At 46.2% G+C, this 141,767-nt stretch overlaps 7 protein-coding genes, 1 long non-coding RNA gene and 2 pseudogenes across 17 annotated transcripts; 4 read left to right on the top strand and 6 right to left on the bottom strand.

The window, feature by feature from the left end:
* Positions 1 to 31,472: 31,472 nt before the first annotated feature.
* LOC121273761 lies at positions 31,473 to 53,381 on the bottom strand (annotated as a pseudogene).
* Positions 41,459 to 44,711, top strand: LOC121273782 (zinc finger protein 239-like). Its single transcript, XM_041180949.1, has 2 exons — positions 41,459 to 41,856; positions 42,750 to 44,711. Exon 2 carries the CDS (start codon positions 43,104 to 43,106, stop codon positions 43,689 to 43,691), a length of 588 nt encoding a protein of 195 aa, XP_041036883.1. The 5' UTR covers positions 41,459 to 41,856; positions 42,750 to 43,103; the 3' UTR covers positions 43,692 to 44,711.
* Positions 53,371 to 60,571, top strand: LOC121273769 (zinc finger protein 229-like). The gene is made up of 2 exons (XM_041180934.1): positions 53,371 to 53,657; positions 55,882 to 60,571. Exon 2 carries the CDS (start codon positions 56,248 to 56,250, stop codon positions 57,340 to 57,342), a length of 1,095 nt encoding a protein of 364 aa, XP_041036868.1. The 5' UTR covers positions 53,371 to 53,657; positions 55,882 to 56,247; the 3' UTR covers positions 57,343 to 60,571.
* A 380-nt stretch (positions 60,572 to 60,951) lies between these two features.
* LOC121273770 (zinc finger protein 229-like) lies at positions 60,952 to 72,489 on the bottom strand. Of its 3 annotated transcripts, none has more exons than XR_005942075.1 (2): positions 64,659 to 64,865; positions 60,952 to 61,653 (listed from the first exon to the last, which is right to left on the bottom strand). XR_005942075.1 is itself a non-coding variant. In XM_041180935.1 (2 exons), the coding sequence occupies exon 2, from the start codon at positions 63,557 to 63,559 to the stop codon at positions 62,465 to 62,467; it is 1,095 nt and encodes a 364-aa protein (XP_041036869.1). In that variant the 5' UTR covers positions 63,560 to 63,911; positions 72,377 to 72,489; the 3' UTR covers positions 62,337 to 62,464. The 3 variants fall into 3 exon arrangements, 2 of the variants coding, with proteins under 2 accessions (XP_041036869.1, XP_041036870.1); XM_041180935.1 differs by lacking the exons at positions 60,952 to 61,653; positions 64,659 to 64,865 and adding exons at positions 62,337 to 63,911; positions 72,377 to 72,489; XM_041180936.1 differs by lacking the exon at positions 60,952 to 61,653 and adding an exon at positions 62,337 to 63,911.
* LOC121273771 (zinc finger protein 229-like) lies at positions 68,512 to 72,157 on the bottom strand. Its single transcript, XM_041180938.1, has 2 exons — positions 71,730 to 72,157; positions 68,512 to 71,640 (listed from the first exon to the last, which is right to left on the bottom strand). Exon 2 carries the CDS (start codon positions 71,302 to 71,304, stop codon positions 70,219 to 70,221), a length of 1,086 nt encoding a protein of 361 aa, XP_041036872.1. The 5' UTR covers positions 71,305 to 71,640; positions 71,730 to 72,157; the 3' UTR covers positions 68,512 to 70,218.
* Positions 72,490 to 77,556: 5,067 nt separating the features above from the next.
* LOC121273776 (zinc finger protein 239-like) lies at positions 77,557 to 80,371 on the bottom strand. Its single transcript, XM_041180942.1, has one exon. The coding sequence runs from the start codon at positions 79,805 to 79,807 to the stop codon at positions 79,049 to 79,051; it is 759 nt and encodes a 252-aa protein (XP_041036876.1). The 5' UTR covers positions 79,808 to 80,371; the 3' UTR covers positions 77,557 to 79,048.
* Positions 80,372 to 81,932: 1,561 nt separating this feature from the next.
* On the top strand, positions 81,933 to 104,531 carry LOC121273765 (zinc finger protein 229-like). 7 transcript variants are annotated; one of them, XM_041180927.1, is made up of 3 exons: positions 98,384 to 98,687; positions 98,998 to 99,018; positions 99,511 to 104,531. In XM_041180927.1, the coding sequence occupies exon 3, from the start codon at positions 99,865 to 99,867 to the stop codon at positions 100,873 to 100,875; it is 1,011 nt and encodes a 336-aa protein (XP_041036861.1). In that variant the 5' UTR covers positions 98,384 to 98,687; positions 98,998 to 99,018; positions 99,511 to 99,864; the 3' UTR covers positions 100,876 to 104,531. The 7 variants fall into 7 exon arrangements, with proteins under 7 accessions (XP_041036857.1, XP_041036862.1, XP_041036864.1 ...); XM_041180923.1 differs by lacking the exons at positions 98,384 to 98,687; positions 98,998 to 99,018 and adding an exon at positions 81,933 to 82,971 and having other exon boundaries at positions 100,038 to 104,531; XM_041180928.1 differs by lacking the exons at positions 98,384 to 98,687; positions 98,998 to 99,018 and adding an exon at positions 98,090 to 98,219.
* LOC121273785 lies at positions 93,419 to 111,174 on the bottom strand (annotated as a pseudogene).
* Positions 111,175 to 121,323: 10,149 nt separating this feature from the next.
* Positions 121,324 to 139,958, bottom strand: LOC121273766 (zinc finger protein 239-like). Of its 2 annotated transcripts, XM_041180932.1 has the most exons (3): positions 139,620 to 139,958; positions 137,568 to 138,610; positions 121,324 to 123,366 (listed from the first exon to the last, which is right to left on the bottom strand). In XM_041180932.1, exons 2-3 carry the CDS (start codon positions 138,404 to 138,406, stop codon positions 122,169 to 122,171), a joined length of 2,037 nt encoding a protein of 678 aa, XP_041036866.1. In that variant the 5' UTR covers positions 138,407 to 138,610; positions 139,620 to 139,958; the 3' UTR covers positions 121,324 to 122,168. The 2 variants fall into 2 exon arrangements, with proteins under 2 accessions (XP_041036866.1, XP_041036865.1); XM_041180931.1 differs by lacking the exons at positions 137,568 to 138,610; positions 139,620 to 139,958 and adding an exon at positions 127,740 to 127,785 and having other exon boundaries at positions 121,324 to 123,703.
* On the top strand, positions 127,892 to 130,087 carry LOC121273786. The gene is made up of 2 exons (XR_005942076.1): positions 127,892 to 128,197; positions 129,047 to 130,087. It is a non-coding gene; the product is annotated as an uncharacterized LOC121273786 (long non-coding RNA).
* Positions 139,959 to 141,767: the final 1,809 nt, after the last annotated feature.

Genomic DNA, 141,767 nt, shown 5'->3' with positions numbered 1-141,767 from the left:
CACGCACACCTACCCCCCCCACACACGCACACCTACCCCCCCCACACACGCACACCTACCCCCCCCACACACGCACACCTACCCCCCCCACACACGCACACCTACCCCCCCCACACACGCACACCTACCCCCCCCACACACGCACACCTACCCCCCCACACACGCACACCTACCCCCCCCACACACGCACACCTACCCCCCCCACACACGCACACCTACCCCCCCCACACACGCACACCTACCCCCCCCACACACGCACACCTACCCCCCCCACACACGCACACCTACCCCCCCCACACACGCACACCTACCCCCCCCACACACGCACACCTACCCTCCCCCACACACGCACACCTACCCCCCCCCCACACACGCACACCTACCCCCCCCCACACACGCACACCTACCCCCCCCACACACGCACACCTACCCTCCCCCACACACGCACACCTACCCTCCCCCACACACGCACACCTACCCTCCCCCACACACGCACACCTACCCTCCCCCACACACGCACACCTACCCTCCCCCACACACGCACACCTACCCTCCCCCACACACGCACACCTACCCTCCCCCACACACGCACACCTACCCTCCCCCACACACGCGCACCTACCCCCCTGCGCGCGCGCGCACCTAACCCCCTCCGCGCGCGCACCTAACCCCCCCGCGCGCGCACCTACACCCGCGCGCGCACCTACCCCCCAGTGCACGCGCGCACCTACCTCCCCCACACGCACACCTACCCCCCCCACACGCACACACACACATACCTACCCCCCCCCCACACACACATACCTACCCACACCTAGCCCCACACACCCATAGACAACTGGGTTACTGCAACACAGGGACCTTTAAATAAGGAACAGAAGGAGGCCATTCAGCCCCCTTGAGTCTGTTACACAGGAACAGGAGGAGGACATTCACCCCCCCTTGAGGCCGCTACACAGGAACGGGAGGCCTTTCAACCCCATGGGTCTCTTCTGCCATTCATTAGACCAGAATTGATTTGTAGTTCAGGCCATTTTCTGACTCACTCTCTCTGTGTGTCCCCCCCCCCCTCTGTGCCCCCCCCACTCTCTGTTCTCCTCTCTCTGTCTCCCCCCCCTCCTCTCTCTGTCTCCCCCCCCTCCTCTCTCTGTCTCCCCCCCCTCCTCTCTCTGTCTCCCCCCCTCCTCTCTCTGTCTCCCCCCCCTCCTCTCTCTGTCTCCCCCCCCTCCTCTCTCTGTCTCCCCCCCCTCCTCTCTCTGTCTCCCCCCCCTCCTCTCTCTGTCTCCCCCCCCTCCTCTCTCTGTCTCCCCCCCTCCTCTCTCTGTCTCCCCCCCCCTCCTCTCTCTGTCTCCCCCCCTCCTCTCTCTGTCTCCCCCCCCCTCCTCTCTCTGTCTCCCCCCCTCCTCTCTCTGTCTCCCCCCCCTCCTCTCTCTGTCTCCCCCCCTCCTCTCTCTGTCTCCCCCCCTCCTCTCTCTGTCTCCCCCCCCTCCTCTCTGTTCCCCCCCCTCTCTGTTCCCCCCCCTCTCTGTTCCCCCCCCCTCTCTGTTCCCCCCCCTCTCTGTTCCCCTCTGTGTTCCCCCCCCCCTCTGTGTTCCCCCCCTCTGTGTTCCCCCCCTCTGTGTTCCCCCCCCCTGTGTTCCCCCCCCCGTGTTCCCCCCCCCCCGTGTTCCCCCCCCTGTGTTCCCCCCCCCTGTGTTCCCCCCCCCTGTGTTCCCCCCCCCCTCTGTGTTCCCCCCCCCCTGTGTTCCCCCCCCCCCTGTGTTCCCCCCCCCCCTCTGTGTTCCCCCCCCCTCTGTGTTCCCCCCCCCCTCTGTGTTCCCCCCCCCCTCTGTGTTCCCCCCCCCCTCTGTGTTCCCCCCCCCCTCTGTGTTCCCCCCCCCCTCTGTGTTCCCCCCCCCTCTGTGTTCCCCCCCCTCTGTGTTCCCCCCCCTCTGTGTTCCCCCCCCTCTGTGTTCCCCCCCCTCTGTGTTCCCCCCCCTCTGTGTTCCCCCCCCTCTGTGTTCCCCCCCCTCTGTGTTCCCCCCCCTCTGTGTTCCCCCCCCACTCTCTGTTCTCCCCCCTCTGTCTCCCCCCCTCCTCTCTCTGTCTCCCCCCCCTCCTCTCTCTGTCTCTCCCCCCTCCTCTCTCTGTCTCTCCCCCCCTCTCTGTCTCTCCCCCCCTCTCTGTTCCCCCCCCTCTCTGTTCCCCCCCCTCTCTGTTCCCCCCCCTCTCTGTTCCCCCCCCTCTCTGTTCCCCCCCCCTCTCTGTTCCCCTCCCCTCTCTGTTCCCCCCCCCTCTGTGTTCCCCCCCCCTCTGTGTTCCCCCCCCCTCTGTGTTCCCCCCCCACTCTCTGTTCTCCCCCCTCTGTCTCCCCCCCTCTCCCCCCTCTGTCTCCCCCCCTCCTCTCTCTGTCTCCCCCCCCTCCTCTCTCTGTCTCCCCCCCTCTCCTCTCTCTGTCTCCCCCCCTCCTCTCTCTGTCTCCCCCCCCTCCTCTCTCTGTCTCCCCCCCCTCCTCTCTCTGTCTCCCCCCCCTCCTCTCTCTGTCTCCCCCCCCTCCTCTCTCTGTCTCCCCCCCTCCTCTCTCTGTCTCCCCCCCTCCTCTCTCTGTCTCCCCCCCTCCTCTCTCTGTCTCCCCCCCTCCTCTCTCTGTCTCCCCCCCCCTCCTCTCTCTGTCTCCCCCCCCCTCCTCTCTCTGTCTCCCCCCCCTCCTCTCTCTGTCTCCCCCCCTCCTCTCTCTGTCTCCCCCCCTCCTCTCTCTGTCTCCCCCCCTCCTCTCTCTGTCTCCCCCCCTCCTCTCTCTGTCTCCCCCCCTCCTCTCTCTGTCTCCCCCCCCCTCTTTGTTCCCCCCCCTGTCTCCCCCCCCTCCTCTCTGTCTCCCCCCCCTCCTCTCTGTCTCCCCCCCCTCCTCTCTGTCTCCCCCCCCTCCTCTCTGTCTCCCCCCCCTCCTCTCTGTCTCCCCCCCCTCCTCTCTGTCTCCCCCCCCTCCTCTCTGTCTCCCCCCCCTCCTCTCTGTCTCCCCCCCCTCCTCTCTGTCTCCCCCCCCTCCTCTCTGTCTCCCCCCCCTCCTCTCTGTCTCCCCCCCCTCCTCTCTGTCTCCCCCCCCTCCTCTCTGTCTCCCCCCCCTCCTCTCTGTCTCCCCCCCCTCCTCTCTGTCTCCCCCCCCTCCTCTCTGTCTCCCCCCCCTCCTCTCTGTCTCCCCCCCCTCCTCTCTGTCTCCCCCCCCCTCCTCTCTGTCTCCCCCCCTCCTCTCTGTCTCCCCCCCCTCCTCTCTGTCTCCCCCCCCTCTCTCCGTCTTTCCCCCCCACTCTGTGTTCCCCCCCCCCTCTGTGTTCCCCCCCCCCTCTGTGTTCCCCCCCCCGTCTCCCCCTCTCTGTTTCCCCCCCCCTCTCTGTTTCCCCCCCCCCTCTCTGTTTCCCCCCCCTCTCTCTGTTTCCCCCCCCTCTCTCTGTTTCCCCCCCCTCTCTCTGTTTCCCCCCCCTCTCTCCGTCTCCCCCCCCCTCTCTCCGTCTCCCCCCCTCTCTCTGTCCCCCCCCTCTCTCTGTCTCCCCCCCCCCTCTCTGTCTCCCCCCCCCCTCTCTGTCTCCCCCCCCTCCTCTCTCTGTCTCCCCCCCCTCCTCTCTCTGTCTCCCCCCCCTCCTCTCTCTGTCTCCCCCCCCTCCTCTCTCTGTCTCCCCCCCTCCTCTCTCTGTCTCCCCCCCCTCCTCTCTCTGTCTCCCCCCCCTCCTCTCTCTGTCTCCCCCCCCTCCTCTCTCTGTCTCCCCCCCCTCCTCTCTCTGTCTCCCCCCCCTCCTCTCTCTGTCTCCCCCCCCTCCTCTCTCTGTCTCCCCCCCTCCTCTCTCTGTCTGTCCCCCCCCCCTCTCTCTGTCTCCCCCCCCTCCTCTCTCTGTCTCCCCCCCCTCCTCTCTCTGTCTCCCCCCCCTCCTCTCTCTGTCTCCCCCCCCTCCTCTCTCTGTCTCCCCCCCCCTCCTCTCTCTGTCTCCCCCCCCTCCTCTCTCTGTCTCCCCCCCCCTCCTCTCTCTGTCTCCCCCCCCTCCTCTCTCTGTCTCCCCCCCCCTCCTCTCTCTGTCTCCCCCCCCCTCCTCTCTCTGTCTCCCCCCCCCTCCTCTCTCTGTCTCCCCCCCCCTCCTCTCTCTGTCTCCCCCCCCCTCCTCTCTCTGTCTCCCCCCCCCTCCTCTCTCTGTCTCCCCCCCCCTCCTCTCTCTGTCTCCCCCCCCCCTCCTCTCTCTGTCTCCCCCCCACTCTCTCTCTGTCTCCCCCCCACTCTCTCTCGGTCTCCCCCCCACTCTCTCTCTGTCTCCCCCCCACTCTCTCTCTGTCTCCCCCCCACTCCTCTCTCTGTCTCCCCCCCCCTCCTCTCTCTGTCTCCCCCCCCCTCCTCTCTCTGTCTCCCCCCCCTCCTCTCTCTGTCTCCCCCCCTCCTCTCTCTGTCTCCCCCCCTCCTCTCTCTGTCTCCCCCCCCCTCTCTCTGTCTCCCCCCCCCTCCTCTCTCTGTCTCCCCCCCCCTCCTCTCTCTGTCTCCCCCCCCCTCCTCTCTCTGTCTCCCCCCCCTCCTCTCTCTGTCTCCCCCCCCCTCCTCTCTCTGTCTCCCCCCCCTCCTCTCTCTGTCTCCCCCCCCTCCTCTCTCTGTCTCCCCCCCCTCCTCTCTCTGTCTCCCCCCCCTCCTCTCTCTGTCTCCCCCCCCTCCTCTCTCTGTCTCCCCCCCCTCCTCTCTCTGTCTCCCCCCCCTCCTCTCTCTGTCTCCCCCCCCTCCTCTCTCTGTCTCCCCCCCCTCCTCTCTCTGTCTCCCCCCCTCCTCTCTCTGTCTCCCCCCCCTCCTCTCTCTGTCTCCCCCCCCTCCTCTATCTGTCTCCCCCCCCTCCTCTCTCTGTCTCCCCCCCCTTCCTCTCTCTGTCTCCCCCCCTCCTCTCTCTGTCTCCCCCCCCTCCTCTCTCTGTCTCCCCCCCCTCCTCTCTCTGTCTCCCCCCCCTCCTCTCTCTGTCTCCCCCCCCTCCTCTCTCTGTCTCCCCCCCCTCCTCTCTCTGTCTCCCCCCCCTCCTCTCTCTGTCTCCCCCCCCTCCTCTCTCTGTCTCCCCCCCCTCCTCTCTCTGTCTCCCCCCCCTCCTCTCTCTGTCTCCCCCCCCCTCCTCTCTCTGTCTCCCCCCCCCTCCTCTCTCTGTCTCCCCCCCCCTCCTCTCTCTGTCTCCCCCCCCCTCCTCTCTCTGTCTCCCCCCCCCTCCTCTCTCTGTCTCCCCCCCCCTCCTCTCTCTGTCTCCCCCCCCCTCCTCTCTCTGTCTCCCCCCCCCTCCTCTCTCTGTCTCCCCCCCCTCCTCTCTCTGTCTCCCCCCCCCTCCTCTCTCTGTCTCCCCCCCCTCCTCTCTCTGTCTCCCCCCCCCTCCTCTCTCTGTCTCCCCCCCCTCCTCTCTCTGTCTCCCCCCCCCTCCTCTCTCTGTCTCCCCCCCCCTCCTCTCTCTGTCTCCCCCCCCCTCCTCTCTCTGTCTCCCCCCCCCTCCTCTCTCTGTCTCCCCCCCCCTCCTCTCTCTGTCTCCCCCCCCCTCCTCTCTCTGTCTCCCCCCCCCTCCTCTCTCTGTCTCCCCCCCCCTCCTCTCTCTGTCTCCCCCCCCCTCCTCTCTCTGTCTCCCCCCCCTCCTCTCTCTGTCTCCCCCCCCCTCCTCTCTCTGTCTCCCCCCCCCTCCTCTCTCTGTCTCCCCCCCCCTCCTCTCTCTGTCTCCCCCCCCTCCTCTCTCTGTCTCCCCCCCCTCCTCTCTCTGTCTCCCCCCCCCTCCTCTCTCTGTCTCCCCCCCCCTCCTCTCTCTGTCTCCCCCCCCCTCCTCTCTCTGTCTCCCCCCCCCTCCTCTCTCTGTCTCCCCCCCCTCCTCTCTCTGTCTCCCCCCCCTCCTCTCTCTGTCTCCCCCCCCCTCCTCTCTCTGTCTCCCCCCCCCTCCTCTCTCTGTCTCCCCCCCCCTCCTCTCTCTGTCTCCCCCCCCCCTCCTCTCTCTGTCTCCCCCCCCCTCCTCTCTCTGTCTCCCCCCCCCTCCTCTCTCTGTCTCCCCCCCCCTCCTCTCTCTGTCTCCCCCCCCCTCCTCTCTCTGTCTCCCCCCCCCTCCTCTCTCTGTCTCCCCCCCCCTCCTCTCTCTGTCTCCCCCCCCTCCTCTCTCTGTCTCCCCCCCCTCCTCTCTCTGTCTCCCCCCCCTCCTCTCTCTGTCTCCCCCCCCTCCTCTCTCTGTCTCCCCCCCCTCCTCTCTCTGTCTCCCCCCCCTCCTCTCTCTGTCTCCCCCCCCTCCTCTCTCTGTCTCCCCCCCCTCCTCTCTCTGTCTCTCCCCCAACCCTGCTGAATCCTTTCATCACCTTAAACACTGAGATTAGATCACCTCCTGACCTTCCCCACTCTGAGGAATAAAAACGCAGCCTATGGAGTGAAACCCGATCAGTTAAACCCACTGGGAGCCCCGGTGAGACTCTGGCCAATCCGTGCGAGGCTCCGGAAGTAGCTCAGGGGCCGGTGAGCAGCGTTTCAGACTTGCAGCTCTGGCCTGGGTCACTGAGCGCCGCGAGCTCATGGGTGAACAGGACTTTGTTTTTTTTGCGGGGAAGCAATGGGGCCGGCAGCGTCTTGGTGGTGACGGAGTTTCCAGAGGGTGTGGGGGTGGGGGTGGGTGTGGGGCAGCTAGGAGACCAGTCAGGTGCACGTGGGAATAGTTAGGTCCAGAGGCCAGAAAGGCACGGATGAGGGTCCCAGTATCCGAGGGGCCGGGACAGGGGTGCAGACAGGCGGGGCTTCGGAGGCTGGAAGAGTGGGGAAGTGGCAACGATGAGGACCTGGGTGTCGGCATCTGGCCTCAGGGGGTCGGAGCACAGGAATAAGGAAATCTGGCTGAGATTGTTACAGGGTTTTGGTGAGACCGTGTCCGGAGCAGGGAGAGTGCGTGCTGTGCGGCTTTGGTCTCCGCGTTTGAAGGAAGGACAGACTCGCCTCGGAGGCGGAGCGGGGGGGGGGGGGAGGTTCACTCAATGGGTCCCCGGGATGAGGAGGGGAGTGGAGGAGGTGGGGAATGGAGGAGGTGGGGAGGAGGGGGTGGGTTGTCCTGCGACGAGAGGCTGAGTAAAACCGGGCTCGGATTCTCCGGGAATCGAGGAGAACGAGAGGCGACCTCATCGGGAACTACGCGGTTCTGAAGTGGGGGGTTCGACAGGGCGGACACCCAGAGATCGTTCCCCGGCTGGTCCCGGGGAATCTAAAACACCCGGGATGGAGGAGGGGGGGGGCGGTGAGGGGCAGAGGCTCGGGAGTCAGGGACCGACGTTTTGGGGACTGAGACGAGAAATTTCTTCACTTGAAGAGTTTGTGAATCTTTGGGATTCCCCACCCCAGGGAGGGGGGTAGTTGTGGATGATCCATCACTGAAGACATTTAAGGCCGGGATGGACAGATTTCCGGACTCTCGGTTGGCGGGGGTGGGGGGGATCGAGGGATATGGGGAGCAGGGAGAGCAGAGCCAAGATTGGGCGCGATCGTACTGAACGGTGGAATAGGTTTGACAGGCCGTGTGGTCTATTCCTGCTCGCATTTCTGGTATCCTTGGGTCAAATTGGACTTCGAGGTTGCACACAGGCTGGATGAAGCTCAGGGAGGGTTGGTGATGAAAGCACAGAGTTTGTGGCATTGTTCTTCCCTACCTTCGGAGGAAATCGATGCTCAAATAGGAATCGATTTCAGGATGGAGAGAGGGAACGCGGTGCAGAGATCTAAGTGGCATCAGCGAGCCCAAGAGAGCTGACCCCTGCATCTGTGAATGATGTTAACAAGAAGGATCACCATAACCTCGTGACTCCTCTTGTCTTCAGGAACCAGAGCATACAGGTTAGGAGCAGGAGAAGGCCACTCAGCCCCTCCAGCCTGCCCCACCATTCAATAAGACCATGGCTGATCCAATCGTAACCTCGACACCATATTCCCGCCCCCCCCCGATAATCTTTCACCCCCGAACTTATCAAGAATCTATCTCACTCCGCCTTAAAAATATTCAAAGACTCTGCTTCCACCGCCTTTCGAGGAAGAGAGTTCCAGAGACTTCTGAGGGAAAAAAAATTCTCTTCATCTCCAACCTAAATGAGCGACCCCCTTATTTTTAAACAGCGACCCCCACCCCGAGTTCTAGATTCTCCCACAAGAGGAAACATCCTCTCCATATCCACCCTGTCAAGACCCCCTCAGGATCTTATATGTTTCAATCAAGTCGCCTCTTAATCTTCTAAACTCCAGCGATACAAGCCCGGCCTGTCCAACCTTCCCTCATAAGACAGGCTGCCCATCCCTGGTGTTAGTCTAGTAAACTTCTGAACTGCTTCCAACTCATTCACATCCTTAAATAAAGAATGACACTACGATGGTCTTTAATTGCCAAATGTATTTGACAGACAAACAAAAGCCAAGTTGGTAGTAGCCGTAACTTGTATTTTTTTTCAATAGCTGTGAAGTGTTTTAGGAATTAATATAGTTTGCAACTAATGTACAAAACTGGAATAAAGATATTCTTCTTAAACAGGGATCTGCTTCTTCTTTGAATACAGAAGACTCTGGTTTTTATTATTTTTTTATTTCACTAGATATGGGCTTCGCTGGCCGGGCCTGGCATCTATTGCCCATCCCTAATTGCCCCCTTGAGAAGTTGGGTGAGCTGCCGCAGTCCCCGTGATGTAGGCACACCCACCGTGCTGTGAGGGAGGGAGTTCCGGGATTTTGACCCAGCAACAGTGAAGGAAAGGCGGATGTATTTCCATGTCGGGATGGTGAGTGCGGCTCGGAGGGGAACTTCCAGGTGGGAGTGTTCCCCGTGCGTCTGCTGCCCTCGTCCTTCTAGATGGTAGTGGTCGTGGGTTTGGAAAGTGCTGTCGAAGGAGCCTCGGTGAGTTGCTGCAGTGCATCTTGTAGATGGTACACACACTGCTGCCATTGTGCGTCGGTGGTGGAGGGAGTGAATGTTTGTGGATGAGGTGCCGATCGAGTGGGGCTGCTTTGTCCTGGATGATGTCCAGCTTCTCGAGTGTGGGAGCTGCACTCATCCAGGTAAGTGAGGAGTATTCCATAACACTCGCGACTTGTGCTTTGTAGATGGTGGACAGGCTTTGGGGAATCAGGAGGTGAGTAAATCGCCACAGGATTTCTAGTCTCTGACCTGCTCTTGTAGCCACAGTATTTATATGGCTGATCCAGTTCAGTTTCTGGTCAATGGTAACCCCCAGGATGTGGATAGTGGGGGATTCAGTGATGGTATTGCCATTGAATGTCAAGGGGCAATAGTTAGATTCTCTCTTGTCAGAGATTGCCTGGCACTTGTGTGGCGCGAATGTTACTTGCTACACGTCAGCCAAAACCTGGTCTTGCTGCATTTGCTGTTGATAGTGGGGGATTCAGTGATGGTAATGCCATTGAACATCAAGAGGCGATGGTTGGATTCTCTCTTGTTGGAGATGGTCATTGCCTGTCACTTGTGTGGCATGAATGTTACTTTCCACTTGTCAGCCTAAGCCTGGATATTGTCCAGGTCTTGCTGTATTTGGACATGGACTGCTGCAGTATCTGAGGAATCGCGAATGGTGCTGAACATTGTGCAATCATCAGCAAGCATCCCCTCTTCTAACCTTATGATGCAGGGAAGGTCATTGATGAAGCAGCTGAAGATGGTTGGGTCAAGGACACTACCCTGAGGAAATCCTGCAGTGATGTCCTGGAGCTGAGATGACTGACCTCCAGCAACCACAACCATCTTCAGGTCGCCACCTGAAGAGTCTCTGGTTCCTTAACCGTGAATACAAGGTGAGTCAGTCCCTGTCATTGAGAGGAGTAATTTTTAAAAAAAATTCATTCATGGGCTTGGCCAGCATTTATAGCTCACCCCTAACTGCCACCCTTGTTCAGAGGGCCATTTAAGAGTCAACCACATTGCTGTGGGTCTGGATTCACATGTAGGCCAGGTTGGGAAAGGTTGGCAGATTCCCTTCCCTAAAGGGGACACTTGTGAGGGGCTTTTAACCACGATCATGGTCATCCTTAGGCTTTTAATTCCAGTTTTTTGTTGGATTCAAATTCCACTGTCTGCCACAGTGTGATTTGAACCCAGGTTCCCTGGAACATTACCCTGGGCCTCTGGATGACTAGTCCAGTGATAATACCACCTCCCCCTGCATTGACGTGAGCAATTCCTTCTTCCTCAGTTCCTTAGTGGTTTCCCTCGAATTTGGGTTTGAAACTCAATTCCCAATTTCTGATAATAAACTGCGATGGGAGCCTTCCCGAGTTTCAGCTGTTTGACACGGTGAAGCAGTAATCAGACAGGATCAGTGAACGTCTGCTAAGTACGGACTGAATGCGTTTCTACATTTTGATCATTTTCTGCTCCGGTCTCGCTTCCTCGCCACCAGCCGGCACTGCAGGCTTATTGATGGAAAGGGAGCCGGAGCGAGGCAAACCGAACTTCTTCATCCTCCCACCCGCCTTCTGTCCGTAAGCAGAGGTGCTTTTGAATTATTTTTAAAGTACGTTATGTGAGTGTTTCCCCGAGCCTGCGTTCTGTGTGGTCTACTTTTATACGCAGCCATATAAACACTGTGGCTACAAGAGCAGGTCAGAGGCTGGGAATCCTGCGGAGCGTCACTCACCTCCTGACTCCCCCAAAGCCTGTCCACCATCTACAAGGCACAAGTCAGGAGTGTGATGGGACACTCCCCCCACTTGTCTGGATGAGTGCGGCTCCCACAACACTCGGGAAGCTCGACACCATCCAGGACAAAGCAGCCCTGCTCGATCAGCACCCCATCCACCAACATTCACTCCCTCCACCACCGACGCACAGTAGCAGCAGTGTGTGTACCATCTACAAGATGGGCCACAGCAACTCACCAAGGCTCCTTCGACAGCACCTTCCAAACCCACGACCACTGCCACCTAGAAGGACAAGGGCAGCAGATAGATGGGAACACCACCACCTGGAAGTTCCCCTCCAAGCCACCCACCATCCATAGCGGCCGTTCCTTCACTGTCGCTGGGTCAAAATCCTGGAACTCCCTCCCTAACAGCACGGTGGGTGTACCTACACCACATGGACTGCAGCGGTTCAAGAAGGCGGCTCACCCACCACCTTCTCAAGGGGGTAATTAGGGATGGGCAATAAATGCTGGGCCCAACCAGCAATGCCCACATCCCATAAACGAATAATTGAAAAAAACGCAGCAAACTCTCTTTAGAATTAACCCAGGAGGTTCGTTTATTTCACATTCAAACCCGGGGTAGGGGGTGGGGAGAGGGGTTGTGCTGGGGAAGGATGTTTGCGCACACACACACACACACATAAACAACAGCAAAAGAACCACAGATATGAGTATTAGTATTCATATCAGTTTGGTGCAATACCATGGGAATGAGGGTAGCCATATCATCCCTCACTTGCAATTTTAACCATCACTAGGCCCATCATAGTCTTGGGTTCAAAAGACTGTGCGTGAGCTCCTATTAAACTTTGAAACATTAAAGACCCTGAGGGATCTTGGCAGGTGTTATCCACAGCAGTTGGCAAAGGCTGAGTTGTTTAAATCCCAGAGGGAAACTTGAGCAACTGTCAAAACCAATATTTTCGATTGGTATGTTTGAGATGCAGCTCTGAATTCAGGAATAAGACCACCAAGCTTCAAGAGATTTTTTAATATAAAACTAAATTAAACAGTTATTAATTTGACAACAAATTTAAACACATACACATGTCTACAAATTACTACCATAATAACTTTTAATCAAATCCCCAAATTAATCACCCCCAGGTAAATCTTCACCAAGGCAACAGTAACCCATAGACTTTAAACAGACACCAGGCAAAGCACATAAGACCTTACAAATTCTAAACGAGGTTCCTTTCAATTTGCAGATGCAGTTGTTGGCTTACAGGCTGGTTAGATCTTACGTGCCTCTCCCACACACAAACTCCAGTCTGTTTATACCTAGCTTCCCCTTTTCCATTGTATTACTAGGTTTTTAAAATTTCACCTCTCCGAACAATAACACTCTCATTCCACCAATTTTATTAGTAATATAAACACGTTGCTTGGCGTCTCCCAGTTAGGTGCAAGATTTTACCCATTCTTTTGAATGGTTTATTCAACAAATGCAAATTTACGCTTTACCTTCTCCTCCTTATGTTTATCTAATTAACATCTCAAACAACTATTCATGAAAGCACCCAGACTAGCCGGCTGCAGTCCAATTAAGATGCACAGGCACACACATAGACACAGGCCATACTACAATTCTGGGTTTCGGCCGGCTTCTTGCCTCCTCTTTTGACTTATTCAGCTTCCTGTCTATGGCATTATGGAGGATATCGGACAGGTCAGACGGATGGTCAAGCATCTAGCGCAATGTGCTGGGTGACAGCACAGCCAAATGTTCACTGTCGACCAAAGTAACTGCTTATCAACCTCCAATATCTGGTTCTCCCACCTCCCCCTCCCCCCAACCCTTGCCACCCCTCCAATCATAGATTCTGTCTCCGGGGGAGCAGCAAGGTCGGGAGAGAGGGAGCCTGTGATTGGAGGAGGTGGAGCAGCCAGCCCGGGAGCTGCAGAATCTGCGATTGGAGGAGCAGCTCTGTCCTTCCCCCGCACACTGCTCCTCCAGTCACTATTCTATAGTCAGTTCCCACTCTCAGCAGCCGTCAGTTTAACTGTTTAACCTGACAGTTGCTGAGACTGGAGAAGACCTGGGCGCTGCCGATTTTTTTTTTAAGCCTGCCAGAAAGCCATGAAGGTCAGAAGCAGCAATTCCTACCCGCAGTGACACTCCCGGTCCTTTTTATTTCATAGAAAGCCAGCCTTCAGGTGGAAAGGAAGATGCCAATCTTCTGAAACCCCAATGTCCGAAATTCACTATTCTCTCTCTCTCTCTCTCTGTGTAATTTGTGTTTCTCCCTCTCTCCCTGTGTGTGTGATGTGTGTGTCTCCCTCTCTCCCTGTGTGTGTGTGATGTGTGTGTCTCCCTCCCTCCCTGTGTGTGTGTGATGTGTGTGTCTCCCTCTCTCCCTGTGTGTGTGATGTGTCTCCCTCTCTCCCTGTGTGTGTGATGTGTGTGTCTCCCTCTCTCCATGCATGTGTGATGTGTGTGTCTCTCTCTCTCCCTGTATGTGAGATGTTTGTGTTTCTCTCTCCCTGTGTGTGTGTGATGTGTGTGTGTCTCTCTCTTTCTCTCCATGTGTGTGTGGTGTGTGTGTTTCTCTGTCTCTCCCTTTGTGTGATGTGTGTGTCTGTGTGTGTGTGTGATGTATGTGTCTCTCCCTCCCTGTGTGTGATGTATGTGTCTCTCACTCCGTGTGTGTGATATGTGTGCCTCTCTCTCCCTGTATGTGAGATGTTTGTGTTTCTCTCTCCCTGTGTGTGTGTGATGTGTGTGTGTGTGTGTGTCTCTCTCTCTCCATTTGTGTGTGGTGTGTGTGTTTCTCTGTCTCTCCCTCTGTATGATGTGTGTGTGTCTCTCTCTGTGTGGGTGATGTGTGTGTGTCTCTCTGTCTCTCTCCGTGTTTGTGATGTGTGTGTCTCTCTCTCCCTGTGTGTGTGATGTGTGTGTCTCCCTCTCTGTGTGTGTGTGATGTGCGTCTCTCACTCCCTCTCTGTGTGTGATGTATCTGTCCCTCTCTCCCTGTGTGTATTGTGGGATAGTGATATTTGTTTTTCAGAGGGAGTATTGCAGGAGCAGGTGATAATAAGTGGAGTTCATGGAGAAGCTAAATCTATTTCATTGTGGAAGGTAAATTTAAAGGGCAAATGGAAAGCTGACCAAGTTATTGTTGGAGTAGTGGAATAATTACCCAATACAGGTGTTCAATTTATTCTGGGTAATGATATAGCTGGATTACAAATGTGGGTGATGCCTATGGTAGTTGAGCAGCCTGTAGAAGTGCTTTCAACAGAGGTGACACAGAAAGGAGCATCGTGGATTGTTTCCTGGTTGTGTTATAATGAGTTCAAAGGCTCAGAGGGAAGAACAAGATAAACAAGATAAGCAGGCAGTTCAACGGCAAGGTGATGAAATCCAATTAGCTGGCACTGTGTTTGATAACATTGTTCAGGAGGAAAGAATGCAGGACAATTCATCTGAAGTGTTTAACTCAAGGAGGTTAGTGGAGTTACAGAAAAATGATTTGCAATTAAAGCAGTTATAACAGAAAGTTTATTCAGAAACAGAGGCAAAATGTATTCCAATATGTTATTACCTCAAGGGAGACATTTTAATGAGAAATTGGAGGCAAGATCATGTCTCAGCAAATGAAAGCTGGAGGGAGGTGCATCAGTTTGTTATCCAATTAGGGTATAGAAATGAAATTCTGAGGATTTCTCATGAAATTCCAGTGGGGGGACATTTAGAAATTAGGAAAATACAAGAAAAGATACAGAGGTATTATTTTGGCCAGTTTTGCATAGGGATGTAGTTAAATTCTGTGGAACCTGTCATACATGTCAAGTAACAGGAAAACCACAAGCAGTGATTAAGCTGGCACATTTAATCCCAATACCAGCATTTGAAGAACCTTTCACCAGGGCCATGATTGACTGTGTAGGACCCCTACCTAAGACTAAAAGTGGAAATCAGTATTTATTGACAGTAATGGGTGTGTCTACCAGATCTCCTTTAATAAATATTACAACTAAGAAGGTTGTGGAGGAGTTAATTAAATTTTTTTACAAGATGTGGTTTACCTAAGGAAATACAATCAGATCAGGGGTCAAATTTTATGTCACAGCTGTTTAAGGAAGTGATGAACAGTTTGGGGATAAAGCAGATTAAGTCAACAGTTTATTATCCGGAGTCACAAGGAGCTTTGGAAAGATGGCATCAAACTTAAAAAACTATGATCAGAGCGTACTGTCAGGGTCATGCACTGGATAGGATACAGGAATTCCATTTTTGTTACTTGCTATTAGAGATGCTCCTAATGCATTGAGTGGTTTTAGCCCTTTTGAACTAGTTTATGGTTATGAGGTAAGGGGACCACTGAAATTGATTCATGGGAAATTGGTGGGTCAAAATTCTGAAGCCATTCTCTTGATGTATCAAATTTCAGTGAAAGATTGAATAGAGCATGTGAGTTGGCTAGGGAACATTTAAAGATATCACAGCAAGTGATGAAAGTGAAACCAGATAAGGAAGCTAAAATTTGCAGTTTTGTTTCTGGAGAGAAAGTGATTCATTAAAGGTAAGATTTAGTGGGCCTTACAGGATTGAAAAGAAATTGAGTGAAGTAAATTATTTAATAAATACTCCAGATATAAGAAAGAAGCAGAGGGTGTGTCTTGTAAATATGCTTTAAAAGTACTTTGACAGGGAAGAGGAACAAAAAGAGGTGTTAGTGATGGTGGATGATGAGAAAGGTAGAAGTGCAGGAACCTAAAATTGCTTTTCTCTAATCAAATTGGATAATGAGGGGGTGCTTGAAAAATTAAATGAGATATTGGGTTACCTTCCAAGCAAGTGTCAAAGTGATTTGGAAAAGCTATTGCAGTCACACAAACCTATTTGTGAAATAAGTTGGGCAAGACACATCTAGCTTTACATGATGTATGTATTGAAATATCATCTTCAATAAGGCAACAACAACCTTATTGATGAATTTTGGCAAAGTTATCACAAGTACGAAAAGAAATTGATTTAATGCTTCAAAATGATATCATTCAGTCTAGTTGCAGTAACTGGAGTTCACCTATTGCACTGGTACCCAAACCGGATGCAGCACAATCGAAAAGTGAATGCAGTGACAAAAGCGGATTCATGTCCTATACCACAGTTGGAAGGTTGCATTGAGAAAGTGGGACAATCGAAATTTATCACAAAGATTGACTTGCTAAAAGGATATTGGCAGTTACCGTTGTCGAAGAAAGCAAAGGAGATATCAACTTTTGTAACACCAAGTGGACCATATCAGTTTAAAGTCATGCCATTTGGTATGAAGAATGCACCAGCGACATTTCAAAGACTGACAAACAAGGACAAACAAGGTAATTGTGGGCCTAAGCAATTGTGCAGCTTATATTGATGATCTAATTGTTTCCAGTCAGACCTGGGAGGAGCCTTACAGCATCTGGGAGAATTATTTACGAGGCTACAAGAAGCTAATTTGGTGATGAACTTGGCTAAAAGTGAATTTGCAAAAGTGCAAGTTACATATCCAGATCATACCATTGGACCTGGTAAGGTGGCTCCAAGAGATGTGAAATTCAAGGCTATCGTGGATTTCCCAGTGCCTCAACAAAATGATACATTTTGAGATTTCTGGGCATGAGTGGGTTTTACTGGAAATTTGTACCAAATTGTAGCCAAGTGGTTGCTCCACTGACCAAAATTTAACAAAAACGAGAAGTTTCAGTGGACATTGGAGTGTCAGAAGCCATTCGATAGTTTGAAAACTGCATTAATTACCACCCCAGTGTTGGCAGTACCCAATTATGCCAAGCAATTCAAGTTAGCCATTGACGCAAGCGATATAGGCACTGGGGCTGCACTGTTACAAGAAGATGACACTGGAATTGAAAAACCGATAGGGTATTTTTCACAGAAGCTGAATGTACAACAGAGAAGATATTCAATGATCAAAAAAGAGACTTTGGGTTTGGTGTGCGCATTGCAGCATCTTGAAATTTATGTTGCAAACAATTCATCAGAAACAATCATTTATACAAACCATATTCTTTGAAGTTTTTGGACAAATTTGGAGACAAATTGCAAGACTTTTTAGATGGAGTGTATTATTACAACCATTTAATCGATGGGTTATACATATTGCTGGAAGAGAAAATGTGTTCGCAGATGCGTTATCAAGAGGTTGAAGCTTAAAGGTAAGTGGGACATTTTAAAAGAAAAAACCTGGACACTGAACTGGAATGATTTCTGTTGATACCAATGACTTATATATTTATTGTTATGTGACAGTGTAATAATGTAATAACAATAATGTAATAATCTTAATAATGTAATAGCACACATCACACATAGGGAGTGAGAGAGAGAGACACACATCAGAGAAAGACACACACACTCACTTACACATCACATACAGGAAGAGAGAGAGACACACACATCACACACACAGGAGGAAGAGAGACACACACACACATCACACATACAGGGAGAGAAAGACACACACAACACAAGGAGAGAGACACACACACCATCACACACACAGGGAGAGAGACACACACACATCACACATACAGGGAGAGAAAGGCACACACAACACAAGGAGAGAGACATACACACCATCACATACATACCAAGAGAGAGACACACACATCACACTCAGGGAGTGAGATAGACATACACAGGGAGAGAGAGAGACACACACACATCACACACAGAGGGAAAGAGACATGCACACGACACAGGGAGAGGAAAAGACACACATATATCACTCAGGAAAAGAGACACACATACACATCACACACCGAGAGAGAGAGACTGTTATGACTGATATAGTTGGTGAAGCTGAGTTATTTAAAAATCCCAGAGGGAAACTTTAAACAACTGTCGTAACCTAGAATTTTAAGTGTTATGTTTGAGATGCAGCTTTAAATTCAGGAATCAGACCACCAGTTCTTGAGGTTTTATATTAAACTAAATGAAACATTTTATTAATTTACACAGGTTAAATATATATACACATGGCTACAAATTACTACGATCATAACTTTCAACCAATTCCCAAACTAATCTCCATTAAGGCAACAGCAACCCATAGACTTATCCAAACACCAGGCAAAGCGTTTTCACCTTATGATTTCAAAATGAGGTTCTTTTCACTTTGGTTCCTGGGGAGACAGTTGGAGGTTTACAGCTGCTTTTGATCTTACATTGCCTCTGCTCTACACACACAAAACTGTTGAAGTTATACCTGGCACAGCCCATTGAATTCTCATTGTACCACCAGCCTCTTCTAACAATAAAACCCCTTTCGTAGTGCGAATTTTATGAGTAATATAAACATATTGCTTGGTCTCTGCTGGCTAGGTGCCAGATTTCACCCCACTCCTTGAATACTCTATTCAAAAAATGCAAATACACACTCTCTCTCTTACATCTCAAATCCAGCACACATCAAAGAACCCAGACTAGCTGGCTTTAATCCAATTAAAACACACCCACAAACTAAACCTCTATTTTAAAAGAAAAATATTTTCCAATAATATTATATACATTAATAGCTTCATGACAGTTATGTGCATCCCTCTCTCTCTGTGTGATGTGTGTGTGTCTCTCTCTCTGTGTGTGATATGTGTATCTCTCTCTCTCTCCCTTCCTCTCCCTGTGTGTGATGTGTGTCTCTCTCACTGTGTGATGCATGTCTCAGTCTCTGTGTGATGTGTGTCTCTCTCTCCTTGTGTGTGAGATGTGTGTGTCTCTCTCTCCCTCTGTGATGTGTGTATCTCTCTCTGTGTGATATGTGTTTTTCTCTCTCTCCCTCTGTATGATGTATATCTCTCTCTGTGTGATGTGTGTGTGTGTCTCTCTCTCTCTGTGATGTATGTCTCTCCCTGTGTGTGATGTGTGTCTCTCTCTCTCCTTTTGTGTGATGTGTGTCTTCCTCCCTCTGTGATATGTATGTCTCCCTCTCTCTGATGTGTGTCCATGTCTCTCACCATGTGTGTGATGTTTCTCTCTCTCTCTCTCCATGTGTAATTTATGTGCATCTCTTTCTCCCTGTGTGTGATTTGTGTGTCTCCCCCTGCGTGTGATGTGTATCTCTCTCACCCTGTGTGTGTGAGGTGTGTTTCTCTGTCTCACTCTGTATGATGTGTGTCTCTCTCTCCCTGTGAGGTGTGTGTTGCTCTGTCTCTCACTCTGTGTGATGTCTATGTCTCTCCATCCCTGTGTGATGTGCCTGCCTCTCTGTGTGATGTGTGTGTCCCTGTGTGTGTGTGTGTCTCTCTCTCCATTTCTGTGATGTGTGTCTCCCTCCCTCTGTGTGTGTATGTCTCCCTCCCTCTGTGTGATGTGTTTGTCTCTGTCTCTCTCTGATGTGTGTGTCTCTCTCTTCCTGTGTGTGATGTGTGTGCCTCTCGCCATGTGTGTGATGTGTGTGTCTCTCTCTCCTTGAGTCTGATGTGTGTGTCTCTCCGTATGTGTGTGATGTGTGTCTGTGTGTGTGTGTGTGTGTGTGTGCATGATTTGTGTCTCCCTCTCTCCCTGTGACTGTGATATGTGTGTGTGTCTCTCTGTGGTATTTTTTCTCTCTCTCTGATGTGTGTATTCTCTTCCTCTGTGTCTGTTTGCTCTCTCTCTCCCTGTGTGTGATGTGTCTCTCACCCTGTGTGCAATGTGTCTCTCTCTCTCGCCCTGCGTGTGTGATGTGTGTCTCTCTCTCCATGTATGATGTGTTGTGTCTCTCTCTCCTTGTGTGTGTGAGATGTGTATGTGTGTGTCTCTCTCTCTCTCCCTGTGGATGGTGTGTCTCTCTCTCCCTGTGTGTGTGAAGTGTGTTTGTATCTCTCTGTGTGTGAAATGTGTGTCTCTCTCCGTGTGTGATATGTGTGTGTGTCTCTCTCTCTCCATGTGCGATGTCTGTGTGTCTGTCTCTCTGAGTGTGATGTGTGTGCCTTTCTCGGTGTGTGTGTCTCGCTCTCCATGTGTGTGTGATGTGCATGTCTCTCTGTCCCTGTGTGTGTGATGCGTGTCTCTGTGTGTGTGTATGTGATATGTGTGTCTCTCTCTCTCTCTGTGATGTATATCTGTCTCTGATCCTGTGTGTGATGTGTGTGTCTCTCTCTTCCTGTGCGTGATGTGTGTGCCTCTCACCATGTGTGTGATGTGTGTGTCTCTCTCTCCCGTGTGTGTGTGGGATGTGTGTCTCTGTGTGTGTGTGTGTGTGTGTGTGTGTGTGTGCATAATGTGTGATCCTCTCTCTCTCCCTGTGACTGTGATATGTGTGTGTGTCTCTCTCTGTGGTATGTTTTGTCTCTCTCTGATGTGTGTGTATTCTCTTTCTCTGTGTCTGTTTGCTCTCTCTCTCCCTGTGTGTGATTTGTGTCTCTCGCACTGTGTGCAATGTGTGTCTCTCCCTCGCCCTGCGTGTATGTGTTTCTCTCGCCCTGTGTGTGATGTGTGTCTCTCTCTCTGTGTATGACGTGTTGTGTCTCTCTCCTTGTGTGTGTGTGAGATGTGTGTGTGTGTCTCTCTCTCTCTCTCCCTGTGGATGGTGTGTCTCTCCGTGTGTGTGTGAAGTGTGTGTGTATATATCTCTCTGTGTGAAATGTGTGTCTCTCTCCGTGTGTGATATGTGTGTGTGTTTCACTCTCTCCGTGTGCGATGTCTGTGTCTGTCTCTCTGAGTGTGATGTGTGTGCCTTTCTCTCTGTGTGTGTCTCTCTCTCTCCATGTGTGTGTGATGTGTGTGTCTCTCTCTGTTTCTGATGTGTGTCTCTCTCTGTCCCTGTGTGTGTGATGCATGTCTCTGTGTGTGTATGTGATGTGTGTGTCTCCCTCTCTCTGTGTAATGTGTCTGTCTCTCATCCTGTGTTTGTAATATATGTGTCTCTCTCTTCGTGTGTGTATGTGATGTGTGTGTCTCTTGCTCCCTGTGTGTTTGTGATGTGTGTGTCTCTCTCCCTGTGTGCGTGATGTGTGTCTTTCTCTCCCTATATGTGTGTCCCTCTCTCCCTGTGTGATTTGTGTACCTTTCCCTGTGTGATGTGTGTCCCTCTCTCTCTCCCTGTGTGTGCTGTGCTTCTCTCTCTCTCTGTGTGGTGTGTCTCTCTCTCAACCTGCATGTTCGAAGTGTGTGTGTCTCTCTCTCTCCATGTGTGTGAGAGATGTGTGTGTCTCTCTCTCTCCATGTGTGTGAGAGATGTGTGTGTCTCTCTCTGTTTCTGATGTGTGTGTCTCTCTCTGTTTCTGATGTGTGTGTCTCTCTCTGTTTCTGATGTGTGTGTCTCTCTCTGTTTCTGATGTGTGTGTCTCTCTCTGTTTCTGATGTGTGTGTCTCTCTCTGTTTCTGATGTGTGTGTCTCTCTCTGTTTCTGATGTGTGTGTCTCTCTCTGTTTCTGATGTGTGTGTCTCTCTCTGTTTCTGATGTGTGTGTCTCTCTCTGTTTCTGATGTGTGTGTCTCTCTCTGTTTCTGATGTGTGTGTCTCTCTCTGTTTCTGATGTGTGTGTCTCTCTCTGTTTCTGATGTGTGTGTCTCTCTCTGTTTCTGATGTGTGTGTCTCTCTCTGTTTCTGATGTGTGTGTCTCTCTCTGTTTCTGATGTGTGTGTCTCTCTCTGTTTCTGATGTGTGTGTCTCTCTCTGTTTCTGATGTGTGTGTCTCTCTCTGTTTCTGATGTGTGTGTCTCTCTCTGTTTCTGATGTGTGTGTCTCTCTCTGTTTCTGATGTGTGTGTCTCTCTCTGTTTCTGATGTGTGTGTCTCTCTCTGTTTCTGATGTGTGTGTCTCTCTCTGTTTCTGATGTGTGTGTCTCTCTCTGTTTCTGATGTGTGTGTCTCTCTCTGTTTCTGATGTGTGTGTCTCTCTCTGTTTCTGATGTGTGTGTCTCTCTCTGTTTCTGATGTGTGTGTCTCTCTCTGTTTCTGATGTGTGTGTCTCTCTCTGTTTCTGATGTGTGTGTCTCTCTCTGTTTCTGATGTGTGTGTCTCTCTCTGTTTCTGATGTGTGTGTCTCTCTCTGTTTCTGATGTGTGTGTCTCTCTCTGTTTCTGATGTGTGTGTCTCTCTCTGTTTCTGATGTGTGTGTCTCTCTCTGTTTCTGATGTGTGTGTCTCTCTCTGTTTCTGATGTGTGTGTCTCTCTCTGTTTCTGATGTGTGTGTCTCTCTCTGTTTCTGATGTGTGTGTCTCTCTCTGTTTCTGATGTGTGTGTGTCTCTCTCTGTTTCTGATGTGTGTGTGTCTCTCTCTGTTTCTGATGTGTGTGTGTCTCTCTCTGTTTCTGATGTGTGTGTGTTTATCTCTCTGTTTCTGATGTGTGTGTGTCTCTCTGTTTCTGATGTGTGTGTCTCTCTGTCCCTGTGTGTGATGTGTGTCTCTGTGTGTATATGTGATGTGTGTCTCCCTCTCTCTCTGTGTGATGTGTCTGTCTGTCACCCTGAGTGTGATGTGTGTGCCTTTCTCTGTGTGTGTGTCTCTCTCTCTCCAAGTGTGTGTGATGTGTGTCTCTCTCTGTTTCTGATGTGTGTGTCTCTCTCTGTTTCTGATGTATGTGTCTCTCTGTCCCTGTGTGTGTGATGTGTGTCTCTGTGTGATATGTGATGTGTGTGTCTCCCTCTCTCTCTGTGTGATGTGTCTGTCTGTCACCCTGCGTGTGATGTGTGTGTCTCTCTCCGTGTGCAACGTCTGTGTGTCTGTCTCTCTGAGTGTGATGTGTGTGCCTTTCTCTCTGTGTCTTTCTCTCTCTCCCTGTGTATGTGATGTGTATGTGTCCCTCTCTCTCTCTGTGTATGTGATGTGTGTGTGTGTCTCTCTCTCTCTCTGTGATATGTGTCTGTCTCTCATCCTGTGTGTGATGTGTGTGTCTCTCTCTCCCTGTGTGTGTATGTGATGTGTATGTTTCCCTCTCTCTCTGTGTATGTGAGATGTGTGTGTGTCTCTCTCTGTGATATGTGTCTGTCTCTCATCCTGTGTGTGTGATGTGTGTCTCCCTCTCTCTCTCCCTGTGACTGTGATATGTGTGTGTCTCTCTCTGTGATATGTTTTGTCTCTCTCTGATGTGTGTGTATTCTCTTTGTCTGTGTCTGTTTGCTCTCTCTCTCCCTGTGTGTGATGTGTGTCTCTCACCCTGTGTGCAATGTGTGTCTCTCTCTCGCCCTGCGTGTATGATGTGTGTTTCTCTCTCTGTGTATGATGTGTTGTGTCTCTTTCTCCTTGTGCGTGTGAGACGTGTGTGTGTCTCTCTCTCTGTGATATGTGTCTGTCTCGCATCCTGTGTGTGTGATGTGTGTCTCTCTCTCTGTGTGCATGATGTGTGTCTCCCTCTCTCTCTCCCTGTGACTGATATGTGTGTGTGTCTCTCTCTCTCTGTGGTATGGTTTGTCTCTCTGATGTGTGTGTATTCTTTCTCTGTGTCTGTCTGCTCTCTCTCTCCCTGTGTGTGATGTGTGTCTCTCCACCTGTGTGCAATGTGTGTCCCTCTCTCACCCGGTGTGTGTGATGTGTGTCTCTCTCTCACCCTGCGTGTGTGATGTGTGTCTCTCTCTGTGTATGATGTGTTGTGTCTCTTTCTCCTTGTGTGTGAGATGTGTGTGTATGTCTCTCTCTCTGTGGATGGTGTGTCTCTCTCTCTCCATGTGTGATGTGTGTGTGTCTCTCTCTCTCCGTGTGCGATGTCTGTGTGTCTGTCTCTCTGAGTGTGATGTGTGTGCCTTTCTCTCTGTGTGTGTCTCTCTCTCCATGTGTGTGTGATGTGTGTGTCTCTCTGTCTCTGGGTGTGTGATTTGTGTCTCTCTCTCCCTGTGTGATTTGTGTCCCTTTCTCTCCCTGTATGATGTGTGTCCCTCTCTCTCCCTACGTCTGCTGTGTGTTTCTCTCTCTCCCTTTATGTGATGTCCTTGTCTCTCTCTCTCTCTGTGATGTGTGTCTCTCTCTCACTCTGCGTGTGTGATGTGTGTCTCTCTCTACGTGTGTGTATGTGATGTGTGTGTGTCTCTTTCTCTCTCTCTCCCTATGTGATGTGTGTCCCTCTCTCCCTGTGTGATTTGTGTCCCTTTCTCTCCCTGTGTGATGTGTGTCCCTCTCTCTCCCTGTGTGTGGTGTGTTTCTCTCTCTCTCCCTGTGTGATGTGTGTCTCTCTCATCCTGTGTGTGATGTGTGTCTTTCTCTCCATGTGTGTGTTGTGTCTCTCTCCCCTTGTGTGATGTGTACTTCTGTCTCTCTCTCTCCATGTGTGATGTCTGTGTGTCTCTCTCTGAGTGTGATGTGTGTCTCTCTCCATGTGTGTGATGTGTGTGTGTCTCTCTCCGTGTGTGTGATGTGTGTTGTCTCTCTCTCCCTGTGTGATGTGTGTCCCACTCTCTCCCAAGTGATGTGTGTCCCTCTCTCCCTGTGTGATTTGTGTCCCTTTCTCTCCATGTGATGTGTCCCTTTCTATCCGTGTGCTGTGTGTGTGTCTCTCTCCGTGTGCGATGTCTGTATGTGTCTCTCTGAGTGTGATGTGTGTGTCTCTACCTCTCCCTGTGAACGTGTGTCTCTCTCGCTGTGTGTGTCTGTCTCTCCATGTGTGATGAGTGTGTCTCTCTCTTTCCCTGTGTGTGATGTGTGTTTCTCCCTCTCTCTCCCTGTGACTGTGATGTGTATGTCCGTCTCTTTCTGTGATATGTGTGTATTCTCTTTCTGTGTCTGTTTGCTCTCTCTGTGTGTGTGTGTGTGTGTGTGTGTGTAATGTGTGTGCCTCTGTGTGTGTGTGTGTGTGTGTGTGTGTCTCTCTCTCTCTCTTTCCATGTGTGTGGTGTCTCTCTGCCCCTGTGTGTGTGATGCGTGTCTGTGTGTATATGATGTGTGTGTCTCTCTCTCACTGTGTGATGTGTGTCTGTCTCTCATCCTGTGTGTGATGTGTGTCTCCCTCATCCTGTGTGTGATGTGTGTCTTTCTCTCCATGTGTGTGTTGTGTCTCTCTCCCCTTGTGTGATGTGTACTTCTGTCTCTCTCTCTCCATGTGTGATGTCTGTGTGTCTCTCTGAGTGTGATGTGTGTCTCTCTCCATGTGTGTGATGTGTGTGTGTCTCTCTCCGTGTGTGTGATGTGTGTTGTCTCTCTCTCCCTGTGTGATGTGTGTCCCACTCTCTCCCAAGTGATGTGTGTCCCTCTCTCCCTGTGTGATTTGTGTCCCTTTCTCTCCATGTGATGTGTCCCTTTCTATCCGTGTGCTGTGTGTGTGTCTCTCTCCGTGTGCGATGTCTGTATGTGTCTCTCTGAGTGTGATGTGTGTGTCTCTACCTCTCCCTGTGAACGTGTGTCTCTCTCGCTGTGTGTGTCTGTCTCTCCATGTGTGATGAGTGTGTCTCTCTCTTTCCCTGTGTGTGATGTGTGTTTCTCCCTCTCTCTCCCTGTGACTGTGATGTGTATGTCCGTCTCTCTCTGTGATATGTGTGTATTCTCTTTCTGTGTCTGTTTGCTCTCTGTGTGTGTGTGTGTGTGTGTGTGTGTGTGTGTGTGTGTAATGTGTGTGCCTCTGTGTGTGTGTGTGTGTGTGTGTGTGTGTGTGTGTGTGTCTCTCTCTCTCTTTCCATATGTGTGTGGTGTCTCTCTGCCCCTGTGTGTGTGATGCGTGTCTGTGTGTATATGATGTGTGTGTCTCTCTCTCACTGTGTGATGTGTGTCTGTCTCTCATCTTGTGTGTGATGTGTGTCTCTCTCTCTCTCCCTGTGTGTGTGTGATATGTGTGTCTCTCTCTCCATGTGTGTGATCTGTATGTCTCTCTCTCCGTGTGTGATGTGCGTGTCTCTTTCTCCGTGTGTGACGTGTGTCTCTCTCTCCGTGTGTGATGTGTGTGTCTCTCTCCATGTGATATGTGTCCCGCTCTCTCCCTATGTGATGTGTGTCCCTCTCTCCCTGTGATTTGTGTCCCTCTCTCTCTCTGTGTGCTGTGCATTTCTCTGTTTTTCTCTCTCCCTTTGTGTGATGTCCTTGTCTCTCTCTCTCCCTGTGATGTGTGTCCCTCTCTCTCTGTGATGTGTCTCTCAGTGTGTGTCTCTTTCTCTCCGTGTGTGATGTGTTTGTCTCTCTCTCTGTGGTGTCTCTCTCTCCTTGTGTGTATGTGTGTGTCTCTCTCTGTGATCTGTGTATCCCTCTTTCTCCATATCTGTTTGCTCTATCTCTCTCTCTCTCCCTGTGTGTGATGTGTGTCCCTCTCTCTCCGTGTGGAATGTGTGTGTTTCTCTCTCCATGTGTGATATGTGTGTCTCTCTCCCAGTGTGATGTGGTGTCTCCCTCTCTCCCTGTTTTTGTGTGATGTGTGCGTTCCTCCTGTGGGATGTATATACTTCTCTCTCCATATGGCATGTGTCTCTCACTCTGTCTCTTCATGTGTGATGCGTGTCTCTCTCTCCCTGAGCGCGATGTGTGTGTGTCTCTCTCTCCCCCCGTGTGACGTGTGTCTCTCTCTCCCGGTGTGATATGTATGTCTCTCTCCGTGCAATGTGTGTGCCTCTTTCTCTCTCCCTGCATGTGATGTCTCTCTCCATGTGATGTGAGTCTCTCTCTCTCCCCGAATGTGATGTGTCTCTCTCTCCTTGTGTGCATGATATGTGTCTCTCTTCATGTGATGTGTGAGTTTCTCTCTCTCTCTCCCCAAATGTGATGTGTGTCTCTCTCTCTCCTTGTGTGCATGATGTGTCTCTCTCCATGCAGTCTGTCTCTTTCTCCCATGTGTGGTGTGTCACTCTCGCTGTATTACTTGTGTGTCTCTCTCTCGCTGTGTGATATGTGTGTCTCTCTCTCCCTCTCCCTGTGTGATGTGTGTCTCTTGCTTCCTCTCCCTGTGATGTGTGTCTCTCCCTCCCTCTCCCTGTGTGATGTGTACATTTATCTCTCTCCTTGTCTGTGTCTCCCTCTCTTTCACTGTGTGGGTATGTGTGTGTGTCTCGCTCTCTGTCTTTCACTTCTGTGCAGTGTCCCTTTTTCTTTGTGGTTCTGTCAAGGACAGTCCCTCTCACCTTGTGAGTTCAGCTCTTTTGTCCATGTTTGAACCAAGGCTGTAATGAGGTGAGGAGCTGAGTGGCCCTGGCGGAACCCGAACTGGGTGTCAGTGAGCAGGTTATTGCTAAGCAAGTGTCGTTTGATAGCACTGTTGATGACTCCTTCCATCACTTTACTGATGATGAAGAGTAGACTGATGGGGCGGTAATTGGCCGGGTTGGATTAGTCTTGCTTTTTGTGTACAGGACATACCTGAGCAATTTTCCACATAGCCGGGTAGATGTCAGTGTTGTAGCTACTGGAACAGCTTGGCTAGGGTCGCGGCAAGTTCTGGAGCACAAGTCTTCAGTACTATTGCCGGAATATTGTCAGGGCCCATAGCCTTTGCAGTATCCAGTGCCTTCAGCCATTTCTTGATATCACATGGAGTGAATCGAATTGGCTGAAGACTGGTAATTGTGATGCTGGGGATCTCTGGAGGAGGCCAAGATGGATCATCCACTCAGCACTTCTGGCTGAAGATTGTAGTAAATGCTTCAGCCGTATCTTTTGCACTGTGCTGGGCACTCCCATCATTGAGGATGGGGATATTTGTGGAGCCTCCACCTCCAGTGAATTGTTTAATTGTCCACCACCATTCACGACTGGATGTGGCAGGACTGCAGAGCTTAGATCTGATCTGTTGGTTGTGGGATCGCTTAGCTCTGTCTATCTCCTGCTGCTTATGCTGTTTGGCACGCGAGTAGTCCTGTTTTATAGCTTCACCAAGTTGACACCTCATTTTTAGGTACGTCTGGTGCTGCTCCTGGCATGCTCTCCTGCACTCTTCATTGAACCAGAGTTGATCCCCTGGCTTGATGGTAATGGTAGAGTGGGGGATATGCTGGGCCATGAGGTGACAGATTGTGCTCGAGTACAATTCTCTTTGCTAGATCTGTTTGAAATCTATCCCATTTAGCACGGTGGTAGTGCCACACAATACAATGGATATTCTCAATGTGAAGACGGGACTTCGTCTCCACAACAACTGTGCGGTGGTCACACCTACTGATACTGTCATGGACAGGTGTATCTGCGGCAGGCAGGTTGGTGAGGATGAAGTCAAGTATGTTTTCCTCTCTTGGTGGTTCCCTCACCACCTGTTGCAGGCCCAGTCTAGTAGCTATGTCCTTTAGGACTCGGCCAGCTCAGTCAGTAGTGGTGCTACCGAGCCACTCTTGGCGATGGACATCGAAGTCCCCCACCCAGAGTACATTCTGTGACCTTGCCACCCTCAGTGCTTCCTCCAAGTGATGTTCAACATGGAGGAGCACCGATTCACCAGCTGAGGGAGGGCAGTACGTGGTATTCAGCAGGTGGTTTCCTTGCCTATGTTTGATCTGATGCCAATTTTGGCTCTAGCCCCCAGATATTAGTAAGGAGGACTTTACAGGGTCGACAGGGCTGTATTTGCCGTTGTCGTTTCCGGTGCCTCGGTCAATGCTGGGTGCTCTGTCCAGTTTCGTTCTTTATTGTCCTTTCTGTAGCAGTTTGATACGACTGAGTAGCTTGCTCAGCCATTTCAGAGGGCAAACAAGAGTCGACCATGTTGCAAAAAGGATGTGTAAGATCCCACCTTTCCAGAGGGATAGAATTGAAAAGCAGGGAGGTTATGTTCAACTTGTTTCGAACCATAGTTAGACTACACTGGGAGCACTGTCAACAACTGTGATCTCCATTTAGAAAAAGGAAATAGAGGCACTGGAGAAAGGGCAACAAAAATTCACAAGAATAATACCAGAACTGAGAGCATTTAACCCTCAGGAAAGGCTGGGGCTGCTTTTCTCTAGAAAAGAGAAGACTGAAGGGTGACCTGATGGAAGTCTTTAAGATGATGAAGTGGATCAATAATCCAAACGGGATTTCATGAGAAACCTCTTTACCCAGTGAGCGGAGAGAGTGTGGAACTCACTACCACAGCAAGTGGTTAAGGTGAATAGCATGAATATGTTTAAGAGGTGTTATGATCCCCAGCCGAGGTTACCCCTGGGCAAGCCTGATCCCAGGGTGGAACCCAGCTTGATAGATCCTAACTTTTAGTTTTGCTGGTTTAGATACATGGAGAGGATCTACCGAACAGAGTCACCAGAGTCAGCTGATGAACTTTTAACAAAAGCATAAAACATTTATCAAACAAGAAAGGATGAACTATATTACAATACTCCTTCACCCACAACTATATCTTTACAGGTATATACAGGTTTGCAAATATACAGGCAACCAAAAGCTCTCTTATGCTCGAATGTCCACGGTAAGTACAGTCCTTGTAAACCAATAGGCAACCTGTGGTCAGACACCCCACACTCTGAAACCAAGTGACACACGCCACCCCAGTCAGATGATATGGATCTCTCCTCAACTCCCTGCCAGGCGCTTGTCACGCCGCAAGCTAACCAGTCTCACTGAAATAAAAGCAAAATACTGCGGACGCTGGAAATCTGAAACAAAAAAGCAAAGGTTGCCATGAAAGCTCAGCAGGTCTGACAGCAACTGTGGAGAGAAAGACAGGGCTAACGTATCGAGAAAGTGCTACTGAACAGAGTCACCACAGTCATACGGACTCAAAATGTTAACTCTGTCTTTCTCTCCACAAATGCTGTCAGGCCTGCTGAGTTTGTCCAGCAATTTTTGTTTTTGTTTCAGTCTCACTGAACTCCAGCTTTCACATGAGGGTTTCCTGTCTCTGCCTTGCGAGAACTAGCCTTGGAATCTTCTCCCAAATCAACGCCTTCTCTCAGCCGCCTTCCCATGTGCCTCTCCCCTGGGTCACCACGTGCATGATTCAAGCTGCCTCCCACGCACTCTCTCTCTCACCGACACAGCGGTCAACAGTACACCACTGCTTCACTTGCCCACAGCAAAGAGTTACAGGCCTTCAGTTGCCTCTTTGGGCCTTCTGGCTTCTCACAAGCCTTTATATCGCTTTGACTCTGCCTCCTGCAGCTTGGCGCTTTAAAGTTTGAAGCTTGGATCCTTTCTCTGCTCCTTACTCTTAACTTCACTTCACAGGGCCTTTTCCAGGTTCCTGTCCTTCCTTTGACCTGCTTGGGACTTTCTCCTGTTCCACTCCCCTGGATTCTTGGGGACTTTCTTCTTTTGCTTGGGACTTGCTATCTGTCCTTTTTGCTCCAATCTTTCTCTGGCAGCTACTTTCAACCAATTTTAGCTTGGGGCTAGCTATCTGCCCCTTTTAGGTTGCTTCTGCTTGCCAGCTGTCGTCAATCTGAGCTCAAAACTGCTGTCTCTAGTTTCTTGTGTGTGTGTGTCTGCAGGTGGGAGGGACTTGTCTCTCTGAACCCCTTTTGCTAGGCAACAGCCCAGTTTTTCTACTCTTGTTTGCTTAGCTTCTCTTACAGTTGTAAACTCTCAATAGAAATGCAGGCACCTTTTAAAGTGAAACTAAAACTCAACTTGACCTTTTCTTAACATGCAAATACAGAAATACATGTCAAACTTAAACTTTAAAGCTAAAACTCATTCCTAGCACCCACAAATACAAATATAACTTACTTAAACCATCTCTATTACCAAACAGAGGAAGCAAGACACATACATGAGGTAGAAAGGAATAGAAGGATGTGCTGATGGGGGGAGATGAAGAGGGGTGAGTGGAGGTTCATGTGGATCATAAATACTGACAGAGACCAATTGAGCTGACTGACCTGGCCCTGTGCTGTAGACTCAATGGAACTGAGACAAATGTATTTATTTTAGATCAACCTGTAGTGGTAGGAAAAACACTATTTACTGTCCAGGATAAAATAAATGTCCATCAGCTTTTGTGGATCATTTCAGTGGAAACGCACACTCCAGACTGTTACAATCCTGATTGAGACCATCAATGTTTAAAGAGAAATCTGAACACCCAGTAATTAACTGAAAGAACCAGACCACAAGATTTCAAGCCTTTAAACACAAACAAAGTTTAGTGTTAAAAAAAAATTGAAGGAAGTAAGCATGACCAACCTATGTTTTGTAATTACTTAAGTTATAAACCCCATCCTACATCTGAGTCCCACCCAGGAGTTCCTTTATGTATTACGAGATCTTGAAGGTTCATTCACTTTTTCTGGGACTAACCCAAAGGTATGCCACAGCCCTCTGGAATTCACTTTGATTCCTCCTCAGTGTTCCAGCTACTCCTTTGAGGTCCATGATATCCTGAGCACCTTTCCATTAGCTTTTGGTGAATCAACCCTCCAAATTTTCTTTCAGACTGTCGATTCCTCAGCTCAAGCGTAAAGCGTCACTGCCTACTTGACCTGACTTTGACCAGGCAGCTGGCTTTCCCCCAGCCTGCTCCCACAGCTTCTTCACAAGCTCACAGTTCAAGCTGACTGCTTTCTGCCACAAGGGCTTTCACCATGACGGTCACTGGAGATTTCTTCCTCGAGCTCCAAGCTAGGCAAATCTTCCAGCTTCATTTCCCCTCACCAATTCTAGATGAGCTACAAGCTACACAAGGTCAAATCTGTAACGGCCCTCTATGAGAAACACCAAGATAAATTAAACAAAAATAACCTTTGCAACCCCACAGCCCATCTCCATAGCAACATGGCATTCTTTGGGATGTTCCAAACAGGAAAGCAAACCAAATATCTCCTACCTTCAAAACACCCTTCAATTTATGATCTACAGGAAATTTGAAACCAGGTTTTCACAACAAGCTTTAAAGAGCATCAGCCCACTGGAAGCAAAGTCGCGAGACCGGCCAGACCAGCAGAAAGAAACCCTCTGACCCTCCCACTTCACCAAGTGTCAGAATGAACATGGTTCAGTCTTGGATGTGATTAACAGCAGCAATAACAGCATAATCCAACCCCTGGAATCACTTGTGAACTTGCTGGTGTTTCTGCAGGTGGGATAACTGAGTGAATCCTTTCCCACATTGAGCGCAGGTGAATGGCCTCTCCCCAGTGTGAACTCGCTGATGTCTCTGCAGATTGGGTAACCGAGTGAATCCCTTCCCACATGCAGAGCAGTTGAACGGCCTCTCCCCAGTGTGAACCTGCTGGTGTGTCAGCAGGGTGGATAACTGAGTGAATCCCTTCCCACACTGAGAGCAGGTGAATGGCCTCTCCCCGGAGTGAACTCGCTGGTGTCTCTGCAGGTTGGATAACCGAGTGAATCTCTTCCCACATGCAGAGCAGGTGAATGGCCTCTCCCTCGTGTGAACTCGCTGGTGTGTGAGCAAGTGGGACAACTGAGTGAATCCCTTCCCACACTCAGAGCAGGTGAACGGTCTCTCCCCGGTGTGAATTCGCTGGTGTCTTAGCAGTGTGGATGAATCAGCGAAACCCTTCCCACACTCAGAGCAGGTGAATGGCCTCTCCCCGGTGTGAACTCGCTGGTGCATCAGCAGGTTGGATGACTTAGTGAATCCCTTCCCACACTCGGAGCAGGTGAACGGCTTCTCCCCGGTGTGAATTCGCTGGTGTGACACCAGGTTGGATGAATCAGTGAATCCCTTCCCACACTGAGAGCAGGTGAATGGCCTCTCCTCAGTGTGAACTCGCTGGTGTCTCAGCAGGGTGGAAGAATCAGTGAATCCCTTCCCACACTCGGAGCAGGTGAACGGCCTCTCCCCAGTGTGAACTCGCTGGTGTGTCTGCAGCTTGGATGACTGAATGAATCCCTTCCCACACTCCGAGCAGGTGTACGGCCTCTCCCCAGTGTGAACCCGCTGGTGTTCCAGCAGGGTGGATGTCCGACTGAATGCCTTTCCACACTCGGAGCAGATGAACGGCCTCTCCCCAGTGTGAACTCGCTGGTGTATCAGCAGGTTGGATGACTTACTGAATCCCTTCCCACACTCAGAGCACGGAAACAGCCTCTCCCCGGTGTGAACTCGCTGGTGTCTCAGCAAACGGGATAACTTATTGAATTGTTTCACAAATACAGGGCTGGTGATCGGTCTCTCCCCAGTGTGAACTCGATGGTGTCTCTGCAGATTGGATAACTGGGTGAATCCCTTCCCACACATTGAGCAGGCGAACCATTTCTCCCCGGTGTGAACTCGCTGGTGTGTCTGCAGCTGGGATGAACCACTGAATCCCTTCCCACACTTAGAGCAGATGAACGGCCTCTCCCCAGTGTGAATGCGTCGATGAGTTTCCAGCGCAGATGGGAACCGAAATCCCTTCCCACAGTCCCCACATTTCCACGGTTTCTCCATCATGCAGGTGTACTTGTGTCTCTCCAGGTTTGACGATCAGTTGAAGCTGCGTCCACACACAAGACACGTGTACGGCTTCTCCCCGCTGTGAATGGTGTGATGTTTTTTCAGGCTGTGTAACTGGTTAAAGCTCTTTCCACAGCCAGTGCACTGGAGACACTCTCATTCGGGTGTGTGTGTCTCAGTGCTTTCCAGCAATCTTTTGAAGCAAACAGAACAGACAAACATTTCTCCTTCTAGATTCAAAGGCCGATGATATTCAAGTTCCAATGAATCGAGTGACTCTGTCAGGTCTTGATGTGATGTTTGGTTTGAGATTTCTGTCTACAAATACTCCCCTTCCAATATCTGTAAAAGGGAGTTTACAGAAGTCATCATTGTCAATACAGGATAGAAATTCAGAACAGGCAATTCTGTTGAACATTCTTTTCTCTCGTGCCCCAAATCTGTAAATCTCCATCCCACACACTCTCCCTCCAATCTTATTCTGCTGTACCTAATATACCCCTATCAATTCTCCTGAAGGTACTAATTCATGCTGATCAATTTATCTATGTTCACAGCTTCTGTATATATATGTTTACTGGATGAAAAATGTGTGTAATATACAGTACTGGATTACTTGATTAGAGATACATGGGGGTATGAAGAAGAACGTTACTAAGGCAGCGAGTGATGATGACCTGGAGCTTGTTGCCTACGATGGTGGAAGCGGGGACGATCAATAATTTCAAATTGAAATTGGATGGACACTTAAAAGCAATAAACTTGCAGGGAAACAGGGATATAGAGGGGGAATGGAACTGACTGGAATGCTCCACAGAAAGTCGGCATGGACTCGAGTTGCTGAATGGTCTCCTTCTGTGCCATTACGACTCTATGACTGGAAATATATAACGTAGCTACAGGGCTATATTACAAGACTAGAAATAACAAATGTACTTTATTACAGAACCATGAATAATGATATTTCTAATACGTGCCATACAACAACACCAGACACATCTCTGTCCTATATTAATTTACTGCCCCCTTAAATGTCATCCATCTCCTGGGGAAACCAGCCTTTTCATTGTGAACGTTAGGAAAGGGACCATCCTTTTAGCCAGACAAATAAATGTGTCAAACTGAGGGAGCAAAGGATGTCAATGTCTTTAAGAGAGAGAGAGAGAGACCTGGGCCAACCTTTCCAGAGTCTGCACCCTTCCTGGATTCACTTCCTTTCCCTTCAGTTCCTGTAAGTCAACAATTGCCCCCAGAATGAGAAAAGAAATGGAAAGGGGGAGAAAAGAAAGTGTTTTACTCACAGATGTTGGACACATGAGGAAGTTTTAGTCTGTGTGAAGCTCAATCTTCATTCAGAGGGAGGAGCAGCAGCTTTGCTGGGCAGTGATGAGCAGGTGAACAAGCTCATTGTCCAACTTCCACATTCAGACAATGGGGGAAGCGCTGATTGGCTGGCGGAGCAGAGTCCTTCCGGTCCTCCAACTCGTTCCATTGGTCAAAACCGGCCCCCATCCCCCGCATGAAGACAATGAGGAAGGGGACCCCACGTGGGGGGATGGGAGAAACTTTCACCTCCTGTGCCGTTGGCCAATGGGAACAGCCGGAGGACTGGACAGGCTGTGCTGCTCTGGCCAATCAAAGCGCGGGGTTTGTTCAGCGCCTTGCCTCTCGCGGCACATGCGTATTTCCCTCCTCTCCCACTGCACAGGCGCATCTCTCCGCCCCAGTGCCCATGCGCAGTCCCCAGCCACCCTCCCGCGCGGCGGATGGAGCGGTTTCCCAGCGCGGGGGAATGTGGGAGCTGCGACCGCCATTACGCATCCGGAGCCCAGCCTCCAAACTCCAGGGACTGGGATGGAAAGTGGAGGGGGGGGGGCGCAGTGACCCCACCCTGATACAAAGTAGTCACTGGCTTTGATTGTGGCGCCCCTCCCGAACAAACAGTTTGTTAAATTCAGGTGTAAAAAATTCAGACACCTGGGTGACATATTGGGGAGGGCAATAGGTGAGTGTGAAACTAAACCCGAGAGTCAGCATCTTGAAGGGAGGAGAATTGGGGAAAATGCAGGAGGAGGATAGCAGGATGAATTATAGTTACAATTGATAAAGCGAAGAGTGTGCGTTGGGGTGGGAGGTTTCAGTGCAGAGATTTATAGTTTGAGCAGGAGAAGGATGTTCCATGCCAGCTAGAATCATCAGGACCTGATGACCACCGGCCTTTGAATGTGAAAGGGGAAATGTGCATCCATTCTTCGTATGGAAGAGTTTTCAGGCATCAGTGTGACTGGAATATCACCGAGACACACACACACCCATGTGAGAGCGTTCCAGTGCACTGGCTGTGAAAGAGCTTCAACCAGCTACACAGCCTGAAAAAAACCTCACACCATTCACAGCGGGGAGAGACCATGCACCTGTTCTGTGTGTGTGTGGACGAGGCTTCAGCCTCATGACGGAAAACTGTCATGAGGCTGGAGGACAAGCCATATAAAAGCAACTGTGGGAGGAATTTTGAGAAACTGGCATGCCGGAAACTCAGTCCTATGGTCACACTGGGGAGAGGCCATTCACTGGTCCCAGCTGTGGGAAGGGAATCACTGAGTCAGCCAACTAGCTTGTGACGCCAGCGAGTCCGCACTGCCAAGAGGCTGTTCCAATGCTTTGTGTGTGTTAAGGAATTCAGCCAGTCCTCCAGCCTGCTGACACACCAGCACGTTCTCAACAATGAGTGGCTGTTTAAAAGGTTTGTGTGTAGAAAGATATTCATTTACTCATACCCTCTCCTGACACACCAGCAAGTCCATGTTTGACTGCTGGGGTCGGATTCTGTTGTTATTGCTGCTGCTAATCACACCCAGGACTGAGCTATGTTCACTCCAACAGCTGGAGTGTGTTCCTGCTGGTGTTAATACATCTATGCTATTTCCCTCAACCGCACTCTGGGTGTTTATTTCTTTAGCTTTCACCTTGCTTCTTGTGAACTGTGGCCAGTTTCTCAGCTCGACCTGTTGACCCTGGAATGTACAAATGGGAAGCTGAATGCTGTGGGTACTGAGACTTCACATCATTTCTCCGAACACCAGGGACCAGTCCCAGACTTTTGCCTCTGAGTCTGAAGGTTTTGGGTTCGAGTCCCTGCTCCACAGACTTGAACACCTTCTCCCAACACCCCACCCCCCAACACCCACCCACATTGGTGGACGTGTGGCATAGTGGTACTGTCGCTGGAATAGTAACCCAGGATAATGCTCTGGGGACCCAGGATCGAATCACCATGGCAGATGGATGAAATTCGAATCCAATAAAAATCTGGAATTGAATGTCAAATAATAAACTGATTGTTGTAAAAACCCATCTGGTTCTTGAATGCCCTTTAGGGAAGCGAAATCTGCTGTCCTTACCGGGTCTGGCCAACACGTGACTGCAGACCCACAGCAATGTGGTTGACTCTTAAAATGCTCTGAAGCAGGGCAATTAAATGCTGGTCCAGTCAGTGATGCCCATATCCCACCACAAATGAATAAAAAATAATAATCCAGGGCTGACACTCTTTCAGTCTTCAGCTGCCAGACTCCTAAGCTCTGGAATTCCCTCCACTCGTCTTTTGAGTCTCTGCTTAAAACATACCTTTATTTCTCTCCATGACATCAAGGACTCAACAAACTGTGTGTCCAAAACAAAGCTGATTTATTTGCCATTTATCCAGTCACATGTTGGCCAGCCCAGTTACGGGGATTATTAACATCAGCAGAAACAGGCCCCAACTGTCAGAATGCACATGGTTCTGTTGAAGGGTCATGAGGACTCGAAACGTCAACTCTTTCCTTCTCCGCCGATGAGGCCAGACCTGCTGAGTTTTTCTGGGTAATTCTGTTTTTGTTATGGATCAGTCCTGGATGTGATTAGCAGCAGCAATAACAGCAGAATCCAACCCCTGCAGTCAAACATGAACTTGCTAGTGCGTCAGGCTGGAACTTGCAGGTTGGAGGGGGTCAGCGAATTTCTCATTGTGCTTAGAGAGGTGAACAGCCTCTCCCCAGTGTGAACTTGCCAGTGAGTTTTCAGCACGGACGGATAAATTATTCACTTCCCGCTGTCCTCATATCTGGGAGGGCTGGTCCCCGGTGTGAATGTGCCTGTGCCTCTCCAGGTTGGACAGGTGGCTGAGTATCTGCTCACAGTCCGGGCACACGTATGCTTCCTCCCAACTGTGAACAGCCCCATGGCCTGCCACATTCAAAAGCTGAGGATATTCAGGTCCGGATGAATCAGGTCAGATCTGTCGGACCCTCCATGTAACATTTAGCCTTGAATTACCCATCTGTAAATCCTCCCCTTCTAACTACTTGTAAAAGGGGTTTACAATAATCATCGCTGTCAGTGCAGGGTAGAGATTCAGAAGGTTCACTAGGTTGATCCTGGGTATGGAGGGATTTTCTTATGAGGAGAGGTTGAGTCAGTTGGGCCTGTACTCATTGGAGTTCAGAAGAATGAGAGGTGACCTTATTGAAACAGATATGATTCTTAGGAGGCTTGACAGGGTAGGTGCTGAGAGGTTGCTTCCCCTTGTGGAAGAGTCTAGGACCAGTGGGCATAATCTCAGAGTAAGGGGTCACCCATTTAAAACAGAGATGAGGAGGAATTCCTTCTCTCAGAGGGTGGTCAATCTGTGGAATTCTTTACTGCAGCGGGCTGTAGAGGCTGGGTCATTCAGTATATTCAAGGCGGAGATGGACAGATTTTTAATCAGTAAGAGAATCAAGGGTTATGGGGGAAAAGGCAGGAAAGTGGAGTTGAGGATTATCAGATCAGCCATGATCTCATTGAATGGGGGAGCAGACTCGATGGACCGAATGGCCTACATCTGCTCCTACGTCTTATGGTCTTATCGAATGGGACAGTTCTTGGATGGATTCAATTGTTCCCCCTATCTCATCTGTTAACTCCTCCCCAACCACTCACGCTCACTCCTTTCTCCCCTCTCTGACCTCATTGTTTGCTCTATATGTTAGATGCTCCCATTCTCTGCAGGTGATTCTGATAATATGGGGATGTAAGAAATAGGAGCCAGAGGAGGCCATTCAGCCCCTCAAGCCTATTCTGCCATTCAGTAAGATCTTGGGGAATCTTCTACCTCCATCTTGCTGCACTACTCCAGTATAGTATCATTACAGCACAGAAGAAGGCCCTTCAGCCCATTATGTCCATGTTGACTCTCTGAAGAAGGCTCCCCCAACCTCTCCCCACATCCCTGCACGTTCTCCCTTTTCCCAAATTTAGGAAATGTTGGAAAATTCTCGACACAGAAGGAGGCCACTCTGCCCCATCATGGCTGTGCCAGCCAGGAAATGAGCCGCCCAGCCTAAATCCACTTTCCAGCACTTGGTCCATAGCCCTGGAGGTTATGGGACTTTGGGTGCATGTCCAGACACCTTTTAAATGAATTGAGGTTTTTCTGCCTCGACTTCCCTTTCAAGGTAGTGAGTTCCAGTCCCCTATCACTATCTGGGCGAAAAGATTTTTCCTCTTCTCCCCTCTAATCTTTCTACCAATCACTTTAAACCTATGCCCCCTAGTCACTGACCTCACAGTTCATTAACTAGGCCCCTCCCATCCCCACTATCCAGGCCGCTCAGCAATTTTGTACATCTCCATGAAATCTCCTCTCAGCCTCCTCTGTTCCAAGGAGAACAGTCCCAGCCTATCCAATCTTCCCTCCTAGCTGCAATTTTCCAGCCCTGGAAAAATTTTTGTAAATCTCCTCCGTACCCTCTCCAGTGCAATTACATCCTTCTTGTAATGAGGGGACCAGAACTGAACATATGTCATGAAGATATTAAAGCATATAATATTATTGGAAAATATTTTTCTTTTAAAATAGTGGTTTAGTCTGTGGGTGTGTCTTATTTGGATTAAAGCCAGCTAGTCTGGGTGTATGTGAACTAGCTTTGAGATGTAAGAGAGATAGAGTGCATTTGCATTTTTTTGAATCGAGCATTCAAGAAGTAGGGTGAATTCTGGCACCTAGCTAGCAGAGGCCAAGCAATATGTTTATATCACTAATAAAATTGGTACCATGAAAGGGGTTATATTGTTAGAAGAGACTGGTGATACAATGAGAATTTACATCCAATGGGCTGTGCTAGGCATAACAAGGTGATCATTTTGCGTGTGTAGAGCAGAGGCAATGTGAAATCAAAAGCAGCTGCAAGCCTCCAACTGTCTCCACAGGAACCAAAAGTGAAAAGAACTTCATTTTGAATTTGTAAGGTGAAAATGCTTTGCCTGGTGTTCGGTTAAGTCTATGGGTTGCTGTTGCCTTAATGGAGATTAGTTTGGAAATTTGTTAAAAGTTATGATCGTAGTAATTTGAAGCCATGTGTACATATGTTTTAACCTGTGTAAATTAATAAAATGTTTCATTTAGTTTAACATAAAACCTCAAGAACTGGTGGTCTGATTCCTGAATTTAGAGCTGCATCTCCAACATAACACTTAAAATTCTAGATTATGACAGTTGTTTAAAGTTTCCCTCTGGGATTTCTTAAAAATAACTCAGCTTCACCAACTGCTTGGTCATAAGAACACAGTACTCAAATTGTGGACTGTTAGGGGGAAATTAAATATATTAAAAGAAAGCACAATAAGAATTTGCTGATAACACTTAAATCTCCAGTCAGCCATTGATGCTAAGCTTCTTAACAGTTGAGGAAAACCAGAAAAACCGTCAGAGTCAGACTGGAGACAAAAGTATGACTTAGGGAAGGGGCAGATGGTTTTAGCTTAGATATGAGAAGATGAACAATGGACAAAGAGGGGGCTTTGATGAAACACAAATAGTCTTGAGCTGTGAGAATTAAGGTCCTTGCGTATATGTTTTTACTTTGATTGGATAATATAATTATGTATACATCCTTTACAATAATTGGTTAGCAAAATCACATGTTTATTTACTCAACAGGATAGAGATAGTATGGAACCGGTGTGTTGGTTACCAATTGGATGTATTAAATGTATTATGATAAGACAAGGTACAAAAGTAGTGAAATGTAATCGGTCAGGGAGCTGGGTCTTCATTCTTAGGAACAATTGCGGCTCCCTTGCATATGCTTGAATAAAAGTGGTTAAAAGGAAGCCTGACTTTTGTGTGGTCGACAGGGGATCAAACAGTGTAACATCACCACTCCAGTTGGCTAACTAGTTTTCGATACAGTTCCAGCATAATCTCCCTGCTCTTATACTCTAGGCTCGGCTATTAAAGCAAAGTATCCCATATACCTTCTTAACCACCTTATCTACCTGTCCTGCTACCTTCAAAATTCAATCTGTTTCTGTCTTGAAAATACTCAGCCACGGAGCACCCACAATCCTCTGAGTTATGGTTATTCTTTCAAGGGATGTGGGCACAGAGGCAAGTCCAAAAGTTGTTGCCTATCCCCGAATTGCCCTTGAGAAGGAGCTGGTGAGCCGCCTGCTTAAACTTCTGCAGTCCACCTGGTTAGACTTTTCCACAGCAGTGTGATACAATTGTCTTTTGCTAAGTCCTTTCAGAGGGCAGTTAAGTGTTCAACCACGCCACTGTGGGTCCAGAGTCACATGTGGGCCAGGCCAGGTAATGGCAGCATATTTCCTTCCCTAAAGGGCATTGGTGAACCAAATTGGTGGAAATCTCCAAGGATTCACAGCACCACCCCCCCCCAACCCCCCCACCCCCCACCCCCCAAAGTGAATAAATTTCTCCTCATCTCAAGTCCGAAATGATCGGGCCCCTTATCGTGAGATTATGCCCAGGTTATTCTGGATTCTCCAGGCAGTGTCGATCTCTCAGACCCTGACACTTATTGAATGTTGGCACAGCCAATTGTCAGTTGAACCCCCTCCCCCCACCACCCACGCAACCAGAGAGTGAAATGTGGAGACAAATTCTTGACGAATAAGCAATGGCTGTTCGCCTCTGTCGGGCTTCGCCACCATCCCCAGTCGATGTCCCCCGACCCCTCTCCAGTGGACCCGGACTCCCTCCCAGCCGAGGTAAATCACCATCAGGGACCGGGGATCCCGGATTTGCCCCCTCTCGTGGTACTGAGGCCCAGTCTGGTGCCCCTCCACGCCCCACAGGGCAGATACCAGGGGCCAGGCGTTGATCCCCTTGGTGAGGTCTGGAAAGAGTTTTCAGGGCAGATGCTGATGCTCCATTAAATTGATGCATCTGTCACTGAAGCTGTGCAGTTTAAAATCAAACTGCATGTCATGGAAGAAAATGAAGGGAAGACATTTTGCAAAGTTCCCCTCCCCCTTCCCGTCCCTCCCCTCAGCTGGCAGCCCAGCACGCAGGCACAGAAAGCCCTGCTGAGCCGAGCTGCCCGGAGCAGGCGCAGTGCGTCTGCCGCCCGCGGTTGCTCTCAACCTCTTTTAGGACGAGCCATAGGGGCGGAAGGGGAGGGAGTTCATCGAGCGGCTTCCCGCTCTTGCCTAAGCCGTCAGCGCGGTTGCCTGGAAACTTCGGCTCGAGGAGGGTGAGTGGGATGGGGAACAATGGGTGGAGGCGGGGCTCCCGTGTCCGCGCGCCTGGCCTGCGGAATGGAACCCGAGGACGTCACCGCGGAGCAGAGTGATTCCTATTGGCTGATTCAGGCAGGGTTCCGTTGAGGACGTCACAATGACTGAGAGGGGCGTTCCCAGAGCGCAGCGTCCCATTGGCAGCAATAGCGCTGGTTGCAGAAGGGGCATACTGCGGATTGGACAACAGCTCAGCGCGGCTGTCGTCAAAGTCCTCTCTCAGCCCCACGTGGCTCCGCTGCCACATTCCCCCATTGTCTGCATGCAGGTGGATTGACCAATGGGAAGGACGGGAGAACCGGAAGGACGCTTGTCCTCCAACCAATCAGAGCTTCCCCGTTGTTTGAATGCGGAAGTTGGGCAGTGAGCTTGTTAACGTGATCATCACTGTCCAGCAAAGCTGCTGCTCCTCTCTCTCTGAATGAAGATTGAGCTTCACACAGACTAAAACTTCCTCCTGTCTCCAACATCTGTGAGTAAAACACTTTCTTTTCTCCCCCTTTCCATTTCTTTTCTCATTCTGGGGGGAAATTGTTGACTTGCAGGAACTGAAGGGAAAGGAAGTGAATCCAGGGAGGGTGCAGACTCTGGAAAGGTTGGCCCAGGTCTCTCTCTCTCTCTCCCTTAAAGACATTGACATCCTTTGCTCCCTCAACTTGACACATTATTTGTCTGGCTAAAAGGATGGCCTCTTTCCTAATGTTCACAATTAAAGGGATGGTTTCCCCAGGAGATGGCTGACATTTAAGGGGACAGTAAATTAATATAGGGCAGAGATATGTCTGGTGTTGTTATATGATACACATTGGATATATTGTTTATGGTTCTGTAATAAAGTACATTTATTATTCTTTCTAGTAATATCTTACTGTAGCTATTTTTAGGTTTTCAGGCATAGGATAATTGCGGCACTGTTGGCTTCTATTCAGCAACTCGAGTCCAAGCTGACACTCTGTGGAGCAATCCAGTCAGTTCCATTACCCCTCTTTATCCTCACTTCCCTGCAAGTTTATTTCCTTCAAGAGAACCTCCAATTTCATTTTGAAATCAATGACCCTCTCTGCTTCCACCACCCTCATAGGCAGCGAGTTCCAGATCATCACCACTGGCTGTCGAAATAGAGTTCTCCCTCACATTATCTCTAATCCTGTAATAGAGGGCTGTGTATTGCACACGTTTTTAGTGCAGCACTGTTGGGTGTATATTAGGTACAGCAGAGGGAGAATGGAGGGAGAGTGTGTGGGATGGTGAATTACAGCTTTTGGAGAACAAGAGACGAAAGAATGTTCCATAGAAATTAGAATTGTCTGTTCTGAATTTCTATCTTGTACTGACAGTGATGACTATTGTAAACTCCTTTTACAGGATGTTAGAAGGGGAGGATTTGTAGAAAGAAATCTCAAACCAAACATCACATCAAGATTTGAGAGTCACTTGATTCACTGGGACCTGAATATCGTTAGCCTTTGAATCTAGAAGGAGAAATGTTTGTCTGTTCTGTCTGCTTCAAGAGATTTTAAATATCAATGTACCTTGAAAAGTACCGAGACACACACAGGTGAGTCTGTTCCAGTGCACTGATGATGTAAAGAGCTTTAACCAGCTTCACAGCCTGAAGAAACATCGGGCCATCCACAGTGGAGAGAGACCGTATCTGTGCTGTGGGTGCGGGACTTCAACAGATCGTCGAACCTGGAGAGGCAAAAGGACATCCAAACCATGGAGAAACCATGGAAATGTGGGGACTGTGGGAAGGGATTCAAATACCCATCTCAGCTGGAAATTCATCAACGCAGTCACAGTGGGGAGAGGCCATTCATCTGCTCTGTATGTGGGAAGGGGTTCAGCCAGTTATCCTACTTGCAATCACACCAGCGAGTTCACACCGGGGAGAGGCCATTCACCTGCTCCGAGTGTGGGAAGGGATTCACTGATTCATCCAACCTGCGGACTCACAAGCGGGTTCACACCGGGGAGAGGCCGTTCACCTGCTCTGATTGTGGGAAGGGATTCACTCAGTTATCTCACCTGCAGACACACCAGCGAGTTCACACCGGGGAGAGGCCGTTTACCTGCATTGAGTGTGGGAAGGGATTCAGTCATTCATCCCACCTGCAGACACACAAGCGGGTTCACACTGGGGAGAGGCCATTCACCTGCTCCGAGTGTGGGAAGCGATTCAGTAATTCATCCGATCTCCGAAAACACAAGCGTATTCACACTGGGGAGAGGCCGTTCACCTGCTCTGAGTGTGGGAAGGGATTCACTCAGTCGTCCCACCTGCAGCGACACCAAGTTCAGAAGTGATTGCAGGAGTTGGATTCTGCTGTTGTTGCTGCTGTTAATCACATCCAGGACTGAACCATGTTCATTCTGACACTCGGTGAAGTGGGGTGGGGGGGGGTCGGAGGGTTTCTTTCTGCTGGACAGGCCGGTCTCACGACTTTGCTTCCAGTGGCTGATGCTCTTTGAGCCTGGGAGTGCACATTTCCATTAAATAGCTTTGTTTTATCCTGGATAGTAAGTAGTGTTTTCCCTACCACTACAGGTAGATCTAAAATAAATACAGAAAGTGTTGGAAAAATTCAGCAGGTCTGGCAACATCTTTGGAGAGAGAAACAGAGTTAACATTTCGAGTCCAAAATGAGTCTTCCTCAGAACTTCAGAGAAGGAGAAATGTGATGGGTTCGATGCTGTTGAGAAAGGTGGGGAGGATCTGGTAGAATAAAAGGGAAAGTCAGGGATTGGTTAGAGGGCAGGTGAGTTTAAATAACAAAAATGTCATGGAACAAAAGACAAAGGGAGAGATAATGGTTGTAGTAAAGACACAAAACATTGGCCCAGAGTAAGTGTTAATGGCAGAATAAAGGACAGCTCTGTCTGAAAGAAAAAACATGAAAACAAGATGCAGACTGGCATTTGGGGAAAAAAATTAAAACAGAGAACAGAGTTGATGGTCCGAAGTTGTTGAACTCAATGTTGAGTCCAGGAAGCTGTAACATGTCTCATCGGAGGATGAGGTGCTGTTCATCCAGCTTGTGTTGGGTTTCTCGGGAACATTGCAGCAGGCCGAGGACAGAAATGTGAGCATGAGAGCGAGGTGGTGAATTATAATGGCAGCAACTGGAAGGTCAGGGTCATGCTTGTGGACTGAGCGGAGGTGTTCCACAAAGAGGGCAGCAAACAGGGGACAGATGAATTAAAGAGAAACCTTTTGGTCCAGAACATTGTGCACATCCTTTTACTCTGGTTGTCTTTGACCCTCAAGTAATTTTCTGTTTTTTAACCATGTTCTGTTTCATTAATAAACTTTTATCAGTAAAAATATTTGATTTTTCTGGACTTTACTTGATTAAATATATGCACTTTAGGGAGAGTGCATGTGAGGGGTTGTCAGGCTCTTTAACAGAGGAAACCAGACAGGTCAGGTGACAGAAGTATGTGTAGGCGAACATTTTTGGTCCAGTGACCACAATGTCATTAGTTTTAAGCTAGTTATGGATAAGGATAGGTCTGGTCCTCGAGTTGAGATTCTAAAGTTGAGAAAGGCCAATTTTGTGGAAATGAGAAAGGATCTAGGAAGAGTGGATTGGCATAAGTTGTTTTCTGGCAAGGATGTGTTCAGTAAGTGGAAGGCATGCAAAGGCGAAATTTTGAGAGTGCAGAGTTTGCATGTTCCTGTCAGGATTAAAGGCAAAATTAACAGGCATAGGGAACCTTGGTTTTCAAAGGATATTGGCGATCTAGTTAAGAAGAAGAGAGGTGTATAGCAGGTATAGGCAACAAGAAGCAGATGAAGTACTTGTAGAGTATAGAAAATGTAAGAAAATACTAAAAAAGGAAATCAGGAAGGCAAAAAGAAGACATGAGGTTGCTTTGGCAGATAATGTGAAGGTAAACCCGAAGGGTTTCTACAAGTATATTAAGAGTAAAAGGATAATAAGGGACACATTTGGTCCCCTTGAAGATCAGAATTGTCGTCTATGTGTGGAGCCTCACGAGATGGGGGAGATCTTAAACAGTTTTTTTGCATCAGTATTTACTCAGGAAACTGGCATGGTGTATAAGGAAGGAAGGGAAACAAGCAGTAGTTTCATGGAACATATAGAGATTAAAGAGGAGGAGGTGCTTGCTGCCTTACAGCGAATAAAGGTAGACAAATCCCCTGGGGCCTGACATGATATTCCCTCGGACCTTGAGGGAGACTAGTGTAGAAATTGCAGGGGCCCTGGCAGAAATATTTAAAATGTCCTTAGCCATGGGTGAGGTGCCGGAGGATTGGAGGGTAGCTCATGTTGTTCCGTTGTTTAAAAAAGGCTCCAAAAGTAAACCAGGTAATTACAGGCCAGTGAGCCTGATGTCAGTAGTAGGTAAATTATTGGAAGGTGTTCTGAGAGATCGGATATATAATTATTTGGACAGCCAAGGGCTGATTAAGGATAGTCAGCATGGCTTTGTGCATGTTAGGTCATGTTTAATGAACCTTGTAGAGTTTTTTGAGGAGGTTACCAAGAAAGTAGATGAAGGAAAGGCTGTGGATGTTGTCGACATGGACTTTAGTAAGGCCTTTGACAAGGTCCCACATGGGAGGTTAGTTCAGAAGGTTCAGACACTTGGTATCCACGGAGAGGTTGTAAACTGAATTCGAAATTGGCTGTGTGGGAGAAGACAGAGAGTGGTAGTGGATGATTGCTTCTCAGACTGGAGGTCTGTGACTAGTGGTGTGCCTCAGGGATCTATGCTGGGACCATTGTTGTTTGTTGTCTATGATCTGGATGATAATGTGGTAAATTGCATCAGCAAGTTTGCTGATGACACTAAGATTGGAGGTGTTGTGGACAGCGAGGAAGGCTTTCAAAGCTTGCAGAGGGATCTGGACCAACTGGAAAAATGGGCCAGAAAATGGCAGATGGAATTTAATGCAGAAAAGTATGAGGTGTTACATTTTGGAAGGTCAAACCAAGGTAAGACATACACACTAAATGGTAGGGCACTGAGGAGTGCGGAGGAACAGAGGGATCTGGAAGTTCAGATACATAGTTCCCTGAAAGTGGCGTCACAAGTAGACAAGGTTGTAAAAAAAGCTTTTGGCATACTGGCCTTCATAAATCAAAGTACTGAGTATAGGAGTTGGGATGTTATGGTGAGGTTGTATAAGACATTGGTGAGGCCAACTTTGGAGTATTGTGTACAATTCTGGTCGCCTAACTACAGGAAGGATATCAGTAAGATTGAGAGAGTGCAGAGAATATTTACTAGGTTGTTGCCTGGTCTTAAGGAGTTGAGTTACAGGGAAAGATTAAACGATTAGGACTTTATTTCTTGGAGCGTAGAAGAATTAGGGGAGATTTGATAGAAGTTTACAAAATTATGAGGGGTAGAGACAGAGTAAATGCGAGTAGGCTCTTTCCACTTAGATTAGGAGAGATAAACACAAGAGGACATGGCTTTAGGGTGAAAGGGGAAAGGTTTAGGGGGAACTTCTTCACTCAGAGTGGTGAGAGTGTGGAACGAGCTACCATCTGACATGGTAAATGCGGGCTCACTCTTAAGTTTTAAGAATAAATTAGATAGATACATGAGTGGGAGAGGTCTGGAGGGTTATGGACTAGGTGCAGGTCAATGGGACTAGCGGAATAATATTTCGGCACAGACTAGAAGGGCCGAATGGCCTGTTTTCTGTGCTGTAGTGTTCTATGGTTCTAACAGAAAGTGAGTCCCTCTAAGGTAATTGGCAAAGGAGCCAGTGGGGAAGATGAGATTTTATTTTTTTGACACAGTGACTTGTTCTGATCGGCCTAAAAGCAGATTCAATAGCATCTTCCCAAAGGGTAAATACTTCAAAGGGAAGAATTTGCAGGGCTGTGGGGAAAGAGCAGAGCAGTTGGATGAATCAACAACTCCTTTTAAAGAGATGGTAGAGGCACAATGGGCCGAATGGACTCTTTCTGCAGCCTGGGAATCTGAGCCTCCTGCTTTTGAGCAGGTTAAAAGGGACAGATTTCATTTCAGCCTCTTCCCTGTATCTGTGTTTAAAGAGACGGGTTTCTGTTCAGCTCTGTGTGACCGACATAACAATGTCTCCACTCCTCTGTATATTTAAACATCGAACAAAGCCTTGCATGGCCGATTATAGTCAACAGTCTTCCTGTAGCTCTCTCTCGAAGCAACAAGAAAGCATTTGACTGCTTAACAATAGCGGCATCCCCTGAAAATAATTCAAACACATCAAAAACGGCCTGCAGCAGACGTTCTCTATTGAAGACACAGCCCCTAGTGTTTGTACAATTGGAAACGGGGATTCTGAAGAGGCCATAATTAGTGGAGCACAGATATCTCGGAGGGTTGTAGGGATGGAGAAGATTACAGAGATGGGGAGAGTGTGTGACCATGTGGTGATTTGAAAAAAAGGAGGCCAAGGAGGGATTTGAAAAGAATCAGCCTGATTTTTAACTCACTCAAAATCCCATTCACTTTTACATTGGTAAATTGGGCCCAAGGAGGAGAATTTTAAAATCGAGGCATTGCTTGACTGGGAGCCAATGTCGGTCAGTGAGCACAGGGGGTGATAGGTGAACGGGACTGAGTGTGAGTTGGGAGACGGGCAGCAGAGTTTCTCTATTGAAGAAAACTGGTCCTGTTCTGTACATTTCCCATCACACCGCTTATGTCTAAGATCAAGCTGACATCATCGCATTCCATTGGGATTGCGCAATCTGCTGATGTCATAACATTCTATTGTGATGATGTCATAAGATGACATCAGTATGTTTGTGATTCCACAATCAGCTGGCACCAGACTATAGACTTCATTGGGAGTGTGGCATTAGCTGATGGCTGCACATTGTTTTATCATTGTACAGTGAGCAGAAACATTCGTTTGTGTGAGTTTGTAAACAGAATTTTTAATAATATGTAGAGAATTGGTCTTGGGATTTGGAAAATGATCCAGTTTGAGAGCATTTATCACTAAAATTAAAAATGCTAATTGAAGCTGAAGTCTTGCACTCATCAGGATAGACACAAAAATACCAAATTTCAAAAGGAGCAACAATATATGTTGTCTGAGAAACAGGGTGCTGATTGGTTTGCACGTGGACTCTGGTTGAGGCACTGCCATGAAAAACGCAGCAAGGAGCATTTAACCAAAGCCTTGGCTTAAACTAAAAGATGGCAAGCCAACTCTGATTGGTTAAGATGTTGTCATGGGGAATGCACCAGGGAAAGGTGTCCCCCAAGCTTTTGTGAAATTGAAAAGGTGAAATTCCTGGACAAACCCTTTTTACCTGCAGAAAACTGGGCCCTGTGTACAAATGTAAAAAATTCCAGGATCTGAATCTGGTCCACATCTTCACCAAGCCTAATTATTTCTTCCTTGGGCCATACCAAATTTGTGTACCACATTGTGTTCAAATCCAGACATTAGTTTTTGAGATATATTGTAACAGAGAGACAAACAGTGATGAAAACATGCTCTGTAGCCGCAAAGCTGAAAAGATAAATGTGTTTATTAAAAGCGTCCATCTCACTGAAGAGGCAGGCCAATCCATATCCAACAACCTGCTCTGAAAACTCTGCTCACATTTTGACAGTTGTGACTAATTTCACCCCAGCAGCAGAGACAATCCACAACCTTCGAAAACAATCACCACTCGAAATAAGACAAACCACAATAATCTAAAAGAAAAAATCAATTCTCCCGATCTCCCAATGCGAATGGATCCTTTCACATTCCAGGATTCGGATCTTTGCTAAAAACAAATCAGTTCATCCATGGCCCATATCCTGTTGGTGTATTGAGTTTCGTTAAAATCCATCCATTAGTTTGCCAGAAAAATTGTTTACAGACAAACAGAATAACAGTGGCAGAGATACTTTAATTACATTGAGCAGCCACGCTGTCTATTCTCAGCCAGCATTACACAGGGGAAAAGGGCTGGATTCTCAGACCAGCAAGTCAAGGCTCCATCTTTAAATGGCCACTTCCCACAATGGATTCAGTGGCCTCTGAAGGGAAGCGGCCTCGGTCCACACTGGGATTTCCTGCCCCCCCAGTCAGCTGGCTCGTGCTGGCTCATGCTCCTGCTGGACAATCTGCCTGTAAGGATAGGAGCATGTTGATTTAAAAAGAAACCTGCATTTCCATAGCACATTTCACCACCTCAATGTGTTTCACTGTCAATGAAATAATTTCTGAAGTGTCGTCCCTGTAGGGAACATGGCAGTCAATTTGTGCACAGCAAGATCCCACACACAGCAATGTGATGATGACCAAATCACCTGTTTTTACTGATGTTGATTTGAGTGATAAATATCAGGCCCCAGGACACTGGGGGTGAACTCCTCCCCCTCCTGCTCTCCTTCCAATTGTGGCCATTCAGTCTTGTACATCCACCTGAGAGGGCATACTCAGACGGAGAGGGCGCTCGGGTTAATGTCTCATTCAAAAGACGATCCCTCCGACAGGACAGCTCCCCTTCAGTACTGGCACCGGGAGTGTGGGCCCTGGATTATGGGGGCTCGAGTCTCCGGAGTGGGGATTCGAAACCCCCCACCTCCTGACTCAGAGGCGAGAGTGCTACCCACCTTCATGCCGTGTTGAATAGAATCAGTGAGCTGGTGTTCTAGAATCATGGAATGGTTACAACACTGAAGGAGGCCATTCAGCCCATTGTGTCTGTGCCAGCTCTCTGCAAGAGCAACTCACCCAGAGCCCTCCCCCTGCCTTTACCCCATAACTCTGCCAATTTCTCCTCTTCAGATAATGATCCAATTCTCTGCTGAAAACCATGAATGAATCTGCTTCCAAGTCCCTTCACCCCTGATGTCATTCTCGTAAATCTCCTCTGCATCCTCTCTAAGAATTTCACATCTCTCCTAAAGTGAGGGGCCCAGATATTGGGTTCCATTCTAGAGGGATAGAATTGAAAAGCAGGGAGGTTATGTTCAACTTGTTTCGAACCATGGTTAGACTTCACTGGGATACTGTCAACATATGTGATCTCCATTTAGAAAAAGGAAATGGAGGCACTGGAGAAGGAGCAACAAAGATTCACAAGAATAATACCAGAACTGAGAGCATTTAACCCTCAGGAAAGGCTGAGGCAGCTTTTCTCTGGAAAAGCGAAGACTGAAGGGTGACCTGGTGGAAGTCTTTAAGATGATGAAGGGGTTCAATAATCCAATAGGGATTTCATGAGAAACCTCTTTACCCAGCAAGTGGTGAGAATGTGGAACTCACTACCACAGCGAGTGGTTGAGGTGAACAGCATGAGTACATTTAAGGCGAAGCTAGATACATACATGAGGGAGAAAGGAATAGAAGGATATGCTGATGGGGGGAGATGAAGAGGGGTGGGTGGAGGCTCATGTGGAGCATAAATACTGACAGAGACCAATTGAGTCGACTGGTCTGGCCTTGTGCTGCAGACTCAATGGAATAGAGACAAATGTATTTATTTTAGATCTACCTGTAGTGGTAGGAAAAACACTATTTACTATCCAGGATAAAGAAAATGTCCTTCGTCAGCTTTTGTAGATCATTCCTGTGGAAATGTGCACTCCCAGGCTCAAAGAGCATCAGCCACTGGAAGCAAAGTTGTGAGACCGGCCAGTCCAGCAGAAAGAAACCCTCCGACCCTCCCACTTCACCAAGTGTCAGAATGAACATGGGTCAGTCCTGGATGTGATTAACAGCAGCAATAACAGCAGAACCCAACCCCTGGAATCACTTCTGAACTCGCTGGTGTCTCAGCAGTTCAGATAACTGAGTAATTCGCTTCCCACACAATCATCAGGTGAACGACCTCGCCCTGGTGTGAACTCGCTGGTGTCTCAGCAGATAGGATGGCCGAGTGAATCCCTTCCCACACTCAGAGCAGGTGAATGGCCTCTCCCCGGTGTGAACTCGCTGGTGCCTCAGCAGGTTGGATGAATCGGTGAATCCCTTCCCACAAACAGTGCAGGTGAATGGCCTCTCCCCATTGTGAACTCGCTGGTGCGTCAGAAGGTGGGATGACCGAGTGAATTCCTTCCCACACTCAGAGCAGGTGAATGGCCTCTCACCTGTGTGAACTCATTGGTGTGTTAGCAGGCTAGATAACTGAGTGAATCTGTTCGCACGCACAGGGCAGCTGAATGGCCTCTCTCCATTGTGAACTCGCTGGTGTGTCTGCAGGTTGGATAGTTGAGTGAATCCCTTGCCACACTCAGAGCAGGTGAATGGCCTTTCCCCGGTGTGAACTCACTGGTGAGTCAGGAGGCTATAAGAATCACCGAATCCTTTCCTACACGTGTAGCAGGTGAATGGCCTTTCTCCGGAGTGAACTCGCTGGTGTGTAAACAGGCTGGATGATTTGGTGAATCCTTTCCCACACTCAGAGCACATAAATGGCCTCTCCCCGGTGTGGATGCGTTGATGAATTTCCAGTTCAGACGGGATGTGGTATCGCTTCCCACAGTCCCCACATTTCCACGGTTTCTCCATGGTGTGAAAGTCCTTGTGTGTATTGATCAGTTGAAGCTTCATCGACGGTGTCTCCCTGCTTTGAATAGTGCACTCGGGTGTGTGTGTCTCGGATGTTTGTGTCTTGGGTGTGTCCCCTGGTGCTTTACTAGACACATTGATGTTTAAAACCTTTTGAACTGGACAGGACAGACAAAAAAATTCTCCTTCTAGATTCAAAGGCCAATGATATTCAGGTCTCCATGATTCGAGAGACTCTGTCAGATCTTGATGTAATTTTCGGTTTGAGATTTCTGTCTGCAAATTCTCCCCTTCTAATATTCTGTAAAGGAGTTCACAAAATATATCACTGTTAGTACAGGATAGAAATTTGGAACATGCAATTCTAGTTTCTATGGAACATTGTTTCCTCTCTCATTCCCCAAGAGCTCTAAATCTCCATCCCACACACTCTCCCTCCATTCTCACTCTGCTGTATCTAATATACACCCTCCCAATTCTCCTAAAGGTGCCAATTCATGCTGATCGCCAGAGCCATGTTCACCATTTATTGTCCAGGAACTAAGAGACCTGACAATCTTCATGGATCTTCATTGGGCTACCAATCTAATGTAAATATTTCCATATTATTGGACTAAAAATGTGTGTAATTTACAGTACTGTATCACTTGGTTAAGTTACAGGGGCGATGAAAGGAAGGACTTTACACAGTGAGTGACCATCACCTGGAACTCATCGCCTTTGCAGGCGATGGAAGTGGAGTCAATCAATAATTTAAAAATGAACTTTGATGGGCGTTTGAAGGAAATAAACTTGCAGGGTTATGGGGAGCAGGGTGAATGGGACAGACTAAATTGCTCAACAGATAGTCAGCATGGACTCGAGTTGCTGAATGTAATCCAACTATGCCTTGATGACTCTATGATTGCAAATATATAAAGTGGCCATAGTACTAAGTTAGGAGAGCAGAAATAATAATAAATATACTGTAATAGAGAACTGTAAATAACATATCTAATATGTACCAATTAACAACACTAGACTTATCTCTGTCCTATATTAATTTACTGTCCCCTTAAATGTCAGCCATCTCCTGGGGAAACCACCCCTTTAATTGTGAACATTAGGAAAGAGACCATCCTTTTAGCCAGACAAATAAATGTGTCAAGCTGAGGGAGCAAAGGATGTCAATGTCTTTAAGAGAGCGAGAGAGAGAGACCTGGGCCAACCTTTCCAGAGTCTGCACCTTCCCTGGATTCACTTCCTTTCCCTTCAGTTCCTGCAAGTCAACAATTTGCCCCCAGAATGAGAAAAGAAATGGAAAGGGGGAGAAAAGAAAGTGTTTTACTCACATATGTGGACACAGGAGGAAGTTTTAGACTGAAGCTCATTGTCCAACTTCCGCATTGTGACGTCCACAATGGAACCCTGCCTGAATCAGCCAATTGGAATCACTCTGCTCCGCGGTGACGTCCTCGGGTACCAGTCTGCACGCCAGGCGCGCGGACACGGGAGCCCCGCCCCCACCCATTGTTCCCCCTACCCCTCCACCTCCTCGAGCCAAGGTTTCCAGGCAACCGGCTGACGGCTCCGGCCAGAGGGAGAAGCCGCTCGGAGAACACAGGAGAGGGGAAGCTGCGCATGTGCGGGGGAGAGCCCGCCCCTTCCCGTCATGCTGAGGGTTTGACCAATGGGAAGAGTTGGAGGACCGGAAGGACTCTGGTCCTCCAGCCAATCAGAGCGCGGGCTTTGTGCGAATGAAGAGTGAGCTTCACACAGACTAAAACTTCCTGATGTGTCCAACATCTGTGAGTAAAACACTTTCTTTTCTCCCCCTTTCCATTTCTTTTCTCATTCCGGGGGAAATTGTTGACTTGCAGGAACTGAAAGGAAAGGAAGTGAATCCAGGGAGGGTGCAGACTCTGGAAAGGTTGGCCCGGGTCTCTCTCTCTCTCTTAAAGACATTGACATCCTTTGCTCCTTCAACTTGACACATTTATTTGTCGGGCTAAAAGGATGGTCCCTTTCCGAATGTTCACAATTAAAGGGGTGGTTTCCCCAGGAGATGGCTGACATTTAAGGAGACAATTTCAGGGTGGTTAACTGTCCTGTATTTTAAGGGATTGCTCCTTATTTTGCCTTTAGTCCTGTATTTCTAGGATAGCCGGTGGGAAACTAACCCCGGGGGTTTGCAGGGTGATTTTGAGTGATTCGAGTGCAATTGCAAGTGAGTGAGTCGGCCAGCAGAGAGACGATGATATTTTAACTGAGCAAGATCATTTGTAAGTTTTAGTTGATTTTAAATCCCACCCCTCCCACTATTATTGTCTCACGATCCCCTTCTCCCCAGTCTCTGTCATTTTGACACTCAAACACCACCAGCCCGTTCTCTTGGTCACCAGCATCCGACCACCACTCATGCCTCCAGCCTCACGTCTGAAGTGTCTCTTATTTTATTTCACAGGCGTCCTGCCCCCTGGATAATGTAGCAATAAAGGACAAATATATGTCTAATGTTGTGAAAGGGGTGTTATGACAATGGCAGACGATGTCTGCCAGGTGGATCAAATCCACAAGGGAAACTTGGCCACGCTATCACAACTGTTTTGCAGTTTGATTGTGAGAAGATTTGTGCACTGAATTCAGAAACAAGGAGTCCCCTAAGATCTTTAGAGATTTTAAAAATGAAATTAAAATATTTATTAACTAAAGAAAAGATTTCAAGCATATACATAAGACTACAATTACTTAATACTATAACATATCCTAAAATTCCTAATTAATCTGACTCTAAATTACACACCCTCTTTAAGGCAACAATCCAAAATAAGCCAGCAAGTTACCACAGTACCCACTTTACAGTGGAATTCCAAAAACTTGTCTTCAACTTTAGTTTCTGGACACAGTAGACTTATGCACAAATGGGTGGAGGCATCCCAAAGGCTGTTTCACACACTCCTGCTAGATTTTACATGGTCTCCCAACATAAATTTCATTCTCCTTTACAGATGTTTCTCTCTTTTTAATATGTAAATTCCATTGTTCCATAGGTCCTTGGAACTTTACCTTTCCCATACTATAGAAATCTTTCATGTTGCCAATATTGTCAGTAGCCTTTGGGAAAAATAAACACACTGCTTAGCCTTGCTTATCTGGCTAGTTGTAAAGATCCTAACATCCCTTTGAAATCCAAACAACTACTGCACTTATCTAAAAATGCAAATTCCCTTCACACCTTACATGCTAAGACCCCACTGATGTTTACTCATCAGCATTTCAAGTACATTTCTACACCTAATCTCTTTTGATAATTTCAAGCTGGCAGTCCCCCTGACTCCAAATGTAATTAAATCACACAGAGACAACTACCCACACTCAGACCCATAAACCTACTTGACAATAAACCAGAATAATATTATGAAAATTATTATACTTTCGTAAAGGGAGACACTTTAGATATATTATGTATAGTTTTGTAGTTTTGTCATAAAGTTCATTTGTTATCCTTCTAGTCTTGGAGGACAGTACTGTAGCTACTTAATATATTTCTAGTGATAGAGTCATTACGACAAAGAAGGAGTCCATTTGACAACTTGAGTCCATACCAACTCTCTGTAGAGTGATCCAGTCTATCCCATTCCCCTTCTACATCCCCGTTCCGCTGCATGTTAATTTCCTTCAAGTATCCATTCAATTTCATTTTGAAATTATTGATCGTCTGTGGAACCACCAACCTCATAGGCAGTAGGTTTCAGGTTATCACCACTGGCTGTTGAAATAAAGTTCTTCCCCACAGCACCATGTATCTCTAATCATGTAATAGAGAACTGTGCATTACACCCATTTTTAGTTCAGTGCTGTTGGGTGTGTATCAGGTAGAGCAGAGTGAGAAGGGAGTGAGAGTGTGTGGGATGGAGATTTACAGCTTTTGGGGAAGGAGAGAGGAAAGAATGTTCTGCAGAAACTAAAATTGTCTGCTTTGAATTTCTATCCTCTATTGACAGTGACAACTTTTGTAAACTCCTTTTACAGGATATTAGAAAGGGAGGATTTGCTGACAGAAACTTCAAACTAAATGTCACGTCAAGATTTGACAGTCACTCAATTCATCGGGAGCTGAATATCACTGACCCTTGAATCTAGAAGGAGAAATGCTTGTCTGTTCTGTCTACTTCAAAAGGTTTTAAACATCAGGGGGACTGGAAAAGCATCAAGACACACACACACCCAAGTGAGAGTGTTCCAGTGCACTGACTGTGGAAGGAGCTTTGACCAGTTACACAGCCTGAAAAAACATCACCATTCACAGCGGTGAGAGACCGTACACGTGTTCTCTGTGTTCAAGGACAAGGCTTCAACTGATCGTCGATCCTGGAGAGACACAAGGACACCCTCACCATGGAGAAACCGTGGAAATGTGGGGACTGTGGAAAGGGATTCAAAACCCCATCTGCGTTGGAAATTCATTGGCGCAGTCACACCGGGGAGAGGCCGTTCACCTGCTCTGAGTGTGGGAAGGGATTCACTCAGTCATCTCAACTGCAGACGCACCAGCGAATTCACACTGGGGAGAGGCCGTTCGGCTGCCCTGAGTGTGGGAAGGGATTCAGCCACTTATCCAGCCTGCAATCACACCACCGAATTCACACTGGGGAGAGACCGTTCACCTGTTCTGAATGTGGGAAGAGATTCAGTAATTCATCCCACCTGCGGAGACACCAGCGAGTTCATTCTGGGGAGAGGCCATTCACCTGCCCTGTGTGTGGGAAGGGATTTAGTGATTCATCCCCCCTGCTAATGCACAAGCGAGTTCACAGCGGGGAGAGGCCATTCACCTGCTCTGAGTGTGGGAAGGGATTCACTCGGTCATCCTACCTGCTGACACACCAGCGAGTTCACACCGGGGACTGGCTCGTCTGTTCTGAATGTGGGAAGAGATTCACTCGGTCAAGCGACCTGCTGGCACACCAGCGGCTACACACTGGGGATAGGCCGTTCACCTGTTACGTGTGTGGGAAGGGATTCCCTCGGTCATCCACCCTGCAGACACACCAGCGAGTTCACACCGGGGAGAGGCCATTCACCTGCTCTGAATGCGGGAAGGGATTCACTCGGTCATCCCACCTGCAGACACACCAGCGTGTTCACACCGGGGAGAGGCCGTTCACCTGCTCTCACTGTGGGAAGGGATTCACTCGGTCATCCCATGTGCTGGTACACCAGCGAGTTCACACCGGGGAGAAGCCATTCATCTGCTCTGAGTGTGGGAAGGGATTCAGTGATTCATCTACCCTGCTGAGACACCAGCGAGTTCACACCAGGGAGAAGCCATTCACCTGCACTGAGTGTGGGAAAGGATTCACTCACTCATCTCATCTGCAGACACATCAGCAAATTCACACCGGGGAGAGGCCGTTCACCTGCTCTGAGTGTGGGAGGGGATTCACCTGTTCATCAGAGCTGCTGAGACACCATGACAGTCATACCGATTAGAATCCTTTTAGATGCTCTGACTGTGGCTGTTAATTGTGTCAATTGAGGTTAAGTATATTTGTGTGGACATCATGGATTGGATAGTTACTTGAGCACATATAAAGAGACCCTTACTGACATAGAGTGGATTCAAGTCAGGAGATATATACCCGTAATGTTTCACTCGCTGAATAAATCTATACCAAGTAAGGACTGGCTCCAGTTTCCTCCTTCACCATCAGACTATTAGGATTATAACATGGTAACAGAGAATGCTTGTCTAATGGTGAAGGTTGGAAACTAAAGGAAAATAAAATTTCAGACAGAAACTTACAATCCAAGTAGCTTTTGTGAGAAATGGCTGAAAGCAAGTTGGAATTGTCAGGGTCTGATTACCCGCCAATGTTCTCGGAGTCTGAGCCACACAACCAGTGGAAGAATGAAGTGGATATGTGGACATGGGTTACATCCCTATCAAGGAGGAAACAAGGTCTGGGCTTGGCATTGTCACTTCCCAACAAAAATAAAATCAGAAGCAAAGTATTCAGTGAGCTGGATGCCCGTCAGTTGGATACTGATGAAGGTTTGGATCTTTTATTCGGGTTCATTGATGAGATTTACAAGAAAGATGATCTACTGGATGCCTATGAAGCATAGATGGACTTTGACAGGTTTCGAATGAGGGTGATAGCATCTTTAGCAGATCTGGATATCACAACAAAAGACAGGATTAGAACAGCACTAATAGGTGAATGAACCCCAGGAATGACCAGGGAACAATTAACAGGTGTTTCAGGTCTGACTCAAAATATCATTATGTGATGAACTGCCCAAAGTGGAAAATCAGGGTCTTCGAAGTGACACATGACACACAGAATTCTGAGGCTGAAGATGATGATGATGATCACTCTTAAGGAATTGTACTAGTCACGAGGAGCTTTGGTTCAGTGATGAGTATGTTAGTCACAGACTCATTCAACTGTGCTGTGTTAGACAGTGGCTGCACCTCGACAGTATGTGGATCAGTTGGTAAAAATGTTACCCAGATTCACCTCATACTGAGGATTGACACAAGGAGTATGAAAGTTCGCCTTGTCTTTGTTTGGTGATGTGAACACATTGACGTCACTAAAAAGAGTGGGGAGTTTTGCAAAATAGCTGGAGTCAGACACTTCATCAGGACTGGTGTAGCCTCCATTGAGATACCCTTACTGTTGAGTAAACCTTCCACAAAAAAGGCACAAATGCAACTGGACATGAAGCAAGATAAGGCAACTGTTTTTGGAAAATCAGTGGATCTGCAGTTGACTCAAGCAGGACATTATCGTCTCCCCTTAACAATACCTGATGTTTCTAATCAGAGTGCTTGAGAAGGATTAATGGCATCAATGATAAGAATCAGAGAGAACAAAAAGCAAATTGTCTTGCAGATTGTTTGTGCGTATTGTTACGATCCTGGTCCGGACCGTTAATGTTTAAAGAGAGTTTTGAACACCCACTGATAACTGAAAGAATTACACCACAAGGTTCATATTTTCAAACAAGAACAAACTTTACTGTATATATAAAGAACAAAAGAATATTAAAAACCAGCACTACGAACTTAACTCATGCTGTAAACTCAGTTCTACTTTTTAACTGGCCCCCAAGAGTTCCCTTATACTTAAGGATATCCTGAAGGTTCATTCACTTCTGTTCCTGGGACCATCCCAAAGGGATGTCAAAGCTCTCCAGAATTCAGTTTAATTCTCCTCAGTATTCCAGCTATTCTCCAAGCTCCACCATTTTATGGGGGTTCTTCCATTAATTTTAGGCTAAGAAATCCCCCCAACTTTCCTTTCAGACCTGAAAACTGTGGACTCCTCAGTTCAAGCGAGGGCTTCACTACCTTCTTGCTGAGGGATTTAAACATTAGAGACACCCCTGGTTCCTAATGGCCCTCTTGGCTTCTAGTGCCACAGTTGGTTCACAGCTCCTGCTCCCACAGTTGGCTGCTTCCAAGTGACCTGTAGACTGCCTGCCAGAATTCCAACCAAGGCTCCACCCTCAAATCACTTATCCCGATGGTAACAGATGTCCAATAGATGTGTCATTAACTTTTAGCTTCAAAGCCAAACCTTTTGGCCCTGAGGTCTGCATGAAGAATTCACATCTCTCACAAAGACAGGACAATAATTGTCAGATGCAATGTCTCCAGGTCTCCAGCTAAAAGAGCCCACCTGCCCTTTTACAGTTCTTACCCTTCGAGCTTTGACTTCTTCAGTCACCCTGGGCCACGCCTTGTGATTGGGTTTTTGTCAGATTCTCAACCCAGGATTTCCATTTATCTTAACTTTAAAAAAAAAGCCAATTCCCAAAACAAAGCTTTATGTTCCTGAAACATGATTGATGAAACAAGATATTCACAACATCTTCCCCAGGAAGAAATGGAACTGTCTCACCCTCGTAATATCCCATTCAGAATATGACAACTTACAACCTGCTGTACATCTTAACAACAGCCATGATCTTATCGAATGGTGGAACAGGATCGAGGGGCCAAATGGCCAAGTCCTATGTTTTCCTATGTTTAACTATCCTATAACCTGCAATAGACATAATAATCCCTCCATGGTCCGCTTCAGATTCACAAGTCTATCTTGATAACAGCACACTGCTGAATTCCATGTCCAGAAGTAACAGTCCACTGAAGGTGTAATATATTACATCTCAAAAGTTTTGTTCTTACAATAATTATAGGCCAAAGCTCCTTCTGCAGGGGGAGAGACTTCATTGCTGTTCATTTGTGAATTTTCAGCTTCAGTTTTTAAAACACTGTTCAGAGTTCACCTTTTGAACTTTATTTTCTTCCATGTTTGTCGTTTCTTCATTGTTTCAATCCAAAGAGAATGTCCTGGTCAATTTCACATTGAAACTGTCTTCCTCTTGCTCAGTTGGAGCTGGAGCTTCATTTTTATGTTCAAACAGCTTCTTTTTGTGTTGTTCCTTCATTGGTCAAAATCTTCTTTAGCCATTTTAAGAATGTTATTAAAATGGTTTTAATGTTCAAGCAGAAAGATTCAATATTCCTGTTTGAAGCACATGGGATCTTGGGCTTCAGAAATAGAGGGATCGGGGACAAAAGCAGGGCAGTTATGCTGAACCTTTATAAAGCTCTGGTTAGGCCACAACTAGAGCATTGAGTCCAGTTCTGGTCACCACACTTTGGGAAGGATGTGAGAGTCCCTGAGAGGGTGGAGAGGAGATTTACCAGAATGGTTCCAAGGATGATGGATTTTAACCACAAGGTTAGGTTGGAGAAGCTGGTGTTGTTCTCATTGGAGCAAAGGAGGTTGAGGGGAGATTTGATAGAGGTGTACAAGATTATGGCAGGTTTAGATAAGGTGGACAAAGAAAAGCTGTTCCCATTCGCTGATGGTACAAGGACGATGGGGGACACAGATTTAAGGTTTTGTACGGGAGATATATCTACATCACCGTTCCTTCACTGTCACTGGGTCAAATCCTGGAATTCCTCCCCAACAGCACTGTGGGTGTACCTACACCACATGGACTGCAGCGGTTTAAGAAGGCAGCTCAACACCACCCTCTCAAGGGGCAATTAGGGATGGGCAATAAATGCTGGCCCAGCCAACGACACCCACCTCCCATGAATGAATTCAAATAAAAAGATGCGGGGGGATGTGAGGAGGAACGTCTTTACACAGTGAGCGGTAATGACCTGGAACTCGCTGTCTATGAGGGGGTGGCAGCAGAGACGGTGAACGGTTTCAAAATGGAATTGGACGGGCAGTTGGGGGAAATAAATTTGCAGGGCCATGGGGAGAGAACGGGGCAATAGGTCTGACTGGTTTGCTCTACAGAGAACTAGCATGGACTCGATGGGCTGAATGGCCTCCTCTGTTCTACAGGTGGACATCCATTGACTGAATCAGGCAGCAGAAGACATTCTGCGATTCACAACTGTTTTATTGTTAAACTATAGTTCAGGACAAATACCAATTTCCACTCTTCCCTTCTCGATCCTCTCCTGCAGAAGCAGCACACCCCACCATCCCCCAGCTCTTAAGTACAGGCTTCACTGAGCATCACCTGCTCTCAACTCACCCTGAAGCTTGTCCTGTTTACTCTTAAAGGGGCCTGCATTTCGAACATTGTCATCCTCTGCCTTGGTGACTCTGTGATCGAAAAAAAACATGTTCAGCTGCTCCAGTCTCTCCAACTGACTGAAGTCGCCTCATCCCTGGTGCCATTCTCGTAAATCTCCTCTGCATCCTCTCTAAGAACTTCACATCTTTCCAAAAGTGTAGGGCCCAGATATAGGGTTCCATTCTAGAGGGATAGAATTGAAAAGCAGGGAGGTTATGTTCAACTTGTTTCGAACCATGGTTAGACTACGCTGGGAGTACTGTCAACATTTGTGATCTTTTAATAAAAGGAAATAGAGGCACTGGAGAAGGGGCAACAAAGATTCACAAGAATAATACCAGAACTGAGTGTATTTAACCCTCAGGAAAGGCTGGGGCTGCTTTTCTCTAGAAAAGAGAAGACTGAAGGGTGACCTGATGGAAGTCTTTAAGATGATGAAGGGGTTCAATAATCCAATAGGGACTTCATGAGAAACCTCTTTACCCAGAGAGTGTGAGAATGTGGAACTCACTACCACAGCGAGTGGTTGAGGTGAATAACATGAATACATTTAAGGGGAAGCTAGATACATACATGAGGGAGAAAGGAATAGAAGGATATGCTGATGGGGAGAGATGAGGGGTGGGTGGAGGCTCATGTGGAGCATAAATACTGACAGAGACCAATTGAGCTGACTGGCCTGGCCTTCTGCTGTGGACTCAATGGAACAGAGACAAATGTATTTATTTTAGATCTACCTGTAGTGGTAGGAAAAACACTATTTACTATCCAGGATAAAATAAATGTACTTCATCAGCTTTTGTGGATTATTTCAGTGGAAATGTGCACTCCCAGGCTCAAAGAGCATCAGCCACTGGAAGCAAAGTCGTGAGACCGGCCAGTCCAGCAGAAAGAAACCCTCCGACCCTCCCACTTCACCCAGTGTCAGAATGAACATGGTTCAGTCCTGGATGTGATTAACAGCAGCAATGACAGCAAAATCCAACACCTGGAATCACTTGTGAACTCGCTGGTGTCTCCGCAGGCAGGATAAATGAGTGAATTCCTTCCCACACACGGAGCAGGCGAATGGCCTCTCTCCAGTGTGAACCCGCTTGTGTGTCTGCAGGTGGGATGACTGAGTGAATCCCTTCCCACACTCGGAGCAGGTGAACGGCCTCTCCCCAGTGTGAACGCGCTGGTGTGTCAACAGGGTGGATGAATGACTGAATCCCTTCCCACACATGGAGCACATGAATGGCCACTTTCCGGTGTGAACCCGCTGGTGTGCCAGCAGGTTGGAAGAATGACTGAATCTCTTCCCACACACAGAGCAGGTGAACGGCCTCTCCCCGGTGTGAACTCGCTGGTGTCTCAGCAAGTCGGATGACGTTCTAAACCTCTTTGCGCAGTGAGAGCAGCAGAAAGGTCTCTCCTCAGTGTGAATGCGCTGGTGGGCCATCAGCACCTGAGAGCTTTTGAAGCCACTCCCACAGTCGGAGCATTTAAAAGCTCTCTCATTTGTGTGCGTGACATGGTGTCTCAGCAGGCTGGATAACTGAGTGAACCCCATCCCACACTCCGTGCAGGTGAACGGCCTCTCCCCAGTGTGAACTCGCTGGTGGATCTGCAGGCTAGATAACCGAGTGAATCCCTTCCCACACTCTGAGCAGATGTAGGGTCTCTCCCCAAAGTGAACTCGCTGGTGCCCCCGCAGTGCGGATGAATCACTGAATCCCTTCCCACACTCAGAGCAGGTGAACAGCTTCTCCCTGGTGTGAACTTGCTGATGCCTCCGCATGTGGAATAAATGAATGAATCCCTTCCCGCAATCAGGACAGGTGAACGGCCTCTCCCTCGTGTGAGCTCGCTGGTGTGTTTGCAGGTGGGATGAATCACTGAATGCCTTCCCACACTCCGAGCAGGTGAATGGTGTCTCCCTGGTGTGAACTCGCTGGTGCCTCTGCAGGTGAGAAGAACCACTGAATCCCTTCCCGCATTCTGAGCAGGTGAATGGCCTCTCCCCAGTGTGACTGCGTCGATGAGTTTCCAGCTCAGATGGAAACTGAAATCCCTTCCCACAGTCCTCACATTTCCATGGTTTATCCATGGTGTGGATGTCCTCGTGACTCTTCAGGTTTGATAATCAGCTGTAGCGTGTCCACACAGAACACTTGAACAGTTTCTCTCTGCTGTGAATGGTCTGATGTTTTTCAGGCTGTGTAATTGGTTAAAGCTCTTTCCACAGTTAGTGCACTGGAAACACTTTCACTCAAGTGAGCGTGTCTCGGTGCTTTTTCCAGTTGCACTGACGTTTAAAATCCTCTGAAGCACACAGAACAGACAAAGATCTCTCAGTCTAGATTCAAAGATTGATCATATTCAGTTCCCATGAATTGAGTGACTCTGCCAGGTCTTGATGTGATGTTTGATTTCAGATTTCTGCTTGTAAATCCTCCCCCCTGTAAAAGGAGTTTACAAAAGTCAACACTGTCAGTACAGGATAGAAATACAAAACAGACAATTCTAGTTTCGATGGAACATTCTTTCCTCTCTTCTTTGAGCTGCCCACTGAATGAAAATACGTCTAGATTGCTCTGTAGAGAGTCGGCATAGACGCAGGTTGCTGAATGGGCTCCCTCTGTCGTAATGATTCCGTGACCGGAAATAACTAATGTAGCTATAGTACTATATTACAAAACTAGAAATAATAATAAATGTGTTTTATTACAGAACCATAAACAATATATGTAATATGTACCATATAACAACACTAGGCATATCTCTGGCCTATATTAATTAAATGTCAACTATCTCCTATGGAAACCATCCTTTTAATTGTGAACATTAGGAAAGAGACCATCCCTTTAGCCAGACAAATAAATGTGTTGAAGGGTCATGAGGACTCGAAACGTCAACTCTTTTCTTCTCCGCTGATGCTGCCAGACCTACTGAGTTTTTCCAGGTAATTCTGTTTTTGTTTTGAATTTCCAGCATCCGCAGTTTTTTGTTTTTATGAATAAATGTGTCAAGCTGAAGGAGCAAAGGATGTCAATGTCTTTAAGAGAGAGAGAGACCTGGGCCAACCTTTCCAGAGTCTGCAACCTCCCTGGATTCACTTCCTTTCCCGTCAGTTCGTGCAAGTCAACAATTTGCCCCAGAATGAGAAAAGAAATGGAAAGGGGGAGAAAAGAAAGTGTTTTACTCACAGATGTTGGACACAGGAGGAAGTTTTAGTCTGTGTGAAGCTCAATCTTCATTCACACAAAGCCCACGCTCTAATTGGCTGGAGGACCAGAGGCCTTCCGGTCCTCCCACTCTTCCTATTGGTCAATCCCTCAGCATTACGGGAAGGGGCGGCTCTCTCCCGCACATGCGCAGCTTCCCCTCTCCCGTGTTCTCCGAGCGGCTTCTCGCTCGGGCCGGAGCCGTCAGCCGATTGCCTGGAAACTTGGCTCGAGGAGGGGGAGGGGGAGGGGGAACAATGGGTGGGGGCGGGGCTCCTGTGTCCGCGCGCCTGGCCTGCGGACTCGTACCCGATAACGTCACCGCAGAGCAGAGTGATTCCTATTGGCTGATTCAGACAGGGTTCCATTGTGGACGTCACAATGCGGAAGTTGGACTATGAGCTTCAGACTAAAACTTCCTCCTCTGGGCAACATCTGTAAGGAAATCAATGTTTCCCCCTTTCGATTTCTTTTCTCATTCTGGGGGGAAACTGTTGACATGCAGGAACTGAGCGGAAAGGAAGTGAATCCAGGGAGGGTGCAGATTCTGGAAAGGTTGGCTCAGGCCTCTCTCTGAAAAGAATTGTGACACCGAGTGAGTGTTTCCAGTGCACTGACTGTGGAATCAGCTTTAACCAGACTGAAAACACACTGTCATTTATAGCAGGGAGAGACTGTACACTTGTTCTGTGTGACGACGAGGCTTCATCTAATTGTGGAACCTGGAGAGACAAAAGGACACCTACACCATGGAGAAACCGTGGAAATGTGGGGACTGTGGGAAGGGATTCAAAGCCCCGTCTGAGCTGGAAACTCATCGACGCAGTCACACTGGGGAGAGGCCGTTCATCTGCTCTGTGTGTGGGAAGGGATTCACTCGGTCATCAGAGCTGTTGAGACACCAGCAAGTTCACACCGGGGAGAGACCGTTCGCCTGCTCCGTGTGTGGGAAAGGATTCACTCAGTTATCAACTATGCTGCGACATCAGTTAGTTCACACCGGAGAGAGGCCATTCCCCTGCTCTGTGTGTGGGAAGGGATTTACCCGGTCAACCCATCTGCTGACACACCAGCGAGTTCACACTGGAGAGAAGCCATTCACCTGCTCTCAGTGTGGCAATGGATTTGGGGATTTCTCCAGCCTTGCGAGACACCAACGAGTTCACACTCAAGAGAGGTCCTTCACTTGCTCTGAGTGTGGAAAGGGATTCACTCTTTCATCGAACCTGAGGAGACACCAGCGAATACACACCAGGGAGAGGCCTTTCATCTGCTCTGAGTGTGGAAAGGCATTCACTGAGTCATCAAACCTGCTGAGACACCATGGCAGTCACACCGATTAGTGATCTTTTAGATGCTCTGACTGTGGGTGTTAACTGTAACAATTGAAGTTAAGTATATACAGGTGGAGTGCATTGATTGGATGGTTACTTGAGCACATATAAAGAGACATTTACTGAGGTAGTGTGGAGTTGAGTCAGGAGGCATATACTTGTAATATTTCACTCTGTGAATAAATCACCCTTCCTTCAGTGTCGCTGTGTTAAAACCCTGGAACTCTCTTCCTAACAGCACTGTGGGTGTGTCTACACCACATGGACTGCAGCAGTTCAAGGAGGCAGCTTATCACCACCTTTTCAAGGCCAGCTAGAGATGGGCAATAAATGCTGGCCCAGCTAGTGATGCCCTCATGAAAGAATTTAGAAAAAGAGAAATTTCTGCCATTTGGCAGGATTGCAATCTTAGGATCATGGAATTCCGCCCTTTTTGTGTGTTTTTTAACCTCCGCCTCCTCAGAGGTCGATTTGAAACATATGACACTTTAAACGTGTTCTTTTCAAACTGTGCAATGTATTGACTGTGTTTCGGGTGCGGTGCTGGATCGCGAGCTGCCAGGTGATGAGGGCAGGATTGAATGTAACGTGTGAAGGCCACAAAGCGCGGGGGACAGTTCTGAGATCGCATGTGGCCGGGAAGGCGAGGCGGCCGGGCGGGTGGGACATCCCTGCAGACTGGGAGGAAATCAGGCGGCTGGCAGCCGACTTCCAGAGAGCACAGTTTGCAAGCACCGCGCAGAGGGCCAACTGTGCAGTTTTGATCTCCCCTTTCCCCCTGCCTGTGGCACCTGCTTTAAGATCACCGATACATTCAAATATTTTTAACAACATATTTAACATTGACGCACCATAACTTATCCATAAAACTGTTTGTTCTGCCCCTTCGACTGTCCTCAATAAAATGTTATTTGGAAGACTCATCCTCTTCCAGAGCCTGCGGATTTCAGTTCGGATTAACAAGTTCATTCAAAAATCTTAGAGCGATGCTCCAATAAAAACCTCAATGGTCCAGCATTTCTCTGAGCCAATTCTGCAAATCAAAAGACTCCCAGCTCCACCCTGTGGACTCAACTCAACTCTAAGATGCCAGCAGGGGTTCAGCGTCTCCGAGCTCGAGTGAGCAGAGTTCCCGGTCTGGAACATTATCCACTGTCAACTTCCAGCTCAGGCCTGTCCTGGACAATCTGCTTTTTCTCCCTCTCTCTCCCCCAATAACCCCGGACTCGCTGTGGGCAAAGACTGGCGAGATCTCCCTTTCGGACTGTTTGGCACCCTTGGCCCAAAGGTCTCTCTCTCTCTTAGACCAGTATGTGTGAGTTTAGGGGTGGGGGACAGTTTTGCTGAACTTTTGTGTTCCAAACTCGTTTTCTCGGTTATAAAGCACTGGGTCGTTGGCCCGATCATGTGCCCGAACCTCTGTATTCTCAAAAGCTGCTTCACTTTATTGACCAGCAAGGAAAGTTGAACACAACTGCATCATTGAAAATTAGCAGCAACAATTGTGTCGACAGGAGACATGGAGCATTCAGTTTGTAATTTTGTTTTAACAAACCCTGCAGAATGAGGTAATAATCTGAATTGTAGAAGCGTGGCTGAAATGAGTTTGGAGATTGTGGCTGCCCCCATATGTTTGGAGGAATCAGTTACAGTGATTCAAAGTTCTTCTGTCCATAACAGTGATTTGTATTTAGAAATGGGCTCTAGTGTCTTCAAACTTCCCAAGGTGCTTCACAGGAGCATTGGAAAACAAAGTTTGACACCGAGCCACAGAAGGAGACAGTAGGTCAGATGCCCAAAAGCTTGGTCACAGGGGAAGGCTTTAAGGAGAGGCTTAAAGGAGGAAAGGGAGGTAGAGAGGCAGAGAGGTTTAGGGAGGGAATTCCCGAGCTCAGTGCCCAGGCAGCTGAAGACACGGCCGCCAATGGCGGAGCGGTTAAAATCGGTGATGACCAAAAGTCAAGAATTTGAGGAGCACAGAGGAGGGCTGTGGAGGTGGTGGAGGTTATGGAGATAGGAAGGGGCAAGGCCGTGGAGGGATCTGAAAACAGAGAGGAGAATTTTAAAATGGGGGCATTGTTCAACCAGGAGCCAGTGTAGGTCAGCGAGCACAGGGGCGATAGGTTGTAATGTTTTACAATCCAAACTCTGTGTTTGGAGCTAACGAGATCAGATGTAGCCCTCGATTCATTTCCCTCAACTTCAGGCAGAGGGAGTTAGACTCAAGGACACATAATTGGGTCACTGAGTCCAACTGGACCTCCCCAGCCAAAGGAAGGAAATCAGTCAAGAATTTGACCCTCTTCCCCATAGTCTACATTTCAATTATATTTCAACTAGATTAGAATTGTCCCGGATATTATCAGGGTCTGGGTAGAATCCTCAGCAAATATTCCCCAACCAATAAGGAAATAGGAGTTGGGTTCACTGAGAGTTTGATACAGAAGATGGTGTGAGACGATTTCAGTTTTAAAGTTACACACAAATTTATTACACTAAGAAAGCATGTGATTTGGTCATTCTACAAAGAGTATAATTTTCAGAGCTAAATAAATCCAGAAAATAAAAGAGAACTCATTCATATTTCTACAGGAGAGTCCAAAATTCAAACTTTACTTGTAATAGATATAAGAGTTCTCAGAGAAAGTAAGAATATCCATCAAATATTAAAGTGATATTACCTTAATCCCCCAATGCGTGAGATTTGTTCGGTTCAGAACAAGTCTGAAGTCAATCGACGAGAATCTAACGAAGCTGAAGATTCAAGATTGGGTTGAGATATTTATCATGAATTTTGGGGTTTTATAATTAATGGTTACGTGGGAGATATTCATTTGATCAATCAGAGACCGCCCCTAATTAGTATCCTATAGTTGGTAAAAGGACCACCTATTACAATTTCCAGGAAATGTTATTTTGAATTTATTCCTGAAAACTGGACTTTATGTAACACTCATGTTAGTCAATGTTGCTTAGTCAAGGTGCTGTGTCCAGTAATATAATAAAACTTGAGGCCCAGAGTTTTATTTATCTGTTTTGTGACTTTATTTATCAGGGCTAATGTTGTAGCTTGTGTGCGAGTGTCATAGCAAGACCCAGAGAATTCCATGTTTGAGGTGTGCGGATTTCTTATCAGTGAATTCACATTGGTTGTGAAGGAAATTAATCTTGCTGTTTTAATAAGTGAGTTTAGACCCCTGTTCAATATGTTTCCCTGCGAGTTTACCAAAAGTGTTTTTTAAGCTAATCTTCCTGTGTTAATTCCATATTCTTTGACCTTGATTCCTTCACACCACATCCCCTGGTGCCAGTCTTGTCAATCTCCTCTGCACCCTCTCTAAGAACTTCACATCTTTCCTAAAGTGTGGGGCCCAGATATAGGGTTCCATTCTCGAGGGATAGAATTGAAAAGCAGGGAGGTTACGTTCAACTTGTTTCGAACCAAGGTTAGACTACACTGGGAGTACTGTCAACATTTGTGATCTCCATTTAGAAAAAGGAAATAGAGGCACTGGAGAAGGGGCAACAAAGATTCACAAGAATAATACCAGAACTGAGAGCATTTAACCCTCAGGAAAGGCTGAGGCTGCTTTTCTCCAGAAAAGAGAAGACTGAAGAGTGACCTGATGGAAGTCTTTAAGATGATGAAGGGATTCAATAATTCAATAGGGATTTCATGAGAAACCTCTTTACCCAGCAAGTGGTGAGAATGTGAACTCACTACCACAGAGAGTGGTTGAGGTGAATAACATGAATACATTTAAGGGGAAGCTAGATACATACATGAGGGAGAAAGGAATAGAAGGATATGCTGATCGGGGGAATTGAAGAGGGATGGGTGGAGGCTTATGTGGAGCATAAATACTGACATGGACCAATTGAGCTGCCTGGCCTGGCCCTGTGCCGTAGACTCAATGGAACAGAGACAAATGTATTTATTTTAGATCTACATGTAGTGGTAGGAAAAACACTATTTACTGTCCACGATAAAATAAATGTCCTTCATCAGCTTCTGTGGATCATTTCAGTGGAAATGTGTACTCCCAGGCTCAAACAACATCAGCCCACTGGAAGCAAAGTCGTGAGATCGGCCAATCCAACAGAAAGAAACCCTCCAACCCTCCCACTTCACGAAGTGTCAGAATGGACATGGTTCAGTCCTGGATGTGAGTAACAGCAGCAATAACGGCAGAATCCAACTCCTGTAATCACTTGTGAACTCGCTGGTGTCTCAGCAGATGGGATGACCGAGTAAATCCCTTCCCACACACAGGGCATATGAACGGTCTCTCCCCGGTGTGAACCCGCTGGTGTGTCAGCAGGTTAGATGAATTAATAAATCTCTTCCCACACTCACAGCAGTTGAACGGCCTCTCCCCAGTGTGAACCCGCTGGTGTGTCCGCAGATTGGATGGATTAGTGAATCCCTTCCCACACATGGTGCAGGTGAACGGCCTCTCCCCAGTGTGAATTCGCTGGTGTGTCAGCAGGTCACATAACTGAGTGAATCCCTTCCCACACATGGTGCAGGTGAACGGTCTCTCCCCAGTGTGAAATCGCTGGTGTATCAGCAGATTGGATGAATCACTGAATCCCTTCCCACATTCAGAGCAGGTAAATGGCCTTTCCCCAGTGTGAACTCGCTGGTGTCTCCACAGACTGGATGATGTACTAAAGCTCATTGCGCAGTGAGAGCAGCTGAATGGTCTCTCCTCAGTGTGAATGCGCTGGTGGAGCATAAGTTCCCGAGAGCTTTTGAAGCTGCTCCCACAGTCAGAACATTTAAAGGGTCTCTCAATGGTGTGAGTGACATGGTGTATGAGCAGGCTGGACGATTGAGTGAATCGCTTCCCACACACGGTGCAGGGGAATGGCCTCTCCCCGGTGTGAAGTCGCTCGTGTGTCAGCAGGGCAGATGTTTGACTGACACAGTCAGAGGAGGTGAATGTTCCCACCCCAGTGTGAACGCCCTGATGTGTCATCAGGTGGGCTGCTTGAGTGAATCCCTTCCCACAGTTAGAGCAAGTGAACGGCCTTTCCCCAGTGTGAATTCGCTGGTGTGTCCGCAGGGTGGATGAATCACTGAATCCCTTCCCACACACAGAGCAGGTGCATGGCCTCTCCCCGGTGTGAACTCGCTGGTGTCTCAGCAGGGCAGATGAATGACTGAATCCCTTCCCACACTCAAAGCAGGTGAACGGCCTCTCCCCAGTGTGACTGCGTTGATGAATCTCCAGCTGAGATGGGGACCTGAATCCCTTGCCACAGACCTCACATTTCCACGGCTTCTCCATGGTGTGTGTATCCTTGTGTCTCTCCAGGTACGACTTTCAGTTGAAGCCTTGTCCCCACAAAGAACATGTATAATGTCTTTCCTCACTGTGAATGGGGTGATGTTTTTTCAGGTTGTTTAAAGCTCTTACAACAGTCAGTGCACTGGAACACTCTCATTTGGGTGTGTGTGTGTGTCTTGCTGCTGTACCTTTTAAAGCAGACAGAACAGTGATTCCTTTCTCGTTCCACATTGAAAACCTAATGATATTCAGGTCCCGATAAATCAAGCTACTGTCAGATCTTGACATGAAATTTGGTTTGAGACTTCTGTCTGACAATCATCCCCTTCGAATACCCTGTAAAAGGAGTTTACAAATGGCATCACTGTCAGTGCAGCACAGAAATTCAAAACAGACAAATCCAGATTCTATGTATCATTCCTTACCCCTCACTCTTCAGAAGTCAATCCCAGGCACACTCTCTCCATTCTCACTCAGCTGTACTGAATATACACCCTTCCAATGCTCCTGAAGGAGCAATTACATGCTGATCGACAGGTCCTTTGTCACTGGTTCATATCCTGATGAGACAGACTCGATTGCTCTAAATAGAGTCAGCATTGACTCAAGTTGCTGAATGGACTCCTTCTGTGCTGTAACGACTCTATGACTGGAAATATATAACATAGCTACAATACTATGTTACAAGACCAGAAAGAATAAGAAATGAACTTTGTTCCAGAACCATAAATAATTTACATAAAATATATACCATATAACAACAGTAGACTTATCTCTGTCCTACATTAATTTACTGTCCCCTTAAATGTCAGCCGTCTCCTGGGGAAACCACCCCTTTAATTGTGAACATGAGAAAAGAGACCATCCTTTTAGCCAGACAAATAAATGTGTCAAGTTGAGGGAGCAAAGGATGTCAATGTCTCTAAGAGAGAGAGAGACCTGGACCAACCTTTCCAGAGTCTGCACCCTCCCTGGATTCACTTCCTTTCCCTTCAGTTCCTGCAAGTCAACAATTTCCCCCCAGAATGAGAAAAGAAATGGAAAGGGGGAGAAAAGAAAGTGTTTTACTCACAGATGTTGGACACAGGAGGAAGTTTTAGTCTGGGTGAAGCTCAATCTTCATTCACACAAAACCCGCTCTCTGATTGGCTGGAGGACAAGAGTCCTTCCGGTCAACCGATTCTTCCCATTGGTCAATTCCACTATTCCCCCCCCCCCCCCCCAACGAAGACAATGGAGTAGTGGGAAGCTTTCGTGAGCCCGGGAGACCCTTTGACCTCCATGACGAGGGACGATTTAAGCGGTTGGCCAATCGAAATCACATTTCTACGCGCATGCGCAGCTTCCACTCTCCCTCCGACATGCGCAGCCCCGCGGCGCCCGCCCGCGCGGCGGATAGACCTCTTTCCCCAGCGCGGGGGATTGTGGGATCTGAGGTCGCCATTACCCATCTGGAGCCCAGTCTCCAAACTCCTGGGACTGGGATGGAAATTGGGGGTCTGGGGCGCAGTGAACCCACCCTGACACAAAGTACATGTGGGAAGTTACTCAATATGACTGTGTCGCCCCCTTAGCAAAACAGTTCGTTAACTTCAGGTGTAAAGATTTAGACACCTGGGTGACATATTGGGGAGGGCAATAAGTGAGTGTAAAACTGAACCCGCGAGTCAACACCTTCAGGGGAGGAGAATTGGAAAAAAGCAGGAGGAGGATAGTAGGATGAATTACCGTTACAATCAATAGGGAGGAGGGAGTGTGTTGGGGGCATAGATTTATAGTTTTGAGAGGGAGAAGTGTGCTTTCGGAAAACCAGAATTGTCATTTCAGAATTTCTCTCTGTACTTCTGCTTCAGTTGCGTTGACATCACAAACGAACATCTGCATTCCACCAATATTTTGTTCTGATGTTGAATGAAGGACAGATGTGGCCAGGATGCCAGGAATAACTCCCCTGCTCTCCTTCAATTTGGCATCATGAGATCTATTAGCAGAGGGGGATTTACATACAGTAAGCTCAAACCAAACATCGTTTCAGCATCAGACAGAATCACTCGATTCATCAGGACTTGAATATCATCAGCCTTCGAATCAAAAGTAGAATTTTTTTTCTGTTTCATCTGTGGGAAAAATTTCAAATGTGTGTGTGAATGGAAAAGCAGAAAATACAGACAGGGGGTTGAGAGTATACCAATGCACTGGCTGTGGAAAAAGCTTTAACAGTCTGAAAAACATTGCACCATTTAGAGATGGGAGAGAACATGCACATGTGGATATGCAGGAACTGTGGGAATGGATTCAGATCCCCATTTGCACTGGAAATTCATCGATGCAGTCACACCAGTGAGAGGCCATTCACCTGCTCCATGTGTGTAAAGGAATTTGCCCTTTCCACTCACATGCTGTTACACTCACGAGTCCACATGGGGAAGAGACTCTTCACCTGATCCTTATGTGGGAAGTGGCAAATTCTGCCAGCCCACAGAGCCAGCAGTGAGGTCTCAGTGAGGAGCGGACATTCACCTGCTCCGTGTGTAACAAGAGACTCATTCAGTCATCCCACCTCCTGACACAAAAATCACACAGGGGAGAGGCCATTCATCTGCAACAAGTTTGGGAAGTGATTCGCTTGGTCATCACCCTGCTGAGACTCCAGCAAGGTCAGCAGTGGTTGGATCCTCCTGTTATTGCAGCTGCTAGTTACAGCCAGGACTGAACCATGTTCATTCTGACATTTGCTAAGTCACTTTATGGCAGCGTATATGCTCCACTGAGCTTCCTTCAATTCTACTTCATCACCCTTCCCCATCAGCAGAACCTTCTATTCCTTTCTCTCTTTTATGTTCATCTAGGTTCTCCTCCAATGTACCTGTCACTCACCTGAACCGCTTCATGTGGTAGCGAAGTCCACATTCTCACCTCCCTCTGAACAAAGAAACTTTCCTCCCAAATTCCTATTGAATTTATCAACGGTTTTCTTATAATTATATCCCCATTTCTGGTCTCACCCACAAGTGGATACTCTACGTCTCTACATCAACCCTTTCACACCCCTTCTTAATCTTAAAGTCCTCTACCAGATCAGCCCTCAGCCATCCCTTTTCCAGATAAAAAAAGCCCCAGATTGTTCAATCAATCCTGTAACTTAAACACTCTCAGTTCTGGAATCAGCTCTGTGAATCTTTCTTGCACCTTCTCCAGGTCCTCTCTATCCTGTTGGATAATGAGGACACCCAGACTGTTTGCAGTATTCCAACTGTGGTCTAACAAAGGCTCAATATAGGTTTAACATTTCATCTTTGCTTTTCAGTGCTATTTCTCTAAAAATGAACCCCATGTATGGGCCCCACAATTCAGGAAGGATGTCAAGGCCTTGGAAAAGGTGCAGGAATTTAGTACGGGTACAGGAATGAGGAACTTCAGTGATGTGAACACACTGGAGATGCCAGGGTTGTTCTCCTTACAGCAGTGAAGGCTAAGAGGAGATTTGATAGAGGTGATCAAGATCATTAATGGTTTACATTGAGTAAATAAAGAGAAACTGTTTCCACTGACAAAAGAGTTGTTAACCAGAGGACACAGGTTGAAGGCAATTGACATAAAAGCCAGAGGGGAAATGAGGAAGATAGATCATTACACAGTGATTCGGAATGCATTGCCTGAAAGGCTGATGGAAGCAGATTCAACAAAGGGAATACTGGAAGGGGACTAATTTGCAGGGCTGATGGGGAAAGGACAGGACAGTGGGACTAATTAAGTAGCTCTTTCAAAGAGCCAGCAGAGGCACGATGGGCCGAACGGCCTCCTTCTGTGCTGTGAGATTCTGTGATCACAGATAAATAAATGCGGTGTCTGCAATATCTACAGTGATGTCAACAATGTCTGGAATTCCCATTGTGGCCCTGCCATCTCTTTGAAAGGACTATCTGATTCATCCAACTGCTCTGCTCTCTCCCCACAGCCCTGCAAACTCTTCCCTTTCAAGTATTTACCTTTTGGAAAGATACTATTGAATCTGCTTTCAGGCAGATCAGAACAACTCGCAGTGTCAAAAAAATAAAATCTCATCTCCCCCTCTAGCTCCTTCGTCAATTACCTCAGAGGGACTCACTTTCTGTTAAAGAGCCTGCCAACCCCTCTCACCCACTTTCCTTAAAGTGCAGAAATCTAATCATGAAAAGTCCAGCAAAATCAACTATTTTTACTGATAAAACTTTATTAATGAAACAGAACATGGTTAAAAAAACTCAGAAAATTACTTCAGGATCAAAGACAACCAGAGTAAAAGGATGTGCACAATGGTCTGGACCCAAATGGCTTCTCTTCGGCTCCTCTGTGCCCTGTTCCCGTGACTCCCCACTTTGGACACAGGTGCACTGAAACCCAGGGGTTGGGTCACTATCAGCCCCGGTCACCCCCTCCCGGGTCCCGATTGGTTGGAGGCCCATTTCCCAGTCAGTCCTCCAACACCTTCCTGTCTCTCTATCAGTGCGATGCCCATGGCAGTTTCCCAACTGGGGTGCAGGCCCTGTTATTCTCAGATAAATTCAGCCCTCAACTCCGTCACCTGGCTTTAATTGACACGAGCAATAGAGAGACAGAAAGGTGCTGGAGGGTCCAATAGGAAGTTGCAACTTGTAGCTCTGAACCAACATTTCAACATTTGTCCATCAAATACTTGTTATTTATCCAAGGTTTTCATTATTAGGTTGAGGCACTGGAGGCAAAGGATGGAGGATTTTAAAGGGTTACTTTCCCCTTCTAACATTGTATTGTCTATAGGGTCAGCTGTGGGTCAGTGGATCACACTCTCACCACTGGGTCAGAAGGTTGTGGGTTCAAGTCCTAGTCCAGGGACTTGAGGACAAAAATCACATTCAACATTCCAAGTGCCGGCACTGAGGAAGTGCTGCACTGTCAGAGCTGCTGTCTTTTGGATGAGATGCTAACCCAAGGGCCTCATCTGCTGCTTTGGGTGGACTTAGAACTTCCCAGGGCCACAATGTTGAAGTTCAGCAGGGGAGTTATCCCCAGTGTCCTAGTGAAAATTTATCAATTAACATCACTAAAAACAGATCATCTGATCACTAACACATTGCTGAGATCACATTGTTGGGATCTTGCTGTGTGCAAATTGGCTGCTGCATTTCCTACATTTCCACAGTGACTGCACTTCAAAAGTACTTCTTTGGCTGTAAAGCACTTTGGGATGTCCCGTGGTCGTGATAGCTGCTATAGAAATGCACGTTTTTAATTTAAGATTTACATTATCTGATCTTGTTAATTGTAATTTAATTGATTTCAGCCACCCCCAACTTGCCATCTCATAAATTCACTTTGGTTTGGACAAGACATTGACTTATACAACTTCATGTGGATGATCAGTCTGTCAAAACGTAACACTCTCTGACTCCTTCTTTGACAGTAATTCTTGTGGAATTCACCCTCAGAGTCTGGCTCCTTCCCTGACAATAATTTCCTTGGAACTCGGCCTCAGCAGTCTTCAGTACTTGGCTAGCAAGGGAGACCTTCAGAACCTCTACTTTTATCCCCAAAGTGACCATTACTTCACGTCAGAGTTGGGCCTGTTGTAACAAGATAATTGGTCAATTTGGTTGCGAGTTAAATTAATTGGATCCTCAATTACTTACGCCACCATCTCTCATTATCTTAGACAGGAATACAACAGAACTGTTTCACACCATCCCTTTATCTGATTCTATACCATCCCTTATTCATACAGATTCAAATTTTAAGGCTAATCAGAGCCTGAAGGTCTCTCTTGCCAATACATTTCTCTTCATTGCACTTTCTTGAAATACACAGCAATGAATGTTTTACATTTTTACAGAAAATAAAACCCCACCTTTTACTATAATTACTAATTCATTATTGATTCATTAATTGTAACTCAATTAAGGCTTACTTATTCAATCAACTATTACTGACTGGTCGCTAATTAATACAGCAATCCTTAATGAATACATTTGGTTAATACAAGATACACTGGTTCAAAATGACAGTTTGTGGAAGACAATAGCATTCTTTCTTACTAATCCTGATTGGATTAAACAATGAGCTGGACTTTGGCAGAATATGATGTCCTGTAGCTAATCAAAGTTAGAAAATAATTTATTTGTTTAAACAATTTCTGCTAGCTCTGCAGTTTCTTGAAACATTTAGGTTCATATAGTGTTATTTTAAAAATAAAGATCCAGCCTTTACAATATGATTATCTATTACTTTGATTCACTAATGAGAACTTAATCAAGGTTCACTACTGAATAATTGTTTGTATCATGACTGGCTTTTAATATGAAATCAATACACAGTTAATAAAGAAAAGTTACAGAGTGTGAAATGGCTGCAGGAAGCCACATGTTAGTTTAAAATGGCTTCCTTGACCTTGTTACTTATGACAGTGAATACGTTGTGAAAGTGATTGAATTCTACAACTAAACTTGATTACCCAGGGGAACATACAGTTTTCTACGTTAAACAGTGATGACACTTCAAAAGTACATCATTGGCTGTAAAATGGTTTAGGAGGTCCTGTGGTCATGAGAGGTGCTATAGAAATGCAATTTATTTCTAATTGTCCGCAAACTTGGATATTTAAAATCAGGCCCCTCATCAAAATCATTGATAAAGATTGAGCTTTAATTTTGTGTAATAACCATGTCTTTGACACCATTTCGAATGCTCTGTGAAAATCCAAACACACTATATCCTGAATGATTTGTTTGAAAACACAGCGAGCTGTTGTGATTTGAAATTTGCTGCCTGAAAACAGTGAGAGAAGGAGGTTCAATTATATCTTTTAAAGGATATGGGGCAGATTCTTGAAAGGAAAAGGAAACTGCAGGATAATGGGATTAATTGGAGAGCTCTTTCAAAGAGCATAAGCACAAAGGGCCGTTTGGCCTCCTGTCCTCTATGAGTCTCGTGTGCATTTAAAGCAATTGGAACGGGCCTGGAACCCATTCCCTATGAGGGGGTTAGAAGCAGAGGTGAAGCAATGACTTTTAAAAAGAAACTGCATGGGAACTTGATCAAAATGAACCTACAGGGATAAGGGGTTGGGATGGGGCAATGGAACTGCTCGACAGAGAACCAGCATTAACTCAAAGGGCTGAATGGCCCCATTCTCTGCCCTAATGAACACATGGGAGAAGAGCTTCAGTTACCCCAGTCTCTCCAGCTAAGTGAAGTCCCTCATCCCTGGTGCCATTCTCCTCAATCTCCTCTGCACCCTCTCGAAGGACTTCACATCTTTCCTAAAGTATGGGGCCCAGATATAGGGTTTCATTCCAGAGGGATAGAATTGAAAAGCAGAGAGGTTATGTTCAACTTGTTTCCAACCATGGTTAGACTACACTGGGAGTACTGCCAACATCTGTGATCTCCATTTAGAAAAAAAGAAATAGAGGTACTGGAGAAGGGGCAACAAAGATACACAAGAATAATATCAAAACTTAGAGGACTTAATGTGGAACCATCTACCACAGCGAGTGGTTGATGTGGATAGCATGAATACAATTAAGCGGAAGCCAGGTACACAGGCGAGGGAGAAATGTGCACTCCCAGGCTCAAGGTGCATCAGCCCACCGGAGGCAAAGCTGTCAGACTGGCCAGTCCAGCAGAAAGAAACCCTCCGACCCTCCTACTTCACCAATGTCAGAATGAACATGTTTCAGTCCTGGATGTGATGAACAGCAGCAACAACAGCAAAATCCAACCCCTGTAATCACTTGTGAACTCGCTGATGTCTCTGCATGTGGGATAATTGAGTGAATCCCTTCCCACACACAGAGCAGCTGAACGGCCTCTCACCAGAGTGAACTCGCTGGTGGATCTGCAGATTGGCTGACTGAGTGAATCCCCTCCCACACACAGAGCAGGTAAAGGGCTTCTCTCCATTGTGAATTCGCTGGTGTGTTAGCAGGGTGGATGAATGACTGAAACCCTTCCCACACACAGTACAGGTGAACGGCCTCTCCCTGGTGTGAACTCGCTGGTGTATCAGCAGGGTGGATGACCTTCTAAACCTCTCCGCACAGTGAGAACAGCTGAATGGTCTGTCCTCAGTGTGAATGCGCTGGTGGATCATCAGGTCCTGAGAGCTTTTGAAGCCGCTCCCACAGTCAGAGCATTTAAAAGGTCTCTCACTCGTGTGGGTGACATGGTGCTGCAGCAGGTTGGATAACTGAGTGAATCCCTTCCCACACTCAGGGCAGGTGAATGGCCTCTCACCAGAGTGAACTCGCTGGTGGATCTGCAGGTTGGATGACTGAGTGAATCCCTTCCCACACACAGAGCAGGTGAACGGCCTCTCCCCGGTGTGAACTCGCTGGTGTCTCAGCAGGGAGGATGACCTTCTAAACCACTTTGCACAGCGAGAGCAGTTGAATGGCCTCTCCCCGGTGTGAATGCGTTGATGAGCTTCCAGCTCAGATGGGAATTTGAATCCTTTCCCACAGTCCCCACATCTCCATGGTTTCTCCATTTGCTGGTATCTCTCCAGGTTCTACAAACAGATGAAGAATCGTTTGCACAGAACACGTGTACGGTCTCCTCGCTGTGAATGGTGCAATGTTTTTTCATGTTAAAGCTCTTTCCACAGTCAATGCACTGGAAGCCTCTCATTCGGGTGTGTGGGTCTCAGGCCTTTTCCAGTCCCCCTGATGTTTAGAACCTTTTGAAGCTGACAGAACACAGAAACGTTTCCCCTTCTAGGTCAAAGGATGTCAGACAAACAGTTTCCTTCTAGATTCAAAGGTTAATGATATTCAGTTCCAAGGATGTCAAATCTCTTTTAGAGAGAGTGACCTGGGCCAACCTTGCCAGAGTCTGCACCCTCCCTGGATTCACTTCCTTTCCCTTCAGTTCCTGCAAATCAACAATTTGCCCCCAAAATGAGAAAAGAAATGGAAAGGGGGAAACATTGGTTTACTCACAGATGTTGGACACAGGAGAAAGTTTTATTCTGAAGCTCATTGTCCAACTTCCGCATTGTGACGTCCACAATGGAACCCTGCCTGAATCAGCCAATAGGAATCACTCTGCTCCGCGGTGACGTCCTCGGGTTCAGTCTTCAGGCCAGGCGCGCGGGCACGGGAGCCCCGCCCCCACCCATTGATACCCCTCCCCCTCCCCCTCCCCCTCCTCGAGCCAAGGTTTCCAGGCAATCGGCTCCGGCCAGAGCGAGAAGCCGCTCGGAGAACTCGGGAGAGGGAAGCTGCGCATGTGCGGGGGAGAACCCGCTCCTTCCCTTCATGCTGAGGGATTGACCAATGGGAACAGTTGGAGGACCGGAAGGACTCTAGTCTTCCAGCCAATCAGAGCGCGGGATTGGTGTGAATGCAGATTGAGCTTCACACAGACTAAAACTTCCTTCTGTGTCCAACATCTGTGAGTAAAACACTTTCTTTTCTCCCCCTTTCCATTTCTTTTCTCATTTTGGGGGTAAATTGTTGACTTGCAGGAACTGAAGGGAAAGGAAGTGAATCCAGGGAGGGTGCAGACTCTGGAAAGGTTGGCCCAGGTCTCTCTCTCTCTCTTAAAGACATTGACATCCTTTGCTCCCTCAGCTTGACACATTTATTTGTCTGGCTAAAAGGCTCTGTAATAAAGTACATGTATTATTATGTCTAGTCCTGTAATGTAGCTATATTATATATTTCCAGTCATAGAGTCAAACGGCACAGGAGTCCATTCGACAAGTTGAGTCCATGCCAACTCTTTGTAGACTAATCAATTCTGTCCCATTCCCCCTCTATATCCCCTTCCCCTGCAAAGTTATTTCTTTCCAAGTCCCATCCAATTTCATTTTGAAATCATGAATTGTCTCCACTTCCATTACCCTCGTAAGCAGCGAGTTCCAGATCATGACCACTTGCTGCCTAATTAAAGTTCTTCCTCAGATTCTCCCTGGCTCTGATTAGTAAATTTATGAAGACCCTCAACTCTTGGGCAAGAAACAGTGTGCATGGACTGTTGATCAGCATGCAAGCAAGGGGGTGAAAGGTTATCAGGGGTAGGCGGGAATGTGGATCTTAATTGAATGGCAGTGGAGGCTCGAGTAGCCTACTCATTCTAATTCGTATGTTTGGCTGATCACGAGAACAGGGAGGTTGTATATTAGGTACAGCAGAGGGACAGTGTGTGGGGTGAGATTTACACCTTTTTAAAAAATATTTGTTCATGGGATGTGGGCATCATTGGCTAGACCAGCATTTATTGCCCATCCCTAATTGCCCTTTTTCAGACGGCATTTAAGAGTCAACCACATTGCTGTGGATCTGCAGTCACATGTAGGCCCGACCAGGTAAGGACAGCATATTTTTTTCCATAAGGACATCAGTGAACCAGATGGGTTTTTATGACAATCGGCAATGGTTTTGTGGTCTTTTAATTTCAGATTTTTATTGGGTTCACATTTCACCATCTGCAATGGTGGGATTCGAACCCAGGTCCCTAGAGCATTTCTCTGGGTCACTGACAGACTAATCCAGTGACAGTAATGCTATGCCACCGCCTCCCCAAAATGAGAGAAGAAAGAATCTTCCATAGCAACTACAATTCTCTTTTATGAATTTCTATCCTGCACTGACAGCGATGACTTCTGTAAACATCTTTCACAGGATATTAGAAGGGGAGAATTTATGGATAGAAATCTCACATCAAATGTCACATCAAGATCTGAGAGAGTCATTCCATTCATGGGAACCGAATGTCATCTGGAGAAATCTTTGTTTGCTCTGTTTGCTTCAGAAGATTTTAAACATCAGTGTGACTGGAAAAGCACCGAGACACACACACCCGAGTGAGAGTGTTCCAATGCACTGACTGTGGAAAGAGTTTACACCAGTTACACAGCCTGAAAACAACATCACACTGTTCACACAGCGGGGACAGACCGTACAGGGGTTCTGTGTTTACACGAGGCTTCAACTGACCATTAAAACTGGGGAGACACAAGGACACGTGCACCATGGAGAAACCATGGAAATGTGGGGACTGTGGGAAGGGATTCCGTTCCCCATCTGCGCTGGAAACTCATCGACGCAGTCACACTGGGGAGAGGCCATTCACCTGCTCCATGTGTGGGAAGGGATTCAATGATTCATCCCACCTGCAGACACACCAGCGAGTTCACACGAGGGAGAGGCCATTCACCTGCTCTGAGTGTGCGAATGCATTTAGTGATTCGTCCGCCCTGCGGAGGCACCGGAGAGTTCACTCTGGGGAGAGGCCATTTATCTGTTCTGAGTGTGGGAAGGGATTCACTCAGTTATCCAACCTGCAGATCCACCATCGAGTTCACACCGGGGAGAGGCCGTTCACCTGCTCTGAGTGTGGGAAGGGATTCACTCAGTTATCCCACCTGCTGCGACACCATGTCACTCACACGAATGAGAGACCGTTTAAATGCTCTGACTGTGGAAGTGGCTTCAAAAGCTCTCGGGAACTGATGGGCCACCAGCGCATTCACACTGAGGAGAGACCTTTCCGCTGCTCTGAGTGTGGGAAGGGTTTTAGATGGTCATCAACCCTGCTGATACACCAGCGGGTTCACACCGGGGAGAGGCCGTTCACCTGCTCTGTGTGTGGGAAGGGATTCAGGCATTCATCTACCCTGCTGATACACCAGCGAGTCCACACTGGGGAGCGGCTGTTCACCTGTACTGTGTGTGGGAAGGGATTCAGCCATTCATCCACCCTGAGGAAGCACTGGCATGTTCACACCAGGGAGAGGCCGTTCACCTGTTCCATGTGTGGGAAGGGATTCACTCAATTATCCAGCCTGCGGAGACACCAGCGAGTTCACAAGTGATTCCGGGGTTGGATTGTGCTGTTGTTGCTGCTGTTAATCACATCCAGGACTGAGCCATGTTCATTCTGACACTGGGTGAAGTGGGAGGGTCGGTGGGTTTCTTTCTGTTGGACTGGCCAAGTTCACGATTTTGCTTCCAGTGGCTGATGCTCTTTGATCCTGGGAGTGCACATTTCCACTGAAATGATCTACAAAAGCTGATGAAGGACATTTATTTTATCCTGGATAGTAAATAGTGTTTTTCCTACCACTACAGATCTAAAATAAATACATTTGTCTCTGTTCCATTGAGTCTACAGCACAGGGCCAGGCCAGTCAGCTCAATTGGTCTCTGTCAGTATTTATGCCCCACATGAGCCTCCACCCACCTCTCTTCATCTCCCCCCATCAGCATATCCTTCTATTCCTTTTTCCCTCATGTATGCATCTAGCTTTGCTTTAAATGTATTCATGCGATTCACCTCAACCACTCACTGTGGTAGCGAGTTCCACGTTCTCTGCGCTTGCTGGGTAAAGAGGTTTCTCATGAAATCCCTATTGGATTATTGAATCCCTTCATCATCTTAAAGAAGGTCACCCTTCAGTCTTCTCTTTTCTAGAGAAAAGCAGCCCCAGCCTTTCCTGAGGGTTAAATGCTCTCAGTTCTGATATTATTCTTGTGAATCTTTGTTGCCCCTTCTCCAGTGCCTCTATTTCCTTTTTCTAAATGGAGATCACAGATGTTGACAGTACTCCCAGTATAGTCTAACCATGGTTCGAAACAAGTTGAACATAAACTCCCTGCTTTTCAATTCTAACCCTCCAGAATGCAACCCTATATCTGGGCCCCACATTTTAGGAAAGATGTGAAATTCTTAGTGAGGGTGCAGAGGAGATTTTTTTTGGGTGGGGGGATCACCTGATGTTGAAAAAAGGCTGTTGATAGAGGTGCCACCCCCTTCTCGTCTGAGGTCTGAGCAGGGTCACTTTCCAGGAATCCCCTCTGCCCATGAACTCCTCCCACCTGCTTCAAAATTGAGGCCGGGTGGGAAACCGTCCTTAAGTGTTCATTAACTGCCTACTTAAGGACTTCAGTTGGGGTAAGGGTGGGTGGGCCAGCCTCGGTCTCGCCCATCCCACCATAAATTGCAGAGAGGTCAGGATAGGTTGGAGGGCATTAGAAAGAGGAATTTTATGGGCCTCCCTGCCTGCAAACCCGCTGGTGGTGGACTGCAAAATTCTGCACAATGGCAGCTTCCAGATAGTTATAAAAACTCAATTGATTCACTCATAACCTTCATGGAAAGGACTTTATCATCCCTGCCTACATGTGACCCCTGATCTACAACTATGTGCTTACCTTTTAATGTTCTCAGGGGAACTAGGAATGACATTCTCCAGGGAGCCCCCATTGATATCTCCTTCTGAGCAGCAGCCCCAGTTTTTCCATCCTTCCCCTTCACCTAACTTCATACACAATGCACCTGTAGGGGGCTAATCAAACCATCCTATTTATTCCACGTACCAATACCCCTTGGGCTCTGCATGATCAACAATCATCTCACCTCTCTTCATTTTCCTCCAGAGTGCCAATTGGTTCACAAAGTGTTACAAATTCAAAGAATACAGTCTCTCTAGTATATTGGACTGCATGTAAGATGACTGCCTGCAGGGACTCCATCGTGGCAGAGGTCACATGACTACAGCAAGTCTGATAGGAGATTGACAAGAATGGGATCGGGGATGAGGCATGTCAATTAGTTGGAGAGACTGGAGTAGTTGTAGCTCTTCTCTTTAATTCAAATGTGCATTAGGACAGAGAACAGGGCCATTTGGCCCATTGTGTTCATATTAGCTCTCTGAAGAACAAACTATTCTGTCCTATTTTCCTGTTCTATCCCCATATCCCTGTAGGTTTATTTCCCTCAGGTGCCCCTTCAATTTACTTTTGAAATCATTCCATCATCTCAGCTTCCAGCCCCCTGTTAGGAAGTGGGTTCCAGGTCATTACCACTCATTTGAAATGCTTGCGAGGCTCATAGAGCACAGAAGTAGGCCATTCAGCCCATTGTGTACATGCTGGCACTTTGAAAGAGTTACCCATTTCATCACATCGCCCTGCAATTTCCTTTCCCTTTCAAGAATCTGTCGCAACTGCTTCTCGCACCATTTTCAGGCAGTGCTTTCCACGTCACTCGCTGTGTTTTTAAACAAATAATTCAGGATATAGTGTGTTTGAATTTTCACAGAGTATTCGGATTGCTGTCTAAGACAAGGTTATTACACAAAAATAAGACTTAATCTTTATTCATGATCTTGATGAGTTAAGATTGAGTGTAATATATCCAAGTTTGTGGACAATTAGAAATAAAATGGCGTCTCTCATGACCACAGAACCTCCTAAAGCATTTTACAGCCAGTGAAGTACTTTTGAAGTGTAGTCACTGTTGTAATGTAAGAAATTGTAGATAGGCCTGGGTAGTCAAATTTAGTTTTAAAATTCAATCACCTTCGTACCGTATTCGCTGTTATAAGTAACAAGATCAAGGAAGCCTTTTAAACCTCTAACATGTGGCTACTTTCAGCTTTTTCATCTTCTGCAATTTTTCTTTTGACTATATATTGATTTCATATTAAAAGCCAATCATGAAACAGATGAATGTTCAGTAATGAACCTTGATTAACTTCTCATTAGTTACAGATAACAAGGGCTGATGACATCAATCCTAAACTTAAAAACCTGCATTTATATAGTGTCTTTCACAACCGCAATGCATCCCAAAGCACTTTGCAACCAATGAAGTACTTTTGAAGTGCAGTCACTGTTGAAACGTTGGAAACGTGACAGCCAATTTATACACAGTAAGATCCCACAAACAGCAACATGATACTGACCAGATGATCTGTTTTGAGTGATGTTGACTGAGGGATAAATATTGGCAGGGCACTGGGGATAACTCCCCTGCAAAATAGGGAACTTCGATGTCCATCTGAAGCAGCAGACAGCGCCCTTGGGTTCGTATCTCAACCAGAGGACAACAGCTCCAACAGTGCAGCACTCCCTCAGTGCTGGCACGAGGAATGTAGGATGTGATTTTTGTCTTTAGGTCCCTGGACTGGGACTTGAATCCACAACCTTCTGACTCAGAGGTGTGAGTGCAATCCGCTGAGCCACGGCTGACGCTGGACAAATGTCACGACCACAGCCGGTGTTAATTGCTATGCAAACCAAATCCCAGATGGGAACTTGGCATTGGAATTTTCTGTTCTTTTTTAAAAATCCAGTCTGGAGCAACTGCACTGCTGAGATTTGGCACAAATTTCCGATAAAATCCACTCATGCGAGGAAATCTCAAAACTTCTCTTTTTGCGGTAGGCACTGGGAATTCTGCAACAGCTTTTACTTTTGCACCTCGTGGGGCCACTTGACCGTGTCCAACAGTGTGAGCTAAATACGTGACTTGCACGTTCAAAAATTCACTTTTCGCCAAATTTGCAACAAAATTGACTTCCTGCAGTCGATCAAACAGTTCCTTTAAGTCTTGTAAGTGTTCCTTGCACATTTGACTGAACACTATTTAGTCATCAAAGTAAACAACACGTTTCCTCAGTCACTTTGTTTGTTAATCTCTGAAATGTTGCTGGTGCATTTTTAATACCAAAAGGCGTTACGTTGCATTGGTACAAACCATCCGGTGTCACAAAAGTTGATATTTCTTTTGCCCTCTCCGATAAGGGTCCTTACCAATATCCTAGCAGCAAGTCGATTTTTGTGATAAATGTTGACTGTCCCACCTTCTCGATACAATATTCCAAACGGGGAATAGCATATAGGTCAGCTTTCGGTACTGCATTCCCTTTTCGGTCATCAATACATAATCTTTGTGGTCCGTCCGGTTTTGGCACCATGACAATAGGTGAGCTCCAATTATTGTAACCGGGCTCTATAATGTCATTTTGAAGCATGAGTTCAATTTCTTTTCACACTTGAGTTAATTTTACTGGATTTAATCTATATGTTGCCTTATTGAATCTGAATTCCCCACATCAACATCATGTACAGCTAAATTTGTTTTCCCCAGTTTATTTCCACAAATTGCTTTGTGTGATTGCAATAGCTCTTTTAAATCACTCTGACACTTTTCTGGAAGGTAATCCAATATTCCATCTAAATTCTTAAGCATGCCATCATTGTCCAGTTTAATCAAAGGAAGATCAATTTTAGAATCCTTAATTCCTACATCTGTTTCTTTACTTATAATTACCAATACCTCCTTCTGTCTATTCTCTCTGCCAAAGTATTTTTTGAGCATATTTACGTGGCTCAGTCGCTGACTCTTCCTTCCATAAGGGGATTACAACGTTTACCTCACTCAGTTTCTTTTTGACCTGGTAAGGTCCACTAAACCTTGCCTTCAATGGTTCACCTGACATTGGCAACAATATTAATACTTTTTCCCCAGCCACAAAATTACAAGCTTTTGCCCTCTTATGTGCATTTGCCTCCATCACTTGTTGATATATCTTTAAAATGTTTCTGAGCTAGCTCACATGCCTTACTTAATCTCACTCTGAATTTCACCAAATAATCCAGAAGAATAGTTTCAGAACTTTAATTTACTAATTTCTCCTGAATCAGTTGGAGTGGTCCCCTCACTTCATGACCATAATTTAACTCGAAAGGACTGAACCCTATTGACTCATTAAGGACATCCCTAATAGCAAACAACAAGAATGGAACCCCTTGATCCCAATCATATGGATAGTCTTGACTGTATACACTAATCATAGTCTTTAAAGTCTGATGCCACCTTTCTAAGGCACCTTGTGATTCAGGGTGATAGGCTGACGACCTAAATTGCTTTATTCCTGGGCTGTTCATTCTTTCTTTAAACAGCTGTGACATGAAATTCGAACCCTGATCCGACTGCATTTCTGTTGATAATCCATATGTTATAAAAAAAATCTTAACTCCTCTACAATCACCTTTGCTCTAATTTTCCTTAAAGGTATTGCTTCTGGAAATCTCCTGGACACATCCATGATTTGTCAGTCAGTACTGATTCCCACTTTTAGTCTTAGGGAGTAGTCCTGCACAATCAATCAGGACCCTGTTAAAGGGTTCCTCAAATGCTGGAATTGGAATTAAAGGTGCACGCTTAATTATTGCCTGAGGTTTTCCTATCACGTGACATGTGTGACATGCTTGGCAGAATTTGACTACATCTTTATGTAGTCCAGGCCAATAGAAATGTTTTTGTATCTTAGCTCGAGTTTTCCTGATTCCCAAATGTCCAGTCATTGGAATTTCATAATCCCCTCTCAAAATTTCACTCTGGTACCCAGATGGTATCACTATTTGGTGCACTATCGCCCACTGTTCATCTGTCAGAACATGAGGCAGTCTCCATTTCCTCATTAACACATTGTTCTGAATGTAATAACACTCTGGAGTGTATTCAGCTCCTGTTTCAGAATAAGCTCTCTGGCATTATTGCTTCAAGTCTGGATCCTGCTGCTGTAACCCCACTAACTTCAATGAATTAAACAACTCAGCCTCAACCTCTCTAATCTTCTTTTCCTGCTTAATCCTTTCAAAGATTGATCCAGCCAACTGGAATTCAGCATCCTCCCCCTGTCTTTTAGATTCTTCCTCCCCCTGTTTGACTTGTGTGTTTGTGACCTCATCACCACACAATCTGGAAACAATCCAGGATGCTCTTTCTGTAAAACCTCTGTAGATTATGTCTCAACAGGCTGCTCTACTACAGTAGGCATAGTCAATAACTATGATCCAGCTGTATCATTCCCTAGAATAAATTGAACCCCTGCAATGGGCAATTTCTCTACCATCCCAACAATCACTTCTCCTGTTTTCAAATCACTTTTTAAATTCACCTTATACAATGAAATATCTTTGACTCCTCCATGAATCCCCCGGATCAAAACTCTCTCCTGCAATAACCCTTCTGGACAACAGATGGCACTCTCCCATAACATTAAGGACTGGCTAGTCCCCACGTTTCTTCCCTTCTCTTCCCTGTACACATGGGTACACCTCTCCTTTGCATATAAAATCTCTGTACCTTGCCTTTCAGAACTCCCTTGGGTAGGTTGTGAACACGTTACCACTTCCCTCGCTACCACTGATTCTTCCTGCTCCACCTGTACAAGATCCACTGGTTTTTCTTGCCCCTAGATCCCAGAGCCCACAGTTCTCTTACTTCAGAACTTTTTCTGAGTTCCTATCACTGCAATTGGTTTCCCGTTTAACCTCCAACTATCTGATCTTGTATGTCCAGCCTGATTGCAATGGGAGCATCTCAATTTCCTTCCTTCAATTCTATTTTCCACATTTCCCCCTTTAATAGACTGGCGTCCTTCAGAGTGATCCTTATCACTAACATTTTTACCATGGCTAGGTTTTCTAAATCTCCCATTTCTTGCTGATTTCCATATGACCCTTTTCCTACACTCAACTGTTTGTGTGAAATTTCATACATATCAGCTAAACAGCAGCTTCTCTGATCGTTTTACTTTGTCTTTCATCTAAATATGTCTTGGTGTTTACTGCAATGCTATTTCTAAATTCTTCCATAAACATAACCCCTCTTACATTTTCAAATGTCTTGACTAATTTTAATGATCTGAACCATTGATCCCAAATCATTTCTTTTTATCTTGCAAACTCCACAAATGTCTGATGAGGTCTCTTCCTTAAAGTCCTAAACTTTAACTGGTAGGCTTCAGGGACAAGCTCATAAGCATTGAATATGGCCTTCTTTACCATCTCATAATCTGCAGGCTGTTCCTCTGATATGCTTGCATACACATTCATTGCTGTGCCTGACAAAACACTCTGTAACATGATAGTCCAAGCATCTCTTGGCCAACTCAATTTCATAGCTATCTTTTCCAATGAGTTGAAATATCTTTCAACTCCTTCCTCTGTAAATTTAGGCACTAACTGAAGATTTTTAGTTAAATCAAATTCCTCAAAGGAATCAAAGTCACCATCAGAATCACTATCTCTCCTTTCTTCCTTTATTCTAAGCATCACTTTAGACAATTCATACTGTCTGGCTCCTTTCTCTCTCTGTCGCTCTCTAACTCTTTCCCTACCTCTTTCCTCAATTGGTAACTTCTCTCTCTGAAGTTGAAGTTCAAGCTTTCACATTTCTATCTCCCGTAATCTTTTCTTTTCCTTTTCCTGCTCCTCTCTTTCCCATTGAAGCTTTTTAAAAATTTCTATTTATTTTCATCTGTCTTTTTATTTTTCAAGTTTTGTCATTTCTCTTTCTTTCTAACTCAAGGTTTTTCTTTTTTTTTTTCTTTTCCTCTTTCTTCCAATTCAAGCTTTTGCCTTTCTCTATCTCTTTCTATATCAAGCTGTTTCATTGGCAACTGAAGTCTTACTGCCTCTAGCTGTGACACACTAGTTTCAGGTGTCCCTTCCTCCAACTTTAAACACTGGGTAAGTACTTTAACCACATCAGCCTTACGAAATTCCGCTTTTATCTCTACCTGCACTTCATCTGCTAACTCTCTCAACTGAGTTTTAGTCAGGGATTTCAAATACTCCATAGTCACATTTTCCACTCCTAGAAAAGTCGTAGCAATTGCCAAAGTCATTTCGCAGTCCAACCACTTAAAAAACCCTCAACACAAAACTCCTGAGTTCAGCCTTTTTCTCACACTTGTATCCCTTGGATTCACAAACTCCAACCCAATCAAGGAATTTTAATACTCCCGCGAAGAGCCCCCAAATTTGTTATGACCACAACCGATATTAATTGCTCAGCAAACCAAATCCCAAGGGGAAGGAAACTTGGCTTATGGGCAATACCCTTTTTTTTTTGTATTTGGAAAATGAGAAGAAAACATACTGATCACAGCAGCGATTCAAGTAACACTTTTGGGATTTAAAAAATTAAAAGTAAAAGTTTTATTAATAAAAATAGAAGAAAACTTAAGCACCCAAGATTATAGTTGCACAGTTAAAGTAAGTTTTACAACACATTCCCTCTAAAAGACTCCGTACTTGGTTAGAGCCACAAGTAAACACCTTCCAGGCAACATTCCTTTATACATAGAAGCAAGATACTGCGGATGCTGGAAATCTGAAACAAAAACAGAAAACTCTGTAAAAACTCAGCAGGTCGAACAGCATCTATGGAGAGAAAAAACAGAGTTAATGTTTCATGTCCATATGGCTCTTCTTCAGAGCTCCTTTATACATGTTTAGCTATAAAAATCCAGTAATATTACCCAAGGCAAACTGTTGTAGCTTTAATAAAAGCATACCACATGACCTGTATCTCCATTCCACTCTGCTGTGGAAATCCTAGCCTTCAGAACAAGACTGTTTCTTGCAGCCCAAGACTTCATACACACACACGCACACACACTTCTTAACAGAATAACACAATATTCTCCAAAAATATATTTTTTAAAAACCTCCATTCCTCACATCATGGGGACCACGGAATCAGTGGTGGGCAAGATTCTAGGAACAATTATTCGGGATAGAGTTGGTCGTCTCACAGAAAAACATGGGTTGATAAGGAAGAGCTAGCATGGATTTCTAAAGGGGAAATTGTGTTTAACCGACTCGCCGGAGTTTTTTGAAGAAGTATTAGAAAAGGTCATTGAGGGTAATGCTGCTGATGTGGTGTTCATGGACATTCAAAAGGCACTTGATACAGTGTCACAGAACGGACTTGTGAGAAAAGTTATTGCTCATGGAATAAAAGGGACAGTAGCAGCATGGATACAAAATTGGCTGAAACATAGGAAGCAGAGAGTAAGGCTCAATGGATATTTTTCGGCCTGCAGGAAGGTTTGTAGTGGAGTTCCCCAGGGGTCGGTACTGGGACCCTTGCTTTTCCTGGTATATATTAATGATCTAGATCTTGGTGTGCAGGGGACAATTTCAAAGTTTGCGGATGATATGAAGCTTGGGAGTGTTGTGAACTGTGAGGAGGACGGTGTGGAACTTCAAAAGGACATAGACAAGTTAATGGAGTGGGCAGATAGATGGCAGATGAAGTTCAGTGCCGAGAAGTGTGAGGTGATGCATTTTGGTACGAAGAACATGGGCAGGTAACATAAAATAAAGGGTGAGATTTTGAAGGGGCTGCAGGAGCAGAAAGACTTGGGTGTATATGTGCATAGATCATTGAAGGTGGCAGGACAGGTGGAGAGAGCAGTTGATGGAGCATATAGTATCCTGGGTTTTATTAATAGGGGCATAGAGTACAAGAGCAGAGAGGTTATGTTGAATTTATATAAGACACTGGTTAGACCTCAGCTGGAATATTGTGTACAGTTCTTGACACCACATCATAGGGAGGGATGTGAACGCATCGGAGAGAGTGCAGAAGAGGTTTACAAGAATGATTCCAGTAATGAGAAACTTCGGTTACGGGAATGATTGGAGAGGTTGGGACTGTTCTCCTTGTAGAGAAGAAGGCTGAGAGGAGATTTGATAGAGATGTTCAAAATCATGAGGGGGCTGGATAGGGTAGACAGGGAGAAGCTGTTCCCACTCATAAGAGGATCAACAATGAGAGGGCACAGATTTAAAGTCATTTGCAAAAGAAAATGTGACGTGAGAAACAACTTTTTCACACAGTGAGTGGGTCGGGTCTGGAATGCACTGCCTGGAAGTGTGATGGAGACAGGTTCAATCAAGGCATTCAAGAGGGCATTAGATGATTATTTGAACAGAAACAATGTGCAAGGGTACAGAGGAAAAGCCAGGGGAATGGCACTAGGTCATAAAATTCATATGGAGAGCCGATGCAGACACAATGGGCTGAATGGCCTCCTTCTGTGCTGTTAAAACTCTGTGATTCCGTGACCATTGAAGATTTCTTCCTGTCGCTTAAATCTGGGCAAATCGTCAAACTTCTTTTCCCCTCACACGAACTGAAGTGAGCTGTAGCCTACACAAGATCAAATCTGTAACTGCCTTCTGTGAGAAACTATCAGGTAAATTAACAAAAGAACCTGCTAACCTGTACAGCCCATCTCCATGGCAAAGTGGCACACTTTGGGAAGTTCCAAACAGAAATGCAAACTAAATAGCTTTTACTTTAAAACACCCTATAACATTATGATCCATATGAAATATGAACCAATATATTTGCAACAAGTTTCAAAGAGCATCAGCCACTGGAAGCAAAGTCGTGAGACCGGCCAGTCCAGCAGAAAGAAACCCTTCGACCCTCCCACTTCACCAAGTGTCAGAATGAACATGGTTCAGTCCTGGATGTGATTCACAGCATCAGTAACAGCAGAATCCAATCCCTGTAATCATTTGTGAACTCGCTGGTGTCTCAGCAAGTGGGGCAAATGAGTGAAACCCTTCCCACACTCAGAGCAGGTAAACGGCCTCTCCCTGGTGTGAGTTTGCTGGTGTGACTGCAGATGTGATGAAGTTTTGAATCTCTTCCCACACTTAAGGCAGGCGAAAGGCCTCTCCCCGGTGTGAGCTCGCTGATGTTTCAGAAGGCTGGATGAATCTTTGAATCCCTTCCCACACTCAGAGCAGGTGAACGGCCTCTCCCCACTGTGAACCCGCTGGTGTTGCAGAAGATTCGATGAGTGTTTTAATCGCTTTCCACACACGGAACAGATGAACGGCCTCTCCCCAGTGTGAACTCGCTGGTGTGATATCAGGTGGGATAACCGACTGAATTTTTTCCCACACTCAGAGCAGGTGAACGGCCTCTCCCCAGTGTGAACTCGCTGGTGTATCCGCAGGTTGGGTAACCCAGTGAATCCCTTCCCACACTCAGGGCAGGTGAACGGCCTCTCCCCAGTATGAACTCGCTGGTGTGTCCGCAGGTTGGGTAACCAAATGAAGCCCTTCCCACACTCAGGGCAGGTGAATGGCCTCTCCCCAGTGTGAATTCGCTGGTGTGTCCGCAGGTTAGGTAACCCAGTGAATCCCTTCCCACACTCAGGGCAGGTGAACGGCCTCTCCCCAGTGTGAACTCGCTGATGTATCAACAGGTTGGAAGACCGAGTGAATCTCTTCCCACACTCAGAGCAGATGAATGGCATCTCCCTAGTGTGAACTCGTTGGTGTGTCCGCAGGTTGGACAACCAAATGAATCTCTTCCCACACTCAGCGCAGGAGAACGGCCTCTCCCCGGTGTGAACTCGCTGGTGTATCTGCAGGCTGGATGACTGAGTGAATCCCTTCCCACAGTCAGAGCAGGTGAATGGCCTCTCCCCGGTGTGACTGCGCCAATGAGTTTCCAGCTCAGATGGAAACCGGAATCCTTTCCCACAGTCCCCACATTTGCACGGTTTCTCCATGATCCAGGTTTGATGATCAGTTGAAGCCTTGTCCGGACACACACAGAACACATGTACAGTCTCTCCCCGCTGTGAATGGTGTGATGTGTTTTTCAGGCTGTGTAACTGGTTAAAGTTCTTTCCACAGTCAGTGCACTGGAACACTCTCACTCGGTTGTGTGTGTGTGTGTGTGTCTCGGTGCTTTTCCAGTCCCCCTGATGTTTAAAACCTTTAAAAGTAGACAAACTTTTCTTTTTCTATATACAAAAGTCAATGATATTTAGGTCCTGATGAATCGAGTGACTCTGTCAGACTCTGGCCTGACATTTGGTTTGAGATTTCTGTCTGCAAATCCTCCGCTTCCAATTTCCTGTAAAAGGAGTTTACAAAAGTCATCACTGTCAGTACAGGATAGAAATTCAGAACAGACAATTCTAGTTTCTACAGAACATTCTTTCCTCTCCTTTGAGCTGCTCACTGAATGGAAAGACGTCTGTATCGCTGGAATTAAAATGGGTGTAATCTACAGGACTGTTTCACTGGGTTAAGACGCAGCCAATGCATGGAAGAACCTTATTTAGGTAGCGAATGGTCATGACCTGGAACTCGCTCCCTACGAGGGTGGTGGAAGGAGAGAATTTCAAAATGAAATCGGATGGGCACTTGAAGGAAATAAACTTACAGGGAAACAGGGATATAGAGGGGGAATGGGACTGACTGGATTATTCTACAGAGTCGGCATGGACTCAAATTGCCGAATGGACTCCTTCAGTGCCATAATGACCGTATGACTGGAAATTTGTAACTTAGCTACAGCACTTTATTGCAAGACTAAAAATAATAATAAATGTGCTTTATTGCGAACCATAAATATCTCTAATATGTACCATATAATAACACTAGACATATCTCTGTTGTGACGAACCCCATGGAGATTGATCACCTTAAATCCCCAGACAACCCCAACAGAATAAACCAAAGGACAAGGTTTCACTTGTTTAAAACTTTTACTGTAACAATCAAACTAAAATCAACATAAAAGAAGCATAAAATAAGAGACAAATAGTATTTGAATGGACAGGATAAATTTAAATCGCTTACAATAAAAACAGGTTCCACAAAGTCACAAGCATTTCCCCCCCTCAGCATATATGGAACTAATTCCAGTTACAGAGTCCCACACCTCTCTGTACTTCCCAGGGGAAACAGATGTTGGACACAGAAGGGAGTTTTAGTCTGTGTGAAACTAAAAATAAAAGGTGTGCTGTTTAAAATCAAACTGCTTTGACAAGGAAGAAAATGAAGGGAAGACATTTTGCAAAGTCCCCTCCCCTCCCCCACTCCCACAGCTGGCAGCCCAGCATGCAGACACAGAGAGCGCTGCTGAGCCGAGCTGTCCAGAGCAGGAGCAATGGCATTTGGATTTCAGATTGTTGTCTGCAAATCCTCCTCTTCTAATATACTGTGAATGGATTGACAAAAGTGATCACTGTCAGTATAGAAATTCAGAACAGACAATTCTATGGAATATATGGAATAGTCATTCCTCTTTCATTCCCCAAGAGCTGTAAATCTCCGTTCACACACTCTCACTCCATTCTCACTCTGCTGTACCTAATATACATCCTCCCAATTCTCCTGAAGGTACTCGTTCATGCTGATCAACAGATCTACGCTCATCGCTGCTTATCAACAAACTTGAGAATCTTAATATAAATATATTTACTGAAGTTGGTGGAAGCAAAGACGATCAATCATTTCAAATTGAAATTGGATGGGCACTTGAAGAACATAAACTTGCAGTGTTGGAGTATATAGAGGGGAAATGTGAATGACTGGATTGCTGAACAGAGAATCAGCATGGACTCGAGATGCCGAATGGATGTGCCAAAATGACTATGACTGGAAATATATAACATAGCTACAGTTACAGGACTAGAAATAACAATAAATGTACTTTATTACAGAACATTAAATAAGTAATATATTTAATATGTGCCATAAAACAAAACTAGACATATCTCTGTCCTATATTAATTTACTATCCCCTTAAATGTCAGCCATCCCATGGGGAAACCACCCCTTTAATTGTGAACATGAGGAAAGAGACCATCCTTTTAGCCAGACAAATAAATGTGTCAAGCTGAGGGAGCAAAGGATGTCAGTATGGGGACCACAACTTTTCACTTTATACATTAATGATCTAGATGAAGGAACTGAGGGCATTCTGGCTAAGTTTGCAGATGATACAAAGATAGGTGGAGGGACAGGTAGTATTGAGGAGGTGGGGAGGCTGCAGAAGAATTTGGACAGGTTAGGAGAATGGGCAAAGAAGTGGCAGATGGAATACAACGTGGGGAAGTGTGAGATCATGCACTTTGGTACGAAGAATAGAGGCATAGACTATTTTCTAAGTAGGGAGAGAATTCAGAAATCTGGAGTGCAAAGGGACTTGGGAATCCTAGTCCAGGATTCTCTTAAGGTTAAAAACAAAAACAGAATTAAGGTTAACTTGCAGGTTGAGTCGGTAGTTAGGAAGGCAAATGCAATGTTGGCATTTATTTTGAGAGGACTAGAATATAAAGCAGGGATGTGCTGCTGAGGCTTTATAAGGCACTGGTCAGATCACATTTAGAATATTGTGAGCAATTTTGGGCCCTGTATCTCAGGAAGGATGTTTTGGCCCTGGAGAGGGTACAGAGAAGGTTCACAAGAACGATCCCAAGAATGAAAGGCTTAACATATGAGGAACATTTGAGGACTCTGGGTCTATACTCGATGGAGTTTAAAAGGATGAGGGGGGATCTGATTGAAACTTACAGAATACTGAAAGGCCTGGATAGAGTGGACGTGGGGAAGATGTTTCCATTAGTAGGAGAGACTAGGACCTGAGGGCACAGCCTCAGAGTAAATGGAAGACCTTTTAGAACAGAGTTGAGGAGAAACTTCTTTAGCCAGAGAGTGGTGAATCTATGGAAATCATTGCCACAGAAGGTTGTGGAGGCCAGGTCATTGAGTGTATATAAGACCGAGATAGATAGGTTCTTGATTGCTAAGGGGATCAAAGGTTACGGGGAGAAGGTGGGAGAATGGGGTTGAGAAACTTAGCAGCCATGATTGAATGGCGGAACAGACTCGATAGGCCGAATGGCCTAATTTCTGCTCCTATGTCTTATGGTCTTATCTCAATGTCTTTAAGAGAGAGAGAAAGATCTGGGCCAACCTTTCCAGAGTCTGCCCCCTCCCTGGATTCACTTCCTTTCCCTTCATTTCCTGCAAGTCAACAATTTCCCCCCAGAATGAGAAAAGAAATGGAAAGAGGGAGAAAAGAAAATGTTTTACTCACAGATGTTGGATACAGGAGGAAGTTTTAGTCTGTGTGAAGCTCAATCTTCATTCACACAAAGCCCGCGCTCTGAATGGCTGGATGACCAGTGTCCTTCCGGTCCTCCAACTCTTCCTATTGGTCAATCCTTCAGCATGAAGGGAAGGGGCGTGCTCTCCCCTGCACATGCGCGGCTTCCCCCCTCTCCCGTGTTCTTCGAGCTCTGGCCAGAGCCGTCAGCCGGTTGCCTGGAAACTTTGGCTCGAGGAGGTGGAGGGGGAGGGGGAACAATGGATGGGGGCGGGGCTCCTGTGACCGCGCGCCTGGCCTGCAAAATGGAACCCCAGGACGTCACCGCGCAGCAGAATGATTCGTATTGGCTGGTTCGGGCAGGGTTCCATTGTGGACGTCACAATGAGGAAGTTGGACAATGAGCTTCAGACTAAAACTTCCTCCTCTGGGCAACATCTGTGAGGAAATCAATGTTTCCCTCTTTCCATTTCTTTTCTCATTCTGGGGGCTAATTGTTGACTTGCAGGAACTGAAGGGAAAGGAAGTGAATCCAGGGAGGGTGCAGAATCTGGAAAGGTTGGCCCAGGTCTCTCTCTCTCTTAAAGACGTTGACATCCTTTGCTCCCTCAGCTTGACACGTTTATTTGTCTGGCTAAAAGGATGGTCTCTTTCTTAATGTTCACGATTAAAGGGGTGGTTTCCCTAGGAGATGGCTGACATTTAAGGAGACAATTTCAGGGTGGTTAACTGTCCTATATTTTAAGGGATTGCTCCCTATTTTGCCTTTTGCCCTGTATTTCTCAGACAGCCTGTGAGAAACTGATCCATGGATTCTCCAGGGTGAGTTTGAATGATTCGAGTTGGACTGCAAGTGAGTGAGTCGGCCAGCAGAGAGATGATGACATTGTGACTAAACAAGATAAGTTGTAAGTTTTAGTTTATTTTAAACCCCATCCCTCCCACTATTATTGTCTCTAGACACCTCCTCCCCATCCCCTCTCATATTGAAACCCAAACCCCATCCAACCTGCTCTCACGGTCACCAGCATCCCACCACCACCCACTCCCCCACCCATGTCTCCAACCCCACGGCTGAAGTGTCCGTTATTTTGTTTTGTAAGACTTCTGCCCCCTTGGCAATATAGTAATAGAGGACAAAGATATGTCTAATGTTGTCACCTTATTAGATATCTTATTTATAGTTCTGTAATTCAGTTCATTTATTATCCTTTCTAGTCGTGGAAGCGAGTATTGCAGGTACGTAATTTATTTCCAGTGATAGTCATTATGACACAGAAGGAGTCCATTTGATAACTTGAGTCCAGACTGACCCTCTGTAGAGTGACCCAGGCAGTCCCATTACCCCTTCCATATCCCCGTTCCCCTTCATTTCCTTCAAATGTCAATTAAATTTCATTTTGATATTATTGATCGTTTCTGGAACTACCACCCTCATAGGCTGTGGCTTCCAGGACATCACCATTGGCTGTTGAAATAAAGTTCTTCCCCACAGCATCATGTATCTCTAATCATGTAATAGAGTCCTGTGTATTACACACATTTTTAGTGCAGTATTATTGGGTGTATATGAGGTACAGCAGGGTGAGAATGGAGTGAGAGTGTGTGGGATGGAGGTTTACAGCTTTTGGGGAGCGAGAGAGGAAAGAATGTTCCATAGAAACGATAATTGTCTGTTCTGAATTTCTATCCTGTACTGACAGTGATGACTTTTGTAAACTCCTTTAACAGAATATTCGAAGGGGAGGCCAGAAATCTCAAACTAAACTTCACATCAAGATCTGACAGAGTCACCCCATTCATCGGGAGCTGAATATGATCGGCTTTTGAATCTGGAAGGAGAAATGTTTGTCTGTTCTGTCTGCTTGCAAAGGTTTCCTACATTAGTGTGACTGGAAAAGCACCAAGACACACACACCTGAGTGAGAGTGTTCCAGTTCACTGACTCTGGAAAGAGCTTTCACCAAATACACAGCCTGAAAAAACATCACCATTCACAGTGAGGAGAGGCCGTACACATGTTCTGTGTGTGGACAAGGCTACAACTGATCATTGAATCTGGAGAGACACAAGGACACGCGCACAATGGAGAAACCATGGAAATGTGGGGACTGTGGGAAGGGATTCAAAGCCCCCTCTGAGCTGGAAACTCATCGGCGCAGTCACACTGGGGAGAAGCCGTTCACCTGCTCAGAGTGTGGGAAGGGATTCACTCAGGTATCCCACCAGCAGAGACACCAGCGAGTTCACACCGGAAGAAGACCGTTCACCTGCTCTGAGTGTGGAAAGGGATTCACTGATTTATCCGCCCTGCGGATGCATCGGCGAGTTCACACCGGGGAGAGACCCTTCACCTGCTCTGAGTGTGGGAAGGGATTCACTCAGTTATCCCACCTGCAGATACACCAGCGAATTCACACTGGGGAGAGACCCTTCACCTGTTCTGAGTGTGGGAAGGGATTTAGTGATTCATCCACATTGATGACTCACCAGCGAGTTCACAGCACGGAGAGGCCATTCACTTGCTCTGAGTGTGGGAAGGGATTCACTCGGTCATCCTACCTGCTGACACACCAGCGAGTTCACACCGGGGACTGGCTCATCTGCTCTGAATGTGGGAAGAGATTCACTCGGTCATGTGACCTGCTGGCACACCAGCGGGTTCACACTGGGGAGAGGCCATTCACCTGTTCCGTGTGTGGGAAGGGATTCATTCTGTCATCCACTCTGCAGACACACCAGCGAGTTCACACCGGGGAGAGGCCCTTCACCTGTTCCGTGTGTGGGAAGGGATTCACTCGATCATCCCACCTGCTGAGGCACCAGACGGTTCACACCGGGGAGAGGCCATTCACCTGCTCTGAGTGTGGGAAAGGATTCACTCGGTCATCCCATCTGCAGACACACCAGCGAATTCACACCGGGGAGAAGCCATTCACCTGTTCCAAGTGTGGGAAGGGATTCAGTGATTCATCCTCCCTGCTGAGACACCAGCGGATTCACACCAGGGAGAGACCGTTCACCTGTTCTGAGTGTGGGAAGGGATTCACTTGTTCATCCGAGCTGCTGAGACACCATGGCAGTCACACTAATTAGAGAACTTTAAGATGCCCTGACAGTGGGTGTTAATTGTATCAATTGAGGTTAAGTATGTACAGGTGGGTGTCATGGATTGAGATTACTTGAGCACATATAAAGAGACTCTTATTGACATAGAGTGGAGCCAAGTCAGAAAGTATATACCTGTAATGTTTCACTCAGTGAATAAATCTATACCAAATAAAAACTGGCTCCAGTTTCCTCCTTCACCATCAGGCTGTCAGGATTATAACATGGTAACAGAGAATGCTTGTCTAATGGTGAAGGTTGGAAACAAAAGGAAAATAAAATTTCAGACAGAAACTTACAATCTGAGTAGCTTTTGTGAGAAATGTCTGAAAGAAAGTGGGAATTGTCAGGGTCTGATTATCCTTTGATGTTCTCGGAGTCTGAGCCACACGACTAGTGGAAGAACGAAGGGGATATGTGGACATGGGTTACGTCCCTACCAAGGAGGAAACAAAGTCTGGTCTTGGCATCATCATCTCCCAACAAAAGTAAAATCAGAAGCAAAGTATTCAGTGAGCTGGATGCCCATCAATTGGATACTGATGAAGGTTTGGATCTTTTATTCAGGTTCACTGATGAGATTTACAAGAAAGATAATCTATTGGACGCCTATGAAGCATAGTTGGACTTTGACATGTTTTGAATGAGGGTGAAAGCATCTTTAGCCTATCTGGAAATCACAGCAAAAGACAGGATTGGAACAGCACTAATAGGTGAATGAACCCAGGAATGACCAAGGAACAATTAACAGGTGTTTCAGGTCTCACTCAAAATATCATTATGTGATGAACAGCCCAAAGTGGAAAATCAGGGTCTTCGAAGTGACACATGACACAGAGAATTCTGAGGCTGAAGATGATGAAGGAATTGTATTAGTCACAAGGAGATTTGGTCCAGTGATGAGTATGTTAGTCACAGACTCATTCAATTGTGTTGTGTTAGACAGTGGCTGCACCTCGTCAGCATGTGGATTAGATTGGTGAACATGTTACCCAGATTCACCTCATACTGAGGATCGACACAAGGTTAAGGAGTGTGAAAGTTCTACTTGTCTTGGTTTGGTGATGTCAACGCATTGAAGTCACGAAAAAGAGTGGGGATTCCCTGCAAAATAACTGGAGTCAGCCTCTTTATCAGTGTTAACTGTTAGACTTCACCCCGATGACACATTTGTGTAATAAGTAAGGCTTATATTACCAAATTGTACTGTATGTAAGCTTAACAATGAACAGTCTTCAATTGCCTGGCTCTTTCAGTTCCAGATACTGTAATGTAGCTTTAAGGAAATAAAACTGGTGTTAAGGTCAGGAAGGGGTCAGAGCACCAGGTGTTCCAGGACACCCTGTTTAGATACAAGTTATAGTTCACAGTTAGAAGGGACTCCAAGCTGATTGGCTCAATTTGTTGTGGGCAAATGAGGAACACTTTTCCCATTGGTCAAGAATCAGAAATATTTGTTGAAGAAGTTGTTAGGTTTGTTGAACAGCTGCACCAACATGGGTTAAATGTTACAAAGTTACCTTCAAAAATGTCCATTTGGTAACTCGAGTCCATGCTGACTCTCTGTAGAGCGATCCAGTCAGTCCCATTCCCCCTCTATTTCTCCGTATCCCTGCAAGTTTATTGCCTTCAAGTGCCCATTCAATTTTCTTTTGAAATCATTCATCATCTGATTGCACCACCTCATAGGCAGCGAGTTCCAGGTCATTCTCACTCGCTGTGTAACAAAAACTTCTTCCTCACATCCCCCCCACATCTCACCTAAAACCTTCAACCTGTGTCCCCTCGTCCTTGGCGGGAACAGCTTTTCTTTGCCTAGCTGATGTAAACCTGTCATAATCTTGTACACCCTATCAAATCTCCCCTCAACCTCCTTTGCTCCAAGGAGAACAGTCCCAGCCAGAACAAAGAAACAAGATATGTTCATGCCTGGAATAAAATGGGAATGTTTACAATTCCACTGGGCAGTGAAAGAATTGGAATAACTCACCTTGGGTGTAATTGAATGGAATAGATCAATCTGGTATCCATGTACATTCGAGTGAAATTCAGGGAAGTGTAGACAAGATGAATAAGTCGATAGCTTTCTCTCGGAAATGTTTATACCATTTGCCTCAACCCTTTTTTAAAAGAAAACCCACAGTTGAAATCCTGGCCACTACCTGAAATATTGGGACTACACAGAGTGAGATCAGCAAAGCTCTTCAGGCAGACCCACCGCCCCCACACACACTCCAACCCCCACTTCCCCCATGAACTTCAGTTAAGATAACATGAAAGTCAAAAAATGTCTGTCATGCTATTGGGATACCAGTGTACGTTCAGTTGTGATTTGTTAGATGTTCAGCAACTAATAGAGGGAAATTCATGGTGAAATACATGGAAGAGTCCCAAACATACACAGCAACTTGACAAACAGTATGACATGGAATGGTTAATGTGGCCAGGAATGCGACATTTTGATGTGATCAAGGCATTGACACACGCTCCAGAGAGAAACTGACTTTAAAACAGTCAGGATAGAATTAAAGGCACCAGTCATGGTTGAAAAGTGAGTAAAACTAAAGTAAAAGGGATAAAAAATTATGGATTGGGACAACTGAGGGCTTGGGAGAAATAATACTAAGTGAGAACTCTCCACAAGTTGGACAGGGGTAAAGAGAGAGTTGGAGAATCTTTTACATCCATGCTTGATTTGTAGCTTGAAGCATATGTCCTTGTGTACTAGTAACCTAGAAATCACGGCGCTCCTTCAGGAGAAAAGATCGAGTAGATGTTACCCCAGGCGGGGCCAGAACAGAACTGGAAAATAATGGAGTGAAATTGAGTGAGGGATCGGAGAGAGAGTTCTCCTCCCCCTTAAGGTGTGGACTGTAAGAATCCTGGGGGATCCCCTACTTCTGGTTTTTTTGCTAATTAGTGAACATTTAATTAAAAACTATGACAGGATGTGCACTTATTTTTAATTTGATTGTTACACTTCTCCTGTTGTGATTACTCTCTGGGTGAGGATGGTTGACAGGTGACAGTTTGGGAAATTGTGGTTTGGGTCTTCATTGATCAAATGTTTTATTGATCCGAAAGGTGTAAGAGGGGCCAAACTTCAGCAGAAATCTGGCGGAGCTGAGAACAGACAACTTGCTATGTGGGAACAGGGAGATATCCCAGAGGACATAGAAAACAAGAGTGCCTTGAATCCTAGAGGACACCTGGGTATCAAGGCCACCATGTTTTCACTGCTTAGCATGGGAATGCTGACTCCCTGTACCGGGGACGGAGCATGGGAAGCCAATTGTTTGAGAGTTTGACGTGGCTTGGGCAGGTACAGATGGTTCAATGACGGGTTTTGTAATTGGTCCGTTCAAATGTTAGCTCAGCAATGATTGGGTTAAATCAGTCTCCGTAGACTTTGTGTTGTATAAAAGTATCAGAAGGGATTCCCCGAGCACAGAGATTTGTAGAGGTTTTACATATTGCGTTGACTGGTGCCATGGCATCTGGGGCAGACCAGGGAGCATTTACATGGAGATGGTGCTTCTACCCAGAGTGTAATTGTAATGTTGCTGCACTTTGATACTACTGCTCAGACATGAGCATGTGTCAGGTCTTATTTATACTGAATAAAATCTAACCACTGTCACCAATAAGGGTTATCACTGTGAATCATTTCAGAGTTTGGGAAAAGGGGATAAAGGGTTAATTGGCTCTTTGAACCTCATTTTCTAACATTGCTGTGTCAAAAATAAAATCTCATCTCCCCCTCGGGCTCCTTTGCCAATTACCTCAGAGGCACTCACTTTCTGTTAAAGAGCCTCACAACCCCTCTCAACCACTTACCCAAAAGTGCAGAAATCTACTCATGAAAAGTCCATAAAAATCAAATAATTTTACTGATAAAAGTTTATTAATGAAACAGAACATGGTTAAAATAACAGAAAATTACTTGAGGATCAGAGACAACCAGATTAAAAGCATTTGCACAATGTTATGGACCCGAATGGTTTCTCTACGGCTCCTCTGTACCCTGTTCCTGTGACTCCCCGCTTTGGACACAGGGGCACTGAACCCCGGGGGTCGGGTCATCCCCTCCCACGCCCCGATTGGTTGGAGACCCATTTCCCAGTCAGCCCTCCAGCACCTTCCTGTCTCTCCATCAGTGCGACACCCATTGCAGTTTCCCAACTGGGGTGCAGGCCCCGTTATTCTCAGCTAAATTCAGCCCTCATCTCCGTCGCCTGGCTGTCATTGACACGAGCAATAGAGAGACAGAAAGTTGCTGGAGGCTCAAATGGGAAGTGGAAACAGGTGGGCTGAACCAACACTTCAACATTTGTCAGTTAAATGCTTGTATTTTATACGGGCTTTTACTTTTTAGATGAAGGCACTGGGGGGAAAGGGTGAGGGCTTTTAAAGGGGAACTTTCCCTTTCTAACTCTGTATTGTCTATAATGGCAGCCGTGGCTCAGAAGGTTGTTGGTCCAAGTCCCAGTCCAGGGACCTGAGGACAAAAATCAAATCCAACATTCCAAGTGCCAGCACTGAGGGAGTGCTGCACTGTCAGAGCTGCTGTCTTTTGGATGAGATGCTAACCCAAGGGCCCCTTCTGCAGCTTCAGCTGGACTTAGAATTTCCCATGGCCACTATTTTGAAGAAGAGCTGGGGAGTTATCCCTGGTGTCGTGGCCAATGTTTATCAATCAAAATCACTAAAAACAGATCATCTGGTCAGTATCACATTGCTGTTGTGGGATCTTGCTGTGTGTAAATTGGCTGCCGTGTTTCCAAATTTACAACAGTGTCTGCCCTTCGAAAGTACTTCATTGGCTGTAAAGCACTTTGGGGCATCCTATGGTTGTGAAAGGCAAGATGCAAGTTTTTCAATTCGAGAACTATGTTACCTAATCTTGTTCACTGTTACTTAATTGATTTCAGCCACCCTCAACTCTTTTTCATTCGTTTATGGGATGTGGGTGTCGCTGGCCAGCCCAGCATTTATTGCCCATCCCTAATTGCCCTTGGCATTTCATCAATTCACTTTGGTTCGGACAAGACTTTAACCTATTTAGGCAAAGGCAGAATTCTCTGGATAGTAAATTTAAAAAGAAGTTTATTAAAAGAAAGATGTTTACTTCACAACTTTAAGACATTGACTTTTACAACTTCATGTGGGTGATCGGTCTGTCAAAGCGTAGCCCTCTCTGGCTCCTTCTCTGACAGTAATTTTCTTGGGACATAGCTTCAGGAGTCTTCAGGATTTGGCCAGCAAGGGAGACCTTCAGAACCAAGATTCCAACCTTCACCATTAGGCAAGCAAGCATTCTCTGTTACCATAGAAAAGTTACAGCACAGAAGGAGGCCATTCGGTCCATCTTGTCCATGCCAGCCCGAGGACACCCAGGTGCCCTTTCTAATCCCACCTCCCTGCACCCGGCCCATAGACCTGCAGCTTACAGCACTTTAAGATGCAGATCCAGGTACTTTTTAAAAGAGTTTAAAGTTTCTGCCTCTACCACCAACTCGGGCAGCGAATTCCAGACACCCACTACCCTCTGCGTAAAAAAGTTCTTCCTCATGTCCCTCCTACACCTTCTGCCACTTATCTTGAATCTACGTCCCCTGGTTCTACAATTCTCCACCAAGGGAGACAATTTTATCCTGTCCACTCTATCTATTCCCCTCATAATTTTGTACACCTCAATCAAGTCACCTCTCAGCCTTCTTTGTTCTAAGGAAAATAACCTCAACCTGTCCAATCTCTCCTCATAGCTACACTTTTCTAACCCTGGCAACATTCTTGTAAACCTCCTCTGCACTCTCTCCAGAGCTACTACATCCTTCCTGTAATGTGGTGACCAGAACTGCACATAATACTCCAGTTGTGGCCTCACCAGTGTTTTATACAATTCCAACATTACACCCTTACTTTTATATTCTACACCTCTGCCAATGAAGGAGAGCATTCCATATGCCGTCTTTACAACATTGTCTACTTGAACTGCTGTCTTCAGGGACCTGTGTACTTGTATGCCAAGATCTCTCACTTCATCTACCCCTCTTAGTATATTCCCATTTATTTTGTAACTGTTTGACCTCCCTAAACGTATGACCTCACACTTTTCTAAGTTAAAATCCATCTGCCACTTTACCGCCCACTCCACCAACCCATCTATATCATTTTGGAGATTATGGCTATCCTCTACACTATCCACTACTCGGCCAATCTTTGTGTCATCTGCAGATTTCCCAATCGTGTCCCCCACATTCACGTCCAAATCATTAATATATAACACAAACAGCAAAGGTCCCAACACCGAGCCCTGTGGAACACCACTTGAGTAAACATTCCATTTGCAAGGGCATCCATCGACCATTACCCTTTGTTTCCTGTTACAAAGCCAACCTTTTATCCAGTTTGCCACATTACCCTGAATCCCATGGACTTTTACTTTCCTGACCAATCTGCCATGTGGGACCTTGTCAAATGCCTTGCTTAAATCCATGTACACAACATACACTGCACTACCTTCATCCACCCTTCTTGTCACTTCCTCAAAGAATTCAATCAAATTTGTGAGGCAAACCTTCCTTTAATAAATCCATGCTGGCCATCCCTGACTAGTCCATGCCTTTCCACATGACAGTTAATCCTATATCTCAGGATTGATTCTACTAATTTGCTCACCACCGATGTAAGACTAACTGGCCTATAATTGTTTGGCTTTTCCTTTGATCCCTTTTTAAACAATGGAACTAGATTTGCATGTCTCCAGTCCTCCGGTACCTCCTCTGCATCGAGTGAAGATTGGAAAATCATCCTCAGAGCATCTGTTATCTCCTTCCTGACTTCCTTCAGCAGCCTCAAAAACAATCCACCTGGCCCTGGCGATTTACCAACTTTCAAGGCTTTCAATCCTTCGAGTACTTCCTCTCTCTTTATGACTATCCCGTCCAATATCTCGCAGTGTTCCAACAGGACTAACATATCCACATCTTCCCTTTGTAAACATACAGACAAAATATTCATTTAGAACCCTTCCCACAGCCTCTGCATCTACACAGAAGTTTCCATCTTCATCTCTGATAGGTCCCACTTTTTCCTTAACTAACCTTTTAGCATTTGTGTATTGGTAAAACATCTTTGGGTTATCTTTAACTTTACTTGCGAATCGTTTTCCATGCCCCCTCTTTGATTTCCTTATTTCTTTTTTTACTTCGTCCCTGCACTTCCTATATTTGTTTAGGCTATCTGCAGTGCTTAGTTCTTTTTGCCTATTGTACGCTTTCTTTATCTGTTTGATCTTCCCCTGTATTCCTCTAGGCACCATGTTATAATCCTGACAGCCTGACAGCAAAGGAAGAAACTGGAGTTAATCTTTACTTGGTATAGGTTTATTCACAGAGTGAAACAATTCAGGTATATACCTCCTGACACCACTCCACGTCACTAAGTGTCTCTTCATATGTGCTCAAGTAACAATCCAATCAATGCCCTCCCCCTGTATACACTTAACCACAGCTGATACAATTAACATTTATAGTCCGAACAGAAAAGGGCTCTAACTAAAGTACTTCAATGGAGACTCAGGAAGCTGGATGAATCAGTGAATCCGTTCCCTCACTCAGAGCAGGTGAACGGCCTCTCCGCAGTGTGAACTCGCTGGTGTGTCATGAGGCTGAATGACTGAGCGAATCCTTTCCCACACATGGATCAGGTGAATGGACTCCCTCCAGTGTGAATTCGCTGGTGTCGCAGCAGGTTGGTTAACCGAGTGAATCCCTTCCCACACATGGAGCAAATGAATGGCTTCTCCCTGGAGTGAATTCGCTGGTGTGTCAGCAAGTGGGATGACTGAGTGAATCCCTTCCCACATTCCGAGCAGGTGAATGGCCTCTCCCTGGTGTGAACTCGCTGGTGTGTCAACAGGTAGAACGATCGAGTGAATCCCTTCCCACACTCAGAGCAGGTGAACAGGGTCTCCCCAGTGTGAACTCGCTGATGTGTCAGCAAGTGGGATGAAAGAGTAAATCCCTTCCCACACTCAGAGCAGGTGAACGGCCTCTCCCCGGTATGAATGCGCTGGTGTGCCAGCAAGCTGGATGACTGAGTGAATCCCTTCCCACACTCAGAGCAGGTGAATGGCCTCTCCCCAGTGTGAACTCGCTGGTGTGTCAACAGGTGGGATGAAAGACTGAATCCCTTGCCACACATGGAACAAATGAATGGCCTCTCCCTAGTGTGAACTCGCTGGTGTGTCTGCAGGTGGCATGACTGAGTAAATCCCTTCCCACACTCAGAGCAAGTGAATGGCTTCTCCCCAGTATGAACTCGCTGGTGTTTCAGCAGGGTGGATGACTGAGTGAAACCCTTCCCACAATCGCAGCAGGTGAATGGCCTCTCCCCGGTGTGACTGCGTCGATGAATCTCCAGCTCCGATGGGGCTTTGAATCCCTTCCCACAGTCACCACATTTCCACGGTTTCTCCATGATGCAGGTGTCCTTGTGACTCTCCAGATTTGATGCTCAGTTGAAGCCTCAGCCACACACAGAACACGTGTGTGTTTTCACTCTGCTTTGAACAGTGCAATGTATTTTCACAATATGTAACTAGCTAAAACACTTTCCACAGTCAGTGCACTGGAACACTCTCACTTGGGTGTGTGTGTCTCGGTGCTTTTCCAGTCTCCCTGATGTTTAAAATCTTTTGAAGCAGACAGAGCAGACCAACATTTCTTCTAGCTTCAAAGGCGGATGATATTCAGATCCTGATGATTCAACTGTCAGATCTCGATCTGACCTTTGTTTTGAGATATTTGTCTACAAATCCTTCCCTTCTAATATCCTGTAAAAGAAGTTTACAAAAATCATCACTGTAAATACAGGATAGAAATTGAGACAATTCTCGTTTGTATGGAACATTCTTTCCTCTCTCATTCCCCAAAAGGTGCAAGTCTCCGTTCCACACACTCTCCCTCTGCTCTACCGAATATACACTCTCCCAATTCCACTGAAAGTGCCGATTTAAGCTGATCAATAGATCCATGATCACCACTTCCTGTCCAGTGTATGTCAAAATCACATACACATATAGTACTGGACTAAAATGTCTGGACATTTTGGACCTTTTTTGAATACACAAATGGTTGGCAGTCAACAGCTCATGATTGCATTCACCATGGCAATGTGACAGCCAATCAAGGCTTGCTGGCCAACCAATCAGCATCCATTACTCATGCAGCATAAATTGTTGTTCCCTTTGAAATTTGGTATTCTTTTGTCTGTCCTGATGAGGTTAAGATGAAAAGCTTCTACAGTTTGTCTCTTTCTACAGCAAAACTCAAGTTCTGTACAAGCAAGCAACTATTAATATTCGAAGACGAGAAATAATAATAAATGTTCTTTATTACAGAACCATAAATAATTTATCTAATAGGTACCATATAACAACACGAGACATATTTCTGTCCGATATTAATTTACTGTTCCCTTAAATGTCAGCCATCTCCTGGGGAAACCACCTCTTTAATTGTGAACATTAGGAAAGAGACCATCCTTTTAGCCAGACAAATAAATATGTCATAAATAAAAACAAAAAAACTGCGGATGCTGGAAATCCAAAACAAAAACAGAATTACCTGGAAAAACTCAGCAGGTCTGGCAGCATCGGCGGAGAAGAGTTGACGTCAACTCTTTTCTTCTCCGCCGATGCTGCCAGACCTGCTGAGTTTTTCCAGGTAATTCTGTTTTTGAAATAAATATGTCAAGCTGAGGGAGCAAAGGATGTCAATGTCTTTAAGAGAGAGAGAGATCTGGGCCAACCTTTCCAGAGTCTGCAACCTCCCTGGATTCACTTCCTTTCCCTTCAGTTCCTGCAAGTCAACAATTTGCCCCCAGAATGAGAAAAGAAATGGAAAGGGGGAGAAAAGAAAGTGTTTTACTTACAGATGTTGGACACAGGAGCAAGTTTTAGTCTGTGTGAAGCTCAATCTTCATTCACACAAAGCACGCCCTCTGATTGGCTGGAAGACCAGAGGCCTTCCGGTCCTCCCACTCTTCCCATTGGTCATCCCCTCAGCATTAAGGGAAAGGGCTGTCTCACCCCTGCACATGCGCGGCTTCCCCTCTTCCGGGTTCTCCGAGCGGCTTCTTCCTCAGGTCGGAGCCGTCAGCCGGTTGCCTGGAAACCTTGGCTCGAGGAGGTGGAGGGGAAGGGAGAACAATGGGTGGGGGCGGGGCTCCCGTGACCGCGCGCCTGGCCTGCGGACTGGAACCCGAGGACGGCACCGCGCAGCAGAGTGATTCCTATTGGCTGATTCAGGCAGGGTTCCATTGTGGACGTCACAATGCGGAAGTTGGACAATGAGCTTCAGACTAAAACTTCCTCCTCTGGGCAACATCTGTGAGGAAATCAATGTTTCCCCCTTTCCATTTTTTTTCTCATTCTGGGGGCTAATTGTTGAATTGCAGGAACTGAAGGGAAAGGAAGTGAATCCAGGGAGGGTGCAGACTCTGGAAAGGTTGGCTCAGGTCTCTCTCTCTTAAAGACATTGACAACCTTTGCTCCCTCAACTTGACACATTTATTTGTCTGGCTAAAAGGATGGTCTCTTTCCTCATGTTCACAATTAAAGGGGTGATTTCCCTAGGAGATGGCTGACATTTAAGAGGACAGTAAATTAATGTAGGACAGATATGTCTAGTTGTTATGTGATGCCTTGTCCATATACTATTTAAGGCTTTATAAACTTAATTTATTGATGTCGTTGACATCTTTTGATGATCTGCTTCTATCGCTGCTTGTTTGTCCCTACAACCACACCCCACCCCCCCCACCTCTCTCTCTCTCTATCTCTCCGCCCTCCACACACACACCTTAAACCAGCTTATATTTCAACTCTTTCTTGGACTCAAACTCAAGTTCTGTCGAAGGGTCATGAGGACTCGAAACGTCAACTCTTTTCTTCTCCGCCGATGCTGCCAGACCTGCTGAGTTTTTCCAGGTAATTCTGTTTTTGTTTTGGATTTCCAGCATCCGCAGTTTTTTTGTTTTTATTCATTTATTCTTAGTTGCTGGCTTATAATATAGTATCATACCGACAGTTATATGTTTCCAGTCAGAGTCATTATGGCAGAGAAAGAGTATATTCAGCAACTCGAGTCCATGCTGAATCACATCCCGGTTTATTTCATTCAAGGGCCCCATCCAGTTTCATTTTGGAATCATTCACTGTCTCTGCTTCCACCACCCTCATAGGCAGCGAGTTCCAGGCCATAAGCACTTGCTGCAGAATTAAAGTTTCACCTCATCCTCTCTCTTTGGCTAATCAGTAAATATACATATATATTTCTATACATAGATACTTAGATTAGCTGTGTCCAGGATAGGAAAAAGTGACCATGGATCTGTCAATCAGCATGAATCGGCACCTTCAGGAGAATTGGGAGGGTGTGTATTAGGTACAGCAGAATGAGAATGGAGGGCAAGTGTATGGGATGGAGATTTATATTTGACAGTGATGATTTTTGTAAATTCCTTTCACAGGATATTAGAAGCAGAAGATTTGCAGACAGAAATCTCAGATCAAGCTGCACTTCAAGATCTGACAGAATCATTTGATTAATTGGGTCTTGAATATCATTGGCCCTTTGAACCGAGCAGGAAAAATGTTTGTCTGTTCTGTCTGCTTCAAAAGGTTTTAAGCCTCAGTGTGACTGGAAAAGTACTGAAAGAGACACACCCGAGTAAGTGTTCCAGTGCACTGACTGTGGAAAGAGCTTTAACCAGACACACAGGCTGAAAAATCATTGCCCCATTCACGGTGGGGAGAGACCACACTTGTGTTTTGTGTGTGGATGAAGCTGCCTTTGATCATCGAATCTGGAGAGGCATAAGTACATCCACACCATGAAGAAACCATGGAAATGTAGGGACTGTGGGAATCTGAGCTGCAGATTCATCAACACAGTCACACCAGGGAGAGGCCATTTACCTGCCCTGAGTGTGGGAAGGGATTCAGTGATTCATCCAACTTGCAGACACACTAGCAAGTTCACAGCGGGCAGCGGCCATTCACCTGCCCTGAGTTTGGGAAGGCATTCACTCTGTTATCCCACTTGCAGACACACGAGAACAGCGAGTTCACACTGGGGAAAGACTGTACACCTGCTCTGAGTGTGAGAAGGGATTTACTAATTCATCCAATCTGCAGAAACACAAGCGAGTTCACACCGGAGAACAGTTCAGCTGTTCTGAGTGTGGCAAGGCATTTAATCGATTTTGCTTCCAGTGGGCTGATGCTCTTTGAGCCTGGGAGTGAACATTTCCACTGAAATGATCCACAAAAGCTGATGAAGGACATTGTTTTATCCTGGATAGTAAATAGTGTTTTTCCTACCACTACAGGTAAATCTAAAATAAATACATTTGTCTCTGTTCCATTGAGACTACAGCACAGGGCCAGGCCAGTCGGTTCAATTGGTCTCTGTCAATATTTATGCTCCTCATGAGCCTCCACCCACCTCTCTTCATCTCCCCCCATCAGCATATCCTTCTATTCCTTTCTCCCTCATGTATGTATCTAGCTTCGCCTTAAATGTATTCATGCTATTCACCCCAACCACTCGCTGTGGTAGCGAGTTCCATGTTCTCACTACTCACTGGGTAAAGAGGTTTCTCATGAAATCCTTATTGGAATATTGAACCCCTTCATCATCTTAAAGATTTCCATCAGGTCACCCTTCAGTCTTCTCTTTTCTTGAGAAAAGCAGCCCCAGCCTTTCCTGAGTGTTAAATGCTCTCAGTTCTGGTATTATTCTTGTGAATCTTTGTTGCACCTTCTCCAGTGCCTCTATTTCCTTTTTCTAAATGGAGATCACAAATGTTGACAGTACTCCCAGTGTAGTCTAACCATGGTTCGAAACAAGTTGAGCATAACCTCCCTGCTTTTCAACTCTATTCCTCTCGAATGGAACCCTATATCTAGGCCCCACACTTTAGGAAAGGTGTGAAGTTCTTAGAGAGGATGCAGAGGAGATTTACGAGAATGGCACCAGGAATGAGAGACTTCAGTTAGTTGGACGCACTGGTGCAACTGAAATTTTTCTCTTTGGATCATGGAGTCATTAGGACGTACAAGTAGACCATTCAGCCCATCAAATCCATATTTCCCTTCAAATGCCCATCCAATTGCCTTTTTAAATTGTTCATCGTCTCTGCTTCCACCCAGCTCATTGGCAGCCAGTTCCAGGTCATTACCACTCGCTGTGTGAAAATATTCCTCCTCACATCCCCCCTGCATCTCCTGCCCAAAACCTTAAATCTGTGTCCCTCTCATCTCTGTACCATCAACTGATGGGAACAGCTTTTCTTTGTCCTCCTTATCTAAACCTGTCATAATCTTGTGCACCTCTACCAAATCTCCCCTCAACCTCCTTTGCTCCAAGGAGAACAATCCCAATCTGATGTCTACAATAAAGAGCAAACAAAATGTGTTAATGTCTGAAATCAATTGGGAATGTTTGATTTCTGTTTTAAAGATGTGATGAATGTATTGTATTGGACAGGAAAGGAATTGGAGTAACTCACCCGGGTGATCAGTGGAATGTATCAATCTGATATCCACCTACATTCTAGTGAAATTCAGGGAGGTGTAGATGAGATGAACAAGTTGATAGATTTCTCTGGGAGATATTTACATCCTTACCTATGAATTTTGTTTGAAAGAAAACCACATTTGATAGTCTGGCCACCACCTGAAATATCAGGACGATAACAGGGGGAGATAAGCAAAGACAGACACTCACTTTGATCTTTTGATAAGAGCACCTGAAAGTTCAGAATATGTGATACTGACATTGTGATACCGGTATGAGTGTGCAGAGGTGATTTATTACATGTGAAGACAATAGCACGCGTAAATTCATGGTGAAGTGGACTTAAGACTGGGTCCCAAACATGTGCAGCTACTGAACAAACAGCATGACATGAAATGGTTAATGTGACCAGGAGAATGAGACAATATTTTGACATTATCAAGGTATTGACACATACTCCAGAGAGAAACTGACTTTAAAACAATCAGTATAGTATTAAACACACTGGTCATGGTCACAAAATGAGTAAAATTGAAATAGCAGAGATAAACATTTGGATTAGGACAATTAAGGGCTTAGGAGACATAATACTGAGTGAGAACTGTCCACAAGTTGGACAGGGGTAAGGAGAGAGCTGGAGAATCTTTTACATCCGTGCTTGATCTGTTGCTTGTAGCATATGTCCTTATGTATGAGTAACCTAGAACTCACGGTGCTCCTTCAGGAGAAAAGATCGAGTAGATGTTACCCCAGGCGGGGCCAGAACAGAACTGGAAAATAATGTAGTGAAATTGAGTGAGGGGTCAGAGAGAGAGTTCTCCTCCCCATCAAGATGTGAACTGTAAGAATCCTGGGGGACCACCTACTTCAGGTTTTCTTGCTAATTAGTGAACATTTAATTAAAACCTATGACAGGCTGTGCATTTATTTTAAATTTGATTGTTACACTTCTCCCGTTTTTATTCCTGTTGTGATTACTCTCTGGGTGAGGATGGTTGACAGGTGACACGATGGGAAATTGTGGTTTGGGTCTTCATTGACCAAATGTTTTATTGTTCTGAAAGGTCTAAAAGGGGCCAAACTTTAGCAGAAATCTGGCAGAGCTCAGAACAGACGACTTGCTATGTGGGAACAGGGAGATGAACAGCTCCCAGAGGACATAAAAAACAAGAGTGCCTTAAATCCTAGACGACACCTGGGTGTCAAGGCCACCATGTTTTCACAGCTTGGCATGGGAATGCTGACTCCCTGTACCGGGGTCGGAGCATGGGAAGCCAATTGTTTGAGAGTTTGACGTGGCTTGGGCAGGTACAGATGGTTCAATGACAGGTTTTGTAATTGGTCCGTTCAAATGTTAGCTCGGCAATGATTGGGTTAAATCAGTCTCCATAGACTTTGTGATGTAAAAAAGTATCAGAAGGGATTCCCCGAGCCCAGAGATTTGTAGAGGTTTTACATATTGCATTGACTGGTGCCATGGCATCTAGGGCAGACCTGGGAGCATTTACGTGGAGCTGGTGCTTCTACCCAGAGTGTAATGGTAATGCTGCTGCCCTTTGATACTACTGCTCAGACATGAGCATGTGTCAGGTCTTATTTATACTGAATAAAATCTAACTACTGTCACCAATAAGGGTTATCATTGTGAATCAATTCAGAGTTTGGGAAAGGGGATGAAGGGTTAATACATACAAATTAGGAGCCATGCGGCCCCCTCGAGCCTGTCTGTCCATTCAATACGATCATGGCTAACCTGATTGTGGCCTCAATCCACTTTCCTTCCTACACCCTACACCCCTCACTCCCTCATCAATCAAGAATCTATCAAACTCAGCCTTAAAACTATTCAGTGACCTGGCCTCCACCACTCTCTGGGGAAGGGAGTTCCACCGACCCGCAACCCCCTGAGAGAAAAAAATTCTCATCTCTGTCCTAAATGGGAGACCCCCTTATGTTTAAACTGTGTTCCTTATGTCTAGTCTCTCCCACAAGGGGAAACATCTTTTCAGCATCCACCCTGTCAAGTCCGCTCAGGATCTTATAAGTTGCAATGAGATCACCTCTTATTCTTCTGAACTCCAGTGGGGTAGACCATTAAGGACAGAGATGAGGAGAAACTTCTTCACTCAGAGGGTGGGTGAACCTATGGAAGTCTCTACCACAGAGGCTGTGGAGGCCAAGTCACTGACTATATCAAAGAAGGAAATACGTAGATTTCTGGACTTTAAGGGTGTTAAGGGGTATGGGGAAAGCACGGGAGTACAGCGTTGGGATCGAGGATCAGGCATGATCATATTGAACTGTGGAGCAGGCTTGCAGGGCTGAATGCCCTTCTCCTGCTCCTATGTTCTACAAAGACAGGCATAACCTGTCCAACCTTTCCTCAGGATAACCTCCTCATTCCAGAAATCAGGCGAGTGAACCTTCTCTGAACTGCTGCGAATGCAATTATGTCATTTCTTGAATAAGGAGACCAAAATTGTACACAGGTTTCCAGATGTGGTCTCGCCAAGGCCCTGTACAGCTGCAGGAAAACATCCCTACTTTCATTTTCCATCTCCCTTGCAATAAACATGAAAATGCCATTTACCTTCCAATCACTTGTTGTACCTGCAGACTAACTTTTTGTGGCTCATGTACCAGGACACTCAGATCCCTCTGTACCTCAGAGTTCTGCAATCTCTCTCCATTTTAATAATATGCTGTTTTTTTAATTCTTCCTGCCAAAGTGGACAAGTTCACATTTTCCCACATTATAACCAATCAACCAAATTTCTGCTCAGTCTCTTAACATATCTATATCACTTTGCAAACTCCTGAAGTCCGCTTCACAATTTATTTTCCTACGTATTTGTGTGATCAGCAAATTTAACCACCATACATTCAGTCCCATCATCCAAGACATTGATATAGATTGGTAAAGGTTGAGGGCCCAGCACTGATCTCCTATGGCACTCCACTTGTCACATCTTACCAACCCGAAAATGACCTATTTATGCCTACTCTCTGTTTCCTGTTAGCTAACCAATCCTCTATATGTGCGAATATGTTACCCCCTCCACCACCAGTTCTTATTTTGTGTAGTAACCTTTGCTGTGACACCTTGTGAAATGACCTCTGGAAATCTAAGTAAACCACATCTACAGGTTCCCTTTTATCCACATTTCTTGTTACTTCCTCAAAGAACTTAGATAAATTAGTGAATCACGATGGACTCTCTGAACTTATTTTCTAACATTGTGTGTCAACAGAAAAATAAAACCTCATCTCCCCCTCTAGCTCCTTTGCCAATTACCTTAGAGGGACTCAACTTTCTGTTAAAGAGCCTGCCAACCCCTCTCACCCACCTTCCCTAAAGTGCATAAATTTTATGAGGAAAAGTCTGGAAAAATCAAATATTTTTACTGATAAAGTTTATTCATCAAATGGAACATGGGGAACAAAACAAACAGAAAATTACTCGAGGATCAAAAAGAACCAAAGTCAAAGGATGTGCACAATAGTCGGGACCAAATGGTTTGTCTTCAGCTCCTCTGTACCTTGTTCCTCTGACTCCCCGCTTTGGACACAGGTCCACTGAATCCTGGGGGTCGTCACCATCAACCCCTGTCACCGCTTCCCAGGCCCAATTGGTTGAAGGCCCATTTCCCAGTCAGTCCTCCAGCACCTTCCTGTCTCTCTATTAGTGTGATGCCCATGGCAGTTTCCCAACTGGGGCACAGGCCCCGTTATTCTCAGCTAAATTCAGCCCTCAGCTCCATCGCCTGGCTGTCACTGTCACCAGCAATTTTTTAAAAAAAATTCAAATTCACAGTGAACTAATTAAAGGATCACATGACAAAACTTCAAGTTTTATGACTTTTACTGCAGCAAACAAACTAGAAGCAACAACGAATAAACACAATATTTGTCGGCAACATACACTTTAAACAAGCAAACATAACTTTGCTATTTTACTTTTAACACAATTAAAAATCCCACTCCACGGTTATACTTTATTCTGTTCCTTAAGTAGACACTTCGTTCTCCTGGAACCTGCCCAGAGTGATTATTTGCTCCCAAGTGTTTACTTCCATTCTTTTCCTTTCCCAGCCTGGCAACCTTTAACCCCAGAACCGTCTTTCACACTGAAGGATCTCCTGGGTTCTCCCTCTAACTCAAGCAAGGCAAATCTTCCAGTCTTGTTTTAAATCCTCATTAATTAGGTTTTTCAATCTGAGCACAAGGTCCCATGTGGTGAAACAGAGACATGCCATTTCTATCAGCTCTCTCTTTCTTGGACCCTGGCAGACTGATGTGTCTGTGAAATTCAGGGATGCCTTTTAGGAGAACTTGCCAATCTGATCCTACAATGGCTTCCTGTGGATCTTTCCCCTATCAGACCCCATCTCCATGGCAGTGTGAATCACATAGGCCTTGGATCCAGGTAGACATGCCAATTTGTTATCTTTCAGACTCCCAACTCCATTCTATCTTGAAATTAAATACACAATTAAATATAGCCATTAACAAAATCTTACATTTTCAATACCTTCCTGGGACTTTGGAGTCGAACAGAATATTGAAGGGTGCAAGGCATTTAGGGAGGACAGGAAGCTTGGAAAAGGTGGAGGGGTGGCACTGTTAATTAATGATGGCATTAACACAATAGAGAGTGACGGCCAATTTCAGGGAACCAGAATGTAGAAGCAGTTTTGGTAGAGATGAGCAATGATAAAGGGAAGAAGTCACATGTGGGAGTGGTGTACAGGACATCTAACAGTAACCACATGGTAGGATGGAGTAGAAAGGAAGAAATAATGGGAACGTGTCAGAAAGGTACGACAATAAATATGGGGGATTTTAATCTACATATAGACTGGAAAAATCAGATGAGCAAAAGTAGCCTAGATGGGAAATTCATAGAATGTTTTCAGGATAGTTTCTTAGAACAGCACGTTCTGGATCCAATCAAAGGGCAGGCTATACTAGACCTGGTATTGTGCAATTAGATAAGATTAATTAATGACCTCATAGTGATGGCGCCCTGAGGTTGCAGCAATCACAATATGATTGAATTTTACATTCAGTTTGAGGGAGAGAAGTGTGGGTCAAAGACTAATATTTGAAACTTAAAGAAGGACAATTATGAGGGCATGAAAACAGAGCTAGCTAAAGTGACCTGACAAATTAGGTTATGGGAAAGGTCAGTAGAGATGCAGTGACAAACATTGAAGGGGATATTTCAGACTATACAGAATAGATGCATTCCAATAAGAAAGAAAAATTCCAAGGGGACGATGCACAATCTGTGGTTAACTATAAAAGTTAAACATCGTATCAAACTTACAGAAAAAGCATATAATTGCACAACGATGGCTGGCAGAGCAGAAGATTGGACAGAGTATAAAAAAAGCAAAGACAGACTAAAAGATTAATAAGGAGGGAAAAAGTAGAGTATGAGAAAAAGCTAGCTGGAAGTAGAAAAACAGAGTTTCTCTAGATGTTTAAAGCAGAAAAGAGTTAACAAAGTGAGCATTGATGTTATAGAAAGTGAGTCTGGGGGATTAATAATGGAAAATAAGGAGATGGCAAATGAATTGAACAGGTATTTTCCATCAGTCTTCACTACAGGGGGTACAAATAACATCCCAGAAATAGCTGTAAATCAGGAAATGGAAGGAAGGGAGGAACTCAGGAAAATTACAATCACCACAGAAGTGGTACTGAGCAAATTTGTTGGAGCTGCAGGATGACAAGAACCCAGCTCCTGATGGACTTCATCCTAGGGTCTTAAAAGAAGTGGCTAGTGAGATAGTTGATGCGTGGGTTGAAATTTTCCAAAATTTCCTAGATTCAGGAAGGTTCTGTTAGATTGGAAAATAGTGAGTGTAACTCCTTCATTCAAAAAGGGAGACAGAAAGCAGGCCAGTAAGCCAGAGGGAAAATGTGAGAAGCTATTATTAAAGACATTATAACAGGGCACGTAGATAAATTCAGGGTAATCAGGCAGAGTCAACATGGTTTTGTGAGAGGGAAATCATGTTTAACCAACCTATTGGAGTTCTTTGAAGAAGTAACATGCGCTATGGATAAAGGGAAACCGGTGGAATACTAACTTAGATTTCCAGAAGGCATTTGATGAAGTGCCACATCAAAGGTTATTGTGGAAAATTAAAGCTCATTGTGTAGGGGGTAACATATTGGCATGGATGGAAGATTGGCTAGCTAACAGGGTATAGAGTAGGCATAAATGGGTCATTTTTTGGTTGGCAAGATGTAAAGAGTGTGTGTCACAGTGATCAGTGCTGGGACCTCAACTTTTTCCAATTGATATAAATGATTCGGATGAAGGGACCGAAGGGATGGTTGCTAAATTTGCTGATGACACAAAGATAGGTAGGAAAGTAAGTTGTGAAGAGGACATAAGGAGACTACAAAAGGATATAGGCATGCTAAGTGAGTGGGCAAACATCTGGCAAATGGAGCGTAATGTCAGAAAATGTGAAATTGTCAATTTTGGCAGGGAAAATAAAAAAGAAGCATATTATTGAAATGGTGAGAGATTGCAGAGCTCTGAGATGCAGAGGGATCTGGGTGTCCTTGTGCATGAATCACAAAAGCTAATTATTCAGGCAAATCAAGTAATTAGGAAAGCTAACAGAATGTTATTATTAGAAGTAGGAAGGTTATGCTTCAGTTATACAGGGCATTGGTGAGACCACATCTGGAGTATAGTGTACAGTATGGGTCTCCTTATTTAAGGAGGATGTAAATGTGTTGGAAGCAGTTCAGAGAAGGTTTACTAGACTAATACCTGGAATGGGCGGGTTGTCTTATAAGGAAAGGTTGGACAGGCTGGACTTGTATCCGCTGGAGTTTAGAAGAGTAAGAGGTGACTTGATTGAAACATACAAGATGCTGAAGGGCCTCGGCAGGGTGGATGTGGAGAGGATGTTTCCTCTTGAGGGAGAATCTGGAAATTGGGGTCACAATTTAAAAGTAATGGGTCGCCCCTTGAAGACAGAGGAGAGCATTTTTCTCTCAGAAGGTAGTGAGTCTTTAGAACTCAGCTTCTTGGTCCTCCTTTGCTGAATTCAAAAAAAGCTCAATTCAAAACATGCTCCAATCCTCAGGCTTACTACTTTTTTTGGCCACTTTATGAGCCTTTTCCTTTGATCTGATGCAATCTTCAACTTCTCTTCTTGGCCATAGTTGCATCACTTTTCCTGTTGGGTTTTTGTTCCTGAAAGGAATCTATATTTGTTGTAAATATGTTATAATTCCTTCAATGCTAGCTATTGCCTATCTACCATTATTGATTTTCATGTAGTTTCCCAATCTACCACAGCCAACTTGACCCTCAAACTGTGATAGTTTTCTTCTGTGAGAAACACCTAGATAAAGGATACAAAAGAACCATCTAACCAGCACAGCCCATCTCCATGGCAACCTGGCATGCTTTGGGTGGTTCCAAAAAGAAATACAAACTAAATATCTTTTAACTTCCGAATACTTTTTCATTCTGTGACCCTTGTGAAATATGAAATTTGGTATTCTGAACATCAGCCCACTGGGGGCAAAGTCGTTAGGCCAGCCAGTCTAGCAGAAAGAAACCCTCCAACAGCCCACTTCACCGAGTGTCAGAATGAACATGGTTCAGTCCTGAATGTGATTAACAGCAGCAATAATAGCAGAATCCAACCCCTGGAATCATTTATGAACTCGCTGGTGCCTCAACAGGTCGGATAACTGAGTGAATCCTTTCCCACACTCAGAGCAGGTGAATGGCCTCTCCCCGGTGTGAACGCGTTGGTGTCTCTGCAGGCTGGATTTCTCAGTGAAGCCCTTCCCACACTCAGAGCAGGTGAACGGCCTTTCCCCGGAGTGAACTCGCTGGTGTCTCAGCATGTTGGACAGCTGAGTAAATCCCTTCCCACACTGAGAGCAGGTGAACGGCCTCTCCCCGGTGTGAACTCGCTCATGTTCCTGTAGCGTGAATAACTGAGTGAATCCCTTCCCACACTCTGAGCAAGTGAACGGCCTCTCGCCAGTGTGAACTCGCTGGTGTATCAGCAGGGTGGATGATGCAGTGAATCCCTTCCCGCACTCAGAGCAGATGAACGGCCTCTCCCCAGTGTGAACCTGCTGGTGTACCTGCAATTTAGATAACCGAGTGAATCCCTTCCCACACTCAGAACAACTGAACGGCCTCTCCCCATTGTGAATTTGCTGGTGTGTCCGCAGGTGGGATACCTGAGTGAATCCTTTCCCACATTCAGGGCAGGTGAATGGCCTCTCCCCAGTGTGAACTCGCTGGTGCATCTGCAGGTGGGATAATTGAGTAAATCCCTTCCCACACTCAGAGCAGGTGAACAGCCTCTCCCCAGTGTGAATTCGCTGGTGTATCAGCAGGTGGGATAACTGAATAAATTGCTTTCCACACTCGGGGCAGGTGAATGGCCTCTCCCCGGTGTGAACCCGTTCATGTGACTGCAGTCTGCATAACCGACTGAACCCCTTCCCACACTCTGAGCAGGAGAATGGCCTCTCCCCAGTGTGAACTCGCTGGTGTGTCAGCAGGGCAGATGAATTCCTGAAGCCCTTCCCACACTGTGAGCAGGTGAATGGTCTCTCTCCGGTGTGAAATTGCTGGTGCCTGTACAGGTTGGATGAATCAGTGAATCCCTTTCCACACTGAGAACAGGTGAATGGCCTCTCCCCAGTGTGAACTCGCTGGTGTATCTGCAGGTGGTATAACCGAGCGAATCCCTTCCCACACTCAGAGCAGGTGAATGGCCTCTCCCCGGTGTGACTGCGTCGATGAGTTTCCAGCTCAGACGGGGATTTGAAACCCTTCCCACAGTCCCCACATTTCCACGGTTTCTCCATGGTGCGTGTGTCCTTGTGTCTCTCCAGGTTCAACGATCTGTTGAAGTCTTGATCACACAGAGAACATGTGTACAGTCTCTCTGCTGTGAATGGTGATGTATTTTCAGGCTGTGTAACTGGTTTATGCTCTTTCCACAGTCAGTGCACTGGAAACACTCTCACTCGGGTGTGTGTGACTCGGGCCTTTTCCAGTCACACTGATGTTTAAAATCTTTTGAAGGAGACAGAACAGACAAACATTTCTCCTTCTAGATTCAAAGGCTGATCATATTCTGGTCCCGATAAATCCAGCAACTCTTTGAGAATTTGATCTTTGGTTTGAGATTTCTGTCTGTAAATCTTCCCCTTTTAATATCCTGTAAAAGGAATTCACAACAGTCGTCACTGTCAGTACAGGAGAGAAATTGAGAACAGACAATTCTCGTTTCTATGGAACATTCTTCACGCCCTCGTTCCCCCAAAAGCTGTAAATCTCTGTCCCACACATTCTCCCTCTGTTCTCACTCTGCTGTACCTAATATACATTCTCCCAACTCTCCTGAAGGTGATGATTCATGCTGATCGACAGATCCACATTCGCTGCTTCCTGTCTAGGACAAAGAGATCATAGGAAATAGGAGCACAAGTAGGCTATTCGGTCCATCGAGCCTGCTTGGCCATTCTATGAGATCATGGCTGATCTACCTCGGCACCATTTTCCTGCACTATCCCCAATATCCCTTCATATCTAAAACCTATCAATTTCTGCCTTGAATATATTTAATGATTGAGCCTCCACAGTCCTCTGGAGTTGAGAATTCCAAAGCTTCATCAACCTCTAAGTGAAGAAATTCCTCCTCATCTTACCTTTAACTCCATTTTTCTGCCTGTCCCCATAACCCCTTGACTCCCTTGTCAATCAAAAATCGGTCTAACTCATCCTTGAATATATTCAATGACTCAACCTCCACTAGTCCCTGTGAATGAGAATTCGAACATGCTGAGACACCAGCGAGTTCACTCCGGTGAGAGGCCATTCCCTCTGAATGTGGGAACGACCATCTGAGGGAAGAAATTCCTCCTCATCTCCGTCTTCAATGGGAGACACCTTATTTTTAAACTGCGTCCCTATTTCTAAACTCTCCCATGAGTGGAAACATCCTCCCAGCATCTACCCTATCAAGCTGCCTCAGAATCCGACATGTTTCAATAAGATCACCTCTCATTCTTCTCAACTCCAATTTGTCTAGGCCCAACCTGCTCAATGTTTCCTCATAAGACAACCCCTTCATCTCAGGAATTAGCTGAGTGAACCTTCTCTGAACTGCTTCCAATGCAAGTTTATCCCTCCTTAAAGAAGGAGCCCAGAACTGTACATAGTACTCTAGGTGTAGTCTCACCAATGCCCTGTACAGCTGCAGTAAGACTTCCCGACTTTTATACTCCATCCCCCTTGCAATAAAGGCCGACATTCCAATTGCCTTCCTCATTACTTGATGTACCTGCAGACTGACATCTTGTGATTCATGTACAAGGACACCCAGATTCCTCTGTACTGCAGCATTCTGCAGCCTCTCTCCATTTCAATAATATTCTACTTTTCTATTCTTCCTGCCAAAGTAGATAATCTCACATTTCACACATTATACTCCATCTGCCAATTTTACACCCACTCACTTCACCTATTGCGATATCTTTGTGGACTCTTTGTATCCTCCTCACAACTTGCTTTCCTACCTATCATTGTATCATGAGCAATTTTGGCTACAATACAGTCAGTTCCTTCATTCAAGTCATTAATATGGATTGTAAATAGTTGAGGCCCCAGTATTGATCCCTGCAGGACTTCACTGCTTACACATTGCTAACCTCAAAGTGACCCATTTACCCCGATTCTCTGCTTCCTGTTAGTTAGCCAATCCTCTATCCATGCTAATGTATCACCCCCAACACCATGAGCTCTTATCTTGTGCGAATTACTTTTGAAAATCCAAATATGTGACATCTACTGGTTCCCTAATGATAGACGTTAGACTGACTGGCCTATAGTTTCCTGCTTTCTGTCTCCCTCCTCCCTCGAATGGTTGTGTTACGTTTGTGGTTTTCCAATCCGCTGGGACCGTTCCAGAATCTTGGGAATTTTCAAAGCTGACAAACAATGTATCCACTGTCTCTGCAGACACCTCCCTTAAGACCTGAGGAAACAGGCCATCAGGTCCTGGAGACCTGTCAGCCGTTAATCCCATTAGTTTTCCTGGGACTTTTGTTCTAGAGATCGTGATTGTTTTAAATTTCTTCTTTCCTTTGGTCCCCTGATTTTTTACTATTCTTGGGATTTTTTTAGTGTCTTCTACTGTGAAGACGGATTCAAAATTCTTGTTCAAAGCCTCTGCCATTTCCATCTTTGCCATTATTAATTTTCCAGTGTCACCCTCTAGGGGATCAAGACTTGCTTTCACTACTCTTTCCCTTGTTATATACTTCTGGAAGCTTTTACTGTCTACTTCATATTTCTTGCTAGTTTTCAGTCATACTTCAGTTTCTCTCTCTCTCTTTTTGTTCATGATGCTTTGCTGGTGTCTAAGATTTTTCCAAACCTCTGGCCCACCACTAACCTTTGCAGCATTGAAAATCATCATCCAGGCTGCAAGCCTTAAATATCTGTCAGTGCCTATAATAATGGGCTAAGTGTAACATACAGCAGAGGATTATTTCAACAGGGATATGAGTGGGATATGAGGAAGAACTTTATTTCAGCAGCAGGTGGTCATGTCCTGGAACTTGCTACCTCTGAGGATGGTGGAAATGGAGACAATCAATAATTTCAAAATTAAATTGGCTGATCACTTGACGGAAATAAACTGGCGGGGGAACGGGAGTATAGAGGGGGAATGGGACAGACAGGATTGCTCCAGGGAGTCAGCATGGATTTGAGTTACCGAATGGGCTCCTTCTGTGCTGTAATGACTCTGTGACTCAAAATACATAACGTATCTACGTGTATATATATATATATATATAACAAGACTAGATTTAATAATAAATAAACTTAATTACAGAACCATAAATGATATATCTAATATGTACCATATAACAACACCAGACATATCTCTGTCCGAAACAAAAACAGAATTACCTGGAAAAACTCAGCAGGTCTGGCAGCATCGGCGGAGAAGAATAGAGTTGACGTTTCGAGTCCTCATGACCCTTCGACAGAACTTGAGTTCGAGTCCAAGAAAGAGTTGAAATATAAGGTTTAAGGTGTGTGTGTGGGGCAGAGAGATAGAGAGACAGAGAGGTGGAGGGGGGGGGTGTGGTTGTAGGGACAAACAAGCAGTGATAGAAGCAGATTATCAAAAGATGTCAACGACAATAGTACAATAGAACACATAGGTGTTAAAGTTAAAGTTGGTGATATTATCTAAACGAATGTGCTAATTAAGAATGGATGGTAGGGCACTCAAAGTATAGCTCTAGTGGGTTTTTTTTTTATAATGGAAATAGGTGGGAAAAGGAAAATCTTTATAATTTATTGGAAAAAAAAAGGAAGGGGGAAACAGAAAGGGGGTGGGGATGGGGGAGGGAGCTCCCTCCCCCATCCCCACCCCCTTTCTGTTTCCCCCTTCCTTTTTTTTTCCAATAAATTATAAAGATTTTCCTTTTCCCACCTATTTCCATTATAAAAAAAAACCCCACTAGAGCTATACTTTGAGTGCCCTACCATCCATTCTTAATTAGCACATTCGTTTAGATAATATCACCAACTTTAACTTTAACACCTATGTGTTCTATTGTACTATTGTCGTTGACATCTTTTGATAATCTGCTTCTATCACTGCTTGTTTGTCCCTACAACCACACCCCCCACCCCTCCACCTCTCTGTCTCTCTATCTCTCCGCCCCCCCCCCCCCCAACACATACCTTAAACCTTATATTTCAACTCTTTCTTGGACTCGAACTCAAGTTCTGTCGAAGGGTCATGAGGACTCGAAACGTCAACTCTTTTCTTCTCCGCCGATGCTGCCAGACCTGCTGAGTTTTTCCAGGTAATTCTGTTTTTGTTTTGGATTTCCAGCATCCGCAGTTTTTTTGTTTTTATATCTCTGTCCGATATCAATTTACTGTCCCCTTAAACGTCAGCCATCTCCTGGGGAAACCACCCCTTTAATGATGAACATTAGGAAAGAGACCATCCTTTTAGCCAGACAAATAAATGTGTCAAGTTGAGGGAGCAAATGATGTCAATGTCTTTAAGAGAGAGAGAGAGAGAGAGAGAGACCTGGGCCAACCTTTCCAGAGTCTGCACCCTCCCTGGATTCACTTCCTTTCCCTTCAGTTCCTGCAAGTCAACAATTTACCCCCAGAATGAGAAAAGATATGGAAAGGGGGAGAAAAGAAAGTGTTTAACTCACAGATGTTGGACACAGGAGGAAGTTTTCGTCTGTGTGAAGCTCAATCTTCATTCACACAAAGCCCGCGCTCCGATTGGCTGGAGGTACAGAGTCCTTCCGGTCCTCCAACTCTTCCTATTGGTCGGCTTCTCAGCATGACGGGAAGGGGCGGCTCTCTGCCCCGCACATGCGCGGTTTCCCCTCTCCCGAGTTCTCTGAGCGGCTTCTCCCTCTGGCCGGAGCTGTCAGCCGGTTGCCTGGAAACCTTGGCTCGAGGAGGGGGAGGGGGAGGGGGAACAATGGATGGTGGCGGGGCTCCTGTGTCCGCGCGTCGGGCCTGCAGACTGGAACCCGATGACGTCACCGCGGAGCAGAGTGATTCCTATTGGCTGATTCAGGCAGGGTTCCATTGTGGACGTCACAATGCGGAAGTTGGACAATGAGCTTCAGACTAAAACTTCCTCCTCTGGACAACATCTGTGAGGAAATCAATGTTTCCCCCTTTCCATTTCTTTTCTCATTCTGGGGGTAAATTGTTGACTTGCAGGAACTGAAGGGAAAGGAAGTGAATCCAGGGAGGGTGCAGATTCTGGAAAGGTTGGCTCAGGTCTCTCCCTCTCTCTTAAAGACATTGACATCCTTTGTTCACACATTTATTTGTCTGGCTAAAAGGATGGTCCCTTTCCTAATGTTCACAATTAAAGGGGTGGTTTCCCCAGGAGACGACTGATATTTAAGGGGGCAATAAATTAATGTAGAACAGAGATTTGTCTAGTGTATATTAGTAATGGTTCTTTAGTAACAGAGCTAGAGTCATTACAGCACAGAAGGAGCCCATATGGCAACTCGAGTCCATGTTGACTCTCTGTAGAGCAACCCAGTCAGTCCCATTCTTCCTTTGTATCCCCATTCCCCTGCAATTGTATTTTGTTCAAGTGCCCATTCACTTTCATTTTAAAATCATGAATTGTCTCCACTTCTACCACCCCCGTATTCAGCGAGCTCCAGATCATGAAGAATCACTGCCTAAAAAAAAATTATCTTCCCTGTCTCTCTGATCAGGAAATATACTTATATGAAGATTTTCACATCTTGGACAGGAAGTAATGAGTTGCATCTGTGAATCAGCATGAATCAACCCCTTCAGGAGAATTGGGAGGGTGTATATTAAGGACAGCAGAGTGAGAATGGAGGCAGACTGCGTGGGATGGGGATTTGCAACTTTTGAGGAATGAGAGAGGAAAGAATGTTCCACAGAAACTAGAATTGCCTGTTCTGAATTTCTATCCTGTACCGATAGTGATGGCTTTTTTAAATTCCTTTTACAGGATATTAGGAGGGGAGGATTTACAGACCGAAATTTCAAACCAAACTTCATGTCAAGATCTGACAGTGTCACTCAATTCCTCAAGACCTGAATATCATCAGCCTTTGACTCTGGGAGAAATGTTTGTCTGTTCTGTCTGCTTCATAAGATTTCAAACATCAAGTGACTGGAAAAACACCGAGACACACATACCCAAGTGAGAGTGTTCCAGTGAACTGACTGTGAAAAGAGCTTTAAAGAGTTACACAGCCTGAAAAAACATCACCGTTCACGGCGGAGAGAAACTGTACACGTGTTCTCTGTGTGAACGAAGCTTCAACTGATCATCGGCCATGGAGAGACACAAGGATACCCGCACCATGGAGAAACCGTGGAAATGTGGGGACTGTGGGAAGGGATTCAAATCCCCATCTGCACTGGACACCCATCGACGCATTCACACCGGGGAGAGGCCGTTCATCTGCTCCGTGTGTGGGAAGGGATTCACCAAGTCATCAAACCTGCTGACACACAAGCGAGTTCACACCGGGGAGAGGCCATTCATCTGCTCCGTGTGTGGAAAGAGATTCACTGAGTCATCCAGCCTGCGGAGACATCAGAAACTTTTCAACTAAATACAGATTTTGGATTTTGCTGTTATTGCTGCTGTTAATCACATCCAGGACTAAACCACGTTCATTCTGACAGTTGGTGAAGTGGGAGGGTCGGAGGGTTTCTTTCTGCTGGACTGGCCGGTCTCATGACTTTGCTTCCAGTGGCTGATGCTCTTTGGGACTTGTTGCGAATATCTAGTTTCATATTTCATATGAATTACAGAATGAAAGGGTGTTTGGAATGGAAAATATTTTTAGTTTGAAACTGTTTGGAACTTTCCAGAACATGCCAGGTTGCCATGGAGATGGGCTGTGCTGGTTGGAAGGTTCTTTTGTTTAATTTTTCTGGGTGTTTCTGACAGAAGGAAACGACAAAGGTACCAGTCTAAGCTGCATGTGGTAGATTGGGAAACTACATTAAAAGTTATGATGCTAGACACACAATTTAAGGAATGTAGTGGTTCAGCAGTATTGTCACTCGACTAGTTATCCAGAGACACAGGGTAATGGTCTGGGGTTGTGGGTTCGAATTTCACCTTGGCAGATGATGCAATTTAAATTCAGTCAATAAGAACCTGGAATTAATTGGAAAAGTGTCCCTAGCTTCCCCACAACAAATTGAGCCAATCAGCTTGGAGTCCCTTCTAACTGTGAACCATAACTTGTATCTAAACAGGGTGTCCTGGAACACCTGGTGCTCTGACCCCTTCCTGACCTTAACAACAGTTTTTTTTCCTTAAAGCTACATTACAGTATCTGGAACTTAAAGAGACAGGCACTTGAAGACTTTTCATCATTAAGCTGACATACAGTACAATTTGATAATGTGGCCTTATTAATTACACAAATGTGTCACTGAGGTGAAGTCTAACAGCCAACACTGATAAAGTATTGATAATGTTCAGTCTGACACTTGGTGAATTGGGAGGGTCAGAGGGTTTCTTTCTGCTGGACTGACTGGTCTTGTGACTTTGCTTCCAGTAGCTGATGTTCTTTGAGCCTGGGAGTGCACATTTCCACTAAACATAAGAACTAAGAGCAGGAGTAGGCAATTCAGCCTCTCAAGCCTGCCCTGCCATTCATTATGTTCATGGCTGATCTCATTTCAGCCTCAGCTCCAAGTTCCCGCCCTCTCCCCATAATCTTTTAACCCATTACTAATTAAAAATCTGTCTGTCTCCTCCTTCAATTTATTCAGGGTCCCGGCATCCACTGCACTCTGAGGTAGTGAATTCCACAGATTCACGACCCTTTGAGAAAAGTAATTCCTCCTCAACCCTGATTTAAATCTACTGCCCCTTAGTCTAAAGCTATGGCCTCTCATTCTAGAATGCCCCACAAGGAGAAACATCCGCTCCATGACTACTTTGTCTGTCACCTTTAGCATCTTATATACCTCAATTAGATCTCCTCTCATCCTTCTAAACTCTAGTGAGTATAGGCCTAAACTGCTCAATCTCTCCTCATAAGACAAGCCCCACATCTCTGGAATCAATCTAGTGAACCTCCTCTGAACCGCCTCCGGTGCAACTGCATCCTTCTTCAAGTAAGGGGACTAAAACTGTGCACAGTACTCCAGGTAAGGTCTCACCAATGCCTTGCACAAATGAAACACTTCCCTATTTTTATACTTTATTTCTTTAGCAATAAATGCCAAATTTCCATTTGCCTTCCTTATTACCTGCTGTACCTGCATACTAACTTTCAGCGATTCATGCACGAGGACTCCCAGATCTCTCTGCACTGAAGCATTCTGAAGTTTCTCTCCATTTAAATAATGTCAGCTTTTTATTCTTCCGACCAAAATGGATAATCTCACACTTATCCACGTTAAACTCCATCTGCCAAATTTTTGCCCATTCACCTAACCTGTCCATATCCATTTGTAAATTTCTTATTTCTTCATTGAAACTTACTTTCCCACCTATTTTGGTGTCATCTGCAAATTTAGTTATTGTACCTTCTATCCCTGAATCCAAGTCATTAATATAGATTGTAAATAGTTGGGGCCCAAGGACCGAACCCTGTGGCACCCCACTAGATATAGCTTGCCACCCAGAAAAAGACCCATTTAGCCTGACTCTCTGCTTTCTGTTGATTAGCCAATCCTCTATCCAAGCTAATGTATTACCTACCCCCAACTCCGTGTGATCTTATCTTGTGTATCAATCTTTTGTGCGTCACCTTATCAAAGGCCTTCTGGAAGTCCAGGTATACTACATTTACAGGATCCCCATTATCCACTTTGCTTGTCACATCTTCAAAGACACTCTAGCAAATTAGTCAAATACGATTTAGTCTTCATAAAACCATGCTGACTCTGATGGATTGCATTTTGACTTTGCAAATGCCCCATTACTACTTCCTTAGTAATGGATTCCAACAATTTCCCAATGACAGACGTTAAACTAACTGGTCTACAGTTTTGCAAAAGCTGATGAAGTACATTTATTTTATCGTGGATAGTAAATAGTGTTTTTCCTACCACTACAGGTAGATCTAAAATAAATACATTTGCCTCTGTTCCATTGAGTCTACAGCACAGGGCCAGGCCAGGCGGCTCAATTGGTCTCTGTCAGTATTTATGCTCCACATGAGCCTCCACCCACCCCTCTTCATCTTCCCCATCAGCATATCCTTCTATTCCTTTCTCCCTCATGTACATGTCTAGCTTCCCCTTAAATGTATTCATGCTGTTCACCTCAACCACTCGCTGTGGTAGCGAGTTCCACATTCACAGCACTCACTGGGTAAAGAGGTTTCTCATGAAATCCCTATTAGATTATTGAACCCCTTCATCATCTTAAAGACTTCCATCAGGTCACCCTTCAGTCTTCTCTTTTCTTGAGAAAAGCAGCCCCAGCCTTTCCTGAGGAATAAATGCTCTCAGTTCTGGGATTATTCTTGTGAATCTTTGTTGCCCCTTCTCCAGTGCCTCTATTTCCTTTTTCGAAATGGAGATCACAAATGTTGACAGTACTCCCAGTATAGTCTAACCATGGTTCAAAACAAGTTGAACATAACCTCCCTGCTTTTCAACTCTATCCCTCTAGAATGGAACCCTATATCTGGGCCCCACACTTTAGGAAAGATGTGAAGTTCTTAGAGAGGGTGCAGAGGAGATTTACGAGAATGGCACCAGGGATGAACGTCTTCAGTTAGTTGGAGAGACTGGAGCAGCTGAAATTGTTCTTGTTAGATCAGTCATTCAACCCATCATGTCAATGCCAGCTCACTGAAGAGCAACTAGTCAGTCCCATTTCCTTGTTCTATCCCTGTCGCCCTGAAAATTTATTTCCCACAACTACCCATTCAGTTTCCTTTTGAAACCGTTCACTGTCTCTGCTTCCACTCACCTCGTAGACAGTGAGTTCCAGGTCATCACCACTCGTTGTGTAAAGACGTTCCTCCTCAAATCCCCCCATATCGTTTCATTTTCATTCTTTGATGGGGTGTGGGTGTCATTGGCTGGGCTAGCGCTTGTTGCCCCTCCCTAATTGCCCCTTGAGAAGGTGGTGGTGAGCTACCTTCTTGAACCACTGCAGTCCACATGGTGTAGGTACACCCACAGTGCAGTTAGGGAGGGAGTTCCAGGATTTTGACCCAGTTACAGTGAAGGAACGATGATGTAGATATATCTCCTTACAAAACCTTAAATCCATGTCCCCCTTGTCCTTGTACCATCAGCGAATGGGAACTGCTTTTCTTTGTCCACCTTACCTAAACCTGTCAGAATCTTGTACACATCTATCAAATCTCCCCTCAATCTCCTTTGCTCCAAGAAGTACAACTCCAGCTTCTCCAACCTAACCTTGTGGTTAAAATCCCTCAGCCCAGGAACCATTCTGGTAAATCTCCTCTCTGCCCTCTCAGGGACCCTCACATCCTTCCTAAAGTGTGGTGACCAGAACTGGACTCAATACTCTAGTTGTGGTCTAACCAGAGCTTTATAAAGATTCAGCAAAGCTTCCCTGCTTTTGTTCTCAATCCTTCTATTTCTGAAGCCCAAGATCCCATGTGCTTTGCGAATTCCTCTCTCACTCTGTCCTGCCAGCTTCAATGATCTCTGCACATGAACCCCCAGGTCCTTCTGTCCCTGCTCACTCTTTAGAACTGTGCCATTAAGTCTATACTTCCTCCCCCTACCCCCTCTGCCAAATCCCATCACCTCCCACTTCTCTGTATTAAATTCGATCTGCCACTTCAGAGAATGTTAAGCGGAGATTTAAGTGTTAAACTAAACACACAAAGAGGAGACACTGCTTTCTTTAATATGTCACCCACAATTGAAGATGATCCCCTCCCTTTAAATGCGCATGAGACTCATAGAGCACAGGAGGAGACCATTCGGCCCATTGTGCTTCTGCCGGCTCTTTGAAAGAGCTGTCTAATTAACCCCATCGCCCTGCAATTTTCTTTTCCTTTCAAGAATCTGTTCCATTCCCTTCTGAAAGATACAGTTGAATTTGCTTTAAGCGCGTTTTCAGGCAGTGAATTCCAAATCACAACTCGCTCTGATTTTTAAAACAAAAAATTCCTCATCTTGGATGTGGTGTGTTTGGATTTTCAAAAAACGTTTGGAAAGGTGTCAAACAGGAGGCTTATACACAAAATGAGCTCTCAATCTCTGTGAATGATTTCGATGAGGGACTCAGTGTAATGTGTCCAACTTTGCTGACAATTAAACAAGGACTTGCATTTCTATAGCACCTTTCACGACCACAGGACATCCCAAAGTGCTTTACAGCCAATGAAGTACTGTTGAGGTGAAGTCACAGTTGTAATGTAGGAAACATAGCAGCCAATTTACACACAGCAAGATCCCACAATCAGCAATGTGATCATGACTGTTTTTAGTGATGTTGATTGAGGGATGGATATTGACCAGGATACCGGGGCTAACACCCCTGCTCTACTTTGAAAGAGTGTCCATGGGATCTTTAACATCCACCTGGGAGGGCAGACAGGGCTGGTAGTTTAACATCTCATTCGAAAGAAGGTTGCACACTGACAGTGCAGCACTCCCTCAGTGCTGGCACTGGGAATGTTGGCTTTGATTTTTGTCCTCAGGTCCCTGGTGTGGGATTTGAACCCACAGCCTCTTGACCCAGAGGTGACAGTGTTACCCACTGAGCCACAGCTGACACTATAGACAATACATAGTTAGAAATGGAAAGTTACCCTTTGCCTCCAGTGTCTAAATCTCATAATAACAACCATAGTATAAATAACAAGTGTTTGACTGACAAATGTTGAAGTGTTGGTTCAGAGCCACAAGTTTCCACTTCCCATTAGAGCCTCCAGCAGCTTTCTGTCTCTCTATTGCTCGTGTCAAGGACAGCCAGGTGACGGAGCTGAGGGCTGAATTTAGCTGAGAATAACGGGGCCTGCGCCCCAGTTGGGAAACTGCCATGGGCGTCGCACTGACAGAGAGACAGGAAGGTGCTGGAGGACTGACTGGGAAATGGGCCTCCAACCAATCAGGGCACGGGAGGGGGTGACCGGGGCTGATGGTGACCCAACCCCCAGGGGTTCAGTGCCCCTGTGTACAAAGCGGAGAGTCATGGGAACAGGGTACAGAGGAGCTGAAGAGAAACCATTTGGGTCCAGAATATTGTGCACATCCTTTTACTCTGGTTGTCTTTGATTCTCAAGTAATTTCCTGTTCACTAACCACATTCTGTTTCATTAATAAACTTTTATCAATAAAAACATATGATTTTTTTGGACTTTTCATGATTAGATATCAGCACTTTAGGGAAAGTGGGTGAGAGGGGTTGGCAGGCTCTTTAACAGAAAGTGAGTCCCTCTAAGGTAATTGGCAAAGGAGCCTGAGGGGGAGATGAGATTTTATTTTTGACACAGCAATGTTAGGAAATGGGGGTCAGGGAGTCAATTAACCCTTTATCCCCTTTCCCAAACTCTGAAATGATTCACAGTGATAACCCTTATTGGTGATAGTGGTTAGATTTTATTCAGTATAAATAAGATCTAACACATGCTCATGTCTGAGCAGTAGTATCCAAGTGCAGCAACATTACCATTACACTCTGGGTAGAAGCACCATCTCCACGTAAATGCTCCCTGGTCTGCCCCAGATGCCATGGCACCAGTCAATGCAATACGTAAAACCTCTACAAATCTCTGTGCTCGGGGAATCCCTTCTGATACTTTTTTACATTACAAAGTCAATGGAGACTGATTTAACCCAATCATTGCCGAGCTAACATTTGAACAGACCAATTACAAAACCCGTCATTGAACTATCTGTACCCACCCAAGCCACGTCAAACTCTCAAACAATTGGCTTCCCATGCTCAGTCCCCGGTACAGGGAGTCAGCATTCCCATGCCAAGCAGTGAAAACATGGTGGCCTTGACACCCAGGAGCTTTCTAGGATTCAATGCACTCTTGTTTTCTCTCTCCTGTGGAAGCTGTTCATCTCCCACATAGCAAGTCGTCTGTTCTCAGCTCTGCCAGATTTCTGCTGAAGTTTGGCCCCTTTTACACCTTTTGGATCAATAAAACATTTGGTCAATGAAGACCCAAACCCCAATTTCCCATCCTGTCACCTGTCAACCATCCTCACCCAGAGAGTAATCACAACAGGAATAAAAACAGGAGAAGTGTAACAATCAAATTAAAAATAAATGCACAGCCAATCATAGTTTTAATTAAATGTTCACTAATTAGCAAGAAAACCCGAAGTAGGGGGTCTCCCAGGATTCTTACTGTCCACATCCTGAGGGGGAGGAGAACTCGCTCTCCGACCCCTCACTCAATTTCACTCCATTATTTTCCAGTTCTGTTCTGGCCCCACCTGGGGTAACACCTACTCGATCTTGTCTTCTCCTGAAGAAGCGCCGTGAGTTCTAGGTTACTTGTACATGAGGTCATATGCTTCAAGCAACAGATCAAGCCCCGATGTAAAAGATTCTCCAGCTCTCTCCTTACCCGTGACCAACGTGTGGACAGTTCTCCCTCAGTATTATTTCTCCCAAGCTCTTAATTGTCCCAATCCAATTTTTATTTTTTTTTTATTGAACCAGCTCAACATCTATTGCCCATCCCTATTGCACTTGAGAAGATGGTGGTGAGCTGCCTTCTTGAACTGCTGCAGTCCATGTGGTGTAGATACGCCTGCAGTGCTGTTAAGGAGGGAGTTCCAGGATTTTGACCCAGCGACAGTGAAGGAACGGTGACATATTTCCAAGTCAGGATTGTGAGTGGCTTGGAGGGGAACTTCCAGGTTCCCATGCGTCTGCTGCCTTTGTCCATCTATATGGTAACGGTCGTGGGTTTGGAAGGTGCTGTCTAAGGAACCTTGGTGAGTTCCTACAGTGTGTGTTGTAGATGGTACAACTTGCTGCCATTGTTTGTTGTTGGTGGTGGAGGGAGTGAATGTTTGTGGATGTGGTGCCAATCAAGTGGGCTGCTTTGTCCTGGATGGTGTCAAGCTTCTTAAGTGTTGTTGGAGATGCACTTATCCAGGCAAGTGGAGTTTATTGCATCACACTCCTGACTTGTGCCGGGTAGATCGTGGACAGGCTTTGGGGAGTCAGGAGGTAATTTACTCGCTGCAGGACTCCCAGCCTCTGATCTGCTCTGGGAGCCACAATGTTCATTTGGCTAGTCCAGTTCAGTTTCTGGTCAATGGTAACCCCAAGGATGTTGATAGTGGGAGATTCAGCGATGGTAATGTCATTGAATGTCAAGAGGCGATGGTTAGATTCTCTCTTGTTGGAGATGGTCATTGCCTGGCGCTTGTCAGCTCTGGCCTGGATATTGTCCAGGCCTTGTTGCATTTGGACATGGACTGCTTCAGTATCTGAGGAGTCACCGAATGGCGCTGAACATTGTGCAATCATTGTGTGGTCCTGGATGAGATTAACAGCAGCAATAACAGCAAAATCCAAAATCTGTAATCACTTGTGAACTTTCTGGTGTCTCCGCAGGCTGGAGGACTGAGTGAATCCCTTCCCACACTCGGAGCAGATGAACGGTCTCTCCCCGGTGTGAACTTGGTGGTGTATCAGCAGGTGGGATGACTGAGTGAATCCCTTCCCACACTCCGAACAGGTGAATGGCCTCTCCCCATTGTGAACTCGCTGGTGTATTTGCAGGGTGAATGACACACGGAATCCCTTCCCACACACGGTGCAGATAAACGGCCTCTCTCCAGTGTGAACTCGCTGGTGTGACAGCAGGTGGGATAACTGAGTGAATCCCTTCCCACACACAGAGCAGGTGAGCAACCGCTCCCTGGTGTGAAATCGCTGGTGTTTCAGCAAGCTGGATGAATCACAGAAGCCCTTCCCACACACAGAGCAGGTGAATGGCCTCTCCCCAGTGTGAACCCGCTGGTGTGTCTGCAGGCTGCCTAGCCGACTGAGTCCCTTCCCACACTCAGAGCAGGAGAACGGCCTCTTCCCGGTGTGAAGTCGCTTGTGTCTCAGCAGGTGGGCTGACTGAGTGAATCCCTTACCACACGCAGAGCAGGTGAATGGCCTTTCCCCAGAATGAACCCGCTGGTGTGTCTGCAAATCCCATGAGTGAGTGAATCCCTTCCCACATTCAGAGCAGGTGAATGGCCTCTCCCCAGTGTGAACTTGCTGGTGTCTCAGCAGGTGGGATGACAGAGCAAATCCCTTCCCACACTCAGAGCAGGTGAATGGCTTCTCTCCAGTATGTGTGTATCGATGAATCTTCAGCTCAGACGGAAAGCGGAATCCCTTCCCACAGTCCCCACATTTCCACCGTTTCTCCATGGTGTGGGTGTCCTTGTGTCTCTCCAGGTTCGACGATCAGTCACACTAATGCTTAAGATCTTCTGAAGTGGATAGAACTTACAAACATTTCTCCCATGTTTAAAGCTTATGATATTCAGGTCCAAAGAATTGAGTGACTTTGTCAGATCATGAGGCGATGTTTGGTTTGAGATTTCTGTCTGTAAGTCCTGCTCTTCTAATATCCTGTAAAAGAAATTTACAAAAGCCATCACTGTCAACACAGGATAGAAACTCAGAACAGACAATTCTAGTTTCTATGGAACATTCTTTCCTCTCTTGTTCCCCAAAATCTGTAAATCTCCGTCCCACACATTGTCCCTCCATTCTCGCTCTGCTGTACTTAATATATGCCCTTCTAATTCTCCTGAAGGCACCATTTCATGCTGGTCGACAGGTCCATGCTCACCACTTCCTGTCCAGGAAACAGAGACCTGAAAATCTTCATGCTGACAGCCACATTAATGTTTATTTTTAGTTATAAATTATCGGTCTTAATATGTGCGTAATCTACAGTCCGGTATTACTTGATTCAAAATACAAGGAGGATGTGAGAAAGAACTTTACTTAGGCAGTGTCATGAATTCGATTCGCTGCACATGAAAATGGTGCAAGCAAAAATGATCAGTGATTTCAACATGAAATAGGGATGGGAACTTGAAGGAAATAAACTTGCAGGGTAAGGGGGTATATGGGGGGAATGGGACTGAATGGATTGCTCTACAGAGAGTCGGGCATGGACTCGAGTTGCCGAATAGGCTCCTTCTGTGCTGTAATGACTCTGTGATTGGAAATATATAGCAACGCTACAGTATTGTAATAAAAAATATACTTTATTACAGAACCATAAATAATATATCTAATATGTACAATATAATAACACCAGACATATCTCTGTCCTATGTTAATTTACTGTCCCCTTCAATGTCAGCCATCTCCTGTGGAAACCACCTCTTTCATTATGAACATTAGGAAAGAGACCATCCTTTTAGCCAGACAAATAAATGTGTCAAGCTTAGGGAGCAAAGGATGCCAATGTCTTTAAGAGAGAGAGAGAGACCTGGGCCAACCTTTCCAGAGTCTGCACCCTCCCTGGATTCACTTCCTTTCCCTTCAGTTCCTGCAAGTCAACAATTTCCCCCCAGAATGAGAAAAGAAATGGAAAGGAGGAGAAAAGAAAAAGTGTTTTACTCACAGGTGCTGGACACAGGAGGAAGTTTTAGTCTGTGTGAAGCTCAACCCTCATTCAGAGAGAGGATCAGCAAGTGAACAAGCTCATTGCCAAACTTCCGCATTCAGACAATGGGAGAAGCGCTGATTGGCTGGAGCAGAAAAGTCCTTCCGGTAGTCCAGTCTTTCCCGTTGGTCAATCCACCGCACGAAGACAATGAGGAAGCGGAACCAGGGCCCAAGTGGGGTAGACTTTGACCGGCAGCCGCGCTGAGCTGTTGTCCAATCCGCAGTATTTTCTCTCTGTAACCAGTGGTATTGCTCCCAATGGGACACTGGGTGCTGGGAACGTCCCTCACAGCATTGTGACGTCCACAATGGAACCCTGCTTGAATCAGCCAATAGGAATCACTCTGCTCCGCGGTGATGTCCCCGGGTTCCAGTCTGCAGGCCAGGCGCGCGGACACAGGAGTCCCGCCCCCGCGCATTGTGCCCCCTCCCCAACCTGGAGCCAAGGTTTCCAGGCAACCGGCTGCCGGAATGTGGAAGGTGACATGTTTCTGTGTTCTGTCTGATTCAAAAGTTTCCAAACGTCAGGGGGACTGGAAAAGGCCCGAGACCCACACACCCGAGTGAGAGTGTTTCCAGTGCACTGAGTGTGGAAAGCTTCAACCAGTTACACAGCCTGAAAAAACATCACGATTCACAGTGAGGAGAGACTTTATACATGAGGACTCGAAACGTCAACTCTTTTCTTCTCCACCGATGCTGCCAGACCTGCTGAGTTTTTCCAGGTAATTCTGTTTTTGTTTTGAGAATTTATACATGTTCCATGTGAGGACAAGGCTTCAACTGACCGTCAGACCTGGAGAGACACAAGGACACGCGCACCATGGAGAAACCGTGGAAATGTGGGGACTGTGGGAAGGGATTCAAAACCCCATTGAAGCTGGAAATTCATCGGCGCATTCACACCGGGGAGAGGCCGTTCATCTGCTCTGTAAGTGGGAAGGGATTCATTCAATTATTCCACCTGCAGTCACACCAGCAAGTTCACACTGGGGAGAGGCCGTTCACCTGCTCCCTTTGTGGGAAGGGATTCACTCAGTCATCCAACCTGCTGACACACCAGCGAGTTCACACTGCAGAGAGGCCGTTCACCTGCTCTGAGTGTATGAAGGGATTCACTCAGTTATCCCACCTGCAGACACACCAGCGAGTTCACACTGGGGAAAGGCCATTCACTTGTTCTATATGTGGAAATGGATTCAGTAATTCATCCCACTTGCAGAGACACCAGCGAGTTCAGATCGGGAAGTGACCATTCACATGCTCTGAGTGTGGGAATGCATTCAATGATTCATCCACCCTGTTAACACACCAGCGAGTTCACAAGTGATTACAGGGGTTGGATTCTGCTGCTATAGCTGCTGTTAACCACATCCAGGACTGAACCATTCTTACACTTGGTGAAGTGGGAGGGTTGGGGGCTTTCTTTCTGCTGGACTGGCTGTTGAGAAAGGGGGAGGGTCCAGTGGAACAAAATACAAAATCAGGGATTGGTTAGCGGGCGGGCGAGATTAAATAACAAAAATGTAATGGAACAAAAGGCAAAGGGAAGGGTAATGGTTGTAGTAAAGTAACAAAGCATAGGCCCAGTGTAACTATTAATGGCAGAATAAAGGACAGCTCTGTCTGAAAGTAAAAATCATGAAAACAAGATGCAGACTGGCACTTGGCAAAAAAAAAAGGAATCAAAATGGAGGATAGGTTTGACAGCCTGAAGTTGTTGAACTCAATGTTGAGTCCAGAAGGCTGTAAAGTGCCTCATTGGAGGATGTTATCCAGCTTGTGTTGGGCTTTTCGGGAACATTGCAGCAGGCCAAGGACAGAAATGTGAGCATGAGAGCAAGATGGTGAATTATAATGGCAGCAACTGGAAGGTCAGGGTCATGCTTATGGACTGAGCGGAGGTGTTCCACAAAGAGGGCAGCGAACTGGGGACAGATGAATTAAAGAGAAACCATTTGTGTCCAGAACATTGTGCACATCTTTTTACTCTGGTTGTCTTTCACATTTTTTAATCATGTTCTGTTTCATTAATAAACATTTATCAGTAAAAATATTTGATTTTTCTGGACTTTCCATGATTAGGTTTCTATATTTCAGGGAA

This window comes from Carcharodon carcharias (assembly GCF_017639515.1).
Source record: "Carcharodon carcharias isolate sCarCar2 chromosome 27 unlocalized genomic scaffold, sCarCar2.pri SUPER_27_unloc_1, whole genome shotgun sequence".
In the NCBI taxonomy this organism is placed as follows: domain Eukaryota; kingdom Metazoa; phylum Chordata; class Chondrichthyes; order Lamniformes; family Lamnidae; genus Carcharodon; species Carcharodon carcharias.
This window is presented reverse-complemented; position numbering and strand designations above follow the sequence as displayed.

Excerpts from the sequence above, each read along its gene's own strand:
- LOC121273769 (XM_041180934.1), top strand. The coding sequence starts at position 56,248 with ATGGAGAAACCGTGGAAATGTGGGGACTGTGGAAAGGGATTCAAAACC.
- LOC121273770 (XM_041180935.1), bottom strand. The coding sequence starts at position 63,559 with ATGGATAAACCATGGAAATGTGAGGACTGTGGGAAGGGATTTCAGTTT.
- LOC121273776 (XM_041180942.1), bottom strand. The coding sequence starts at position 79,807 with ATGGAGAAACCATGGAGATGTGGGGACTGTGGGAAAGGATTCAAATTC.
- LOC121273771 (XM_041180938.1), bottom strand. The coding sequence starts at position 71,304 with ATGGAGAAGCCGTGGAAATGTGAGGTCTGTGGCAAGGGATTCAGGTCC.
- LOC121273765 (XM_041180923.1), top strand. The coding sequence starts at position 82,295 with ATGGAGAAACCATGGAAATGTGGGGACTGTGGGAAGGGATTCCGTTCC. Across the intron at positions 82,972-100,037 it reads CAGCGAGTCCACACTGGGGA|AAGACCGTTCACCTGCTCTG; the intron begins GCGGCTGTTCAC and ends TCACACCGGAAG.
- LOC121273766 (XM_041180932.1), bottom strand. The coding sequence starts at position 138,406 with ATGGAGAAACGGTGGAAATGTGGGGACTGTGGGAAGGGATTCCGCTTT. Across the intron at positions 123,367-137,567 it reads AGACACCAGAAAGTTCACAA|ACACAAGGACACACGCACCA; the intron begins GTGATTACAGAT and ends GAACCTGGAGAG.
- LOC121273782 (XM_041180949.1), top strand. The coding sequence starts at position 43,104 with ATGGAGAAACCATGGAAATGTGGGGACTGTGGGAAGGGATTCAAATAC.